Genomic DNA, 103,485 nt, shown 5'->3' on the forward strand with positions numbered 1-103,485 from the left:
AGACACATTAATAGATCGGGTGGTTCCGTATGAATCTTTGAAGCGATTTTGGCCTTTCATTTGTATCCTGAACCCACCCCTAAAAATAAGTGATAGTGAAAGACCAATTAAACAGATTGAATAATATCTTTAGTGTTATGCAATTGTTAATTCGCATCAATAATCTCAACCTTTTTGCTAGAAGGGCTGCATAGAGCAGTTTGGCTGTCATCGATGGAATATTTGCAAGACTGGGCGATGACGATGACGATGTATGTATGTAATGTCAGAACAGTCGAACTTAATGGTTGAATTGAGTGAAGCAGCAGCAATATTGTTTTACTCTATGAATTAAGAAGAGGACATCTAAATATGATGGAGCGGTGTCACGACAACTGGCTCACGAACCTTTCACTCAAAGCCGTTACGCGCACGAAATTTCACTCACGCGACAACTGGCTCACGGGCATTACCGAAAGTACCGATACTGGTGGTATCAGTATTTGACAAGCAAGCCTTTGGAACTACCGGTACTACTAACTAAATAAATGCTTTTGAAAGACCGCAGACTTATCAAAATAACTATTGTGAGCCAGTTGTCGCGTGAGTGAAATTTTGTGCGCGTAACGCCGTTGAGTGAAAGGTCCGTGAGCCAGTTGTCGCCGAACCGCTACAGCGGCTCCCACAGTGGAAGAGTTGAGATGAAGGGGTTTATAATCATTATGCAATGATGGTATTTGGTACTTATGTACAAAAGTTTGATCATATCTGTCACCTTGGGCTATCTTTAGTGGCACCTACATATGATCTAGGTTAATATATTATATAACGGATAAACAAATAATGAAATTAATATGTAGAAACTTTGTCGGTGTCAATGTTTTGAAAAAATATTGTAATACTGCGTGTTTTTGTTTTTAATAAATAAATGTGTACCCACATCAGGTTATAAATACGCGAACTTGATTTTTTGATCACATTAAGCGTTAGGCGTTGATCGCATCAAGTGAAAATTATAAGTTGATCACATTAAATATTGATTACATTATGTTTCAATGAGACAAACTTTTTTGTAGGTAAATGTATTAAAAGATAAACAAAATTACTCGTATAATTGATGGGATTAAATTTAGATTCCATTAGACGTTGATCAAATAAAGCGTTAGTTGCGTTATTGATCACATTATAAGTGGCAATCAATTCAATGTTATATCAAAGATTAATTACACGTGGAGGTGATAGCATCAAATTCTGTTTATATATTAATTTTCAATAGCATTATGCAAATGTTAGTTACATTAGACGGTGCCACTTGTTTATACCAAAAATAGATCAAACGAAAGGTTGGTTAAGAATTGTAAATAGGTTTTTGAGCTCTTTTTTCTATTATGCTGTACATTAACATTAGAATAATATAATACTACGATTACTCAAAAAATTAAATTAAAATTGTAAAATAGAAAATGATCAGTAGATCAGTAGCTATTAAAATATATATATAAGATGTATTGTGAACATAATTTCTTAATAATAAAAATCATTAAAAAAAAAAAGGTTGGTTAAGCGTTTAAGAGACACGTATTTTGGGCATTTTGCTATTGATGCTAAAATTCTTCCTATCCCTTTGCCCATTTATTATGCGAAGAAGTTGAGGAGATAAAACAGAGCTTGCAGTTTCCCATAGACGGAATTTTTCCTGTCGAAAACAAGCAACTGCTTTTGTCTACTATTGTTAATAGTAGAAAAAAGTGTGGACGCTGAAAGGTATTTTAGTAAATACAATATAATTGTTATCGTCGCACAAATCTCAAAAAATAATCTGTAGAAATATGCTCCATGTTGAGTTTTAATAAATTTGAATTGGTATTATATTTTTATATTCATGTTTTTTTCATTGTAATTTTAATTTCAAAACATTTTTTAATTTTTATATTATTTTTTAATTGTTGTGTTGTCTTTAAATGGTATATACATATATAAATTTTATTAAAATTCATCGAAATTTTTTATTATTTAAAATTAAACTCTCCATAAAAATAAATGCTAAAATTGAACATTTTTAATGCCTTAAAACGCTAAGATGCAAAATGAAAATGCTAAAATTGACAAAAATAGATGCCCAAAATACATTTCTCTAGCGATCACACTAAGATGATTACATTAAAAATTATATACGATACAGATGGACCATATGTATATTTGCGCTTCTTAAGAAGGTCAAGAAAATCATAAATTATATTAGATTAGATCCTTTTTCTTAAACGGACAATTTCGATTCGGAATATATACATATATACCTACATGTACACATTTACATTTAAGTACTCGTAAATCTGGTCCATTTTATTCGATGGTGGACATCGATGGGTGCTTTTTGTAGATTTTAACAGTAATTTGACATTTATAAGAGTGTGTTTTATTAACGCGAAGAGAAGGGAGTTTGACCAGTCTTTGTCGAACATACGGAAGCTGGGCGAAACGATGCTCGACTTGATGCATGCATTCGGATGACGATGATGATATATATACACATATGTTCGCGAGGAGATGATCGATGCACCATAACGGCAATCTGCATTTGAAAAAAGTATCCGCCAATAAATAATAACCGAATAAGCCATATATTACGATACTGCATCGGGTGTGACAACGGGGCATAAATTTATGGACAAACGAAATTGAAACACAACGGGTTACCCTTTTAATGGATGATGAATGGACGAGTTCATAAACGGAGGAGTGTATTTTTCTTATCTTTACATAATTGAAAAATGTATTTTTGCATAATAAAGGCGTGTTTTACTAAATTGTAAATGGCCGCTGTGAGGTGATCAAAAAGTTTCTCGATTTTATCACATCACAAAAATCTACAGTTTTTTAATTCTTACCTGTATTTGAGGCCACCTCCCTCCCCCCAATTAAATAGTCTAAAAGACCTTTACATCAAATAACGATGTACGTATGTATTTATTTTTATTTTTTAAGTTCAAGTTTGGACCATTGTGGCATTACAGGAGTCTATAATGCGCCACAATGGTTGAAAAAATACAGAGATATGAGACAAAATAAAAATATATACACACATATGTATATACACAGACAAAAAATACATTTATACATAATCACAAATATGTATAAATGTGTTTTATAATAGTGGTTAGCATATAATGCTTTGAACAGAGTGGTCACGGGATCAAATCTCACTGGCTACTGCTGGCAAGACCTTGGATTTGTGACTCCAGGCAGATCGTTTCCTATCAGAGTTTACCAATTTATTTGATTTTCATAGAAACGGTTCTAACAAATTGGCAACCTTACCCATTTTCTTGCAAATCTCGAGTATTCAGCGATCTAGAATTTCGGTTAATTGTTTAAAAATCAAATTTGACCATATGTAGATGTCTCTGTGGGTGTTAATTGATATGTATTTACTTTGTATAATACTTGTAACAAATGTACAATGTTTCTGGCCAGGAAGGCGTATTGGGGTTACCTGTTAAGCCTCCCTGGTATAGATTAAAAAAAATAAAAAAAATAAAATAGCATTATAATAATAGCAGGTAAAGTAAAAATATCAAATAATATAATACAAAATAGGGAATGTCTTGCATCTACATACATATAGCCAGCACCGATATACTAGAACCAGCCGCAAATACAAAACATCCCTGCGAGGCCTAAATTGAAAAGAGAAGATCAAAATTCCACTTAAACCACATTCAATTATAAAAAAATGATGAGCGCAGGCTACCAGACAAATAGATTAAAATAATCTCCAAAAATCTACACATACTGAGGTGGAAAATATTACTTTCAGACTCAGCAGCAACGATTTCATTGAGAAGTCGGATAGCTCTTGGAATAGCAGCCATTAGATAAAGAACTGTGCGAGCAGGAGGCACAACCATCAAATGATGATGTCTACCACGTACATACATAATTATTAGGGACATAAAGTCCCAACTGTTCCAGCAACGCCGGGCACCCATAGAATATAGCATAAGGAATGCCTTGCACCTACAGCAGGTTCCAATAAATAAGAACCAACTGCCAATACAAAACATCCCTGTGAGGCACAAATGGAAGAGAGTAAATCAAAATTCCACTTATAAATCACAATCAATCATGAAAACAATAATGAGCGCAGACTACCAGATAAATGGGATAAAGTAATATCCGACAATTTACGCTCACTAAGATGGAAAATATCACATTCAGTCTCGGCAGCAACGATTTCATTAAGAAGTTGAATAGCTCTTGGATTGGAATAGGAGCCATTCGAAAAAGAACTGTGCAGGCAGGAGGTACATACAACCATCAAATGATGATGTCTACCACGCACATACATAATTATTAGGGACATAAAGTCCCAACTGTTCCAGCAACGCCGGGCATGACGTATTACCACGTAGAAGCTGGAGAAAGAAACGAATTAATGAGAAGTTTCTCTGAAGTTCAAGGGAATTATACCCAAGCATGCCCAAAAAGAAAGAAGTAGGGTAGAGATATGGGTAATACCCATATTTTTTCCCATAAAGGAAACGAAGAAATGCTTTTTGCGCTTTCTCAATCATCAGAGAGTAATTTGCTTCATGCGGATTCCACACAATCGCATTATGCTCTAGCTTACTTCTAACAAGCGAGTTGGAAAACAAGCGAGAAGACAAAGGGTTGGAGAATAACCTAGCATATCTCAAGACAAATCCAAAGCGACAAAAGGAAACGTCAGCGACTGTCTTGATGTGATTGTGAAAGGTGAGCTAAGGATCAGAAGTGATTCGACCATAGATTCCACATGCTTCAACAAGACGGATCCATTGGAATATATACATATGTATTCTAACACTACATGTTTATCATCACCCATATTTATGGACTTTTATCGAACAACCGTACCGTTTGTCAATCCGTATTTATTGACATTTATGTATGTCAATATATGCATAATATTTTACTTTGTTAAATTTATATGGACACAGTCAGTATTTACACTTTCTGTATGTCAACACCTGTATTTTTTTTTAGATTTTATTTATTTAATTAACAATACTTGGACGGACCCGATTTTTTTATTTGTATATTATATAATACATTAGCGCTTCCTGTATAGTTCATGAAATGAATATGAATTGTGGCGTGATAGTACTGTAACATAGAGATTAGGTAATTGGTGCTCGTGCACCAATTACCTGTTTTTTCGTGAAAACGTCCCTCGACTAGTTAATTGAGTTAGAAAGCCACATTTTTGTTTTCAACTTGTTCTCAGAGTTATAAAAAATCACCTAGCAAATATTATCGCATTGTTGAATTTTAAAGCATTTGTAAAGACATCAGAATTGTCAAAGCTCAACTGTTATATTACAACTGGCGCACATTGTTGAAAGTGTAATTGCGCTTGTCGAGATATAATTTACTAGTATAATTCTATTTGGATATGAATGACGTAAAACACCAGTTGGAATATATTATATTACAACTTCGACTGTAACATATTTATTATATTTTAATAGATATATGTATATATCAGGAAAGCTAGACAGGAAGACCTCAATGTGCCTTCCTAGACAATTAATTACAAACAATGCAGCATATTTATTACATAAATCACTGTATTTGAAGAGGCTGAAGAACACGAAATTAACAATTAATTAAATAATGAATTAATCCATTGAGACATCTTTGGGTTTATATTTTTTAACAAATTGTACATATTTACATTAAATACAGAAAATTTGTGACAGCAGGTAGGATGATTTTTTTTGCCAATTTTGACAGTTTCAACAATGATCATATAAAATTGGCAAATTCTGATAAGAAACGATTAACTTGGAGTCATAAATATCCAAGTATACCCAGCAGTATTAAAGATTAGCCCGGGGTCGAGCCCAATAATCTCTGGTGCTAAACAAAAACGCAACCAATGAACCATACTGCTGGAAAATGTATGTATTATATGCGAAAAGTGGTCTCATTCATAAAGACGCACCCCCACTCCTCGGAAAAGGTGCGCAGAAGCAACGATCAGTACAAAATTCTAGCGTGCGCATCATATCAGGGGAGTGGGAGTGGGCCTTAATAGTTAGAACGACCTCTAATACTACGCAAATGGTTATAGTGACGCATCGGAGAAACCTGTCATGTCACTGTTGCAAAAACTACAATAAAATACAATGAAACGAAACTCCTCAAACGTTTTGATCGCACTCCGTAAACACACCGTTTAAGCGTACGACTTTTTTTCACTGTTATACATTTAGTGCATTTTCCAAGGTTGTGCAATGCTATTCAATTGGCATATGTGTATGTATGCATTCGGTATTTGTGCATTATCTATTCTTTTATTTGGCATATACAAGTACATACATCGTTGCACATTTACTAGCGGTCGGTACGCGATAAAATCCGCGTCATTATTAAGTATTACGTATTTTGAATGAACGAATAACAAATCCATTGTTCGCGAACATCGTTCTCTTCGAGGATTCGAAGCGCGAGGAATTTCAATTCTGAGGACATTCTCCTCGTCGGAGACAAAAAGTGTCACAAAGCTTCTGGTCGAGTTAATCCGGCAATTCATCACGATCACCGGTTGACCGGTTTCGATAACAAAACGATTCGTGTTAAGCTCCGCTTATTGTGATCGCGATAATTTATCACCCGAATTATTCTCATGTTCTAATATTAGTTGGAACTACATTTGTACATAGAGCCTAGCTTAGGATTTCTTGCAGAAATCGAAATACCACATTTGCTTTTTGAATAAGCAATGACTTTGATTTTTAAATGCTTTTTATTATTACTAACTTATGTTCACAATACGTCTTATATCTATTTTAATAGCTGCTGATCTACTGATCATTTTATATTTTACAATTTAATTTAATTCGGTTAGTAATCATAGTATTATATTATTCTAATGTTAATATACAGCATACTAGGAAAAAGAGCTCAAAAACCTATTAACAATACTTATAAATGCTCATAATACATCTAATACATTATATTAATTAAAGACTCTCTAAAGTCGATGATCTAAAGCAGATTGTGTTTAGGTAATCTGTGTTTATACCTGAAGGGTATAAACATTTTGTTGTAATCACCGAGACTCTTCACAAGTGTGTTAGTATTAGGTTATTAGTGATTCTGTCATAAAATCTACTGGTAAGTTTGTAAGTAATGTCTGTAGCAAACTGAATATTATATATGGCATGCAGTTTTTTCAAGTTAGTATATATGGGTGTATTATAAATTATTTTTAGGGATTTATTTTGTATTATTTGGAGCTTGGAAAGGTTAGTATTCGAGGCGTTATTCCATTACAGGTGAAGCGTAGGTTAATAATGGTAATATGAGCGCGTGATATAATTTTATTTTATTTTGAGTTGATAAAGAACTATGGCGATTAAATATTAGGTATATTGAGTATATACCCCGCATCGCCTTGCATTTAGCTGCCTCAATGCCCATCTCATTGTTTTAAGGAATTACTTCATTTACGAGATTTCGTACGAAATTCCTTACATTTGTAGCTTAGCTTTGATACAATACAGAGGAATGACAGTAAGGCATCATCAGGCTGATTAAGGCATCATTGCTGAAAATAAGTAATGTTCTTGGCGGATCATTCGTTAGTTAGCGTGAGTGAGATGGAGTGATGCGCTCTACATTCTTAATATTGCTCTTACGGTCTATTCTTTAACTCAATTTAAAATCATTTACCGCTTGAATTAGTACGTGTAGATAAAAAACATATTGAAATAAAAAACCAATTATTATAAACGTAGTAGAATAAAAAAATTACAATATAATACTACGGAAAAAAATGAGTAAGAAAAAGTATGTTTTTAATCTTGAAAATTCTCTAGATAATTTATTATCTAAGTATTTTAAAGCAATAAATAAATTATATATGTATTTATTTGCAATAAATCACAATTAACAGCAAAAATATCCGATTATTGATTTCAATACTCACTTTTGGCACAGCAATAGTAGATTTTGTGTCAAAGACTGGGCAAAAATTGGGCATTTTTCAAACGCTCAAATCTCATAAACGAGAAGAAAACAACAAAAATCATTGTCAACATCATATTCGAATTTAATGGATCAAATACTCTCCACTCCGTTAATTTTTTTTGTTGCTCAGTGTTATTATGTATTGTTAAAAACCTTCATTCTTTCGGGATTAAGATCGCCTTGTCCATACAAACGTACTATACTTCTCCCTTCCTCAATTATGGCACTAGAGAAATTATTTTTTAATATGCTATGGATATCCACCATTGGAGTGCATTTATCGTTTTATTTTTTTGATTAATTATTTTTTATAGGAGCTAGGAGCCGCCAAACATCTATAAAATCGCCTCTTTTTTACACCCAAGAAACGAGTCCAGCGTGCTTATTTAACGGTCGATTTTAAAAAAAATACGCCAATAGATGCACAGAAAGTATCTTTCTCATACCGATGATGAATTTTTTTTAAAAATTGGTCCAGTTTTGGAGGAGAAAATAGGAGAATACGAAACCTCGATTTTGTCAATTTAAAATACGTTTTATCTGGTCGAAGTGAAACTGTCGCATTCACTCAATATATATATATTGATATATATTGTCACATTCACTCAATATATACATACACTCAATATATATATATCGAAGAAAGGAACGGTAACAAAATTAAGGTTTCGGGTGTACAGCCCTCTTAATAGCGATTTTGATTATGATGTAATTTTAAGTCAACAGGTAAGCATCATGTTCATTCATTGTCTTGCATATTTTCTTTGTAAATTAACAATGGCTTAGTTTATAACAAGCTGGGATTACGAGACTCATATTGTATAATGGTTCACACATTTGTAGCATAATTTAGATTCAAGTCGATGACAAAGTCAATCAAGCCATTCGATGATTCTTCTTCAATCCAACGATAATCAGATCAGATTTATGGCGGTTGTAAAGATAACATTTTTAGTGCCGCTTATATACCTTCGTAGTTCTATGTCAAAACCAATGTTTAAAAATACGAGAAATATTTTTCGCATGTCATTTTACCATTTGAATACTTACATTTCGACACTGTCGTCGGCTTGGTCGTAACTTACGAACGAACAACTTGAATCCAGTTCTCATGCAAGCTCAAAAGTGACAATGCTTCCTTGTAAAATTGTCAAGCGCTTTTATAACGTATTGCATTCGTTCATGAGTGAGACATTGTTTCGGTTCTTTTTTATTTATTTTTCATGCATAAAAATTCACGGGAGAGTTGCGTAAGTTACGCATTCGGAGTGCTGTTTGAATTGTTGCGCGATTTATTTCCAGTCGTTTGCATTTAATTGTATTGTGGATAAATTATAATCACGATGTGATGGAGAGATGATATGATATGATAATGAGGGATGATATGATAACACTGTTCGACAAATGACGACTTTTTTTTGGTTCAGAGACGACATATGACTTTTCTTATAGATATATGCCCAGTGAACACGAATCTGGTAATAAAAAGTGTTGATTGGCTCGAGATTCGGAGATATATGTGTTTTTTAAATCGCGCGTTTTTTCTATATCTTGGTGTTGTTCAGTCGATTTCTCAAAATCTGTTAATTTTCTGTTTAAAATGAATATTGGAATCTATAGTCGGGTATTTTATCTTTCATTTGTAGTACTTTTCAGCTTTCAAATCTCTCTAAATAGTCGTCCAGTTCAAATCAAAAGTCAAAATTACGTATTTTCACTTGGGATTTTTTCCCACTGTTAATACTATATTATATTGAGTATTTTCTATTGAAACATGTTTATTGGGATAGTGTTCTAACCACACTATTTTTTCGTTTAAAAGTGATTCGTGTTGCCTGAGCATAGATCTATAAGAAAAGTCATATCTCGTCTCTGAACCATTTTTCGTGTCGAACAGTGTAGGTATGTGTGTACTAGAGTTTCTGCCCGGTTCAACCCAGGACTGAAATTCCCGGGAATCCACTGAATTTTTAATGTTCATAGAACTGGAAATTCTTATCTCGGATCTTGGGAAAAATATTTCACTCAAAACTTTCTTCAAATATTATTGTTAAAGGTGAATATATGTATATATGTATGTCCTACGATGAAACTATTATGAAGCAAGTGTATCCTTCTTGTATTGACGATTCCAAGATGGAATAAACTCTTTTCGATTCTGATGAAGATGAGACAATTGTGTTTGACGATGAATAAAAAATTAAAGGAGTTATCAAAGGCAAATCTGCAAAAAATAATATAAATAAAAAAAATAGCTTCGACTTTAAAAAAGATATTAAAATATACTAGATGACACGAGAAAATGAAGATAATTGAATGTTTTCGTCCCTTTTAACTTTCAAACCACTTTCGACCGAAACTGAATGACCTTTTTTACATTTTTTGGAAATATTTGCGCCAAATCTAAATGGGCTTTCGGGTTCTCATTTAAATATTTTAGTATTCTTTCCAAAAAGCAATTTGAATAATTTGTATAACAATTTTTTTTTTATAATCAATAAATTTACTTTTATAATAATTTTTTTCCAGCTCATAGATACATACACATATTGTTTACTTTTTTTTCTAAATGAATTAAAATAAAAATAAATTGAAAAAAAAAATGCCCCAAGAATCCCGGGAAGATCTGGAGCTTCGTCCCATATCCTGGGAATTGAAAAAGTCTGCGAAATCAAAAACCCCAGAGTTTACATAAGTACATATGTATGTATTTACTTGAAAATTGAATATTTATTTAAGCTGTTAGCGAAATATCAACTCTGAATTTTCCAATAAGTATTTAGATAAATTCGTTAGGTGTCATGCTTTTGTTGATGTTCGAACAATTTGGTATTAAAACTGAGTACGAATCAGTCAAAATCTCGAGCTAGAATTTTCGCATGATCACAAAACTTCGTCTATTCTTACTGCATACATTGATTAAGTAAAAATAAAATCTAATCGAAAGCTACATATAATAGCGAGCTTCATAAATATAGATAGTACAATAAAATTTAAGAAATTTCTACATACATGGTCATATTTTAAAGGTATTTTATGATTTGTATATCATTTCTATAGCAGGAGACATTATTATTCGGTATATCTATGAGTTTTCATTAGATTGTAATTGTAAGAAATGTTTTGAATACAATTTCTATTGGGTTTGCATTAAGACATGTTTTCAAATGAAACTACATAAATTTAAATTTGACTATCTTATCTAAAAATAGTATTTGATATTAAATCGTGTGCTGTCATTGAAATTGTTCGCACTGATATTTTTATGTATGCAATGTAGACAGATAAAAATGCTAATCCGTTCATAATATTTATTATACACGTTTCCGTTTTAAAGTCGCATTTTAAGCCATGTTCAATTAAAAGCGATATAAGATTACATTAATAAATTTAAATACTCGGGAAAAGACTGTTCAATGAACCCATGAATTTAATTATTTAAATGAATCACAACATTGCATACGAATTATTAAAAAAATAATAGATATACTTGTATATTAATATGAATTTTCTAATAAGTTTTAAAGGAAAGGGATTTGAACAGAGATTGAAACATATTAAAGTTTTTATACCCATACTTAAAAATGGAATTGATTCGTCGCACTTAAGGCTATAATAACAACGCCGATCAAAAATAAAAGCTATCAAAATTGATGACATATATTGATCATCGTCGTTGGACACTCTCGACGACCGCTCTGCAAATGTCAATGTCAAAATTAAATCATTTTCGACGACACACACTCATACACTCGTACGTGGTACACGTCCATACGTGCTCATTGCACTCGAGATGCGAGATGAGACGTCCGGAAAATCTCCGTCGAAAAACATACACGGTAGGTGGGGGAGGTTCGTCGATTATCATACAAGAATTTCGGGTATTGGCCGTTGAGTCTTCTTGCTCTGCTTTATTGTGGTGCGGCGATTTGGAGAGCCGTTCTTATCGCCTATAAAAGAGGACCTGCTGCCGTTTCGCCCGGCAGAAACCCTCGCGAAGTCTCCACACTGGGACCTCTCCTTTTATCACCTGAACACCACCTGAGTTTTTCCTCACTCGTCAGTGACTGTCAGTACGTACGATAGATACCTACATATAGTGCCAGTTTTATATTCATAGATATACTTACACTTACTATCTCGTTTTCGTTATACTTTCGGTGTGCTTTCGCGATTTTTCGTCTTTTTATAATTATAGGGGTGAGTTTAATTTTTATTTAGATTTTTCACATCAGAAGATTTGATCAATTTTTGTGCGTACATTGAAATTTTCAATAGATTTTTGTATGGGTTCGGAAACATCGACGAGCGGGTTCAAACGAAACCCACACATTTTCAGCAAAGAAAATTTAAATGCTGTTTTTACATACGTTAAAATAAAAATGCCAAATATATATTAAAGTGATTTAAAACCTTCACTATTGATGCTGTAAAAATAAACGGCATACTTTTATTGTATGACATTTCTGTATGTTAGAGTTCACAGAAAATATTAAAACTGATTATTATTAATATATTAAAGAACAATAAAACAAGATAAAATTTGGATTGATTTAAAATGCAATAAATATGTGAGAGGTGATTTGTATATTGATGTAAATTAAATTAAATTTTTTATTTGAATATATTACAATATAATTTATTGCGACATTTTTAAAAGTCACAATTCTTGAACAAAATTTTCGGTCTTAATGATGCAAAAAGATCTGTTTTAAATATTATATTTAATAATGATATACTTAATTTTACGCACATTGGCATGAATAAATTAAACCTGTCAGTATTCGAACATCGTCAATACAAATAGGCAATACACACAGTGATAATATATGCTAAAACGGTTGTTTCTGTATAATATTTTCTTTCGTCGGATTTTTTCGCGTATCCCATTGTTTTAGACGCGTTAATTAACGAGGCAATAACAAGTGAACAAGTAACGTTTCTTAAAAAAAAAGTCGTTAAACTTGATAAGGGTCACACGTAATATTATGACAGAGATAAGACAGTGTCGAAGATAGATAGCGTAAAGTGATTTTACGAGTTTACGATATGTTAACAACTTATTTCATGTACGCGAAGTGAGATTGATGTTAATGGTTTTACGACACTCATTCGAAACCCATTACAATAAATAGCGAGATCACTTTGGAAAATGTGATGAAAATCATCGTGCGTTTTTTGATTTGGACCGAATTAACTTGTATGTCACATACGATCGGTTTTAAAAGTGTCCTCGACCCTGCATTGGTCAACGTACGGCAGACGTTAATGGTCACCTTCCTTAGCTGACCGCTTGACCGACATATTGTTTGCATAACTAATTTGCATATACTATAAACTTTCAATCGAAATTAAATTTCTGGATCAACTACTTGTAGCTACATATGTAAATGTACGATTCCCAGACATTCGTGTCATATACAATTTTTACTTGAAGAATTTTCCTACATGTACATACATATAATATAAAAAACCTATTAAAAATGAATTCTATATATCATATAAGTAGAAAATTAGACTCTTTCTAGAAATTTCTAATAATAAGGAGGAATTGCGAATTAAAAATATACATAAAGTAAAAAGTTGTTAAAACTAACAAAAATCGAAAACTATAAATGACATCATTACAAATATGCATACGTGTAAATCTTGTCAGTAGTTGTTATATAATAAGACTAGCCGATTGCCGGGCGTTGCTCGGGTGGATGAAAATTATAAAAAAGGTAAAAAATTGAACTTCTTCAGAACTTAGGCAACGACCTTCTTTCAAAAACCGTCAACATACATAAGTTAAACTACAATGAGATGGTTTACCAAAAATGGTAATAGATTTTCATAGAGGAATTATTATTTTTAAATACATATGAACATATGTACATATTTAGATAGATGACAAGTTTGGAATAATACATTGGTCATCTTATAACAGGAGTTGGTTAAAAAAATTGTATCCTCGTTAGACATTAGGTAATAATAGCAAGTTTTCCATTTTTAAAGAAATGTCTTGTAGGATGTAATTAAATATTCGGACAATAAAGACGAGTAGAGTAAATATTTGCATTATGTTGAAGTAAAATTTATAATTAGATTTAATACTTTAATAACATGAATAACTCCAAGAAAGTCAGATTGAAATCGACTTGTATATGTACATAGTTGGAAATTAAACAATGATCCTATATGTCGTTGGACTAATTCTGTATTGATTTATATACACAGTGACGTATTAATTTGGTTCTAGCGGAGTTTTTATTCAAATAAAGAAAGAAAATATAATCTGTTCATATACATAGTATAGCAAAGAGTTCAATGTTAGCAATTCATTTCTAAAATAAAATACAACTTTCAATTTGTTCGGAATCGTATTGTAAGAAATAGAAAATTATCGATTAGATGCAAGAGAAACGTCAGTTTATGCACAATGGCTTACGCTTTGAAACGATGTCAATATCGAATGACTAACTTTAGAGGACGAAAGTTTTATTATTCATTATTAAAGTCGCCATTTTCAATATAGCGACTGATAAGGCGAGGGCCAACAATAAATCGCGCATGCTTTGAATTGAGGTTTCTGTTTAAAACAATACTCATATGTATACTCATTCGTATGACCGTTTGAAACGACAGCGAAAAGATTGAAAGTGTCAACCATATATATTGTGATAAATAAATACGACGCATTCGATGAGTAATGTTATCGGAATAGTTGAGGAAGTAGACGTATTCGTCATGTTGCGGTTTTTTGATTTTTCGGTTACAATTTGTTTGTGGTTTTTTTGGGTTATTGCCGAAAAGTCATAAAGCGTACACTATCTAAATAAATTAGGCTAAATAGTTTGTTTGTTCTTTGCATTTTCCTCGATAGTGTATTGTTTGTTGTATATAAATATGTGACGCATTTTTACGTTGAAAGGAAGAGTGTTTCCCGTATTAATGTTGACTTTAAAATCATTACAAATCGATTGGTCAAATATACAATTTGAACGGAATATTGAATCTGTATATTAGAATGACTTTTTATGGCATTATTTAAATTTTTACCTTAAATTTTTGTACTATTGAAGATGAGATATTACATATATTAACGAAAAAGCTTTCATTCATATATCTATGTATAGTTGAATTTATCATATGATTTTATTTAGGCCTGGATTTATTTGGTCAGTAACTTGTTTTGATTTCGTCAGTAATTTATGTATATTATTTATTTATTTATTTATTTATTTTAAACAGACCATTGTGGCATAACATGAATTCCTAAAGCGCCACAATGGTCAAAAAATATAACACAAAAAAGAAAAAAAACAAAATAACAATTAACATAAACATAAATACATCCATACATACATAAAAAATAGCATTTATAATAACAGATAAAGTAAAAATATCAAATATCGGTCACTGACTACTCGTTTATTGTCTGTTTATCAAAAAAAATTCTTAATACAATTAGCAATTTAATGACTAATTTTTATCTATATAGTATACTATTATCACCGAATTTGCGTAAAAGTTACTGACCATTTATTGAAAAAACTGACCATTTAATTAGTTTTTTGTTTTTTTTAATATCTATGGTGGTAGTGGCGTCAAATTTTGCAGAAACATATTCTTTAATTCGACACATCTTTAAAGAGCTTGCAACACACTTTTCAACCGAATAAATACTGTCAGTAGTTATAATAAATGTTTTAAATAAAATAAACGCGCAAAATGCGGGTCAGTAGACAAACGGTTAGTAATTATAACACAAAAGAGTCATCTCTATATATCAATTGGACAGCGTTTTATATTCAACGGTCAGTACTTGAATTCAATGGTCAGTTTATTTTAAAAGCTTGCTCAAAATTTGATATCATATATAATATATGTACATACGTTCTCTTTATACCATCTCGCATAAACCACCGGGAGAGAAGTTGTATGTATTTACTGACCATACTGTTAAATTCACTAATCAAATGTATGAATCGATACTGGCCATTTCATTTAAAAGCTACTGACAAATTTTAATATCAAAATAAAATTTGTATCCCGGGTGAGACAGGGCACTTTAAATAAAAATATTCAAATAAATATATATACATATATCTGATTTTTCGTCATACGTATTGTAAATTCTTATATATAATATATGTAGATAATAAATCTTACAATTACTTAATTTTTTTTGATTCAATATATCTAGTAGGAAACTTTTTCAATTTGTTGAAGTGTCATATAAAATACTTATTTATTATAATTTTTTTTTTATTAAAAAAGAGATAATAATCTAACGTTTCATATTAAGAGAAGAAAAGATTAAATAAAATAACATTTCATCTTTTGATTTTTAAATGGTTTTTATTATTACTGAATTATATTCACAATACATTTTATATATATTTTAATAGCTACTGATCTACTGATCATTTTCTATTTTACAATTTCAATTTAATTTTGTTAGTAATCATAGTATTATATTATTCTAATGTTAATAATGTACAGCATAATAGGAAAAATAGCTCAAAAACCTATTTACAATTCTTATAAATGCTCATAATACATCGGATACATAATATTAATTAAAGACAATTTAAAGTCGATGATCTAAAGCAGATTGTGTTTAGGTAATCTGTGTGTTATACCTGAAGGGTATAGACATTTTGTTGTAATCACCGAGACTCATCACAAGTGTATTAGTATGGTTATTAGTGATTCTGTCATAGAATCTACTGGTTAGTTTGTTAGTAATGCCTGTAACAATCGGAATATTATATATGGCATGCAGTTTTTTCAAGTTAGTATATATGGGTGTATTATAAATTAATTTTAGGGATTTATTTTGTATTATTTGGAGCTTGGAAAGGTTAGTATTTGAGGCGTTATCCATACAGTTGAAGCATAGGTTAATAATGGTAAATGCTTATAAATGCTCATAACACATCATGCAGTTTTTTCAAGTTAGTATTCATGGATGTGTTATAAATTATAAATTATAACATTTCATCTTTTAAAAAACATTATACATATTTTAAATTTATCTTGTTTAATAAAATATACGATGGGACTTATTTTATTTACATATGTATAGTAATGATTCACTTTGTCGATTGATTTGCGAACCCAATTCTAAAATCCAACCTGGACGAAGCCAGTCACCCACACACCAGGCTATAAATAATAAAAAGGTGTATATATGGGGATCAAACGTCAACTTTCGACTGGTTTACAAAGTCGACATTCCCATCACGCACCCGACACCCGTGACCGGAATGCTGATTGCACTTCTTTTCTTCAGACAAACATACGTGGGTCTTCAGCAGCGCAAACATTTGCGATTCCTCAATGTTTTGTCATCCGAGTTTGTCCGTCGAATGTGTGTCCGGAGCGAATGGCCTACAAAGGCTCGTCCTTGCCAAAATTCGCAAACACCTTGATTTTTCCACCATTGTTCTTCGAACAAGACGAATTTATCATTATGCAACCGTCGTTCGAGTTTTATATCGTTTGGGAGGTTGGTATCCTACTGACCTCTGGGTCGAAGGAAGGTCCTTTGAGTCCTGCTTGGGGATGTCACATCCACTTGCGTACATATATTCGTCGTTAAGCGTGTTCTCATTGTCGCAAGTTCAGTGTAGGTGTTATCGTCTAGCAAGAAGTACGCACTTTAAGTGTCGACAACAACACTTGTAGAGTTTTCAACGGTGATATATGGATTGTTTTAATATAAAGTAATTAAACAGTGCGATTGTGTCAAACGTGAGTAGTTGTTTATTGAGCTTTGACTAATTTATTTGCCTTTAATTTTGATTAAGAAATACTTATCAATGAAAAAAGCATGCATTATTTGATATGAATGAATTTTAACTTTGATTCATATAAACTCGATTTCAATTTGATTGTGTATAAAATAATGTATTTTTATTTTAAATTATAATGAAAGCTTAAAATTGTAGATTTGCATAACGGATAAAATACAAAATTTTTCGTGTTCACTTATTTTAGATTTAATAAAAAAAAATACAAAATAAATTCATAGACAATTTTCCATTACAGTCGAATTAATGAGCGTGAGATTTACGAGAACTGAACATGCTGTCGCATTCGTGCAATGTGTTACAGATATAGAAGGACGTAATATATATATATATATATATATATATATATATATATATATATATATATATATATATATATTTTTTTTTTAATTATTTCTTATTTAACTATATAATATTATTATAATATAATTCAATGCAAGCTCAAACTAAAAGAATGTATTGTATTTTTATTTTATATTATAATTAAAGCTTAAAACTGTAGATTTGCATAACTGATATAATACAAAATTTGATGTGTTCGCTTATTTTAGATTTAATAAAAAAAATACACAATAAGTTCATAGAAAATTTTCCATTATAGTCGATCCAATGAGCGTGAGATTTTCGAGAACCGAACATGCTGTCGCATTCGTGCAATGTGTTACAGAATTATAAAGACGTAAAATATATATATATATATATTTTTTTAATTATATCTCATTTAACTATATAATATAATTTAATACTAAAAGAATTAATTTTTATGAATTTTTATTTTATATTATAATTAAAGCTTAAAACTGTAGATTTGCATAACGGATATAATACAAAATTTGACGTGTTCGCTTATTTTAGATTTAATAAAAAAATACACAATGAATTCATATAAAATTTTCCATTATAGTCGATCCAATGAGCGTGAGATTTTCGAGAACCGAATTGCTGTCGCATTCATGCAATATGTTATAGCATTTTAAGGACGTAAAATATATATGTATATAAATATATATATTTTAATCATTTCTTATTTAACTATATAATATTATTACAATATGATTCAATACAGTATTTAATAATGTCACTGAAAATTTTGCTGTCCATAACATGACGTTGACAATTACTTTTACCGTCTAAAAAATATAAATTTTCATTAATTTAAAATATATAAATATTCTATAAATAAATTAATAATATCAACAACTTACGTATTTTATATTTAAATTTTATTAACGTAAATATTTCAAAACACGAAACACCAACTCAAAACTAACAAAATATGAAAGTCAAATTATACGCACGAACAATGTTATATTTCTTGACCAAAATGCAATGCGAAACTGAAACGAAATATAATTGGTCATCTTGGGTTGAACGGGGGGTGAATGCGATAGCATGTATATTTTATGTACATAAATCACATGCTAGATCGGAACTTGTAATAGGTTTTTGAGTTCTTTTTCCTATTATGCTGTACATTAACATAAGAATAATATAATGCTATGATTACTTACAAAATTAAATTAAAATTGTAAAATAGAAAATGATCAGTATATCAGTAGCTATTAAAACAGATATAAGATTGTATTGTGAACATAATTTCATAATAATAAAAAGCATTTAAAAATCAAAATCAAAGATCGGTTCGACTATAGTATTTAATGCATAAAAAAATTAGATCAACATCTTAAATATTGTATGTAAAACAACCCAAGAGTATTTGCATATTTTTTATAACATTAATGATACATCAAAAATAACACCGATGACACTTTCAACAGTGCGAAAGAGGAAAACGAATGACAAATTAAAAAAATTTGATGGGACTTTCGCGAATTATTTATGCAAATTTATATATGTACATACTTAGAGATACATCCAAACATCCTTTGTAATTTTCCTCGCATCATTCAATGACTCAAAACGCTTCCTCGACAATAACTGTTAAAATACACGCATACAAGTTTCATATCAAATTACAGATAGATATATCTTTCACAAAAAAATTCCATACAATATACAATACGTGGCACATGTTCAATAGCGAATCGATAAATTAAAATCGAATTAAGTTTTCGCGATAAGAGATCGAAAGAACGGTACCGAAATTTGGCAACATCATCGACGTAGGAATTCCATCCCGTTTTAACGGTCGTATATTGGTCCTTTTAGCAAGTCAGATTACACACAGAATGCCGTCGATTAATTCACATCACGGAATTTGGACGATCATTAATCGCAGTGCCGTTAAAAATCGTGTTACAGTGTCAATTGGACAGTGTCACCTTTAAAGTGAGCGTTTGAGTACAAATTTGTCGACGAGTCTGGAGTGATTTGTCTGTCGTAATGTAATCTTTCAGACCATCGATGCATCTGCTAACATATGAGGCTTTTGTTAATAATACAATATACATGTACAAGGCGTTTTTCAAAAAGATGTACACAATATTAAATAAAACTAAATTATTATTATAATTTGGAACAAAAACACAAGTTGATTCAAAGTTTTCCATAAAAATAATTTATAATACACCTATATATACTAACTTGAAAAAACAGCATGCCATGTATATTATCCCGTTGTTACAGATATTACTAACAAACTAACCAGTAGATTCTATGACAGAATCACTAATAACCATACTAACACACTTGTGAAGAGTCTCGGTGATAACAACAAAATGTCTATACCCTTCAGGTATAACACACAGATTACCTAAACACAATCTGCTTTAGATCATCGACTTTAAATTGTCTTTAATTAATATTATGTATTAGATGTATTATGAGCACTTATAAGGATTGTAAATAGGTTTTTGAGCTATTTTTCCTATTATGCTGTACATTATTAACATTAGAATAATATTTATTTTATTTATTTTATTAATTGAAAAATCAACAGACAGGATGTACATAGATATGTATAAAAAAACAAATAGTAAATAAATAATATATGTAACATCCGAGTCCAATAATAGATTTTTACAAAAATGAAAAAGATAAATATAAGGAAAACAAATTAAAAAGTAAAGAATAAAGGCATGACAAAATATGTAGAATATTGCATAATTAAACTATAGTATTAAAATATTTGGAAAAGGTTATAAAATAGAATATAAGAAGAAATTGAAATTTACAAATATAAAACAAATGAAAAAGGTAAATACAAAATAAACAAATGAAAAGGAAAAGAATGAAATATAATACTATGATTACTAACAAAATTAAATTGAAATTGTAAAATAGAAAATGATCAGTAGATCAGTAGCTATTAAAATATATATTAATAAGATGTATTGTGAACATAATTTTGTAATAATAAAAAGCATTTAAAAATCAAAAATACAAATTTCAAAAAATAAGTATTTATTTGAAAGAATGTTACGAATTGAACAAATGGAAATATGTATGTATGTACATAAAGTGGAGAAGCAATTAATACAAACATGGTGATGCCCCGCGTTGCTCAGGCAGAATAAAGTAAAAAAAACCGTATGCGGTTTGAGTTAGGATACCATGCGTATATTATATTTTGTAGTTTTTAGTTGAAAAAAATGTAGATTTGAATAGCGGGAAAACAAATACATACATACATAAATACATACATATTACTGGTAACGCATGGCATTGCTCGGGTAGATATTTAAAAAAAAAAGTAAATATTTATTTATTTATTTTATTCTAAACAGACCATTCTGGCATAACAGGAATTCCTAAAGCGCCACAATGGTAAAAAAATATAACACAAAAAAAAACAAAATAACAATTAAACATAAATGAATACATAACGAAAATAATATACTCATCAATTATACATAAAAAAAATACATTTGAATATAAACATAAATACATCCATACATAAACATAAAAAATAGCATTTAATAATAACAGATAAAGTAAAAATATCAAATAAAAAATAAAGCATAAGGAATGCCTTGCACCTACAGCCAGTTCCGATAAATATGTAAATACTTAATCAAAATTTCACTCATAAATCACAATCAATCATGAAAACAATGATGAGCGCAGACTACCAGATAAATGGGTTAATTTCCGACAATTTACGCTCACTAAGGTGGAAAATATCACATTCAGTCTCGGCAGCAACGATTTCATTAAGAAGTCGAATAGCTCTTGGAATAGGAGCCATTCGAAAAAGAACGAATGAAAGTTGAAAAAACGATCTAAGGTTCAAGTTAAGGTATTGGAGTATATTAATTGAAAGAATGCTACGAATTGAAATCTTCATTCGAGTCAGTTAATTATTTAGAGACTTTATTTTATAAAAAGCAGTAGCAAATTTATATCTAATAGTAGAGAAAAGTAACTTGTCTAGAGACAGACAAAGCTTTTGTTTAAAACGCAATACAATCGGTCGGGTGATCCTAACAAAAGATTTGTTCCTCGATATGTCTGTCGTAGCGTCTCTATCTACGACAAACATCATAGCTAAAAACTCTACGAGAGACTCTTATTCTAAAGAATATTCTAATTTAATGTCTACTTTAAAATAGGGTTCTTCAAGTCAATAAAATAACACACTAAAACTAACCAGCGTTGCTTGATATGCCCGGCATTGCATCATAGTTAGAAACCCTACGAGAGACTCATTTACCAAAGGATATTCTACTTTAATATCTACCTTAAAATAGGGCTCCTCAAGTCAATAAAATAATACACTAAAACTAACCAGCGTTGCTTGAGATGCCCGGCAATGCATCATAGTTAGAAACCCTACGAGGGACATCTACCAAAGGATATTCTACTTTAGTGTCTACCTTAAAATAGGGTTCCTCAAGTCAATAAAATAATATACTCAAACTAAACATTGAGCATTGACTAAACACCTGAGCAATGCCCGGCATTGCTCAGGTGGATCAAAATCATAAAAAAAACCCCTCAAGAGACTCTGACCCCTTCAAAAACCTATCTTCATGCATACATAAGTTAGAGTAGCGTGATATAGTATATTCTTTTGATTTTTAAATGCTTTTTATTATTACTAAATTATATTCACAATACATCTTGTATCTATTTTAATAGCTATTGATATACTGATCATTTTCTATTTTACAATTTCAATTTAATTTTGTTAGTAATCATAGTATTATATTATTATAATGTTAATAATGTACAGCATAATAGGAAAAATGGCTCAAAAACCTATTTACAATTCTTATAAATGCTAATAATACATCTAATACATAATATTAATTAAAGGCAATTTAAAGTCGATGATCTAAAGCAGATTGTGTTTAGGTAATCTGTGTGTTATACCTGAAGGGTATAGACATTGTTGTAATTACCGAGACTCTTCACAAGTGTGTTAGTATGGCTATTAGTGATTCTGTCATAGAATCTACTGGTCAGTTTGTTAATAATGTCTGTAACTAACGGATTATTATCTGTGGCATGCAAGTTTTTCAAGTTAGAATATATGGGTGTATTATAAATTATTTTTTGGCATTTATTGTGTATTATTTGGAGCTTGGAAAGGTGAGTATTCGAATACATAGTATGGCATATCTTGCACCTACAATTTAATTTTGTTAGCAATCATAGTATTATATTATTCTAATATTAATAATGTACAGCATAATAGGAAAAAGAGCTCAAAAACCTATTTACAATTCTTTGAGATAGTACATACATAATATTTGGATATCCTATACTGAAAGATGCGGATTTTCATCGCGGAAAAACATACACACAAACGAACATTTATTTATTTATATATATATGTACATATATATTGATATTTAAATTTTATGTTTTTTATTTGCAGGGCTTGCATTAGAGAGTCTACAATTTGAAGTTTCCCACAAATGCGGTAGTTATATTGCCGTTGAACCGATCGAGAATTCACCATGGGGAGACTTTTCTTCAAGGTAAATATGATTTTGTGTGTGGCTGTATATAATTTTATTCCAATTGTTAATGATTGGGCTTTTAATAATAATGATGGGGTTCGTTAGAATGATGATCGATGATCGGACAGTGGATGTCGGAAAACTCGTTGTGGCCGCTCATGCTCGAAAATTGAAATTTTAATGCCACGGAATTATGTGTCTTTTTTTTTTCGTGAATTGTTTGTGATAGTTATTAATTAATTCATGGAAAATTGTTGCGTGTAATTATTTTAAATAATTTATTTATGAAGTTGAAAATTACCATGGATATATTTTTTATGTGTATGATTTTTATGACATTTACATAGAACATGTTTTTTGATACATTTAAATCATACTTGAAGCTTGTTTAAAAAAAATCATATGAGCGTTGCCTCTTTTTACAAGCCTCTTCTTATTTTCACTTACTAATAATTTTTATATGAATATATCATGTTACATACATATCGAGTATTCAATTAATAATAGGCATCTAATACCGATTTATATAGTACACTAGTTGTTTTACCCGGCTTCGCTCAGTATTTGTAATATACATAGCTTAAACATGGCGAATATATATTGCTGTCGGTTCCCTCATCACTGAGGATCGTGACTATGATGTGCGGTCAACCAGCTGCCTCCATTCAGTTCTAAATTCGGCCAGGCGAAGACTTGCTACCGTGGAAGCGCCCGTCGCTGCAGATACTTGGTCAGTCCAGCGTGCGGGGGATCTGCCTCTGGCTCTTCTGCCTTCGACGCTGCCAACCACAACCAACCGCTCCAGGCTCTCCTCACCTCTTCGTGCAATGTGGCCGAAGAACTGCAATATACGTTTCAGGCATATTGTTGACAATCTATCCTTGATTTTCAATTCTTCAAGAATAGACACATTCGTGCGTTTGTCGGTCCAAGGCACGCGCAGTAGCCGTCTCCAGGACCACATCTCGAAGGCATCGATTCTCCGTCTATCCGCCGCCTTCATGGTCCACGTCTCGACACCATAAAGGCAGACAGAAAAAACGAGACTCTTCACGAGACGGATTTTGACAGCAGTTGTAATGGCTCTATTCTTCCAAATCTTCGTTAGTTGTGACATTGCCGATTTTGCTAATGTAATCCGGCGCCGTATTTCCAATTCGCTGCCGCCGTTGTTAGATATGAGTGACCCCAGATAGACAAAATTATCAACCACATCTATACCGTTTAAAGCTGAGTTGTTGTTTTGCAGCTGTTGGTGACGGTCAATTATCATAATTTTTGTTTTGGGGCGGTTTATCTGGAGGCCAAGCACATTACTCTCTGTCTCAACACGACGGATCAGTTCGGCCATTTCTTCATGATTATTAGCTATGAGCGTTGTGTCATCCGCATACCGAAGATTGGATAGTTTTTTTCCACCAATGGACACTCCACCCTTCCAACCATCCAGTGCTCTACGCATTATATACTCTCCATATATATTAAATAGGTCTGGAGATAATATACACCCTTGCCTTACTCCACGTTGTACTCGAAAACTTGTCGAGTTTAGCGAATTGATTCGAACTACTGCATTGTTATCATTATACAAGTTATGTATTATCTTTACAAGATGCATGGGGACTCCCATGTCCAGTAGAACTTTCCACAGATAGTCCCAGTTCACAAAGTCAAAAGCTTTTTTATAGTCTATAAAACAAAGAACGGCTGGAGTTTGAAACTCCCGACATTTTTCAATGAGTTGACGTATATTCAGTATTTGTTCCCTCGTCCCTTTGCCTTTTACAAACCCTGCTTGTTCGTTCGGTATTTGCCATCCAAGGTAACTGCTCAAACGATCTTTAATTATATACAGCAATACTTTACTAGAGTGCGATATTAAGGCTAAGGTCCTGTAATTCTCGCATTTTTTTGTAGATCCTTTCTTGTGTAAGGGAATGAATATTGAATTGACCCAATCTTTCGGCCATACTCCGTTTACCCAGATCTTGTTGCACATATTACATAGCGCCTTTATCGCAGTTTCACCAAGCTCTTTCAGAAGTTCAGCTTGTATACCATCGCTGCCAGGAGACTTTTTACATTTCAGTTTCTTTATGGCATTTACAACTTCAGATGTCAAGATGTCAGGCTCCCTGACATCATCAATTAGGGAAACAATTGAGGTCGACGAACTACCACTGTACAATTCCGAACAGTATTCTTTCCATCGGTTGAGTATCACATCAATATCTGTAAGCGTGTTTCCAAATTGATCATCTATTGTCCAAGTTTTGGGTGAAAATTTTTGAGTGACGATTTTTACTTTGTGAAAAATATCCCTTGCCTGATTCTTTAATGCGTGTTTTTCTATCTCCTCACATATGTCATTTATATATTTAGCTTTATCCCGCCTACAACTCCTTTGAATATCTTTATGTAATATTGCATACCTTTCAAGATATTCTGTCGATGTTATGCCAGTTTGTTTAAGTCTTTTACGTTCTTTTATCTTAACCCAAGTTGAATCAGAGATAAAAGACTTACGATGTTCATTTTGCGGTGTTTGATGTTTTCTGGCATACCGAATTATGAGATCTTTAAAAATTTTCCAAGACTCTTCTACATCTACATTAGGATTTATTTGGAATTCTGCATCTTTTTCTCTGATTACATTGCCAAAATTAATTACATCATCATTGGTGAGTTTAATTGCTTTATTTTGATGTCTTTTAATCATTTTCAATTTCAGTCGAAATTTAGCAACAAGTAAGTTATGGTCCGATCCGCAATCTGCACCTGGATATGTTTTGACGTTATGTATCGATGATTTCCATCTAGAATTTATTAATACATAATCGATTTGGTTGCGGTGACGATCCCCAGGAGATATCCAAGTGTACAATCGCCTAGGATGATGTTGAAACCAAGTATTCATAATGGACATTTTATTTTCAATGCAGAAACTTATAAGTTTCTCTCCTCTCTCATTTTGAATACCCAATCCATATTTACCTACTATGTTATCAATGTTGCTATTATTACCGACTTTGGCATTAAAATCACCAAGAATGATGGTCATTTCTTTGTTTGAGATATTTGACAATGTATCGAGTAGTGAAGCATAGAACGCATTTATTTTAATATCTTCGGCATCTGCAGTAGGAGCATATATTTGAAGGATGTTTAGTTTATACGGATGCGTGTTGAGTTTTAAGTGTATAAGTCTGTCACTTATGGGGTTGTAGCCAATTAGTGCACTGGTTAATTTAGATGCTAAGATCACCGCGACACCGCTATGTGACGAATCTTGGTTACCAGAAAAATATATCGTATTTCCATTTGAAGTTTTATAATGGCCGTTGTTCTTCCAGTGCGTTTCCGAGATTCCGAGTATATCTAGCCCATGACTGTACATCTCTTTCTCAACAACCAGTGTTTTCCCAGGATTCAGGAGTCCTCTAACGTTCCAAGTACCTATTTTGGATTTGTTCCGTAAAGTTTCTCCAGTCGCATATTTTCCACATGATGCCTGGTGAGTCACATGCATGTGGCCAGTAGCCAATTTCACACCGTGAGACCTGGAACCTCGAAGGCGCCGGGTGTCAGCCGGAGAGTCAGACTTCTTCACACTTTTATTTTTGTACATCATAGTTATCTTGGGAGAATACTGCAGTGGATTCCCACTTCCTTCTACAGCGCAGTAAATGTTTTGACATCTTATACTGGCAGAGCTGCTGCCCACTACCAGGGATTTATTATAGAGTTTCCTTCTCTGTCAAAGATGATACGGTACCTTTGAAAACCGGGTTGTGCTTTTGTTAAGCGGCGGCACTTACTCGCCGCTGACCTGAGACCGTCATAGTGTTGTGTGACATTTTATAGAGTGAAACTTACCACGGATTCACTCATCACCACTCTTATCTCAGCGCTCCTTGTCCAGGACCACCATGTCGCCATGGCAGTTGACTGCAAGAGTCGTTCCCCTATTTGCAACTTGGGGACCTGAGCGGTTGCATGGAGCTCTGCTCTGAGCTTATTAATTACTCCGTGCGGACGGACGTGTGTTTCCATTTATGATATATTTACATATATAGACAGTTTATTCACAATCATAATATTTATGAAATTAGTACCAAACAATAACGTTAACGTTGAGTACAAGTATCCAATATTAAATATTAAATTATCAAAACTAAATATTAAATAATTCAACACTCAATATTAAATAATCAATTATGAAATAATTCAACACTCAACATTAAATAATCAATTATGAAATAATTCAACATTAAATAACAAACCATTCACTCAATATTAAATATGAAATAATTCAACGTTAAATATTATCAATACTATCATTAATAAATCAATCGACGTTAATAGTAAATTATTATCAAAAGAAATGTGATCGAAATTATGTGGGTAATTATGTAAATATGAAAATATTATAAATTTAAATTCCATTTAAAAAATATGAAATCAAGCATAGGTAATGATTCTGAATATGTACTAACTTGCGAGGCGCCAGAAGAGCTACATACTCATCCCAGCACCTCCTCTTTAGCTCCAATTTAACACAAAATTCTACATACTTATCGGGAACAACACACAAACACACGTCCGCACCGAGCTCGCTCAACCGCGACTCGCTCAACCGTGTATGTGTCTTATCGAACTGAAACCATTAGTCCTATCGAACTGAAACTTATCGACATGACAAAAATTTTTTTCAAATTTTTAAGTTGACTGGAAATGGTACCTCCCCTTATAAGTTTTTGAATTCAATTATCTCCCAAACCGGTAACTGAATCGGACTAAAATTTTTTACAGGTAATAAAAATAATAATCTTTATAACTTAATATTTTTATCTGAACCGCAAGTAGTACTTTTACTCTAGAAAATCGAGGCTTTTTATGTTTTTCTCAGAAACCTTTAGATTTCTTGAACTGAAATTTCATATCTAGAAGTTTAAGCATAATAACAAGTTATGTATAAAATTTGGTAAGCATCCCTCAACCGGAAGTGGCAGTTTACTCTTGTTCGATTTTTCTTCTATTTTTTCAACCTTTTAAACATGTGTGTTCTTCACGAAAAAATTCAAGTATAATTCTTGTATTAATGTGGTGAAAATAAAAATCTTTAAATTTAATTAACCGGAAGTGGGATTTTTTCCTCTTAGAAAGGTCAAAAATGTTGTGCCCACTACTCTGTCCACACCCCTGAACGTATCAAGCTGAAAATTTATATTTGTACTTACTTAGAGCTGATAAGGTTTTGGTCAGAATTCGTAAACCGAAAGTAGTATAATATTTTCTTAATATTTCATTATTTTATTTTGACCTTTTAAATTATTTTAATCTTCTTGATATTTATTGTGTATAATACTGTTATTGATTTTAGATTTGAGAACTTTTGTCTTGTGCAAGTTTCCATACATTTGCGCTCAATTTGTATCGAAAATGCTGTCATAGTTATTAGTACTTCATAATCTGTCTGTACGGTTCAATATCGAATTTCGTTTTGTAAACTTCTTATATTCCTCAAATACATAGATAAAGTCAGGGGTTGGTCACATCCGAATTTGGTTGTGACATTTTTGGTGGTTGGTCACATTTTTTTTAAATTTATTTGAATCGAAAAAAATATATTATTCAACCAACCAAAAGTTCCCAACCAAAGATACATACATATATACATACTTACACACAAAGTCTCTTTCGAAATTACAATATATTAGATAGAATCGAAAAAAATATAATATTCAACCAATTGAATTGTCGCCATAGAAATTTTGTTTTGTTTTCGAAGTTCCCAATCAAAGATACTTAAATACTTACATACATACAAAGTCTCTTTCGAAATTGTATGTGCATATATGTATATATAATGGGTCTACGTGACGAGACAGAATGTTAAATGACAGAAAACGCAAATATGTCCCGTATTCTGCGCGCGCACATTAATACGGGAGGAAAAGCCTGTTCCTCTTGTTCCTGTTGTATCCTGCTGGCGCAAATTAAGTGAGTATGTACCGTTTATCATGCACCATTTTTTTTTGATCTTTCGACTTAAGATCTTTCGATTTTCGATCTTTGCCTTCCGATATTGGAGTTTTCTGTCATTTAACATTCTGTCTCGTCACGGAAACCGATATATAATGAATGTCTGTGTGTGTGTGTGTCTCGAATAGGCTCCTAAACCACTGAACTGATTACGATGGAACTTTCAGAATTTGTTGTGTGCATGTCCGGGAAGATTACTGTGAAAAAAAAACGGGAACGGAAACGGGAAAAACGGGAATGAGTGTCATTGCAATAATTTCAAATGTGTTCGCTGCCTGCGTTTTTCCGACAAATGGGAACGGGAACGAGAATGGGAACGAGAACGGGAACGGGAGCAGGAACGGGAACGGGAACGGGAACGGGAATTGCATGCGTTATTATGGCATTGCAACGCATGTACACATATTAATATTATACATATAAGAAGAGATTCATACTGAAAATTCGGCAAGAGGCTTTTGTAGTTATCTGATGGGAGCTAAAGCTATACATATATCATGTACTTCCGAGTATACACTAAGCTTATACACACATATGTACTTAGCGACCTTATACCATTTAAAAACAGAAATTGGAGGTGTCCCACTACGACTTGGTCCACTCACACAATCTGCAAGCTCATGCCGAATGTATCATATGTATCGTACGTGCGTCAAAGTCAATCAACTCGGCACGCGTTTGCAGCCTATTAGAATTCAAACACATTTTTTTTCCCGGTCGGCAGATATGACACAATGGCGAGGAGTAGAATCGGTCGTCGAACTGTCAACAATAAATATCATGTATATATGTCGTGCTTTTCTGGCAGCTTATTACCAAATATTGACGATGGCGTTCGCGGGCCCCCGACCATTGGTGCGGGTCAACGACACCATTGTCGAAAAAACAAAAATCCTACTAATAATAACGGTTCGGAAATGATTTCGACCGGTTCGAATGATTCGAATAGCAGTGCCCTGCTGAGGAATTGTCGCATTTTAATATATGGAAATGCGCGGGATGGTGATGTCAACCCCGAATACCGTTTCACGGTCGTTGCCGCCTGCTTTCTGTGTTTCTATTTCGTTTGCCTGCATTTCTGCTCGATTTTTCTCCATTTAAGTGCATACATACCAACAGTGGCCTGACACACGCATGCAGTGGCGGATTATCGAACAGCAAAATTGGCGCATATCTGTGGCCGCTAAATTTAAGGGGCCTCCAAATCGTTCTGAGAAAAATTATAATTCGGAAATTCCTATCCATTTTTCCATAAAATATTGGAGTTTACGACTATTTTTTTATGTAAAGTACAAAGCTTTGCGATAATTGCTCTCGCCGTCGTCGATTGTTTGGCTTTTCTAGATAAATTTCACTGCTACAAAAGAATTCGCTAATTAATTACATTAAAAATTGGCAGAATATCGGAACAACTTGAAGAACAGTCTTCTGAAAGAACTGAATAGCAACTCCCTGAAAAGAATGAATATCAATATCTTTAAAAAGCTGAAAAACAGCCCTGTAGAGGAACTGATGAGCAGCTCTCTGAAAGGAACGAAGACTAACCACTGGAAAGGATCGAAAAGCAGCCCTGTAGAAGAACTGATGAAGATCCCTTTGGAAAAATTAATGAGCAGCATCGTACAACGTCTGAAGAACAGACTCCTGAAAGTACTGAAGAACAGTTTTCTGAAAATGAAAATGAGGAAGAAAGTAAAGGCGAAAATGATACTGTAATGGCTCCCAATGATTATCCTATGGATTTAGCATTGTGGCCAGAGTATATATCTGAAAGTGCATATATCTGATCATATACACTTTATGATTAGTGGGGGGGGCTCTAAATTACGTGGTGCCTGTGGCCTCCGAAACGCTTAATCCGCCACTGCATGCATGTGAGAAAAAATGTTAACTTTGCGAAATAAAAGTGAATTTAAGTAGTACCAGACCGCATAAGCAAATAATTTAATATGATTTTATTGCATGTGGATTGGTTTTGTTAAGCAAAATCATCATTTACAACCATTCACCATCCATTGCTGGATTAAAGCCACTCAACTAGCAGCTGTAATGTACATGTAAGCCGATTTAGCTTTGCAATCCGCCAAAACTTGCCGAAACGTGCATTGCTGTATAGTATGAACAGAAACTGTCGTTCACGTGAGCTGCTGTGCCGTATTCAATTAAATTCTACATTGTGCATTATTATTAAGCAACGTTTATTTAGGGGAAACACATTGTTCTTCAATTAACCAGCAACGTTGACTAGTGGTTGGCATTTATGCTTTCGAGCGGATTAGTGACGGTTCGATTCCCACTAGTAGCTGTTGGCCATTAACGATTCCTCCCGCCACCCCCCTCCCCCAAGAAAAAGGTTAGCGTGTAATTATTTCAGTTGAGTGGTCACGGGTTTAATCCCTGGCCCGGTGCTGCTGGTCAGACCTTGGATATGTGACTACAGGTCGATCGTTTCGAATTGCCTGGCGTTGCTCAGACTAGTAAAAATTGTTGTTAATAATTATCATTTTTAACAAGCACGCGTACTTATAATGAAAATGCATATATTTTTATATATATTTTGAATCAATTTTTAATTCTATAAGATTTTATATATTTTATATATTTACTATCCAAATATTTGACACATATATGGAAGTTTTGACTACAAAATTTGAATGAAAGCAATTTTAAATGTATATATGTATGTACATATTTAAAATTTTAAGCAGTAGAATAGACTAGTGGTTAGCAAATACTGCTTTGAATTTGGCCAGACTTTGGATTTGTGACTCCAGGTCAATCGTTTCCTATCGTATTTGGCCAATTTATCTGATTTCATTGAAACGGTTCCAACAAATTGACAACCTTATCATATTTCTCTATTTATATTATATAAATTCTGCAAAAATGTTTGTCAAATTTATCCATAGACGTCTCTATGATACTCTATTAATTTTTTATCGATGTTTATAATTGGCTAGTAAGATGCATTGAGGTTTACCTGCTAGGCCTTTCTAAATTTTCGCAACCTGTATATAATATATACTCAAAAAGACGTTTGTTTTATTTTATAGGACTCGTAATGATGTTTAGTGTAACAGTTTTCGTCATTGTCGGTAAAGTTAGTGTTAATAATTGACTAGTTAGCGTACGGTGTTTACTTAATAGGCCGAAGGTTCTAAAAGTGTGGTTTGCGGATTTTGGAATACGTATTTTGTCAAAGATATATACACATAACTTGGACATAAATATACAACGACCGGTTCCATTTGGAAAATGTATTTAAAAATATTCGCGTATGACGTCACGAATCCGGTTTTATTAAAAACTGTCAAAAACGGTAAATTCTATACAAATTTTTACAGAACTGCTATTTAAATGCACGAATTTGAAATTTAATGATACTCAAATGTCGGTTCAATTACGGACATAAATTATTACAATGACAGCTGTCAATCGAGTGATTTATATCTTACAACGTGATTTGATCAAAATTATACAGTTGAGCTTGATTAATACGAATACATCTTAAGTATGTTTTAATAGCTACTGATACAGTGATCGTAATCTATTTTACACATTATTTTTCTCGTTAGTATTTATAGTATTATCTTATTGTAATGTTAGTATATTATGTAAGAAATAATAGGAAAAAAGCTCGAAAACATAACACCTGTAGTTTGATCTCAACTGATTAATTGATTAAATTTTTCCTATAAAATCAATATTTTAAATATTTTAAATCAATTTTTAACAAATTTACGCATCGGCGAAGGTGACCAGTGTAAATGAGGCTTAGCAAAGGATTATAAAATTGATTTAAATTCGTTTATGAACTATTTTTAAGATAAAATATTTTTATAACTCAAAATCTAGTGTTGCTGTGCCAAAAGTGAGTATTAAAACCCATAGTCAGGTGGTTTTTCCATTAATTGTGATTTTTATTGCTTTAAAATTCACGTAATTAATTCATTTGGCAAATTTTAACAGTCAAAAATATACTTTTTTTACATATTTTTTTCTCGAGCATATTTACATATTTTTTTCTTAAATGTATCCATTGTTGATGATTAGTTTTCAATCTCAAATTTTTTTTATGTAAAGCAATATAAAATCACAATCAATAGAAAAAACATCTGACTATTGATTTCAATACTCACTTTTGGCATAGCAATCCTAGATTTTAAGTTAAAAACTGCAACAGCTAAACACCTATAAAAAGAACGCATTTATTTAAATGCCTATACATATAATATGTATATCATAAATGAAAGGAAACCAACAAAAATCAGTGTCATATTCAATTTTAGTGGGTCGAACTTAGTAATGATTGATTAATTTCCACTCTGGTAAGAAAAAAAAACGTGATTTTTTGTAGCTCAATGTAATTTGACTGTAATTAAAATTCGATCCTAAATAAAATTAGACGCCATTTTTTTTCTTTTGAATCAATTGAAGATGTATTGTTTATGATTTCCATTATTTATTGATAACACTGTTCGACAAATGACGATTTTTTTTTGGTTCAGAGACGACATACATATGACTTTTCTTATAGATCTATGCCCATTAAATACGAATCTGGTAATAAAAATGTTGATTGGTTCGAGATTCGGAGATATATGTGTTTTTTAAATCGCGCAATTTTTCCATATCTTGGTGTTGTCCGGTCGATGTCTCAAAATCTGTCAATTTCCTGTTCAAAATGAATATTAGAATCTATAGTCGGGTATTTTATCTTTCATTTGTAGTACTTTTCAGCTTTCAAATCTCTCTAAGTAGTCGTCCAGTTCAAATCAAAAGTCAAAAGTACGTATTTTCACTTGGTATTTTTTCCCACTGTTAATACTATTTTATATGGAGTATTTTCTATTGAAACATGTTTATTGAGATAGTGTTCTAGCCACAGTGTTTTTTGTTTTCGTTTAAAAGGGTTAATTGGAAGTGTGCTGAATTTTAAATCGGTAAAATTGCGAGCTAAAAACTCGCTACTATTATTTACTCGTATTTACACGAATTTGAATTTTATTAATAGGGATAATATATTTAATTGTCTTTATATGAGAATTAAATGAAATTCCACTTATAAAAATCATATTTCGACTATTCTTGTGGATTAATAACAAAAATTCGTTTATTTTATCGAGGTAAGCCAATTATCAATAGAATAGCCTTTTATTGTACAAATCGACAATCTTCAAGAAGCTGAATAGCTTAAGATATGCAATAGAGATAGGAAAGGAGTGGCCAATTATACAGAAACTATTTCAATAAAAATCAGAAAAATTGGCAAACTCTGATAAGAAACGATCGACCTGGAGCCACAAACCAAAGTCTGGCCAACAGCTACTAGTGGGAATCGAACCGTGACCACTCCGCTTGAAAGCATAATATGCTAACCACTAGTCTACGCTGCTGGTTAACTTTACAACAATACAACTTAACAACATGTCATAATAATGAATATACATTTAACGCGATGAATGCGTAGAGATTTAATAGACAGCAATAAATGTTATACATAACTTTTTTTAAATGCATACATAGGTTTGCGAATGTAGAAAAAAATCTAACGCTGATCATCCACGTCAAACACGTCGATGGATTCTCTATATTTTCTTGATATTTTACGACCATGATGACAGTGATGGACACCGATTGGTCCCATAAATTTACACGCACTCGGATAGTTCACAGTTTCTGCACATTCGGTCGACCCCCTATGGCGTGAGGATCCGCTCTTTGAAGTTTCAGTTTCCTCCCCTCTAGCTCTTTCTGTTTATGCCTTTTTAATCCCAGATCTATTGGTATGTATTAAATATACAGTTGCGTTTGTGGTGTAAAGGGAAACTGTGCCTAACCTTACACAATTTTCCCGGAAACGACACTATTATTTACTCGTAGTTACACGAATTTGAATTAATTAATAGGGATAATATATTTAATTGTCTTTATATGAGAATTAAATAAAATTCCACTTTTATTTATTTTTTCTTTACGACAATTCCCCCCCCCCCCCCCAAATCTGCCACTCGGGGCAAATGCCCGGCTTGCCCTCCCTCTGGATCTGGGCCTGTATCACATGAAAACACACGCTCCAAAACAATAACCAGAAGCGCGAAAATGTGCACAATTGCGACCTTAACATTGTCACGATCTATATCAGAAATAAATTCGCAGGCTCGTTATCAGTGATTTATCAAACCGGTTCCGAGCGGCGAGAGAGCAAGTGCACCTCGATAAATTACCGATGCGCACCGAATAAATTAACAGATCTACCATTTTCAGCGTCCCACAAAAACACATTTCAACATCGAGCTTTATATTTATTGATATCGAACAAATGGCCGATGATAAAAACGTCCGCGACGAGGAAACGGCTTTCCTGACATTCCGTGCGGTTTCTCAGTGTTACGGTCAAACGTATTGGTCGTGTGACATTTCGGCCGAGACTTATGTTACGTGTGTTTATTATATTGCTGTCGCATTTTCTCGAATCAACTGACCTTTTTGCTGGTCTGTTGCAGTGTGCTGAATTATTATCCTTTATCCGACAACGCGAAATGAATTGATTCCGGACGATGGGTGTAATTTACGCCTTTCTAATGAGGCCTGGGTGGGAGGAATGATGAAAGGCTTAGCATAACTTGTCTGGGATTTTATCTCATTTCCGATACATTTTCATACAATTTATTTACGCTCTTATCAAGGCTCGAAATGTACGGGAGTGCATGGGAACGCCGTTCCCTTTCGTGAAACCTAAAAAACGTAGCGCTCCCTCTCATGGAAAACCCAATATATCTGTAACTTTTCGTAAATTTAAAAATCGTCCAGTCAATGTATCGAACCAGTCGGTAATAATTAATTTGAGAGACCCTGACTCATCATATAAACATTTATTTATTTTTAATATTTACCAGAAAGGCATAACAGGTAACCGCAATGCACCTTCCTGGCCAGAAACATTGAACATTTTATACAAGTATAATAAAGTAAATACATATTGTTGCGTAGGGGTGGGTGGAGGATCCAAGAAAAAGGCCAACAGTCGTTTCACAGCATTTATTGATGATTAAGGAGATACACGCACTGGCAGTGCTCAGTCCAGAATGACCTCATAAAGGGTCGATCTCTCGGGACGTCTAATCTGTTTACCTGTTGTATATTCACGTATTCGGATATGTATTTCCACGACATTGGGTCTCCCCGTACCGATTCTGAGAAAAGTCTAATAACGGTCATTGTTTAGCCTAAATGCACTCAGAGTCCAGATATAATCCTGGAAGTAAGTGCAAGCACTTAGTTAATCCGATAACAGATATCCGTTGGTCTAAGTGCAAGCACTTAGTTAACCCGATAACAGATAACCCTTGAAGGGTCACATAGTCTCTGGGATTCTATTTGCTTAATCCGCGGCGTACGTAAAAATATCAATTAACACCCACAGAGACATCTATGGTCAAATTTGTAAATTTGCAGCATTTTTAAACAATTCAGTAAATATTTACATATCAATTAACATTCACACATACATTAATGGTCAGATTTGTAAATTTGCAGCATTTTATACAACTCAGCGAAATTGTATAAAATGCGATTGCTCAAAACTCAAAATTGGAAATGGGTAACGTTGCTAATTTTTTGGAACCGTTTCAATGAAAATCAGATAAATTAGCAAACTCTGATAGGAAACGATCGACCTGGAATCACAAATCCAAGGTCTGGCCAGTGGAAACCAGTGGGATTTGAACCCGTGACCACTCTGTTTAAGGCATTATATGCTAGCCACTAGTATTTTCTGCATATGTACATATGAAAAATGCATATATATGTATATATATATATATATATATATATATATATATATATATATATATATATATATATATATATATATATATATATATATATATATATATATATATATATATATATATATATATATATATATATATATGTACATATTTACATATGAAAACTTTTGAAGATACTCTTCTTCGAACATTGGCCCAATACGCTTATATTCTACACCAGCCTTTCTCAAACCTTTTTTCTCAGCCTTTCTCAAACCATCAATTTTACGAATTACATACATATATGAGTCCTTATTAAAAGCTCACATCAAGTTATTGATCTTTGAATATTAACTCATATACATTTTCAAGTTACTGGAGTGTGTATTCGGGGCTTAGCAATATCATATCCAGATTCTACTTTACACATACATATGTACATAGGTGCAAGTATTGATATATGTACATCGAATTGATTAAAATATGAAAATGTTGTGATACATACTGTACATCTATTGTTTATATACTAATATAAATGTATTGAATATTATATTGCCAGTCTAGAAAACTGTTTTGGTTTTGCCAATAAAAAACATTCAAATCATTCTATTTAATGCGCCATCTAATATATAAAATATAAAATATAAAACCAGCAGCATAGCTCGGTCGTTAAGCTTCTGCTTAGCGTCAAGAGGCACCGGGTTTGATCCCTGGGTCCGGGCCTCGAATGAAAATGAATTTTTCAGAGTATGCTGTTGGTCAGACCTGGATTTGTGACACCAGGTTGATCGATTCCAATTTTCTTTGATTTCATTATTGAAACGGTTCCTGGAAAAAAATTGGCTAAAAATCCTTATTACCTACTATACACCACTATTTGAAGTATGATTGATGTACAATAAAATGTATGTACAATTCATAGATGTCTCGTTAATTTGCGAGTTTTTCAGTGTCTCGTAATTCAACGACTTGTAATAAAAACGCTGCATTTGTAATTGTAATTGTAATTTGTAATTGGCCAGGAAGGCGCATTGGGATTTACCTGTAAGGCCTTCCTGGTATATATGTGAAATAAATAAAATAAAATATTATTGTTATACATAAGTATAATATATACATATGACTGACGATATATGTACATATGTATATTATATATAAAATTATATAAATTATTATTGCCATTTTTTCTTTAAATTTGGCATTCATGCTTCTTTAAACCATTTCTTATCAAAAACACATCTACTCTGAGACATGCTTTACCGTATAGAAATTAATCATTTGTTATAAAAGTAGCACGTTGGTGCGTCTTCTTCTTGTTCCCTCACTACGAGTCACTACATTATTCACGCCATATATGTAGTTTCATACACAATAAAATACAATTAGAAAATAGTTGTGTGTGGGTCGCAAGTGTGAATTTTACTTTCTTCAAATACCATTCGTATTAATTGTATACTATATTCGATCGTGAATCATTGCAGACGGCTCATCTCAATTATATATTCAGCAGTTCGCGCATACTTTTGCATACATTACTGTCGCGAAATTATTCAATTTTGCATGACACTTTGTCACTTGGATGTACACAGTGTGTATATGTTTATATGTACATAAGTACATACATATATACAAGATCGAACATACATATATAAAATTATATACTGTATATCATCGAATAGTAGTCGTCATTGAATAATTATATTGGCTCGAGCGACGCCGGGTATACATATGTAATTTATATTATATTAGTACATACATACATACATATGAATGTTTAAAAAATTCACAAGATCGTGATCAATTCTTTGATTAATTAAATAAGAATCATCGTTTTTGTAAAAATTATGTTATACATATGTATTGTATTATATATATTTTTTTTAAATTTTGACATAGAGATATAACATAATAATTTCGAGTCGGTACGGTACTATGGATTCAAAAACATAATACAATAATAGAATACGTTATGATTCCAAATTAACCAAACCCTCAACCAGATCTAGATTAAACAAATCCAAGTTAACAGAAACCATCAAATTGGTACGTGCCGCAGGAAAAAAGAACAAACTGCGGCATCTAATGTACCTAAATTGGGCTGGGAGCATTGGATCTCAATTCTGCAAGGATTTTAAGATTGCTCACCAAACCAGCTATACATATGTATATAGGTACTTATGTAGCTCAATGAGTGGTCACGGGTACATTCCCTGGCCCGGTGCTGCTGGTCAGATCTTGGATATGTGATTTCATTTCGATTAAGCAGATTGCCGAATTGGCAACCTGGTCACCAATTTAATAATAATTTTTGATTCCAGAAGATAGGGAGAATATGACAATCCTTATTGTCCATAAAAATAGTATAAATATAATAAAAATGAAACGATAACATAAATGAATATAAAATAATGTATGTAAAGTCAATTTATGGCGGTCAGTAAAGTAGCTTCATCCACCAAACACAGTGATAAGCGGAAATGAGAAGACGCGGAAGTAAGAAACAATTTTAATACACGACGATGTAGGGAGGCCGCTCTCATCCTGAGAATGGCTTCAGAGTGAGGAACGTGCTCTTCTTCAAACACATCACATCACACAAACACAAACGACTTCAGTCACGGTCATCAGAGAGATTCTACGTCGACAATTTTGAATTAGTTTATTACTAGTTCAACTAAAATCAGGCGGTGAAAGATAAATTTTACCATTGAGTTTTTCCATTAATAGTCGGGATAGTGGTGGTGTTTGCATACAAATTTTTATTTTAAGTTTTTTTAATGCGCCCAAATGACGTCGCACCGAAATGTCGTGCGTCAAAATGTCACGCGGCGAACTGTCGTGCGATGACCCTGCGCTCAGTTGTACCACGCTGAAATGTCTGCGCGATTTTGTCACTTATTTTAGAATTCCTTGTTTATATTTTTTAATGAAATGATAATTTTATCAAATAGACAAATTTTCAATACACCTTTTAATATACATAATTTGAATTAAAAAAGTAGATTCTGCATATCATTTAAAATTGCACTTATACATATGTATATTAGCAGGCATAGCACAATTCAACAAAACAAGTCTTTCTGTCGTTTTTTCCCCAGGTAAAAACAGCATATACCCGGCGTCACCCGAGTCAAATTATTCAATAAAAAACTCTCTTGGCAACGAATCTGTCAGGAAATTTCTTCAAACTAGCAAACACACCCAGAATCTAATTTAATATATAATTTCGAAAGAGATTTTGTATGTAAATACATATGTATGAACATTTGGTTCGTAAAATACGTGACATTAAATTTCATAAAAAAATAAAAGATTATTCAAATAAATTTAAATAAAATAAAACTATCCAAAAAAATGTAATAAAACGTTTACTATTACGTAGATTAGCCATGTTTAAGCGGTTTATACTACAAATACCGAGCGAAGCCGGGTAAAACCTCTAGTCTATCTAATATATAATTTCGAAAGAGACTTTGTATGCATGTATGTAAGTTTTGATTCGTACAATCCGTGACGTTAAGAGGGCTGTACACCTGAAACCTTAATTTTGTTACCGTTCCTTTCTTCGATATATATATTGAGTATATGTATATATTGAGTGAATGTGACAATATATATCAATATATATATTGAGTGAATGCGACAGTTGTGCTTTGACCAGATAAAACGTATTTTAAATTGACAAAATCGAGGTTTCGTATTCTCCTATTTTCTCCTCCAAAACTGGACCAATTTTAAAAAAAAATTCATCATCGGTATGAGAAAGATACTTTCTGTGCACCTATCGGCGTATTTTTTTTTAAATCGACCGTTAAATAAGCACGCTGGACTCATTTCGTGGGTGTAAAAAAGAGGCGATTTTATAGATGTTTGGCGGCTTCTAGCTCCTATAAAAAATAATTAATCAAAAAAAAATAAAACGATAGATGCACCCCAATGGTGGATATCCATAGCATATTAAAAAATAATTTCTCTAGTGCCATAATTGAGGAAGGGAGAAGTATATTACGTTTGTATGGACAAGGCGCTGCTGTCCAGCCCTCTTAAATTTAATAAAAACAATAATGAAATGTTAACAATTGGGTTGGCCATATTTAAGCCATTCATATTATAAATACCGAGCAAAGCCGGGTAAAACCACTAGTATATATGTATATAATTTCGAAAGAGACTTTGTAAGTATGTAAGAAAAAATGCAATGTTGGTTCGTAATTTAAATTTAAATAAATAAAATAAAACTATTCAAATAAATTAAATAAAATGTTTACTATTAGATTGGTCATGTTTAAGCGGTTTATATTACAAATACCGAGCGAAGCCGGGTAAAAACACTAGTATAAAATTAAATGGAAATGCCAGTTGCTAAGGCTAAATAATAAACAACAGTGCATTATTCAGCGATCAAATTATCATAATAATTCATGCTCAAAAAGGATTATGATTCTTTGATATATGAAACGTGGGGTTTAAAAAAAGAATTACGACGGATTAAACTCCGGCCAATTTCAATTTTGTAATTGTATATTATATATGTATAGTAATGTGATGCTTTACAATACTTATCGATGGTATAATGTAGTGACCACGGACAATGCGATTGTTTTTAAGTTCTTGTATAGATCACTAGGCGACCTTCGAGGGTTGACTGTAATCTCAATATATGTATTTATATACGCTTCGGAACGAGCAAACGTGTGCCTACTTATTCATTATTTCGTTTTTCTTTTGGTTTTTGTTCGTTTTTACCGTCACAAGATACGTGGAATACAGGATAACGCTGTCCTCTTCGACTATTTCATCTTTGTCCATATATGAAGTGTAATTTTTGATCGACACATGTCGCGTTTCGTATTTGGTATGATGTCTTTACACTGCTGGTTTGATGCTAGGTTTAGATATATTTGTGTTATAACTGGAAGTGCGAGGCGTCGCCCGGTTGTACGGACGTGGGATGTAAGGCGTTTGACTTAAAGGTTTTAAAATGTGACGTTGCACAATTTGGTTCAGTAAAGTTCGCGTTTAATTTGTGTGTGTAGTTGTTTTAATTTTATTATCACATATATTAACCAGTAGCGTGGTCTAGTGGTGAATGTTGAATTATCTCGTAATTGATGTTACGAGTTCGATTCCCGCTAAGTCTCGCTATTGGCCAGACCTTGATTTGTCAAGGTCGATCGTTTCTTATCAGAATTTGTCAATTTTTCTGATTTTCATTGAAATGATTCCTGTAAAATTGGACTTTCCTTCCCAATTTTCTGTTGCGAACCTTTAGTTATTGTTATATCTTAGGTTTCGCCATATTGCTCACCATAGATGTCTCTGTGGTTGTTTATCGAATGTAAAATTCGTATTGTTACATGAAAGTTATTCATCGTTATTTATCGTATTAATACGATATTTGTAATAGATGTCAGATATTGTTTAGATTTACATGTATCTATGTAATAATTATGTGAACCAGGAATTCGCATTCGGGGTTTACCTGTTAAGCCTCCCTGGTATATTTGTATATATGTATGTAAAAATAAATAAATCACATGTGCCATGTAGGGGTTCCAAATTCGAATATTCGAATACTTTTTATACGAACTTATTTTATTTTATTTTCAATCTACAGCACATTTAGTTCTATTTGATGTTCCTGATTATTTATTTATTTAAAGTTTGGACCATTGTAGCATTACAGGAATTCCTAATGCGCCACAATGGTCGAAAATAAAACAGAAAAGAAACAAAAAAATAACTATAGAAATTAGACATGAAAAAACAAAACGACACATTTAACTTATTAATAAAAAATAATAAACTATAAAATGGCGGATAATAATAATTACAAATTAAAATATGACTAAATAAAATGTTTCTCTTAAAATTTTAATAATATCTTGAGCCTCTTAAACTACAAATAAATAATTTAAAGCTACTATACGATATTCGATATTCGAATATTTGGTACAACTAGTGCCATGACAGGAATTACACCAAGGCGACATATACATATACTTATTATTATTTTGTACCCATGTACTAATACTTTCAAACATTACAATACAAAGTATACATACATATACAGAGTACAATAGGGACATCTATAGAGCAATCAATATTTTTTTATATATAGCAAATTCGCGAGAAATTCAATATTACAGAGTATGTAGGTGGCATATTTTTTAAGAATCAACAAATATGAGATGCCAGAAACTCGAATTTGCGAGAAACTTGGGGGGGGGGAGGATTCTGATTTATTGGATCCGTCACAACAATTTAACTAGACGAATCGGAAAATTCTAATAAAATATATAATTGTAAAAGAAGAATGAAAAAAAATTCTAAAAAAACCAGTTGGTCTGTATTTTTTAATGACCATAAGATCTCGCCAACAGCGTATTTGGGCGGGACTTGAACCTACGACCTCTCTACTGGTATGCAATAACTCTTTCTTAAAGTATTAAAGTAAAACATGCATAACGCTCCCTTGAACAAAGTACATAATTCAAACATAATATGTATTATGTATGTATGTTTTTATATACAAATGGATATTTCAAAAACACAAATTTAAGAAGGATTTCTTAAATTTTTATTATAAAAAGTTAAGTTTTATTAAAAAAGATAGGGAAGAGGCCTTTGGCGCCCCTCACATCTTGCGCCCTTGGCACTCACCCATTTGCGATAGCCTCGCTACGGCACTGATTATATATGATGCTGGTAGTCTGTAATACGTTTATTCTGCTTTTCCGAGATTATGGACATATCTAATTAAAAGGGGTGATAACAATTTGTGAATTAAATCAAACAGAAATAGTGTTTTTGGAACTGAAAATTGGACTTTCGGTATTTTCAAATGTAACGGCTTGTATTTACAATGTACGTTCAAAATTTAAACATAAAATGTTTTTCAATGAAAATATTTTGAGTGACATCTTCAGAAGGAAAAAACAACTGTTTACAATATGTCAAAGACGCAAACCACTAATAAAATTTTGTTTGATTTTCAATTGAATATGTAATTGTAAAAGAAGAATGTTTAAGTTTATAAACAAAAACCACGTACAAACTCTATTTATATGCATTCGTTTTTTTAGTTATACTAAAGTTTTGTCTTCTTTGTTCTAGGGCACTACCATTTTATTGGTGGTGGTACATTTGGCTGGTGTTGTCCAGCCAAAGACGCTTCGCAGGAGACAGGATGTGTCCATGAGGGAGTTTCCACTCCTGAGAGGAGGATTCAACAGGAATGCTGTGGAAAGCTCTCCAGTGGAGCAGCAGACTATCCAATCGGCAGCCCTCAGGGATGCCATGAACATCAACAACGACGAAATCGGCTCAAGACGTCTACCTTTGAGAGCCGCAGTCGAGAGCATTCCCCCAAAGTAAGTGCAATACAGAAAGATACTACAATACCAAAAGATGTCTTGCTAAAACTTACTATGATGCAGGTTTTTGCGAGTGGAAGCACCGAGGGAGAGAATTCCGATGAGGGATGCTGTCGAAAGACGTCCTCCAGCATACGACGATGATCTCTTCGCTCTGACAGATGAGCTCGAATCATTAGGAATCGATCCTTGGTCTTCGGATAAGAAGGATGAAAAGCCTCCGAACAAAATCCAACAGGTGAATACTTCTGGGTACATCTCATTTTCAGCTGTTCTGGGTCTTTTTCTTCTAAAACTCTTGTTTGGTCGTTTCAGGCACCTCAAAACTTAGACAAGCACCACTATGTGATCCAACTTCCGGAATCAGAACGCGAGCACTTCTCCCAGTTGGCCAACAATCGAGGTGGTGCCAATATCAAGTTCGAGTACTATGGAGCAGCCAAGCCGTACAATAGCGATGCAGCTTGGATTCACAATTACGCAGCTTACCAACCACAGTATAGGTTTTTATAAAGCATGAATAAATCCAGTAAATAAATCCAAGGCTTGAAAAGCAATTGAGCAACTACTCTTTCTTTCATTGTATCCTCTTGCACTCAACAAATACTCCCTAGTGTGATTCGAGACGTATCTATTGCGGTCTTGCACGTTTGTAGTAACACACCTAATTCTCTTCTACTCAATTGTAGCACAAATTAGTTCTAACAATCGAATGTGCTTGATAGATGTATCGCTTGAGATCCATTTTGGAGCATGAAACATTGTATTATTGATGGTCAAAGTGGTAGAAAATGTATATTTGTTTATGTGGTTTAATGTGCACGGATAATCGAATATATGTATATAACAATAGATGTGGACCAAATCTTAAGTTGTACAGTAGATAGATATCAATAGAATGAGCTAGGAGTTTGAAAGTCTGAATATAATGGATTGATTCTATTCGTAGTTAGACTTTTGTTTTTGAACATTCTTAGTTCATTCTTATGGTATGAATTGAATTTGGTCCAGCTTTGTAACTAATAAATAGCATTTTGTGATAAAATGACATGAAAAATAAACAACCATAAATTTTAAATAAAGATGGAAAATCTATGATGTTGTGAACTTTGATCTTAAAAAAATAAGAATTCTTTCAATGTAATTTAAATTACATATAAGAATTTCTGTTTTTTTTTTCAACATTTTCAGTTGTTCTGAGCAAAGTTCATAATATGCTTCTTGCTTAGAGTCAAATTCTTATAAAATAAAAAAAATGATCTACTTTCAACAAACAAGTTATACCTCATAATATATGTAGGTACAATCATAAAATTGAATTTTGTCAAATTTAAGTCATAAAAAAATAATAATACCGAATTTAATTTGATTTTCTTCTCATATTGGAACTTTCATAAGATCGCGTAGCACTTTAGGTAAAATCAACGAGAACCATTGATTAAGCGAGAATTAAAAAAAGAATCATTTGGATTAAGATTTGTAACCATTCATTTTTTTTACTCACTCTCCACATGTAATTTTAAGGAATAATGATCTGACTGTCCTTGAAACCCATTAAGTCATTGAGATAATTCAAACCCATCAATTTTGACGCATGATCCAAGTACCTAAAGTAGCACCGAATGGCCTTGACCCACATCCAACAATAAGTACCCAAATGGATGAATAATTCATCAGTGCACTTTTTAACTGTTTAACTTTACAGTGGACCAATCGACCAATTTCGAGTGGACAACGCTTACCAGCAGATAGTCAAGCAATCACGCTACGGCCGCTTCACATCAGATGATAATTCAAATTCAAATAGAGGTGAGCCATTCAAAGGGTTAAAAATAATATCTGAAGACGATACTAAATCAAATACCATAACAAAAAAAATTGATGCAGCACGCCATTTGAGACTGAACAGCCACATCAGAGAACCAATAGTAGCTTGCTATATCGAAAGTTGGTCTTCGTACAGAAGGGCACCTTTGTCCTTTTCTTCAGCTTCTCTCCCGCCAGTTTGTACCCACGTCTTGTATGCTTTTGCTACTCTACACCCTGAAACGTTCTCGCTAATGCCCAATGACAGGGAATATGACATCATCCAAGGTTTGTTTAGAACTATATACTTCAAGTTATTCAAATCTTTAAGGAATTGATTTGAGTGTGCATTTCCAGGTGGTTATAGGATGGTGACAGGTTTGAAAAGGCAGCAGTTAGATTTGAAAGTTTTGATCTCAGTTGGAGGAGATAGATGGGCCAGCGCCAGAAGATTGTCTCAGTTAGCGTCTATGTATTCTAGAAGGGCTGATTTCATCAAAAATGCTATTGAATTCTGTAAGCAGAATGGATTTGATGGTATTGATCTGCATTGGCAGTATCCTGGTAAGTGCTTAAACCGTTGAATGAATCGGTCAAGGAAAATGTGATTTTTAATGGTTCAATGATTTTGCAGGAGCTGAAGACTTCGGAGGTAACTCATCAGATAAGAATAATCTTGTAATGTTGCTTAAAGAGATGAAAGAAGCATTCGATCCTGAAAACTTGATCGTGAGCATGGCTGTTCCAGCTTCAAGGTAAAAAAGCAAACCTAATATTGTAAAAGAAAAGTTAAATTGAACTTACATATGAGTTTTATATATTTGCAGATTTAGAATAGAAGATGGATATAATGTTACGGCTATAAATCAATATGTAGAATGGATAACCATTGAAGCATTCGATCTCAGAGCAGAGAGGGAAAGTTGTGCTGTAGCAGATCATCATGCGCCATTATGGCCCAGACCCAGAGATGGTTCTGGAACTGATAACTTCTATAATGTGGTAAGTTTTAGTGATTGTTCAAAATTTGATATTTTTGTAGTTTTGAATTCTAAAATGTTCCGTCAATTCTAGGATTATGCCGTCAAATATTGGTTAAGACAAGGAATGCCTGCTTCGAAGATAGTCTTAGGAGTACCACTTTTTGGAAGATCAGTCAAGTTGGAGAATCCAGCTAACAACTGGCCCGGAAGTAGGGCAATTGGTCCTGGAGATGAAGGAGAATACACTCAAACGAAAGGAATGCTGGCTTACTTTGAGGTATTATATTTAGCTCATTTTCCAATATACATACACACCAAATCGAGCATAGCCAATAAAATGGTTGTTTATATTTTTAGATTTGCAACAACGAAGACTCGAACGATTGGATCAAGAAGCACGACGAAGTTGGAAGTCCATACATAACTCGAGGAGACCAGTGGATCAGCTACGATGACAAAGACTCCATCATCAGCAAAGTTAGTGTGTTTTTCATTTGAGTTCAAATTCCAATGGCGTCACTGTTGACAAAGTCATGCTAATTGTACAAATAAATTACTGATCAAATTTGTGTTTAAATTCTTACCGAAGACACATGTTGATGATTTATTGGCTTATTTTGATAATTTCAAATTCGAGCGAGTGCAAATATTTAATGTTAATCCATGTACAATTATAGATGAATTATGTGAAGAAGATGGGATTAGCTGGAGGAGCCGTTTGGGCAGCAGATATGGATGATTTTAGAGGGCTTTGTGGTCAACCTTGGCCTTTGCTTACCGCTCTATCGAACACTCTTAGAGGCAAGTTATAAAATTCTTATTTCAATAGAAGTTATATATGAAAATAGCAGGAGAACTTTAAAGTATTCAGTCAGTATGCACATTTACCAGATACAGATGTAGGTAAATCAAAATCGCCAGATTCGATAAGTACATTAATACATATGTAGGTATTGTAGATGGCCACCTCTACAGTCGATAAATCAGATATATTATTTATCAGTTGGAGATATTTTTTAAATGAAATTTCACTCTCATAATACATATGCTTGTTTATATACAGAAAGACCAGTAATGGATGGAGGCAATAGATTGAAATCAATCGGGTCTTGCGATTTGGAAGACGGACTTATGTCTGACCCAAAAAGCTGTGCAAGCTATTTTATGTGCAAACGTGGAATGAAGTATAGACTACACTGCCATGAAGGCACTTTGTACGATACCACAGCATCCATTTGCAGGTAAAACAAATTAACTCAGTAAAAAACTTATCAAATATGAATATGAATCAAATTAAATATTAATCATTATAGAGTGATGGATCCTTCCATGTGCTTACCTGGACAGAGTTTGCAAAACCTTTTCCAAGATGACCAACATGTGGATACTTTCAAAGTCAAAGATCTCAATCAAGATTACTACGGCCAATTTAAGCAATCCACAAAAGGTTTGTGTTGTATTTGATAGACTGAGACAAGATTCCATTAGATTGTTTTTGATCCAATCCCAATTTTAATCATTGCAGCCGCTGAAACTAAGCGAGCAGTTTGCTACTACACAAATTGGTCGTTCTACAGAAAAGGAGACGCAAAAGCTGTACCTGAATATATAGACCAACGTCTCTGTACTCATGTGGTGTACGCATATGCATCTTTGGATCCTGACAAGCTTATCGCTAAGGAGTTTGATCCTTGGGCTGATATTGATAACAGTTAGTAATATATCATTGAACTTAAAAAGTGAATCGTCATTGAAGTACATGTATAATTTGATGGATTTGTTTTTTTTTTTTAGATTTGTACGCCAGAGTGACTTCTTTGGATGATGTCAAAGTGCTTCTGGGTCTCGGAGGATGGACCGATTCTGCTGGAGACAAATATAGTCGAATGGTGTCTTCAGGATCATCGAGACGCACTTTCGTAACCAATTTGATGGCTTTCTTGCGTCGTCATAACTTTGGAGGCGTACAATTTGACTGGAATTATCCCAAGTGCTGGCAGAGCAATTGTGCTAAAGGACCAGTTTCAGACAAAGCCAATTTTGCTAAATTGATTCAAGTGAGTTAAAGTGCATCTGTTTATTACTAGTCCTGCTTGGAATTTTCTAATTTGGAGTATTTGATAGGAATTGGCAGCAGAATTCAAGAAACAAACTCCTAAAATGGAACTAGGTGTGGCAGTTTCTGGATATAAAGAAGTGATAGATGTCGCATACGACCTTGCGTCGATCGGACGCGATGCAGATTACTTGTGGGTCATGGCGTTCGACTATCATGGTGGTTGGGAATCAGTAGTGTCACATGGAAGTCCTTTATATGCTCGTCCTGGAGATAGATATCCTCAATATACAGCAGTCAGTATCTGATACGTCAACGATATAAATTCAAATTTGAGTTTAAACTAATGCAAACAATTGTGTGTTCTAGGACTTTGCCATTAAATATTTAATATCAAAAGGAGCACCTGCCGATAAATTGTTAATTGGACTTGCCTTCTACGGACAAACGTTTCAACTTGGAGGAACTACAAGATCCAACACTCCAGGATCTTCAGCGGTTGGACCCGGCACTCCAGGCGATCTTACCAAACAACCTGGCATGTTGGCCTATTATGAAATTTGCGACCGAGTGAAGAATCTGAGATGGCAAACTGGAATGCAGAACGGAGCTGGTCCTTATGCCTACAACAGAGACCAGTGGGTCGGATACGAAGATCCAAAATCCATTACTGAAAAGGTCATGTATGCAAAGGAACAGGGACTCGGGGGATTCGTAGCTTGGACTATAGACTTAGACGATTTTAGCAATGTGTGCTGTGCTGAACCTTTCCCATTGCTTAGAGCTGCTAACAGAGCTTTGGGTAGAATTACACCTGTTCCACCAAGTTCTTCATGCGAACGTCCACCAACACCAAGTACTCCAGCTCCACCAGTGATCACTACCATCTTTGACGCAGGTCCTTATATTAAATATACTATTATAATTCAATATACTATCTAAGATATCAGTGCTAAGAGTCAATATTTCACAGGAGCTAGTATGACAACTCAATGGACCCAAACACCATCTACTACAACGTCTCCTTGGTGGACTCCTGAGAAGACAACCACTACAACTACCACTGCCAAAACGACTACCACTCCCTGGTGGGCTACTTCTACCACCACTACGACTACACCAAAACCTATTATTACTACGACTAGAGCTACTACTACAGCAAGACCTACCACTACAGCTAGACCTACCACCACATCAAAACCTCCCACTACAGCTGTACAAGGTGAATAATACTCAAAATCTGCGAAATACAAAATGAAAGTATTTTTGTTAACTTAAATATATTTTAGGTGGATCCGGAGAGCCATGCTCAGTCGGGACATACAGTTCGGATCCTGGTAGTTGCACAACATACCTAATATGTGCAGGAGGTGAGAAAAAGCGTCAACAGTGTGCTCCAGGATTACATTGGAATGCAGCTGCTATGCTTTGCGATTGGCCAACTGCTGCACAATGTATAAGCAATGGAGGTAACGCATTAATCTTTTTTTTCTGAATTACACTCAAAATGAGCTCAGAACTAAATATGAACTGTTTAGGAATGAGCATGATGACTTCAACTCCTGCAACCTTCCCTGTCAAAGTGGAGATGACTACACACAGGCCGATGCACACAACAACGCGATGGACCCCTACCACGACTACGACCCAACGTCAAGAGACTACCACCCACAATAAACCAACGAGAAAACCCATGGGTGATCATCATCACCATCACCATCCTCACAAGAAGCCAACGAAGCCTCCGCAAATGGTCGGTTAATTTTTGGTTGAATAATGTGCTTGATTTCTGAACTTTGGTTTGATGTGTGATCTTTTGGGTTACAGGCATGCGATAACGGAGCTTACTATGCCCACAATGAATGTGACATGTTCAACATTTGCGTTAACAATAGACTCATTGCTCAAGTCTGCGCGCCTGGATTGATCTGGAATCAAGATGAGACCATGTGTGACTATGCATCGAAGACCACTTGCAAGAATAATGGTGCCACGTTTAAGAAAGTTGCTGCAGTTTTGAGTGAGTATTATTATATAAGTACTTTTCTTTAATTTTGTCTTCCTATATTGAATTGCTATCTTCAATACAAACAGTGTATGTAGGGATCTCTACGATCTATAAATCTTTAGGATTATTGTTTTATATGTGGGCTTCATAACCAGACCCACAAGACTGTCTAAGTTAATATGGGGTTAAAAGCTTTAAGAAATAAGTAGCGAGATGGCATTTCATCCCATCCCGTCTCATTTTGATCATTATAAAGCTTTATTTCTCAATTCAACAGATGCACCATGCCAAGAAGGCTTATTCTCGGCGTACCCAGGAGATTGTGCGCAATATCAATTGTGCCAGTGGGGCATATTCCAAGCGTTCCAGTGCAGTCCAGGTCTTCATTGGAATAAGGTATGTTCCATATCAGACCATATCAAGGTTCCATATCAAATATTCGTCTACTTCAACTTTATTTGTGAAATTATAGGATAGAAATATATGCGACTGGCCTGACAGTGCCAAATGCGACGAAACTTCGAGCGGCTTAGGGCCTGATGCATCTGTTCCAGAAGTACGTCCAGAAATTCCAACTAGTTCTGGTGGACCAGCTCCGACTCAAAATCCAATGTGGACACCACCTACTGTTGCAACTACTACGACGACCACCACAGAGGCCAGCAACATAGAACCACTGTCAGGATATTACAAAGTAGTATGCTACTTCACTAATTGGGCTTGGTACAGAAGAGGAATCGGAAAGTATGTACCCGAAGACATCAATTCTAAACTTTGCACGCACGTCGTATACGGTTTTGCAGTCTTGGACTTTGAAAATCTTATAGTCAAAGCTCATGACTCCTGGGCTGATTTTGATAATAGTAAGTATAGGAGTTCAATTTAAGATCCAGCATTTTATATCTCAAACTATTGAAACGATGTGGTTTTTTAGAATTCTACGAGCGTGTCACTGCTTATAAGAAGAAGGGCGTCAAAGTTTCCTTGGCTCTTGGAGGATGGAATGATTCAGCTGGAGATAAATACAGCAGATTGGTCAACAGTGCTGCGGCTAGAGCTCGTTTCAATAACCACGTTCTCGAATTCCTTATTAAGCACAACTTTGATGGATTAGATTTGGATTGGGAGTACCCAACTTGCTGGCAGGTGAGACAATGTTCCAAGTCCCAGACCGATTTTAAGTTAATTTAGGATTTGTCAATGACACTTTGGTTGTTTTTCAGACTGATTGCTCCAAAGGACCTGATACAGATAAGGCAGCTTTCACAGCTTGGGTGCACGAGCTGAGTGTTGCTTTCAAACCGAAGGGTTTGTTGCTTTCAGCAGCCGTATCAGCTAGTAAGACGATCATCGATGCTGGATATGATGTAGCTGCCATCGCCGAAGACATGGATTGGATCGCAGTCATGACTTACGATTACCGCGGTCAGTGGGATAAGAAGACTGGACACTTGTCTTCACTCTACTACCATCCCGATGATGATAACAAATACTTCAATTCGGTAAAAATATGTCTAAAAATAAGTAGCGATATAATTTTGAGTCCTTTTATTAAGTTGGATTGAATTTTCAGAACTATTCCATGAACTATTGGATATCACTCGGTGCTCATCCTAGGAAATTAGTCATGGGTATGCCTTTCTATGGTCAATCGTTCACTTTGGGCACAAGCTGGGATACACCTGCAGATCTGTTGGCGAATAAGGATAAGAAAGGTCTGAATGTACCTGCTAGAGCTGGAGGACAAGCTGGCGAATACACTCGCTCTGCAGGATTCCTTTCATATTATGAAGTAAATAGAATTTCTACATGTAAATGTATGTTTGTTAAATATTTGCCAAGAGCTGGTCTATAACCATGTGTCAAATTTTAGATTTGCGACAAGGTTAGAAACCAACAATGGACCGTGGTGCAAGATGAAGAGGGTCGAATGGGTCCTTATGCTTATAAGGGCGATCAGTGGGTTGGATACGATGACAAGGCTATGATCAGAAAGAAGTCACAATTTGTCAAAGATATGAACTTGGGTGGTGCCATGATATGGGCTCTTGATTTGGACGACTTCAAAAATACGTAAGTGATATTCATATTTTTTCAACTTAGAATGAAAATTTGGGTACTAATTTTTCGAAATGTACAGTTGTGGAGAAGGAGTACATCCACTACTGAACGCAATCCATGATGTCCTGAAAGATTCTGGGGTGTCACAAGATGTACCGTCGTGGGTGACTGAAAAACCAGTTCAAATGCCAGTAGAGAAGCCAACAGAGCGACCTGTTGAAATGAAACCACCGATCGAACCTGTCGTTGCTGAAGAAGAAGAAGAAGGAGAAGAATTAATGCCTGGAGAAGAATTGATGCCCGGAGAAGAATTAATGCCCGGAGAAGTTGAAAGTGTAGAGTCAGAAGAAGAATCAGGGGAAGATGCAAGCGATGAAGTGTCTGATTACAAAGTTGTTTGCTACTTCACCAACTGGGCTTGGTATAGGTATGTCTAAATTATCTTCAAAAAATAATGCTACAATATTTAATGTACTTTTATATAGCGGAAAAAATGGGCTACCATGAAGTCAATAATATCCTTTTAGGCTTTTTTATATCCATTCTTCTTCATACAATTTTTATATAATATGCTGAAATTTCAGACAAGGCACTGGCAAATATCTTCCTGGTGATATAGATCCATCTTTATGCACCCATATATTGTATGGTTTCGCTGTATTGGATGCGCAAAATCTGATTGTCAAACCACACGATTCTTGGGCAGATCTCGATAACAGTAAGTACATGTATTTATACCATATTCATAATTATTAAATTTAACTAAAAATAAGAACTAACCGTTTGATGAAAATCTTAGAATTCTACGAAAAGGTCACAGCTATGAGATCCAAGGGAGTCAAAGTACTCTTGGCTTTGGGCGGTTGGAACGATTCAGCTGGAGATAAATACAGCAGATTGGTAAACAGTCCATCAGCTCGAAGAAAGTTTGTCGTTCAAGTCCTTGAATTCGTCCTGCAGAACAACTTTGATGGACTTGATTTGGATTGGGAATACCCAGTATGCTGGCAAGTAAGTATTTCTCTGATTATAATACTGTAACGTGGGGACATTATGGGAATTATCCGCTACCTAAAGTGCATTCGGGGGCTAACAATGGAGACCCCGGAATTGGCCTAGCGGGACTCTAAGTGGTCGGTAGAATTCCTGGAACTCTGAGAGCGTGAGAGTGTGAGACTCACTTAAAACTGTACGTGCCGATACAATAGATATATAAACGGATTGTAGAAGCTGTGGTTAGCAACTTGTCCTTCATAAGGAGGTACTTAGGTCATATCAGATCATTCTGAAACGAGCGCTGGCTGCGCGTGGACCTCCTGAATCATTCAATAAATGCTGTGAAGCAACTTTGGCCTTTCATTTGGATCCCCAACCCACCCCTACGCAACAATACAATTATTTATGTAATACAATCAGAATTTAATTTGTGTGTATTTTATAGGTTGAATGTAATAAAGGACCTGCTTCTGACAAGGATGGATTCTCTGCCTTGGTGAAAGAGTTGAGGCAAGCTTTCAAACCCAAAAACTTGTTGTTGACAGCTGCTGTATCACCCAACAGAAAAGTCATTGATGCCGGTACATATACATACATTTTATTTCATGTTAATATGTATGATATTGGATCCATTGAAGTTTAATATTTTAATTTTTAGGATATGATGTGCCTGTTCTCTCTCAAAATCTTGATTGGATTGCTGTTATGACCTACGATTATCATGGACAGTGGGATAAGAAGACTGGACATGTCGCTCCTATGTACGCTCACCCGGAAGACGCTGATGAACATTTCAATGTTGTAAGTGAATTGTTTGCTTATTATATAGTCTATAAAAATGTAAGTGATGATTTGTATGATTAAATGTGTTGAATTTTTAGAATTACACCATTCATCATTGGTTGTCTCGCGGAGCATCCCGGTCTAAGTTAGTGTTGGGATTGTCTCTGTATGGGCAGTCGTTCTCTTTGTCTATGTCTGAGAACAATGGTTTGAACACTCCAACTTATGGTGGTGGAGAAGCTGGTGATTTTACGAGAGCGAGAGGATTCTTGGCTTACTATGAGGTATGTTTTGGTGTTAGCAAGAGTTTTATTTCACGTTTGCTTTTAAACATTTCATTTAATAATAAATCATTTCAGATTTGTGAACGTGTACAAAGACAAAACTGGAATGTTGTACGAGATCCCAGAGGACGAATGGGTCCTTATGCTTACAAAGGAGATCAGTGGGTGTCCTTTGATGATGTTCCAATGATTAGACATAAGGTGAGGAAAGATTTTTTAGAAAGTTGAATAAATGCTAGTACTTTATATTAGCACCGATTATTTTGCCTTTTTGAAAGTGTCCTGTTCCATTCCAAGACTTTTATTTTTATAAATTTCAAAAGTATTCTTGTATATATCCCAGTTTTATAAAAAAAGTACTGTTTTTATTTTCCATTTCAACTTTTTCTTATGTTGGGTTCACATAACTTTACATTTTGAGAAGTATTGTAAATGTGCACTCAATATTACACCAAGAAATATAATTCCAGAGTTCATACATCAAAGCCATGGGACTCGGAGGAGGAATGGTCTGGGCGCTGGATCTCGACGACTTCCGTGGAATATGCGGATGTGAAAAATCACCACTACTCAGTGCTGCTTCGAGAGAACTTGGAAGATTGAAGACTCCACAACCTAAGTGTCAACTCGAAACCGCTACAGGTATTGATTTTTGATTACTTTTGGTTTGGTTTGACTTTAACAAAGCACACATATTTAATATGAAACTCTTGAAAATTTCAGGAGTGATGGTTCCAACACCTCCTCCAGAGATCACAACTCAAAAACCAGCAATAGCATCGACAATGAGACCAGCAGTAGCCACAACACAAAGACCCATCGCTACACAACCTCCATCAACCGGATCTCGACCCGGAACTGTAAGCAATTACATTTAATTTCAAATGTGGTTCTTAAGTAGTTTATAACTAATGTAACGGTTCAATTTTAGGTTTCACTGTCTGGCCAACCATGTGGTGGAAAAATCTTCTCAGCGGATCCTATGGATTGCAACAAATACTATTTGTGTAATAATGGAGTGCTTCAAGTGCAGAGCTGTCCTGCTAATCTATACTGGAATAATGTAAGAATCATGTTGATTTTATTAATAATTAAATTAATAGTAATGTATAAAGATGTTTAGTACGCGGGACAAGTGTGTTGACCGTGTCCCGGTCTAAGAAAACACCGTTTGTGTTTGTAAGAGGATCGTTTATTTTTGTTCAATTGTTACAATGGTTATTGTATGTACTAAGAGGTTGAGCTTCGGAGAAGTGAGCTGGTTGAACTCCAAAGGTTCACTCTGGTGTCGGGAGCTGGTGCGTCGCTTTATATACGTTCTGGCTTGAGGCGTGCCGTGTGCAGACGCTTTGTCTTCGTTTCCAGGACACGTGTTTTAGAGACACGTGTTGACCTATTTTCGAGGCGCGTGCTCGGTACACGCGTGGTTTATAGCTATGGGGTCAGCGTGCCACGCGTAAACGACTTTTCAGGACATGTGTCGCGGTTGCATGATGACATCACTGTTGGGTTTCGTTCGTTTTACGATCGAGCGATGAACTCTTTCTTCTGGAATGGTCGAGGGGGTCGTTGCTCTTGAGTTATGCATGTTTGTACAAGATCGATGATGAGATCATTGGTTTTGATTCGTAATAGCACAAGTCGTGCTATATTCCTACAGATGTAATTAAGTTTTTGTTTTACTATTGTAGGATCACTGCGACTGGCCTTCTAATACTAAATGTAAACCTGGATCACCTGAAGCTGGAGTTCCTCCAGTTCCTGTGACTTCTGCCCCATCGGCACCACCAAAACCAGTAGCCACAACTCAAAAACCAACAGTTATAACAAAACCGTCTGATTTAATGGTTGTGTGCTACTTCACTAACTGGGCTTGGTACAGGTATGCACAATATTATACAATGACAATGTTTATGAAGTTTTAAATGGGTTTTTATATGGTTGTGTTCTGAATTTGTGCAGACAAGGCGAAGGAAAGTATGGTCCTGAGGATATTGACGCTGATCTTTGTACGCACATTGCTTATGGTTTCGCCGTGCTCGATTCTACAAAGTTGACTATCACCCCGCATGACTCCTGGGCTGATATTGATAATGGTAATATTAATAGAATATGTGGTAGAGTTGAGCTGATGGGATATTAAAAATGCATTTTTTGAGAGGAACTATAATTTAGTACGAACTTTTCATTAATTAGTTTATCTACATGTACATATGTACGTAGTAACAATAGATGAAGTTTTGTGATCATGCGAAAATTTAAACTCGAGATTTTGACTGATTTGAACTCAGAATCGATCACTGATCACGTTTTCATGATCTAGAAGAGATGTGTGTGTGTCTGTGTCAGTGTAATTTGAGGATTTTTCGAACACCGTTAGTCCTATTGAATTGAAACTTAGTATGGGTTACTGAAATTCTTATCGATATGACGTAAATTTTTTAATTGACCGGAAATGGTACCTCCCCTTATAGGTATCCTCTTTTTTTTAAGTTTTTGAATTCAATTATCTCCCAAGCCACTAACCGAATCAGACTGAAATTTTTTTACATGTAATAGAAATTATAAATTTTATACCCTAATATTTTTTACTTGAACCGGAATTAGTACTTTTACTCTAGAGAATCGAGGTTTTTTTTATTTTTCTCAGAAACCTTTTGGTTTATTGAACTGAAATTTCATATCTAGAAGTTTAAGCTTAATAACAAGTTGCTTAAAAAAATTTAGTAAGCATCCGTCAACTGGAAGTGGCAGTTTACTGTGCTCTTCATGAAAAAATTAAGCATCTTGTATCAATGTGATGTAAAGGAAAAATCACTAAATTTAATAAACCGGAAGTAGGACTTTTTCCTCTTTTTGTGATCACGATTCTTTCCACAACCCTGAACGTATCATGCTGAAAATTTGTATTTGTATTCTTTATGTACTAACTTAGAGCTGATAAGGCTTTGGTCAGAATTCGTAAACCGGAAGTAGTATTTTTTTTTAAAACAATGTTTCAGTATTAAAAAATTATAATTTTCTTAATATTTAATGTGCATATTAATTATAGTGATTTTAAGTAATAAAAAAATTTCGAACAAAATCCGACAGCCGGAAGTAGAACTTTTGTCTGGTGTAAGTTTCTCTAAATTTGCATCGAAAATTCTCTCATAACCGGTATGTGTGAACGTGTATGTACATATATGTTGAGTTATCGAATTTTGTTTTATGACCTTCTTATATTCGTCAAATACATAGATAAAGTCATGGGTTGGTCACATCCAAATTTTTTTGATAGCAATTGTAATTTGGTACAAACTTTTCATCCACTTTGTATTTGTTTCATTAGATTTCTATGGAAAAGTAACTGCACTGAGAGCCAAAGGAAAAAAAGTGGTCATAGCTATCGGAGGATGGAATGATTCACTCGGAGACAAATATTCGAGATTGGTCAACAGTCCATCATCTAGAGCCCGCTTCGTCACCAACGTAGTAGAGTTCATTGAGAAATATCATTTCGACGGATTGGACTTGGATTGGGAGTATCCCAAATGCTGGCAGGTAACAAATCAACAACACATAAACACACATATCATATGTACTTTGATTATACAAAGTTGTATCGTGACAGGTCGATTGTAATGCTGGACCAGCGTCAGATAAACAAGGATTTGCAAGTCTGGTCAAAGAGCTCAGACAAGCGTTCACACCCAGAGGCTGGTTGCTATCGGCTGCTGTATCTGCAAGCCGTGCCGTCATCGATGCCGCTTATGACGTGCCATCCTTGGGAAGAGATCTTGATTGGATCGCTCTCATGTCTTATGACTACCACGGTCATTGGGATCGCAAAACTGGACATGTGGCTCCCCTGTTATACTATCCTGGTGATACTTACGATTACTTCAACACGGTTAGTTCCATATTAATGCTTTGGTTTTTAAGTTTTGCCGTGTTTGGGTTGATTCTGTACGCGGGTCTTTGATTTTCCAGAACTTCTCAGTCAACTATTGGATAGAGAAAGGTGCACCGCCTAGTAAAATAATTATGGGTATTCCATTGTATGGACAGTCTTTCACGCTTGTTGATATGAATAATCGGGGGCTGCACGCGCCGGCGAGTGGACCCGGAGAAGCCGGTGAATTCACCAGAGCTGGCGGCTTCTTGGCATATAATGAGGTAACGTATTTGATGATGAACTTAACCATGTATATGTTGTAGTAAAAAATGGTAAATAATATAAACATCTAATGCTTGTTTAGATCTGTGAGCGAGTCAAACACGCCGGTTGGTCCGTTGAGCGCGATCCGGAGAACCGTATCGGACCTTGGGCCAGACGGGGAACTCAATGGGTGTCCTTCGACGACACTGCCATGGTGACCAGGAAGTCTGAAATGGTCCGGAAGATGGGACTAGGCGGCGCTATGGTTTGGGCCTTGGATCTGGACGACTTCCGCAATCGGTGCGGCTGCGGACGTCATCCATTGCTGAAGGCAATCAACGCTGCATTCCGCTCTCAGTCACCACCTACGTGCGATTTATAAAACCCGACGTATAAATATATAATAAAAAAAATGTAACGATCAATCATTCATGTCACAATTTTATATATAATTTACTAATGTGAGTAATAATTCTTCCTTCGCTTGTTGACGTCATCTGAAACCAAAAAAATATAGGCAATGTTTTAACGCAGACTTTTGTGATATATGTATTGTATATGGGATCTCAGTTGTATGAGACATTCAATGTTCACATTCTGAGGACAGTTTGGTGTGCCATATTAGAAGAATCAATCTAAAATCAAATGTTATAGACGACGGTGAATTTATAATTTTATATACAAAAAAAAAAAGTAATAGGATAATCAGTGCACGTTGATAATTATTGTGGTGTGTTCGTTTTTTTATTTTTTGTTTTTAATAATGTATGTACATTGTGCTGTGTTCCTAAATGTATGGTGAAAGTTACGTATTGTCGATGCAATACTGTAAAAGTATGTATGTATGTATTGTTGTGCAATTTACTGTTGATAAATTCAACGGGTAAACATTACTGGTCTTAATTAGAGGAAACTATTAATAAGACTCTCTTTCAATTCATCTGTAATTATTAATTTATAAATAAATATGTACGATGGTATGGAAGACAGTCGTATTAAAAATGTAAGCGAACAGTTTGTTGTTAAAGAAATATAGTATCAAAACAACAAAAGTGTGTTTCATTTATTTTTTATTCGTAATAAAATAAACATTCGATTATGTAATAACAAAAATATATTGATTGTTTTGTAATAATAAAAAAACAATTTTAACACTGTAAAATACTGCTACCAAGTAAAATCACAAGCGTCAAGTATGTACGACAATATCAATTTATATAGTATTGCTTTAAATCAAAATTAAAATTATTTTCATAATACCAATTAAAAATACCTGTTTTTTGTACTATATAAGTCATAAAACATACCATTCGATTAATATTTAACAAATATTTTATTTCTTTATTACAAATAATAAAGATTTTAAAATACTTCATACTGAAGGGTACTTGGGCTAAATAAATTTATTATTTATTATAATTTTGAGGATCAATTTGCGGGGAAGTTTATTTGAATGTAAATAATTTAAGCGAATTATTTTTTTGTCAGTCTGTTAATAAACAGTTTTCAGTTTAATAATAAGGAAATAATTCAATAGATCTCTTAAAGGTTGTGATAATTAAATTTGACTGTAATTTGATGCGAATAATACACGGCTGTGGAGTCGGAGTCAAAGTCGTGGCGTTGGAGCGTTTCAAGCGGAGCCGGAATTGTGAAAAATCAACCGACTCCGACTACTTTTTAATAATTTTATTAATTAATAGTACATACTACGGTATGTTTCAACTAGAGTCTCCACTTTGACTGAAGTAAATCCACTAATAAATTTAAATTTAATAATTTCTTTGTAAAAATCATGATTTTAAATTACAATTAAACAATTAAAATTTTTAAATTGCACGTATTTTAATGTTTTGTGGCCGAAAACATTTTTCTATTCTGTTTTTTACTCTCATTGATTTATTTGTGTATGAAATTCATACACATACACTATGAATGTATTTTACTTTTATTTATACCTATTTCATTACCAATAATTCAATAAATTGGGTTCTGTCTCAGTTTTTAGCGATTTTTTAATTCTTTTATTATTTATATTTTGAAAATCGCTTTTATTTTTACTACTAATAATTTAAACATTGCCAAAAAATGTCGATCTTATTAAAATCGTTCAAGTTAGAGTCAAAGTTCGGACTCGGACTCGGTAAATTTTGATCCAACTCCACAAAATAGTTTATCTTAACTTTGAGTCCTAGACAAGATCGTTCTGTTTCAAAAATTATTCAATTAATCATATATTTTAATTATATTTAATGATGGCTCAATCAGTATAAGGGCGAAATCACACAGGGAAGAACGGTACGTCATGTGCTTGGCTCCCTGCTATGGGGGTTCTCCAAAATGTCTTCAAATATGGTATATACCGTTATCGATCACTGTCCAGCAAGAATAAAATTTGACCTAAAACTCTCCAGGGGTGATTTTGGGACGGTATTTGCTGGGCTAGCCAAATTATTTTCACATGTTTGAAAGTATCTAAAAAAACCGGGTTTGGTGCAAACGATCGACAAGCGCCAGACAGACTGAACGACAGATTAACTGGATGGCTGCTTTAAACGCAATTCTCGACTTCACGAATGATAGATTGCACATCCGATGACGAGTAACCTTTCGATGTGCACAGATGCAATTATTAAAATTGAGTAGGATCTTTCTGGCGAGTTTAATAAGGCAAAATTCGGAACTAAAGTATCAGGAGCACAGGACGTATACAGGGTAGGTATGTCGGGACTTCGGGTAGATTTCGTTTAGTGTAAGTGCGAGCAGTGCGCACGCATAAGGTACACGTGTCGTTAATCTGTGGTTCAGTCTGTCTGGCGCTTGTCGATCGTTTGCACCGCATCGAAAAAAACCATGTGCTGCGTTTCTTCCTATGTGATTTCACCCCAAGTGTACGTTGTTTGCGATGAATCAATCATATAAAAGTAATATCTGTCAAAAAAGTAGTAAAAAAGGTTATTGCTTTTTGTCATCACAATGATTCACGATAAGTGATTCACCAATATCCAATATATGCAGATCTGAGTTGCAGTGTTTCAATCTTTGACTTTGTCTCAATACTGAGACTAACAAATGCAAATTCTATTTGACATTTAAAATCAGAGTTGGAAGCGTAGTCGCGTTTTTTAACAAGTGATCAATAAAAATAATAAAACAAATAATTCATTACAATACTGTCAATCTACCGCTATAAAATAAATAAAAAACGATTAAAATTTAGCTATTAAAAATAATATCACGACTAAATCTTATGATACTTTTGTAAAAACGTATTTATGAGAGGTGCGCTAAGCTCCGGATTGTTTAGATGCGAATGGTGAGTTCCGGGAACGACGTGCGCTTCGAAATCCTTATTCTTCTTCATCATCTCCAATATCTCCATATACATTTCCTTAGGTTCGAAGTACGGCCCCGACTCAAACTTGATGTGCAAAGTCGGACATTTTATACGCTCGGCCATTGCACGCACGTCTTCCATATTAGTTCCGAGCTCGAAACTGCGCTTCAGACGGGAGTCTCTGCTGAAGTAATACTTGTTTGGATCCGAAGCTGACTTGGTGAGTCCTCTCTCCATCAGATGCTTGGCGTTCGTCGTGCCGATCGACTTGTGTGAGCCCAGGTAGACCTTTTCGGTTATTTCGTCCCAGGAATACGAAGGGGGTTCGGAGCCCGAGATGTTCCTGGCGTCGGCTATTAAAGATTTATCGAGAGAAGTACTACTCCTCTCGATGAAATTTTTCGAACGACCCGTCGTTGGTTTCAGGTTGTCCAGTTGAATCATGAAATTCACCTCGTCGGGGAACAATGCCGAGTATGCAAACGATGTGATGGCTCCCATGGAGTGGCCCAATAGAGATACCGACTTCCATCCATAATACTTAACGATTCTTCTTAAAACTACTGGGTTATCTGGGAAGTGGTAGAACGTACCTGAAATAAATACAGTAGGCTAGTTGCTTTATCTATGTACGTAGTAACAATAGTTTTGTGATCATGCGAAAATTCGAACTCAGAATCGATCACTGATCACATTTTCATGGTCTAGAAAAAATGTGTGTGTCTGTGTATTTTTTGAACACCGTTAGTCCTATCGAACTGAAACTTAGTATCGGTTACTGAAATTCTTATCGATAAGACGTGAATTTTTTTCAAATTTTTAAGTTGACCGGAAATGGTACCTCCCCTTATAGGTGTCCTCTTTTTTTTAAGTTTTTGAATTCAATTATCTCCCAAGCCACTAACCGAATCAGACTGAAATTTTTTTGCATGTAATAGAAATTATAAATTTTATACCCTAATATTTTTTACTTGAACCGGAATTAGTACTTTTACTCTAGAGAATCGAGGTTTTTTTTATTTTTCTCAGAAACCTTTTGGTTTATTGAACTGAAATTTCATATCTAGAAGTTTAAGCTTAATAACAAGTTGCTTAAAAAAATTTAGTAAGCATCCGTCAACTGGAAGTGGCAGTTTACTCTTGTTTGATATTTCTTCCACTATTTTTTTCGACCACTTAAACATGTGTGCTCTTCACGAAAAAATTTAAGTATAATTCTTGTATCAATATGATTAAAATAAATAAAAAATCACTAAATTTAATAAACCGGAAGTGGGATTTTTTCCTCTTAGAAATGTCAAAAATGTTGTAACCACGATTCTTTTCACACCCCTGAACGTATCAAGTTGAAAATTTATATTTGTATTCTTTATGTACTAACTTAGAGCAGATAAGATTTTGGTCAGAATTTGTAAACCGGAAGTAGTATTTTTTTTAAAAACAATATTTCATTATTTTATTTTGACCTTTTAAATTATTTTTATTTTCTTGATATTTAATGTGTATAATAATTATAGTGATTTTAAGTAATAAAAAAATTTCGAACAAAGGTCGACAACTGGAAGTTGAACTTTTGTCTTTTGTAAGTTTCCCTACATTTGCGCTCAATTTGTATCAAAAAATGTTCTTGTAACCGGTATGTGCGAACGTGTATGTTTGTTTAATTATCGAATTTTGTTTTGTGACCTTCTTGTATTCCTCAAATACATAGATAAAGTCATGGGTTGGTCACATCCGAATTTTTTTGATAATCATATAAGCAGCTTATTTAATAGTATAGTTTGAGTCCGTATAATATACCTGAAGGAAACCATGAAGACTTTCCGTGACCGGGAAAGTCTATAGCTAAGATTGAAGTATTTTTTGGTAAATGTGGAATTAGCGGTTTCCAAGTTCCGGCATTGTCCTGCCAGCCGTGCAAAGCAAGAATAGGTTGCTTATCTTTCGGCCCCCAATGGACACAGGATATGTGACCCCATGGTACAGGAATTTCAACTTCTTCAAACTGATTAGAAAAAATATTTTATAGTTAACATTTTAAGCAGGATATATAAATTCATCATATAAAAATAGAACATGTATATATGTACTTCAATATCGGCAGTGGATTTTTCAGTGACAGCACTAGAATAGCTTCTATTTATAAAGTATAGATTTCGAAATGATTTCCTCATTGTGTTTAAGATTGTCAATGTACACTTGGAGCTATTCATCATTTATATGTGTATTCCTGTAAAGAATAATAAATATTAATGAGACATGATTCGGAATATGTATGTAGATAAATTGTGCAAGTTACAACACAGATTGTATTCATCATGTTTTTCAATGACACAGCACTGTTAAAATTTATAACATAGTTGTGTGCTTATCAGTTTCTTATTCAATCATGTATTTAATCTGTTTTTAAAACGAACAACAAATTATGCTAATACAATGTACTAATTTAACGTAATTGGTTATATAATTGTAATGATATGAATTTTGAAAAAGATTAAAGAATTTGGGAATTTTTATTCTTATTAGTACATCAGTTTGATATAATAGTTTGTTTTATTTCATATTTCAAAAATTAAAAGGATTTTTTTTTTAATGTATATGTTAAAAATAAAACATACAGGAATTTGATTAAATGCGAAAATAAATATTTAATTTAATTAAAAAAAAAATGATATGTACCTTTAATGTTCTTTGAACTTATGAGTTTCATGGAGCACTACCGACTGACGCAACACGTGCTGTCAAACTGACAACTACACGTGCACATGTGACAATTCCAATTGACAGCTGTCATATGGCAACACTTATTTGGACTTAGTCAGTTTGAAAATATCTTATTATAAATAATAATATATAGGGTATGTGTACTTGTTAGATGCTTGAATAAAACCAATAAATTAATGCTTAATGATTGTAAAATAATACAATAATATTATCAATTTAGTATGAAAAGGAATATATGTGTTATAGTTTTAAGCCAGCTACATAGGTTTGGTTCGGTGATTAGTGACCAGTTTTAGGGTGTGACCAGTTTTAGTGTGACGGGTTTTTTTTTTTTTTCCGGCGGGGGGAAATCTTCTAGAAGACACCACCGACGTGTTTAATTCCGGTGGTAGTGTGGGATTTTTACCCACTAAAACCCCCCTCCTCTTCAGCTACCACCCGGCTACTAATTAAGTATTGCTCAAGGGTGGCAGCCAGGATAGCCATCTAGGCTCTCGTCATTTTACAAAGTCCGACTTCTTTTCTCTCGATCGCGTTCTGCCTCTTCTTTCTCCTGCATGATGCATACTGCAAACGTAGTGCACGCTTTCCACGCCTCTGCACTCTCAAGCATAGCAGGAATCATGTTAGTCGTCGTTAATGAGTTAACACCGAGTTCATTTTTTAGATTGGTTCTATGTGCGTTCCATGCTGGACAATCGAATGCAGTGTGTTCAGCATCGTCGTTTTCTGCACTGCAGTGATGACATCCTGGTATTGCTGTGGGTCTCGGGGGAACAGGGTAGTTCCTCCCCCACGAGTTAGGGCCGAATGGTCGAATGACAGCTCCACTGCCGTAACCATGGCGACCGGTGTTGCCACCCTCTTCTATGGGGTCGCCACATCACTCCCTCCCCAGCGACATTGCGTAGCCGTCGCGACAACTACGGGATGTAGCTGTCCAGATGGGCTGGCCACCGGACTCTCCTGCCAGTCCGTGTGGTTGCTTGTCGGCCAGTTTCTTGCTGTGGTTCTGCATTTTCTTGGGGGGCTCTCTCTGCTCTCTCTGGGGGCTCTCCGCTGCTTTCCATGTATGCCGGCTTTATGCGGTCTACCGATACGGTGACATTGGAATCCTTAATTCTCAGTGTGAAGAACTTCGGTCCCCTCTTCAACACCCTGTATGGACCATCGTATGGAGGCTGTAACGGACCCTTGGCAGCATCGTGTCTCAGGAACACCTGATCACTGGTGTGCAGGTCTTTGAAGATAAAGGTTGATCTTGTTCCATGGCGCCGCGGTGGACTGGGTCTCAACCTCGCCATTTGGGACCGCAATCTCTCTGCTAGTTCCGCTGTGTTGGGTCCTCCGTTTCGTTGTGGAGCCAGAAACTCTCCCGGTAGCCGTAGCGGTTGACCATATACCAGTTCTGCTGACGTGGCATTAAGGTCTTCCTTCCATGCCGATCGGATTCCCAGTAACACTGTCGGTAGGGCTTCCGTCCACCCTTCGTCTTGGTGGCACATGATCGCGGCTTTAAGCTGCCTGTGGAACCTCTCTACCATCCCATTTGCTGCAGGGTGGTATGCGGTTGTCCTTATGTGTGTCGATCCCGTCAACCTATTCAGTTCCTTGAATAGAGTGCTCTCGAATTGTCGTCCTTGATCGGTAGTTATTCGTAGGGGGCATCCGAATCTTGCAATCCAACCACTGACGAATTTCTTTGCAACCGTTTCTGCCGTGATATCTTCCATAGGGATAGCTTCTGGCCAGCGAGTAAACCTATCAACGCATGTCAATAAGTACTTGTAACCGGCGGACTGTGGTAAGGGACCAACTATGTCTATGTGAATGTGGTCAAATCGATTTTCCGGTGGCTGGAACTCTCCCACAGATGCAATGACGTGCCTCGTTATTTTTGATTTCTGGCAAAATATGCACTCTTGGGCCCATCTTCTGCATTCCTTCTTCATACCCGTCCAGAAATATCGTTGGGTCACTAATTTAGCTGATGCTTTTACCCCTGGGTGCGCCAATTTATGGATTAGTTCGAACGCCTGTTTCCTAAATTTCGCTGGCAAGTACGGCCGTTGCGTTTCTGAAGATACATCACAATAGATGGTCGTCTCTTCGCCTGGAATAGGTATCTTGGCAAACTGCTTGTCGGGATCTCGTAGCAGTTGTGACAGTTCTGTGTCATCCTCCTGCGCTCGTGCTATTGCTTGAAAGTCCATCCCGGAAATTGCTTCTATTCTTGACAGTGCATCCGCTACCACGTTTTCTTCTCCCGATACATGTCGAACATCTGTTGTGAACTGGCCTACAAAGTCTATGTGCCTAAACTGTCTTGGCGAACATTTCTCTGGCTTCTGTTGGAACATGTATATAATAGGCTTGTGGTCAGTGAAAATAGTAAAAAATTTTCCTTCTACCATATGGCGGAAATGCCGGACTGCACTATATATTGCCAACAACTCCCGGTCGTAAGTGCTGTATCTCCTTTCTGTTCCTGACAATTTCCTTGTGAAGAATGCCAACGGCTCCCACCCTTCGGGCGTCTTCTGCTGTAGGACTGCTCCGAGTGCTACATCTGATGCGTCCGTCACCAATGCCAAGTCTGCCCCTGGTTTTGGGTGGCTGAGGAGGGCTGCGTCTGATAAGCTATCCTTGCACTTTCCGAATGCTTCTTCCAACGCGTTGGTCCATGCAATCTTTGCCTTGTCTTTCTTTTTAGATCCTTTTAGCAACTCGCTGAGGGGCGCCTGCAATTTTGCAGCACCCGGAACAAAACGCCGATAGAAGTTTATCATCCCCAAAAACTGCCTTAATTGTTCGATTGTAGCTGGTCGGGGAAATCTTTTCACCGCAGCTACTTTGTCTGCTTGGGGTTTGGTTCCATTTTCTGACACCTCGTATCCTAGAAATCTTACAGTTTTTGCTCCGAAAACGCACTTTGCTGTGTTGACTAAAACGCCATATTCTTGAAACCGTGAAAAAAGTTTTCGTAAGTGGTTAATATGTTCTTCTTCGTTTTCTGACGCTACCAGCACGTCGTCAATATATACGTAGCAGAAATCCAATCCCCTTAGGACTTCGTCCATAAACCGCTGGAAGGTCTGTGCCGCGTTTCTGAGTCCGAAGGACATAAACGGGAATTCAAATAACCCAAACGGGGTGGAAATAGCTGTTTTTTTTATGTCTTCATTGTGTACAGGGATTTGGTGGTATGCGCGCACGAGATCAATTGTAGAAAATAACTTCTTGCCATATAAGGTACTGGCGAAATCTTCTATATGCGGTACTGGATACCTATCTGGTATAGTGCGGGCATTCAACGCTCTGTAGTCCCCGCATGGTCTCCATTATCCGTCGTGCTTAGGTACTAGGTGTAATGCTGATGACCAACTACTGTCTGATGGTCGAGCGATTCCTTCGTTCAACATGGTCTTGAAAGTCTCTTTTGCGATCTGCAACTTCTCCGGTGCGAGGCGGCGCGGCTTGCAACTTGCTGGTGGTCCTTCAGTGGTTCTGATATAATGCACAGTATGATGTTTCATTGTTCTGTTTTTATTTCCTGTCGGCCGCGTTATCTCTGGAAACTCTGTTAGTAGATGGTGAAATGTTGATGTGCCACAAATTGCTTTCACCTGCTCTACTTTTGCTGTTCCTATTGCTCGGCCCCTCACTGAAACAGTTGTGAGATTATCCATCAGTTTCGCATTTTTCAAATCAATCAAAAGACAAAAATGTTTGATGAAATCAGCGCCAATAATAGGCCTTGATACGTCGGCTATTACAAATCTCCATTTGTATACCCGACGTAGTCCCAAGTCGACGTCTACCTCCTTCCAACCGTACGTTTTTATCGTAGATCCGTTCGCGGCGAATAGAAGGTATGATGTCGCTATTTTGCGACCCGGCAATATTGACTTCGGAAGGACACACAGGTCAGAACCGGTGTCGACTAGGAACCGTAGTTTACTGACCTTGTCTGTTACGTATAGGCGGCAAGAAGTGGGGCTGGGGCTGCTTTCCGCCATTAGCGCCTGCCCTGGAAGTTTTCCGCCTGGTTAAACCTGCGCGGTGGCGTGTTCCTGCGGCCTCGGGGACTCTGTTGTCGTGGTTGCCAGCGTCGGCTCCTCGCTGGGGAGTGTGATGGCCTTGATTCTTTCCGATTCGTCTCGTTCGTTTGCAGTAGCCGTCCCATCATCGTGGTCAGGTCATCTACCTTTTGATTTAATGTTTGGAACTCTCCCCGTGTCACATACTCATCATCGGTTTGCCGCCTCTTCTCTCTGCGGTCTGTCATCGCTGCCACGTGGGGCTGCTGTCGTACCACCTGTCTGCCTTCCTGGCCAGCTTATCCAAATCGGTTTCGTCGCTCATTGCCAGTTGCAAGCTTAGTCCCTCTGGCAGCCTGCTCTCCCACGTGGTTCTCAGCAGATCCTCCGACATTTCCTGGGCCGCCAATATCCGGAGGTCTCTCAGGAACTGTGATGGCTTCCTGTCGCCAATTTCCTCGCGTTCGAGGAGTCTGCGATGTCTCTGTCGTTGGCCGACTCCTAACCTCTCCAAAATTTCCTTCTTCAGGAAGGTATATCGCTTGAGTTTCGGGGGGGCCACGTGGATGTCCCAAATCTCCGTCATCACCTCGCGAGGCAAACACGCGATTGTTCTGCAGTATCGCGTGTTTTCGCTAGTGATTCTGGCGGCTTCGAAGCTCGCCTCCATCTGTGCGAACCATATTTGGGGGTTCTCGGCCCAAAAGGGGGGGAAGGGGGGCACGGGCGCCCCCAAAAAGTCAAGATTTACCGTGCTTTGGTTGCGGTCGCTGTTCTCCGCGTTTTCCTCCATGTTGTTCTGCACATTGTTCTCCCCGCCTGCTTCGGCGGCGCCGTTGTCTGCTTCACCGTCGGACATCGTGTTTCCAAGATTGTCGGGAAGAATAGGGGGGATGGGGGTGCGCGCTGTCTATCACGTCGGGGTCACCACTGTGGGTCTCGGGGGAACAGGGTAGTTCCTCCCCCACGAGTTAGGGCCGAATGGTCGAATGACAGCTCCACTGCCGTAACCATGGCGACCGGTGTTGCCACCCTCTTCTATGGGGTCGCCACATTGCTTTTTTTCCTATCTTGTGCAGATAGCTTCCGAAGCAGCCATGTCCTGTTAAAATTTGAGTTAGGTGAAAACACAGTTCACCATGTTTTCTCCGGCTCCAAACCCTCAGGTCTCTGATGAGTCGATGCGTCCACCGACCCTTAGTTGACGCATCCCATTGAGTCTGCCACAAAGACATAGTTCTTTCTTTTGCGTCATTTTTCTGCTCCCCTCTGTAGACCGCTTTCCGCTCTTCTGCGAGCAGATCGATGGGTGGTATGGCTGTTATTGCAAGGATGGCTGCTTCGGATACCGTGCGATATGCAGCAGCAACTCTTAGCGCACTTCTTCGCTGAACTCTTACTATGTTGAGTCTCGCCTTTTCCGTTCTCATTGCATCCGCCCATATCGGAACGCCGTACAACAGAACCGAGTGGACTACTTCATTATAAAGTTTTCTTCTGTTTGTTTTGGGTCCTCCTATGTTGGACATCAACCTGGCCAAGTCGTCGGCAACTCCTGCTGCTTTTGCCGCCGCCTTTTCTGTATGTACAGTGAAGCGAAGTTTGTTATCGATCCATACTCCCAGGTATCGGATCGATCTATTATATTTCACCTCGTGCCCGTCGATGTAGAGTTGCGGTGGTATTAACTTCCTTCGTCTGGTGAAGAACACGGCCTCAGTCTTTTGAACTGCTAATTCCAATCCAGCGTCCGACAGCCATCTCCTTATCTTTCCGATCGAGTCTTCACAAATAGCTCGCAAGAGTTCTACGGATTTCGCCGCAACTAGCAATGCTACATCATCGGCGAAGGCAACTATCTTCGCCTCTGGGCGAAATGGAACACGTATAAGACCATCATACATGACATTCCACAGTGCAGGTCCAAGTACCGAGCCCTGTGGAACGCCTGCCGTGATCGTTCGCTGTCGTTGAATGCCATTACAGCTGTATACCAGCTGTCTGTCCGAAAGATAACTTTTGATTATTCGCTCCAAGTATGCTGGTGTCTCAATTCTTTGGAGCGCTTCAAGGATCAGGTTCCATTTTGCTGAGTTGAATGCATTCTTAATATCAAGTGCAATCATCACGACATGCCCGCTTGCTTTGACACTTCCCTCCCATGCTTTCTTAACAGTATCAATGACCTGTTGTATTGCCTCAATTGTCGAGCGCCCCGGGCAGAAGCCAAACTGGTGTGGCGAAAGTCCCTTCGTAGGATCCTCAAGGTACTTCTGTAGCCGCTGGAGAATCAGTCTCTCCAAAAGCTTGCCGAGTCCGTCCAGCATGCAAAGCGGTCTGTATGCAGATGGGCTATTCTGGACCTTGTTTCCCTTCGGAATAAGTACCAATCTTTGTCTCTTCCAAGAAGAAGGAAACGTCCCTTCTGTCAGACAAGAGTTGTGGTCTGCAAGCAGTAGTGCAGGATCTGAGCCAGCAACCCGTCTGATGATTGCGTTTGGGACGCAGTCCGGTCCTGGGGCTTTGTTCGTCTGTAGTCGTCTGGCAGCCATGTTTAGTTCCTCGTCAGTAAAGATGGGTATTTGTTCGGTTGCATCATTGTCCATATTTCTCCTGACGATGACGTCAGAATTTTCCCGGGTCGAGAAGAGTCCATCAACTACCATCTCCAGATTTGATTGGTTGTTGAGGTAAGGATCATCTATCGATCGCCGAAGTTTCCTCCTCACAATCTTATAAGGTGTACCCCATGGATCGGCGTTGACATAGTTGCACATCTCTTCCCAGCACTGCGATTTGCTTCTCTTGATTGCGTTGCGCAAAGCCTTTCTAGCCTCTTTATAAGCTTGACGTCGCTCGTCGCAGTCGGGATGTAGTTGCATCCTGCGATGACAAGCTGTGCAGTTCCGTCGGAGTTCTGCTATCCCGTCATTCCACCAGTACACTGGGGGTCGACGCACGCCGCTTCCAAGCTTGGGCATTGAGGCGTTGCAAGCAAAGCGGAAAATGTCATTGAGCGATTGAGTGACTTCTTCATCCCCTCTCCCAGATACACCATTGAAAACAGTCTCTCTCTTGAGCGCAATGGCCCCTTCGAGTGCTGGGGTTCGAGTCCAATTTCCTGACTGCCCACCCTTCGAGTGCTTTATTTTTTGTCTTCTTTTGGCAATTTTTTATTGTGAATTTTATGTATAGATGATCGCTGTAAGAATGGGTGTCAAGAACTTCCCAATGTCCAACTCTTCCCAGTAGTGATTCATGTATAAATGTAACATCTATAACCGAAGCACTGTTCACGCGCACGAAGGTGTTAGATCCGGTGTTTATAGCGTGTAGTCGCAGCTGTGAATCCATCTCTGAAAGCAATATACCTCTTCTATCCGTGTGTGGAGACCCTGATTCAGGAGCTTTTGCATTAAAGTCACCAGCGACAATCGTAGGTAGAGGAGAAGCGCTGATGCTATCTTCCAGTCGGGTGAGACCTTCGACGAAGTCGGTGTATATTGAATTCGGGGAAAAATAGCAAGAATATATCCTCACCTTGTCCGTCTCAACCCAAGTCCAGCCGCTTTTGCTACCACTATCTACATCAGTAATACGCAGCAGAGGGGAGAAGGCACATATGGCCGCTCTAGAATCTGCATCAGAAAACCAGCGCGGTGGGGTATTCCCGCGATACTGCTCAGCGATAAGTACCAAGTCAGCCCCATTTTCTTCAGCCACCTTATGCATAAGGTCCTGTGCAACCCTACAACCGTGGAGATTTATTTGTAGGAATGTTAGGGCCATTTAGATTTATTGGCATTTTTTCTTGCTTCTTGTCGGTATATGGGACATTCCTTTGTGCCATTGCAGTGTCGGCTCCTTCTTTGTTTTTGCAGGTCAGACAACATAGTTTGTTCTGGCAGGTAGCTACCATATGGTTCTCTTCCCCGCATCTGAAGCATGTCTCTCGATGTGGATTGCTGCAAGTCGTCGATCTGTGGCCGAGGCCCTGACACCGATAACACCTCATGACGCTGATTCTTCGGCGCACCCTACACCTCAGGAATCCTATTTTTACTTTCCCTACCTGTAGTGGTTGGACTCCAATTTTGGCAGGAAGGCTAACTATTGCTAGTTGGGTGCCTCTCGTACCGGCTTTTAAGTATCTAGCTGTGATATACTCTTTTTTTAAGACCACTGTTGTTCTCGCATAATGCAGTAACAGTGTCACTTTCTTCTTCTTCTGGGATGTCGAGGATTGTTATTGTCTCGATTGGTACAAGTCCTCACGCGGCTTTTGGCTATCCCAGTGCTCCAGCTATTACCCCTGCCAGGTCCGCTGGATCCTTTGAGCCTCTTGCCAGCTCTATAATGGCGTCGTCCTTGCGCGTCTTGCGGATAGCTGCTAATTCGTATCCAATCTCGTCCGGTTTTACCTCTTGGAGCATTTTTACCATCTCTGCGTATGTTTTCCCACTTTCTTGATTGCTGATGAGAACAGCATCTCTCTTGTAACGTGGCTTCCTTTGTTTTAAAGTTTTTTCCTTCTCTTTGTTTTTGTCCTTGCAAATACCAGTGCCTTGTCGTGTGTGACGTCTGCTTTGAACCAGGTTCCAGCCGTCTTCTGTGTGGTCATTCTGAGTGGGCACTGCTGGTTCAATGGTGGCAATTGCCTTTTTTAATCCCATAATTGCGTTTTCCGCGTGTGTAACGGGTGATCACGTGTGACCGATCTAGAGCGACCGGTTGGTCTGTGACCGGTTCACATTTGACTAGTAATCCGTTTACCGGTTTGATGACCATTTCCTCAAAAAAAAAAAAAAAACTTTTAAATACTTCAATTAAACTGATTATTATACATATTTATGTACATATAATCATGGACGCACAATTATGAAAAAATAAATTCATTTTCTTGAATGCTCTTGTAAAATTTTACATAAGATTGCTAAAAATCATTATACTTGGTGATTAACAAACATTTTGTTCAAAATTTAATTCCTGATAAACGGAAATAATATTTGAATAATTTATTGATAATATTGTAGGAGACATCATTTTCGCTAAAGGCTTTGAACATTTCAATTCAACCATTAGATAATGTAACGTACGCCGCGGATTAAGCGAATAGAATCCCAGAGACTGTGACCGTTCAAAGATTATCTGTAACGGATATCTGTTAACGGATTAACTAAATGCATACCGTGCGACTGGTATAAGTGGGTTTTAACGATTAGCGACAAGCTAAGTGCATGAAACAATGATTGCACTTCTCATACCGTGGGAATACATATCCGAATACGTGACTACACAGTAGGTAAACAGATTAGACGTCCTGAGAGATCTACCCCTTATAAGGCGGTACGTAGGCGATATCAGGTCATTCTGGACGGAGCCGTGACAGTGCGTATATCTCCTGAATCATCAATAAATGCTGTGAAACGACTGTTGGCCTTTTACTTGGATCCTCCACCCACCCCTACGCAACAATACTATTGCATAAATACCAGAAATGTACTGGTGAAACCTGTACAAATATTTACCTTATATAGACAGTTTGGTGATTATTTCGCGCAAAGCGATTTCGCACATGTCACTAAAATTTCGATCGCGAAACATCTGGCACCCGAAAATTCCATCCATCAAGAGTTCGAAAACACATTCAAATGAACGGCACCGCACGTCTTTATGGCTTCCAGTCAATTAAGGGCGTCCTCAGTTCATACGACTGTTATTTTTAATTCGCACGATCTTATTATTTCGGCAAGTTTCTCCTACATTTATTGAAATATGGGATTAGCTGTTATCAATCACTGTGAAGCTTATATCAATACAAGGACAAAATATCACTAAAAACACTCCAAGGGGTGATTTTTCGGACTGCATAGCTCAGGGATGGCTAGGCATACTTGGGTTTTTTACATGTTAAAGAGTATCTAAAAAAAAAAACATGTGCCGCGTGCCTCTCTGTATGATTTCACCCTTACTCACGCGAACTATCATAATTACGAGATTTCGAGTGCCAGATATTCCGTATTCGCGATTTTCGTGGCAGAGTGCGAAATAATCTGTTTTGCAATATATTAATGCTGAAAAATAAAACAAAAAGCTGTGGCATTACTAAGTAAAAGAAATACTACAAATGGAATTTTGTGAAATAAGAAACCTATCACGATTTACTTCACAAATAATCTATTGTGACCTTGACGGTGTTCCTGTTCACAAATAACTAGAGCGCGGATAGAGACCGTGCTTTTTACAGGAATCGGGGTGGTTTGGCTCTATTTACAAAGCTAGAGTGCAAGAAAAGGTTCGGCGAACCTTTAACAATGCATTTACAACAATTGAACAATGAACGGCGCGTTCTGGGTCCGCTATTTAAACTAAAAGCAATAATAAGTGTTATTATCTTAACTCAAATAATCAACGACTATCAAATTTATGTCCAACGACAGTAGTGTCTCCCTTATTTAATAATGGTTCGGTGATTATTCAGCAAAAAGCGATCTTGCGCACGTCACTAAAATCTCGGTTCGGTGATTACTGGTCACAAATTACTCGTCACAAAGTCACTAAAATCTCTATAACGGAACATCTGGCAGCCGAAAAGTCCATCATAATAACAATAACTATCATAGTAACGAGAACTTGAGTGCCAAATATTGTGTATTCGCGATTTTCATGGCAAAAATTGTCTTTGTGACCACCCCAATGTGACGAATAGTCCAATTACCAAAATCTCGATCACGGAACATCTGGCACCCAAAACTTCATCAATCAAAAGCTATCCACGGAAATATTGTAATAACGAGAACTCGAGTGCCAGATGTTCTATGATCAAGATTTTAGTGAAGTCCGCGAGATCGCTTTTGGGGTAATAATCCGTTTACCTTTAATAATATAGAAATTTATTTAAAAAAATTATTCTATGGCAACACTACAAATGTCACTTTTTCATGGTCGATTCCATGTGTGGCTGACATGTCTCTTATCAATCTAACCTACAAGTGATATACAAAAATTTAAAATGATCGATGGAGATATCAGCAATAATAACATTAGCAGCGAAGACGATGAAGTACAACTTCAATCCAAGAGGCCGAAACTGGAAGAGGATCAAATTTCAGACGAGCCAATCATTCAGCGACCTTTCACCAAGAACCAAATGAGGAAATGGCTCAAGAAAGAAAAGTGGGAAGCCAGAAAGAATGAGAAAAGGGCAAAAGAAAAAGCACGAGCGAAGCAAAGACGAGTCGAAGCCAAAATCAATAACATTGACATCGGACCCAGTCGAAAAGCTTTAAAACACTCCAAGGTTGCAAACAGTACCTGTACCACGGGAATTGTGATAGATTTAAGTTTTGATCATTTAATGATTGAAAAAGATAGAGCTAAAGTCATCAAACAGATCCTCAGATGTTACTCGTTGAATAGGAGATCATCGGCTCCGATGAAGTTTGTTGTGTGTAATTTTAGCGGTAGAACGAAAGCGGAGATGTCTAGACATAATGGTTATGAATATTGGGATGTAAGAAGTTTTAATGTATTATTTGAAATGTTGTGATGTATTATTATTATTAGATTTTTTTTTATCTTTTTGTATGAATTTTAATTTTAGGTTACATTTGAAGAGAAAAATTACTTGGATGTATTTCCACCTGAAGATTTAGTATATTTATCTAGCGAGTCAGAAAATGTAATTCAAAATATAGAGCCGAATAAAATGTACATTATCGGCGGATTAGTCGATCATAATTCGCACAAAGTAATACTTTTTGATATGACTTGTAGTAAAAATCATTGCACCTAAACAGTAATGCTTATCTGTAATATTTTAGGGGCTTTGTCATAAAATTGCAGTAGAACAAGGAATTCAACATGGCCGGTTGCCACTCGACGATTACTTAAATATGAAAACCAGAAAAGTATTAACCATAGATCATGGTAATGTAATATCAATAACTATATAAGTCCATTGAAGGAATAACCATATGTGTATTTTAATAGTGGATTTTTCTTTTCAGTATTTGAAATTCTCCTTAGGATAACTGAGGGTGTTCCGTGGACGGAAACATTGATGAGGGTTGTACCGATGAGGAAAGGTGCTAGCGTTTCAGCTGAAAAAACTAACACGGACGATTCAAAATATAGCGATTCTTGTGAAGAATCTAATTAAAAAGAAATTAAATTATTATTTTTATGTATACTGTATTTCTATTGAAAGTCTACCTCAGATGTGTCCAGTTTAAATTATCTGAAAATTTTAAGCATTAATTAAGTATATAAATTTATACTTAGCGTTGGAAATCTTACCTCAGAAACGTTTAAGATTTATATTTTGTAAATCTGCATCTTATGTAGTAAGTGTTATTATAATTCATAATAAACAAACAATACGTACATACATTGATTTATATTATTTATTTGGTTTAAACTCTTTTTTTATGTAAATACAATTTTCCATTTAATCTCAATTTTTTGTGGTTTGACGATGATTTTTCCAACATTTCTCCAAAATATTCTCATTTTAGGAATTTTGGTAATAATTTCCCTGCGTTAAGTTTTTCATTTAAGGTTCTTATGTATATTCAATGAAACTTCTATACACTAGGAAAACATTTTACTTTACAAATAAAGCTCTCTGTACCCCAAGGATAATAAGTTTGATGGACAGACATTTTAATTAAGAGAGTCAACAATAGAAAAGTATGAAGCTAATCTTTAAAAGTATTTTCAAACAAAAATAAGTATAGTTAGGAGAAAAGCTGATCCGGTTATAGTTATTTACCACTTAAACTAAAAAAAATACACTTACAGCTAGTGGTGAATCATTCTACAGGCGCTCTAGGTCTTCGACCAGGGGCTCTGATTTGTGAGGGAGGCAAAATACTCCAAAAACTAATAAATAGTTAAAATTTTAACATTTTTTTTAAATTTAGTAAATATCTTTTAATGTCTGGATTCAAATTCTAATTCATGGAATCAAATTACGCCTAGGAAATCTAATCAAGTTGATCTGCTACTACTTATGGCAAATTATTTTCAGAACAATATATTACCATCAGTTGGTATTGAATAAGAGAACTATCGAGGGCTTAAAATATGGAATTTGATCCTGATATAGCCAATCATATGAAATGGTATGAAAATCAATTACTATATAGATCTGGGTTGATTGTCAAGTTATATAAAGTAATAAAATCGGTGAGAAATAAATATTTTTAAAATGTCTGCGACCAGACCCAAATCTAGGGGGTTGCAAACTGGACATTTGCCCAGGGGCGGCAAAAATTGGCGTAAAGAAAAAATAAAATTAATGTAAATCAGTGCTACTCAAACTATGGTCCGCGGCCCAGTACTGGTCCGTGTACCGGCGGTAGCCGGTCCGTGCACAAAGAAGTAAATAAAAAATTAAAACAATAGCTTATTGTAACGTATATATTAATTCATTTGGAAGATAAACTAATTGATCTGACTACAAATGAAGAATTAAAAACCACAACTTCACTTCACTTCACAAATTGAAAGCAGAATTCTTCCCAGATATTCAAGAATATGCACTGAAACTCTTTTACTTTTACAAGACTGGTTTCTCAACCATTAGTTTAATAAAGATAAAATATCGTAATAGTGTAAATATTCATGATCCATTACGTGTAGAATTAATTCGATAAAACCACGACTGGATAAGTTATCTAATAACAAATAAGCTGATGTCTCATTAGTTTCTTTTTTTCATCTTTGTCTAAGTACATATATGATATATAGATATTGTACTTCTTTGAATTCAACAAAATAGATTTTACTACTTATATTTAATATTATTTTTATTTGTTATATGAAAAAATTTTCACTCACATTCATATATAACTTTTTTCTTTAAAAATCTGATGCTGGTCCGTGAGAATTACTGAAAAATATATGCTGGTCTGCTAACTGAAATAGATTGAGTAGCACTGATGTAAATAAATAAAAAAATATAAAACAAACGTGTCGTGTCGCATTTTTTCAACGCTCTGCAGGTACTTAAGATGTAGGGTGACCCTGTAAGTACCTTATATATATTATATTACATATATACCTTACGTATATTTTTTCCGCCCCTTATTTATTATTCTTTTACAAGAAAATTTTCTAATGTCAAATTTTGTAGGTATTTTTAAAAAATAAAAATCTTATTTAAAATGTTAGCATAGGAAAAGGATTAAGGCAAGGAGACGTCATTTCGCCCAAACTATTCAATGCGGTACTTTAGGGGAGTGTTCAGGAACTTGGAATGGGATACAGTAGGAGTAAAACTCTTCTGTGGTTCGCAGATGACATAGTTTTGATATAGAGAATGACCCGAGAGAATGCAGGGAAGATGGGTAGATAAAATTAGGAAAATGTGTGGGGTGAGATGGATGAACGTTGCGCAAAACAGAAACGAGTAGAAACGTATTGGAGAAGCCTTCATCCAGCAGTGGATGGTAGATGTAGATGATTTTAAATACCTAAAAAATTTGATGTTAGGGGCGGAAAAAAAAATTGGGCCAGGGCGGCAAGAAAGCTGGGCCTGTCTGCAACAATTATAGGATTGTCAGGATCTGTAGAGGATTCATGTGATTCTTATACATATTGTCACGATGCGGTGCAAACGATCGACAAGCGCCAGACAGACTGAACCACAGATTAACGACACGTGTACCTTATGCGTGCGCACTGCTCGCACTTGCACTAAGCGAAATCTACCCGAAGTCCCGACATACACCTACCCTGTATACGTTCTGTGCTTCTGATACTTTAGTTCCGAATTTTGCTTTATTAAACTAGCCAGAAAGATCCAACTCAATTTTAATTATTGCATCTGTGCATATCGAAAGGTTACTCGTCATCTGATGTGCAATCTATCATTCGAGAAGACGAGAATTGCGTTTAAAGCTGCCATCCAGTTAATCTGTCGTTCAGTCTGTCTGGCGATTGTCGATCAGATGCACCAAACCCATATTGTCAGTAGGTCATCAATTGAATTTCAAAAGATATTAACAATCACTACCTTTGATTATATGGTTTTAATTGCAGTGTTGGTATTTGTAACTCACCTTATAGCTTCACTACGCAAAATGTTTGTATATTCAATCAGTCCCTCAATACAGAAGATCGTGACCTCCATGAGTTTGGAAATCTGGGATGTGGTTTACGATTCTTCTCCAATCTCAATTATAACAACAGTAAGCAAAAGGAGGCGAGGATATAATATAAATTGGGACACGCAAAGTTCCCAATAATGTCACTTTCAACTAAAAATCAAAGTGGTACAATCGTGTATGATATACATATATCAATAATAAGAAACATGATTAAAAATAACGTTTATTGTTACGTGACATAAATTTGACTAGAACGTTTAATACACGGTGGATTAACAATTGTATTATGTATATTTACACTCACATCAATTACACTTATGCACTTGCATATTATATATGTATATGTATATTAAATTATCTTACTGAAACTGAACGCATTCTTATATCGCACATATATTCGAGCACACAAATTCATTGTGAAAGACATACATATGTATGTGCATATCATTTAACATCATCAGAAAATAAATTCACCCAATTGCTACAAATCGTCTACAAAAATTCGTTTTTACCTTTGAACTGCACATCAGAAATTTAACAATTCGTCTTAATTTTGGTATCGCAATAAAGTTATACCGACAATTTACATCAATTTATTTGTATGATAATTTGCACATTATAAAATTACATACTTAATCGAGTGTATTCATAAATTACAAGTACGCTTAAAATTACAATAATTTAATCGAAATGTATAAATATCACATTTTATGACTATATGTATGTATAATATGTTGCACTGTCATAGTTCAGTTCGTTGGATTGCATTTGTATACTCGGTAGCATCACTATTTTAGATTTACATATTAAATATTGTATTGTTATGTATCCTATCACCTCTTGTAGTCTTGTAATAATTGTCTCTTTTGAATATAAATATTTACACTATTTTAAATATGTTGAGCGTTATTTAATAGTACACAGCAGTTAGATGACTGTAGGGATGATTATAATGTCACCCAAGCAATGATCCGCTGTTGCCGTGGACTCGCATGTGGCGATTCAAGTTTCCAGACTGAGAGAATCTATCAAAAATAAATATACATATGTATTATGAATATATAATTATTATTAAAACATATGATGCAATACTGTAAAATGTTTACCTCAATAAGCACAATTTACATTGATAAGGTTTTTCTCCGGAATGAATCCGTAAATGCTTTGTAAGCGTGGAACTATCAGAAAATGCCTTTTTACATGCTCTGCATCTAAAATAAATAAATATTTATTTAAATAAATGAGTATCAAAAAATTCAGATGAAATTTAGAACATTATTTTTATATGGTTTTTGATAATGCAAAGCAGTTATTAAGTAATACATAATATAAATGTATGCAGGGGCGGCTCGTAATTCAAAACAGATACGATACGAGGAAGATAAAGCCGTCCCCTACATTTATTTTTCCAAAAAATCAAACTTTATATATTTTTAGTGACATTTTATGCAAGAGAAATGCCTTTTAGGGAGAAAATTATGGACTTCGTTTATTATTTGCTCTAAGAAAGCAAAAATGTAATTAATGAAAATATTTAATGATAAAAATGAAAGAATTGACATATTGTGATTGACACATTAAGCATACCTTGAAAAAAATTCGGATGTGACCAACCCATGACTTTATCCATGTGTTTGAGGAATATAAGAAGGTCACAAAACAAAATTCGACAATTAAACATACATACACGTTCACACATACCGTTTATGAGAGCATTTTCGATACAAATTCTGTCCCAAAGAGAACTTTACGCAGCCAACCAAAAGCAACCCTCTGTATACGGAAATACTGACTATTTTTCTCTGCCTCGACTAACTGTCTACATTCTACACACAGTCACACTCGCAAGTGCCAGAGTATCAGGCAAACTGAAGCTGGCGACCACGGGACTACGCAGATGAACGACTGCCCGAATTGAATTACGAACCGGTTCAACTTATCACGTGGTGAGCCGGATAAAAAAACACTTCTTGAATCTTGATGAGTCACCAGCAATATACAAAACTTATTTTCTTTTTTGGTTAGGAGAAACTGGTATGTAGCAGTGCCCCGGTTGCCTTTAAAGACGAGCCACCCCTATGTGTGCAATGAATGTAAAATATCAATAAGTACCTGTAAGGTCGTTCTCCAGAATGGGTCCTCATGTGTGTTGTGACGCTGGAGCTTTGACTGAATCTCCGATCACAGATAGGGCATCTAATTTACAAAATCAATTAGTTTTCACACATGATAGTATAATATATACATATAAAGGGAATAATATAAATGAAAATCTAAGTTTTACCTGAAGGGCTTTTGTCCAGTGTGTGTTCTGACGTGTGCTGTCAAGTTAGCAGCCTGCGAGAAGCTCTTGTTGCAATCTAAACATCTAAAACCAAGGTTTAAAACGTGTTATACTTAATCTTAGTATTAAATATAGACTTTATATAGCCTTATTACCTGTAAGGCCTTTCTCCAGAGTGCGTTCTCAGGTGAGTTTTGAGCGTGCTCGGTCTGGCGTAAGTTTTGCCACAAATCCTGCACAAATTTGGCTTCTGCTCGTCTTCTGATTCGGAACAGCCGCTCAAAGATCCCACCTGCACCTTTCCACCTACAGGTGAAACCCCACTGGGTAAGCTCAACCCATTACCCATATGCTGCTGGAATCCCAGGCCGTGAGCGTTGACGTGACTCTGGCTCTGTCCCAAAATTTGGTAGGAAGGAGTTGAGTTGCCGTTCAGGTGGTCTGAGCTCAGCTGGAGCTTAGACGAAGACCTGGTCTTCATCTGGCTACCGTTCAAGCTGGGGAAGTTCATCTGCTTCTGGCCGACGTAGTTGCTTTGCATCGGCTTCTGGCTGAATATGTTGTAGTTCTGGATGTTCTGGGTGGGTTTTTGCGAGGTGATTTGGATCGGTTTGAAGGAAGACGTTGCCGTTATCAGAGGATCTGTTTGGCTCGGAGCTCGAAAGTCCGCCGTGAAGGAGTATGTTGCAGATCCTGGATAAGGAGCTGGACTCAGCATGCCTTGGTTCTGGGAGTACATCATGTTCATCGGCGATGTTGGTGGATTCTGACCCCACTGCATCTAAACCGCAAAATACGTTACGTTTAGCAAGATTGATTTGGAGGGGAGAAGAAAATGCTCCATGCTGGGGATACCTGAGGACACATCTGATCCGTTGGATATCCGTGCATGGTCATGTTCATGGAGACGTTCACGCTCATGGTTGGAAAGACGTTCGGTCCGCATGGTTCATAGCAGCCTGGTCCACCCATCACCATCTGCGTGAGTGGAAGAAATCGGACTGTTTAGTGTTTTTGCTCTTTTGGAATTCGTGGAAAATTGGATGCGTGTGTTACTTGTGGGTGTATGATGTCCTGTTGGCCGTATGGTGCGAGCTCAGCTCCTGGATGGACGACGGCGTGCTTCAAGGAAAGCAGGACATCGGCCACTTCGTGAGGCTGTTTTTCTTTCAATTCGCCTCTAAAATCATCACCAATTCGAAAAAATATCAAAAGTAAACCACGACTGATTTCAGTGGTGAGAAAGCAAAGTTGTAAGATTTGTAAAATACTCATAAGTTTATATCGAACTGATTTTTAAATGGATTCTTAAACAATTAGTATGTATATAAAGACGAATGATTGTTTGTCCGCTATGCATATCTACAGTTTTCAATTTAGAACCACCAAACACTATCTCGTAGTATTGTAACTTAGACAATAGACCAGCGGTTTACAAACTTTATGCTACTACGCCTCCCTAAAAAAAAATTTTTTTTCCGCGTCTCCCTACCTTTTATTTTTTAATAGATATAATAATATAGACACGTTTTAAATAATAAACCTTTATTAAAAAAAATTTATTAAACACTACAATGGACAGAATAATAAAAAGGTTTTGCTTTCACATAAATTTATACGAACGCGTATATTTATTTTTATATTACATTACTAATCAAACTACATCTAACACATCAAAATTCAATGCGAAGGATGTTGTTGTTTATTGGCTCAAAGTTTATCAAATCTTGGGGGCAATATGGAGAGTGCCACTCGGAACTCCTTTTCGACTATTAACCTGGCTCGATATTTGGTTTCCATTGCAGCTAGTGCCGAAAAGCCCGATTCGCATAAATAAGACGTTACAAACGGTAGAAGTATTTGCATTTTTTTGCAATACAAAGATTCATACTCTCCACTAAGATTCATCCAAAATTTAATTATGGTTTAATTTTGAAACTTTTGTTTTAGTGAGCTTATCGCATGATAATTCTATCAATTTTTCTTTTTCGATGGTTGTCAGCTCGAATTCGTCTTCCTCGTTGTAGTAAAATGGATTCTGTATCCACAAAAACTTTGAGAAATCAAGGTCTTTGAAATAATTGGAAAAATGCAGCACTAAACCATCCAAGTGGTCAATAAAAAGATTTTTACTTGCTTTAATATTGGCTGTGGCCCAGAAATCTTTGGAAAGTGAAAGCATATCCAACTCATTCTTTTGTAAATTTGATTTCCATAACTTTAACTATTTAATGAAAGCTTTTACTTTGTCTTTTTGAACAAGTGGATGTATTTGTGATCCCTGCATTGATTTATTTAAACCGCTCAATTTTTCAAAAATTTCAAACAAATAGGCAAGTTTAACAATAAAATTATCGTTCGTTATGAAGTTTTATTTATTTGTAGATATTATGGTATGAAAATTATTTTTTTATTAAAATGTTTTGGCGCCTCCCCTGGCAATAGTCTGCGCCTCCCAGTTTGGAAACCGCTGCAGTAGACTACAAAATTTCCTGAAACACTTTTCAAATTTTACGTGATAGTTCAGGCCTGGGCAAACTTTTCAAATGATACTATTTATAGTGGTATCCGTGACGATACAGAATGTTAAATTACAGAAAACGTAAATATCGGAAGTCGAAAGATCGAAAAAAAAAAGGTGCATGGTAAACGGTACATACCAACGTACATACTCACTTAATTTGCACGAGCAGGATACAACATGAACAAGAGGAACAGGCTTTTCCTCCCGTATTAATGTGAGCGCGCAGAATATATTACTACAGGTGCTATATATTTCACAGAAGATAATTAAAAAAAACAATATTTTCCGGAATTTGAATCGTAATTGTATTTACTTTCTTTCTACAATATACATATATTTGAAAATAAATATTTATCTTAATCTTAATAATATAAGTAATATTTATATAAAGACTAGCTGAACCCGGCATGCGTTGCAATTCCAGACTAAGGCATGCAATTCCCGTTCCCGTTCTCGTTCCCGTTTCAAGTGATGGTTGGAGCTCTACTAACGTCTCTTCAACGCCGTGTCGTCATAAAACAATTGGTAACGTGGTTACCAACGTACAAATTTCCATGACTACACAATGGTGCTTCAAACTTTCGCGTCGGTAAAATCGTAATTACGAATATTATTACTAAGAGGTTTTTTTTTCACAGTAATCTTCCCGGACATGCATACAACAAATCCTGAAAGTTGCATCTTAATCGGTTGAGTGGTTTAGGAGCCTATTCGAGACAGACATTCAATTTTATATATATAGATGATTGTCTACTTTGTAAATCTACAGTTTTCAATTTAAAACAACCAAATATGGCTTACTATCTCACTGTACTCAAATTTATGTATGTATCTCCATACAAAAGTATAAAACTATAATTTTTTCCGACTTTCGCTAGCACGAGCAACGCTGAGCAGTTCGACAATATTCCATGTATACAAACCTATGTATGTAAGAACTTTTCTTCGTAGTTTGCACCATATATGTATATTATTTAATAGCAAATTGCTAAATTGCTAAATTGCATGCAATAAAAAATAAAATTAATTACTATAGTATAACTTTTAATCTTAATGCTATGTTTTGTTTTAAATTTCAATTATAATATATGATATATTATACAAGGCGTCACCCGAGTATACATACAAATGTACATTGTACAATGTAAATATGTAAATCTCATCGAATAATTTTGATTTGGGTATAGCCGTGTGTATAAAATATGTAATATGGAGATATTATATTATTTGCTTGCAAGTAAAGCCAAATAAACAACTAAAATGATCATGATAGTAAACAATAAAGCTTGTAAAAATGTGAAAGCTTCTTGCAAATGTTTTATATAATATATTTATATATGTACATATATAATCTACATATGTTTGACTTTATCATATATTTTTATAGATTTAAGAATTAAGGATTGTGAACACTTTCAATGTTAAATACATATTAAAAGTCTAAGCTTTTTGTACTAAAGGGTATTAAGATTATCATACGCCGTGCTTTATGATTATTTGTCGTGGAAAAGTAAGTGCTATTTAAAAGAAAATATTTATTCAAAATCAAAATTTTATATATTTAAATTTGTTAAATTTTTTAAATATTTTTAAAGTCGTTGTTTGCGTTTTGCATAATTATTTATATTCATTTGTTATAAAAAAAGAACGCTTTGATTTATTTATGAAAGAATATTATTAATTTTTTTATTATAATTCTATTATTTCAATATATATTGCCATTTTCGTTTTTCTACAACGTTCTAAAGAAAACTAAAATATAAAGTTTTTCACTGGGCTAAATTGAAAACGAAGATTTTTAAACTCATTTTTTCAAAAAAAGACTATTTTAAAATATTTGTCTGTCTACTATTATTTATGTCTTCAAAAAAGATATTTTTGTAATTTGTAAAAGTGTATATACGCTCCGTTGTACCAATTTGCAATATCTCGATACTCTTTTTCTCAACTTTTCTTCTGCTTAAACAGGAGACTTAATACGAGACATATTCATAGATCTTTAAGCTATTTACACACCTTTGAAATATTTTAAAAACGTTTAAATCAATTCTTACTATTTTAAATATATAAATTAAAAGGATTTCACTATGTGAAACATTTTCGTATACATATGTGTTTTGTATATATACAAACTCGACGACGAAATACACCGAAAAAGTTGGGAAAACGAGCCTTGAGATATTGCAAGTTAGTGGAAAGAGATACCCGTACATACAAATACACATATGTATGTACGGGTACAAAAAAAAATAAAACTTTTATTGATATTTCGTATATAAATAGTGTAAAAAAATAGGAAATATCATTTATCCAATAAATATTCGGCGCTACTTTAGTATGCGGTCTACCTTAGCATGCGATCTATCTTAGAATCGCAGTCGACTATTTTTTTTACTTTATCTATGTACGTAGTAACAATAGATGAAGTTTTGTGATCATGCGAAAATTCGAACTCGAGATTTTGACTGATTCGAACTCAGAATCGATCACTGATCACGTTTTCATGATCTAGAAGAAATGTGTGTGTGTTTGTATTTTGGGGATATTTTTAACACCGTTAGTCCTATCGAAATGAAACTTAGTATCGGTTAATGAAATTCTTATCGACACGTCGTAATTTTTTTTCAAATTTTTAAGTTGACCGGAAATGGTACCTCCCCTTATAGGTGTCCTCTTTTTTTTAGGTTTTTGAATTCAATTATCTCCCAAACCACTAACTGATTCAGACTGAATTTTTTTTAAATATGATAGAAATAATAATTTTTATAACCTTATATTTTTTAAATATTTCTATCTGAACCGGAAGTAGTACTTTTACTCTAGAGCAGGCCTGGGCAAGCTTTCTTACTGAAGGGCCAAATTCGATATTTTATATGAGTCGGCGGGCCGCATATATGTATATATATATATATATATATATATATATATATATATATATATATATACATATTTATACATACATGTATGTGTGCGTTAAATAACTACAATAAAACAAATTAATAAGGTTAAAATTTTAATGAGAATGATTAAGTTGTTTAATTTCGTTCGACATTTTCTGTATATCAGGTTTAAATTTGGTAGTAGAAATTTTTAAAACTGCCTGTATGTGTTGATCTGTAATGCTTGATCTTAAGGAGCTTTTATTTAAATTAATTACGGAAAATGTCTACTCACATACATATATGTATGTATGTTTATGTCGATACGAAAATGAACAACATTTTTCTCGCAGTCTTTAATTTTTCCGAATCTTTCAGAATTCAGGGAATTATAAAATTTGCAGATTTCTTCACGGCGGTATAAATCTTTCAGATCTGTATCGCACTGTAAATCTAAAATTTCCAGTTGTAGTTCACTCGGAATGTTGTCAACATTCGCTAAAAACGGATCACGGGTTATTGCTAGGCTGTTTTCAATTACTCGGAAGTCACTTAAAGCTTTGATGGTGTCTCCGTATTTTTTAATTTTACTTTCATCAATATTTAATGATTTCAGTGTTGGGATGTGATCCAGTTTCTTAATTAATATTTGACGTTGAAACAGTTGGAGTTTTAAATTAAATGCATTCAAGCTTTTTATCGAATCGTGAGCATATACATTTTTACCCTGTAAAATGCAGTTGAAAGTGTTCAGGTGTGTTATGATGTCCAAAGTAAAAGCAAAATCACAAAGCCAGTCATTGTTAGTGAATTCAGGAAAATCAGTTATATGTTTCATTTCTAAAAATAAAATGATATCATCCTTTAATTTCCGCACTCTTTGAAGTACTTTCCCTAAATTTAACCATCGAATATGGCTGTGAAAAGGAATATCTGTGTACTCTGCATCCAGATCTTCAAGAAAGCTGATATATTTTCTGTGTTTCATTACCCGTCACTACCTACCCGTGTTGGCCAGTCGAAAGATACTCACAAAATGGTCAAAAAAGGCTTAGGGATTATTTTTAATTGAAGTAATTATGATTTAATACCTGGCGAATGGATGGTTCACAATGGAATTACCATGAATTTAGATAAAAAAAAGCCCACTTCGTAGGACTTCCCGCGCTAATTCGAATCGCACGAATTGCAGATAAGACTATCCGCACACAACCCAACCCCGTGACAAGTCACAAGTCGATAAATGTGATTGCATTATAATAAATTATACTCACGGATACATTATAATACATGGGATTGTATTATAATCACTTCACGGATATATTAAAAAAAATGAATAAACACCATTTTAAAAAAATTGAAGGAAAATAAGTTAATTGGAAATAATCACGAGGGCCGCTTGGAATTGCGTGGCGGGCCGCATGCGGCCCGCGGGCCGCAGTTTGCCCAGGCCTGCTCTAGAGAATCTAGGTTTTTTATGTTTTTCTCAGAAACCTTTTGAACTGAAATTTCATATCTAAAAGTTTAAGCTTAATACCAAGTTATATTTAAAATTTAGTAAGTATCTGTCAACCGGAAGTGGCAGTTTCCTCTTGTTTGATTTTTCTTCCACTATTTTTTTCGACCCCTTAAACATGTGTGTTCGTCACAAAAAATTCAAATATAATTTTTGTAGCAATGTAATGAAAATGAAAAAAAATTATTAAATTTTATAAACCGGAATTGGGATTTTTTTCACTTAGAAAGGTTGAAAATGTCTGTCCACACCCCTGAACGTATTAAGCTGAAAATTTATATTTCTATCCTTTATGTACTAACTTAGATCTGGTAGGGTTTTGGTCAGAATTCGTAAACCGCAAGTAGTATTTTTTTTAAAAACAATATTTAATTATTTTATTTTGACCTTTTAAATTGTTTTAAGCTTCTTAATATTTATTGTGTATAATAAAAATAGTGATTTTTTTTTATTTGTATCCTAGCAACGAAATATTTATTACAATTTTTGTTTTTTCCTGCCGCCCCATAATATTGTCGAAGCATTTCTATAAAAATATCTCTAGCGGATATATATCTCTTAACCAAATCTTAAATGAATAAGGTCAACCTTAACTTAACCTAACCTATCCTGACCCTTAAATAAATAGGTGTTGGTGCTAAGATATGTTTTTTTTGTGAAAATATTGATGAAATACCAACACCTATTTATTTAATGGTTAGGATAGGTTAGGTTAAGTTAAGTTTGGCCCTATTCATTTAAGATTGGGTTGTTAGGGTCGGTATTATTCAGTCTCAGTGTCACACGCGAGAACTGAGACAGTGAGACCTCATATTAAAGTAAAAACGTGAAGGTAGATCACATACTAAAGTAGATATGTGAAGGTAGACCGCATACTAAAGCAGCACCAAATTTTATATACGAAAAATGAAAATAAAACCATTTTTTATTTAAAATGATTTCAAATATTAAAGTTTCAGTTCCTGGGCTTGATTTCTAAACTATCTACATTATAATAAATAATAAACGTATAATCTATTGTAATTTTTTAATTTTGCGACGGCGAATGGCATCAATCGATTTCTTAAAAATAAAAATAGATGGCCAATTCCCAAACAGACATCCATATTTAGATAGAAAGGTTGTCTATTTGCGTTTTGTAATTTTTTTTATTACTATACAAGGATCTTGCTCAAATTAAGTGAGTTAATTTTGAAGAATGATCGCATTCTAGAGCACTAAGTGTCCACAAGATCCAATTGATCAGAGCAAAGTGATAAATTCCAATTCAACTCTCTTTCGATTGTAAGTCCAATTAGCTTTTATTTTCTACTAGTATTTTGTCCGTTAACACTTTAATAGGCAGATCTGAAAATAATTGATACGTGATATGATATTAAAGGTAGGATTTATTTACTTTTGTATATTGTATATTCTATTGAAAAGCTGCCAGCATGCACAAAAAAACATGAACAAAAGTGCATCAATAGCTCATTTAACCCTTTGAGTGCTGACGTCTTTTCTGTCGAAAGCCGGCCCACGCTGAAAATTTCGCCAACATTTCCAACTAGAATTATTTATAAATCCAATAGAAAGCTGGTATAAAAATTGTAGCTAATCCAAACATACCCTAGATCTCTACCGCCGAGGATTTCAAGTTTTGTAAAGGTGTGTTAGACTCTCTAATATATCTTGCAACAATATAAAATAAACAAAACAAGTCAATTAATGAATGTATTTTTCCAAAACTAGTTCCATCTTCTTCATTGTTATTAAAATGCCAAGCCACAATCTAAAATATTCAGCAGTTAGGGATATTTCCATCGAGAAATTCTGCTATAGTTATAAATTCAGATATTCCAGTGTAAACCAGTCTTTATAAACGTTGACAAATTATTAACACGGATTACACGACCCATGTTCAATCATTTTTTTTTCAAAGCTACCTGGAAAGGCTTAACTGGTGGTATTCTTGTTTACTTTGTACATGCTCAAAATACAACGCCTATCGGCGTTTTACCGGCCTATGGACTTGTTGGCAAAACGCCGATCGGCACTGGTAAGCATTCAAAGGGTTAAAGACGAGCCGTCACTGAATAGAAGGCAGTTGAAGTAACTGGCAAAAAAGATGATGTTAAAAATGAACTTCAACTGTTTCTTTCATCTGTAGTTGATATTTGATGCAGTAATTCTACAAGTGAAAGCCAATAGACCTCTTTTAAACTGCATTGGACTTAAGTCCTTCCATTCGAATGTTTTTTGTCTTATATACTTTAGTATTCTTGTTTACTTTGTACATGCTCGCAATATAACGCCTATCGCCGTTTTTCAGGACCATGAACTTGTTGATAAAACGCCGATCGGCGCTGGTAAGCATTCAAAGGGTCAAAGACGAGTCGCCACTGAATAGAAGGCAGTTGAAGTAACTGGCAAAAAGATGATGTTAGAAATAACTTTTAATAAATAACTGCATAACCTTCACCAGAAAACTATGTCCAGTTGACTTTCCTCATTCAATCAACGGACATAGACTCACAAGGGTATCGGAAATTAGGGATTTGGGAGTCTTTTTAAACTCTGATCTATCCTTTAGTAAACATATTGACAATGTTGTAGCTCGAGCGTCGAAGGCCCTTGGGTTCGTCATCCGGTCCTCCAAATGCTTTACTTCTATAAAATCATACAAAATACTATATTGTGCATACGTAAGAAGTATTGTTGAGTTTGCATCCCAAGTTTGGAACCCAGAGTACTCTGGTGCAAGAGACAGATTGGAGCGCATTCAGAAGAGATTCTTGAGGTACATCAGTAGTCGTTTTGGATTATCCTATACTTCCTATGAAGATGCTTGTAGGTGTCAGCATCTACTTCCACTTGTCAAAAGAAGGGAGATAGCTGACATCTCAACAATTTTGAACATCCTTAACGGCTCGATCGACTGTCCTCAATTATTGAGCAGACTATCATTGCGTGTGCCAAATAGAATGACTAGATGTAATGAGCTCCTTTACATACCTAATACTTTTTCTAATTATGGAAGAAGCTCATTCATCTGGCGTGCAAGCTCCACCGTCAACACACTAATTTTAACAATTTCTATGTTTGACTTATTTAATATTAATGCTATACAAGCTAGAGTGATTATTGCAAATTTGTTTTTCGATGATTAATTTTATTGAAAATTTACGATTGTGATTATGAATTTTTATTTTGATGTATTTATTTTGTCTTTTTGGTTTTTGTTATATATCATATTATTTTTATTATTTCATAATTTTTATCATATTATTATTCTTATTATTTTGATATTTTTATTATACTGTTATTTCTATTTTTTTTCTTTTTGTTTTCTTTAACTATCTTACTCTATTATCATTTTTGTTTCTTATTTTAAATGTTTGAGCTTTTCTTTTTTTTACCTATATGTGAAAATTATTAATGGTTTATTTAACATAATTATGTTTTTTTACTATCAATCTATGTAACTTAATAAACTGTAAATTTTCCAAATAAATAAATAAATAAATAAATGAACTTCAACTGTTTCTTTCATCTATAGTTGATATGTGATGCAGTAATTCTACAAGTGAAAGTCAAAACTTACAGTAAATAGACCTGTTTTAAACTGCATTGGACTTCCGTTCGAATGTTTTTTGTATTATATACTGCAGTAGTTTGTGTATTATATACTTAAGTATTCTTGTTTACTTTGTACCTGCTCAAAATGCAACGCTTATCATCGTTTTTCAGGCCTATGGATTTGGCTTAACCCTTTTCAGCATTCAAAGGGTTAAGCCAAATCGTGAATGACATACATACATGTAGTAAAATAAAATTTGAAAGTCAATACAAGACTTACTTGTAAGAGGCAGGACATGGCGAAAATGGATAGATATTAGGCATCGGATCCAAATCGAGCGGCGGCAGCGAAAACGACCCCATGTCATCAGAAGCCCAACAGTTCGAATTCACCGGCTCCTGATCTTCTTCAGCTCCAACTGCACCACCAGCCTCCCCCAAACTGTCCACACAACCCAAACTCTGTTCACATTCGTCCAACTGTTGAAGACGATCGCACTCCCTCAGATGGTCCCTACACTCGTCATCCAGCCTCTGGCCACAATCCACAACACACTCGTCCAACTGTCCACCAACTTGCACTTGACAATCGCCCAACCTACCGTCGTAGTGAGCTAACCTACTGCTGAAATCGTCCAGATCACCGTTCAAGTCCCCGCCGATAGCATCAGGGCACTGGAGATGGTGACAGGGTCCACAGTCCTGGAGCAGGCCGCTGCAACAGAGGACCCCGTCCGGCTGTTGGGGTGGATCGTTGTTGTGTGGGTATTCGTTGTAGTTGGTGTTGTATGCTGCGTATTCCAGGGATAGCCCGTACTGGGGGTTGTTGGGGATGTAGCAGGACTCCATTGCGAAAGGGCTCTTTTATACGAATCCCGACAAGGTTGCGAGGCGCCTCCTCTTTCCCGCCCCCGCGATTTTCGCGCTAGCAAATAGAAAAGCGGGAAAACTTAGGAAAATTCGACGGGAGGGGATGCTGAGAGGTTGGCATCGTCCCTTTCCGTTTCGCTCGAAGCCGCCCCTGGCGAGATTTCCATTTCGCGTTCTGTCGCTTTGCTCGGTCGACGATGGCCATTGTGGGTGGTGCTAACCGGTGCCAGCATCCCCTGGAAAATTTACGCTTTCGGGATCATCTCTCTCTCTCCCTCTTTCTCTCGTTCTCCCCTCTCCCTGCCTCTCCCTCTTGGGTGTCTGAAACGACGCAAAAGAAAAGTGGTGAAGCGTATCATTTCATTTAAAAATCTTCATGAAAATTCTTAAAAATACAAATTATATAAATCGTGACGCACAATGTAAATATAAGAAGGTCACAAAACAAAATTCGATAACACCGAGCAACAAAAAGTCACGTTTTTGAGTTACCAGATCGGAGACTAGTCAATTCTTACTAAGTTTGACCCATTGAATTCGAATATGATAATGATTTTTGTTGGATAGTAATCGTTAACGAGATGAGCGTTTAAAAAAATTGGAAGTTTTTTGGCTTCTGCGGTCTTTAACTCAACATCTAGTATTTCTATGCTCAAAGTGAGTATTGGAGCATGTAATCCACTTCATAGAGTTCAGCGGTCGGACTACTAATATCTATACAACGAAAGCATTTCTATTGCAATTACCGCTCGAGTTAGTACGTTTAGATAAAAAAAAATACTGAGATAGAAAACCAATCCTTATAAACGTGGTGAAATAAAAATCTGTCCAAATAAACGCAACAAAGCACAGAGATAAAATCCGTAAAAAAAAAATATATTTTTGACTTTTAAAAATTGCTAGACAATTAATTATAAGTATTTTAAAGCAATGAAATATCACAATCAATAGGAAAAACATGTGACTATTGATTCCAATACTCAATTTGAGCACAGCAATACTAGATTTTGAGTTAAAGACCGTAAAAGCCAAAAAACTGTAATAATCGCGCATTTTTTTAAACGTTCATATTTCGTAAACGATCACTAACCAACAAAATCATTATCATATTCGAATTCGGTGGATCAAACTTAGTAAAGATTGGTTAGTCTTCGCTTTTTTTTGTTGCTCAGTGTAATTAAACATTAACACAATTTATATTGTTTGAATGAATTCGTAAATGCTTTGTAGTGTGGAAATATCAGAAAATGCCTTTTTACATGTTCTGCATCTATCATATGTAAATATTTATTTAAATAAATGAGTATCAAAAAATTCAGATGAAATTTAGAGCATCATTTTTATATGGTTTTTGATAATGCAAAGCAGTTATTAAGTAATACATAATATAAATGTATGCAGGGGCGGCTCGTAATTCAAAACAGATAGGATAAGAGGAAGCCAAAGACGCCCCCTACATTTTTTTCCAAAAATCAAACTTAATATATTTTTAGTAACATTTTATGCAAAGCTTGCCTTTTATTGAGCAAATTATAGACTTTGTACATTATTTGCTCAAAGAAAGCAAAAATGTAATTAATGATAAAATTGAAAGAATTGACACATTAAGCAATTAAATTCGGATGTGACCAACCCATGACTTTATGTATTTGAGGAATATAAGAAGGTCACAAAACAAAATTCGACAATTAAACATACATTCAAGTTGGAACATGCCGGTTATTGGAGGATTATAGATACAACTTGAGCGCAAATGTAAGGAAACTTACACAAGGCAAAAGTTCTACTTCCGGTTGTTGGATTTTATTCAAAAAATTTTTATTACTGAAAAACACTAGAATTATTTTACACATTAAATCTAAAGAAAATAAAAATAATTTAAAAGGTCAAAATGAAATAATGAAATATTGTTTAAAATACAAATACTACCAAAACCTTATCAGCTCTTAGTTAGTACATAAATAATACAAATATAAATTTTCAGCTTGATTCGTTCAGTGGTGTGGAAAGAATAGTGGCCAGAACATTTTTGACCTTTCTAAGAGGAAAAAAACCCACTTCCGGTTTATTAAATTTAGTTTTTTTTTTTATTTTCATCATATTGATACAAGAATTACACTTGAATTTTTTTGTGAAGAGCACACATATTTAAGGGGTCGAAAAAAATAGTGGAAGAAAAATCAAACAAGAGTAAACTGCCACTTGCGGTTGACGGATGCTTACCAAATTTTATAAATAACTTGGTATTAAGCTTAAACTTAAACTTAGTGGAAGAAAAATCGAAAAATTGGAAAATGAACGAAATTCAAAGTACACGCCCTATTTTTACTTTATCTATGTATGTAAGTAGTAACGAATACATGAAGTTTTGTGATCATGCGAAAATTCGAACTCGAGATTTTGACTGATTCAAACTGAATCGATGGCTGATCACGTTTTCATGATTAAGAAAAAATGTGTGTGTGTCTGTGAATTTGGGGGATTTTTTGAACACCCCTAGTCTTATCGAACTGAAACTAAGAAATTCTGTTCGATACGATGAACATTTTTTCAAATTTTTAAGTTGACTGGAAATGGTACCTCCCCTTATATGTACATAGGTGTCCTCTTTTTTTACGTTTTTGAATTCAATTATCTCCCAAACCACTGACTGAATCAGACTGAAATATTTTTAGATACATATAATGTGAATTAAAAATTTTATAACTTAATATTTTTACCTGAACCGGAAGTAGTACTTTTACTCTAGAGAATCGATATTATTTATGTTTTTATCGGAAACCCTTTGGTTTATTGAACTGAAGTTTAAGCTTAGTAAAAAGTTATATATAAAATATGGTGAGCATCCGTCAACCGGAAGTTTACTCTTGTTCGATTTTTTTCCACTATTTTTCAATTCTTTTATCAATTTAATTTTTATTTTATTTATATATTTATACCAGTTAAATCCAATGCGCATTCCTGACCCATTACAAAAAAAGGAATAATCATTGAATAAATGAGAAAATAAAACATGTCCATACACCAGCGGTTTCCAAACTTTATGCTACTACGCCTCCCTAAAAAAAAAATTTTTTTCCGCGCCTCCCTACCTTTTATTTTTTAATATACATATATAATAATATAGACACGTTTTAAATAATAAACCTTTATTAAAAAAAAATACTGAACACTACAATAGACAGAATAATAAAAAAGTTTTGCTATATCATAAATTTATACGAACACGTATATTTATTATTATATTAAATTACTAATTAAACTACATCTAACATCAAAATTTAATGCGAATGATGTTGTTGTTTATTGGCACAAAGTTTATCAAATCTTGGGGGCAATATGAAGAGTGCCACTCGTAACTTCTTTTCGACTATTGACCTGGCTCGATATTTGGTTTTCATTGCAGCTAGTGCCGAAAAGCCCGTTTCGCATAAATAAGACGTTACAAACGGTAGAAACACTTGCATTGCTTTGCAATACAAAGATTCATACTCTCCACTAAGATTCATCCAAAATTGAATTATGGTTTCATTTTGAAACTTTTTTTTTAGTGAGCTATCGCATGATAATTCTATCAATTTTTCTTTTTCGATGGTTGTCAGTTCGAATTCGTCTTCTTCATTGTAGTTTAATGGATTCTTTTTACACAAAAACTTTGAGAAATCAAGGTCTTTGAAATAATTGGAAAAATGCAGCACTAAACCATCCAAGAGGTCAATAAAAAGATTTTTACTTGCTTCAATATTGGCTGTGGCCCAGGAATCTTTGGAAAGTGAAAACGTATCCAATTCATTCTTTTGTAAATTTAATTTCCATAACTTCAACTTTTTAATGAAAGCTTTTACTTTGTCTTTTTGAACAAGTGGATGTATTTTTGATCCCTGCGTTGATTTATTGAAACCCCTCAATTTTCCAAAAATTTCAACCAAATAGGCAAGTTTAACAATAAAATTATCGAGAGGTTATCTTCGAGAAAGGTTGCTAATTAAATGTGTATATAAAAATGAAAGAATTGAAAATTCATGCATTGAATTTTTACTGTTAAGCTACGATATGAAGTTTTATTTATTTGTAGATATTATGGTATGAAAATTATTTTTTTATTAAAAAGTTTTGGCGCCTCCCCTGGCAATAGTCCGCGCCTCCCCAGGGAGGCGCGCCTCCCAGTTTGGAAACCGCTGCCATACACACAAACACATATGAACATACACATACACACATTTATAGATATAATGAGTCACTGATTTAGAAAAATATGTATATCTTTCAATGGTCTGAGCAATGCCTAGTATTTAGTTGAAATAACCAACCTCAATTGTTTATTATTTTATAAGTATATGTAAATGTACATATGTATTGTGACTGGAAATGTATTGTGTAATATATAGTGATTCCATCAGATATAATTTGTATTGATATTTTGTACGGGAATGGCGAATGTCAAGTAATTAAATGTATTGTAATTTATGCACTGTGCCCAAAGTGAGTACCTATTTGAATTAATAGTCAGATTTTTTTCTATTGATTGTTATTTTAATTGCTTTGAAATATTTACAATTAATGATTTAGCGAATTTTAAATACAAAATATTTTATTTTACAATTATTTCCCGTAATATTTTGCATTTATTTCAACATTTTTTTTATTTGATCACGTTTATAAGGAATAATTTTCTATTTCAATATTTTGTTGTTATCTAAACGTACTAAATCGAGCGGTACGTGTTTTTGAATGTGATTTTTTGTTGCTCGGGGATTTTGCAAACGGGACCAAATGGAAGCTGGGGAATTTTCAAGTGGGCTACCGTCGGAAAAATAGAAAAATATTATAGAAAAATTTAATATAATGAGGGATGATGAAAGAGGGGGGGGGGGGGCGGGAGATTTGATTCGATTCGATTCTGTAAAAAACAAGACTACTTATACTTCTCTATTAAAAAAACATTCAAAAATTTTGCCTATAGTGCATCTTAAAAATATTAATATATATATATATATATATATATATATATATATATATATATATATATATATATATATATATATATATATATATATATATATATATATATATATATATATATTGCCTATTTTGATATTTAAATAATATCTAAAATGTACATTCAGCTAGTATTAAATTTTTTTCAGGCTGAAGTGCATGCTTTTCCGAAAAAGGGCGAACATTTTTGTTTAAATTAATCCCCCACCCCCCCCCCCCCGGCACTACAAAAGGTCCAAAATTACTAATTAATATATACATATACATACATATATATTTCATATCATTAAAAAATTATATAAAAAATCATATGTACAATGATATATTAATTCTCGCGAGCAATTTTTTCATATCTACAGCTACTATTTTTGCCCTTTATTACCAAATATTGTAATTTTGAGTATATATCTTCAAAAAAATGTTTTATATGTGAGCGAGTTTCATTAGGAAAAACTATAAATCTATAATATACATATGTATTTGAAATTGCTAAAAACTTTGCGATATAAAACGTACTAATTTGTAACATTTACGTATGTATGTATGAGCCGTTATAATTGAAAGTGGTAATTTTCTCTTTAAATAAAATGTTTTGCGTTTAACTATATTTAAAAACACTGGTGGCAATATATAGGTATAAATAATAGCAATTTGTGGATTAAGTCAAACAGAAATAGTGTTTTTGGAAATGAAAATTGGACTTATTGGACATATATTACGGCTCATATCTATGAATGTAGATTATTATACATATTTAAATTCTAAATCAATATATTTCAGTTAATCTAAAAAAAATATGTAATTAATAAGCGTTAACTTCTCTATATTCAATAAAAATATTATTCATATTTCAAACTTTTAATTATTTAAAAAAGAAAACTATTTGTATCAAACAGATGTTTGTCTTAAATATATTTCATATTAATCATAGGAAAAATAGCTGAAAATACAATTTTTGAGCTCTTTTTCTTATTATGCTGTACATTAGAATAATATAATACTACATATGATTACTAACAAAATTAAATTAAAATTGTAAAACAGAAAATGATGAGTAGACAAGTTGTAGCTATTAAAATAGATATAAGATGTATCGTGAACATAATTTAGTAATAATAAAAAGCATTTAAAAAATATTCCTTGAATGTCAAAAACATGTTAAAAATAAATAGTTGACACGAAATATAAGATTTCTATTTATACATATACATATATATTAAAAAATCTGCGTAATTTCTATTATTAAAGTACATCTAAAATTAGACCCTATTATATAATTTTTTTTTGTACGTACGTAACTTCAAAGTTTTTTCTAATTGAATATGAAAAGTACGGAAATAAAATAAATTAATATATAATACTTACACAATTCAGTGCGCAATCAAGTAATCATATTCAACGAAATATTCAGCAAAATCACACTAAAGATAACACTTCGACGACATTTTGCAACTGTTTTAAAACGCTTATAAATATTTCATCAAAATACACTGCACTTGTGAATTATATACTTATTTGATTCTGATATAATATTAGGAATGCACTCGATATGTATTTTCAGGATGAATTTCGGTAAATGTTGTGGGGGTGAAAATTTCAGGAGCTGCACAAAAAGGATGCGCGAGAATCAACTGTCGATTGACATAATTGGTTATTGACTAAAGGGGATCTTCAAAACATTGTTACAAGAAAGCATCGCCGGGTTGATCAACAACACCTACCCCCGATGGAAAAAAATATACGGGGGTATAGTGTTACTGAGGCAGGGCCGTACTCTCACCATATCACCATACACTATTATTGATTGTCGAAAATAAATTTGAAAAAAAAATGTTTTGATATAGAACTATTATTATACTATAGATTTTTATGCAGTACTCACTTCGTATAGCTATCAATCGGGGGGGGGGGATTTACTTAAAAAACTTTGGTCGGGTTTCGGGTGTGACCAACCCATGACTTTATCTATGCATTTGAGGAATATAAGAAGGTCGCCAAACAAAATTCGAATTATGAAATACTACTAATAGCTATGACAGCATTTTCTATACAAATTGAGCGCAAATGTATGGAAACTTGCACACGACAAAAGTTCTACTTTCGGTTGTCGGATTTCATTAAATTTTTTTTAAAACTTAAAATCACTATCAGTATTATACACAATAAATATCAAAAAGATTAAAATAATTTAAAAGGTCAAAATAAAATAATAACTAGAGGTCGGAATCTGAAGGGGCCGGAAACGTACTGCCTATTGTTCAATTGTTGTAAATGCTTTGTAAAAAAGGTTCGGCAAACCTTTAACAATGCATTTACAATCTTTGAACAATAAACAGCCCCTTCAGATTCCGGGCTCTAATAATAACATATTGTTAAAAAAAAAACTACTTCCGGTTTACGAATTCTGACCAAAACCTTATCAGCTCTAAGTTAGTACATAACTAATACAAATATAAATTTTCATCTTAATACGTTCAGGGGTGTGGACAAAATCGTGGCAACAACATTTTTGAGTTATCTAAGAGGAAAAAACCCACTTCCGGTTTATTAAATTTAGTGATTTTTTTATTATTTTCATCTTTATTGGAAAAGTTCTAAAGCGAATGTAGGAAATATTGTCTGGCCGATTAGCGAAGTAAACATGATATAAGCCTTGTATAAAGACGGTCAGGTCAATCTATGATCACATTGAAATAAAAAAATAAAATTGTGTACCGTGTATGTAAAATACTCATGTTCATTTTTTTTTTTGCTTTCATCACATTGATACAAGAATTATGCTTGAAGTTTTTCGTGAAGAGCGCACAGAGGTCGAAAAAAATAGTGGAAGAATAATCGAACAAGAGTAAACTGCCATTTCCGGTTGACGGATGCTTACCAAATTTTAGACATAACTTTGTATTACGCTTAAACTTCTAGATATGAAATTTCAGTTCAATAAAGCAAAAGCTTTCTGAGAAAAAAATTAAAAAACCTCGATTCTCTAGAGTAAAAGTACTACTTCTGGTTCAAATAAAAAAAAATCATCTATTGTTACTACGTATGTACATAGATAAAGTAACAAGTAACTCGAAAAATCAGAAACCTGATACGCGTTATATACGATAATTTATCTCCAACGTAATGGCAGACTATACATTAACCTTTCCACCGCTTACGACTACTATACATGTCCTAGCGAACATGCCCTCAGCGCGCGAGACTCGCATAGATGTATTCAAGTTAGTTCCAACCTGTATAAGAGCCGTCTATTGTGTTAACATTTTATAACTAGGATGAAAATATTACTAAATGTATACTTTACCAAATTCAATAAATGGCAGTAGTCAAAAAAAATAAATATAGGTTGTAAAATTCAAAAAAATATTACAACCTATATTTATAGTCGAAAACGCGAGAGCAAAATCCGCAAAAAAGCAGCCGCGTGTTCGCTAAATTTGGTGACGCGGTCAAAGGGTTAACGTATATTGATGACCAAAATGAGCAATATGGCAAAGTATGAAAACGATCGGATAAGAGATAAGAGATATAAAAACGACGTCTTAAACGAAGACCGTCTGAAACGTAGAGGTTTGTAAAAATGAAATCAAAAGTCATAAAACGAGTATGTGTTATGACTAGTCACCGGAGCCTGAGGGGGCCGTGTATTGTTCAAAGGTTGTAAATGC

General features: G+C 34.8%; 4 protein-coding genes across 4 annotated transcripts; 2 read left to right on the top strand and 2 right to left on the bottom strand.

Annotated features, from left to right (window-relative positions):
- The first annotated feature begins 11,908 nt into the window (after positions 1-11,908).
- Cht10 (Chitinase 10) lies at positions 11,909-61,019 on the top strand. The gene is made up of 45 exons (XM_077435880.1): positions 11,909-12,068; positions 23,578-23,680; positions 44,596-44,852; positions 44,919-45,093; positions 45,171-45,352; positions 46,561-46,664; positions 46,743-46,949; positions 47,019-47,225; positions 47,296-47,416; positions 47,489-47,663; positions 47,736-47,921; positions 48,002-48,121; positions 48,322-48,445; positions 48,708-48,885; positions 48,958-49,091; positions 49,170-49,355; positions 49,439-49,701; positions 49,769-49,996; positions 50,070-50,598; positions 50,674-50,922; positions 50,990-51,169; positions 51,239-51,453; positions 51,528-51,720; positions 51,986-52,104; positions 52,181-52,571; positions 52,643-52,854; positions 52,932-53,210; positions 53,282-53,500; positions 53,582-53,781; positions 53,849-54,196; positions 54,354-54,487; positions 54,569-54,780; positions 55,211-55,346; positions 55,424-55,566; positions 55,647-55,832; positions 55,908-56,033; positions 56,303-56,474; positions 56,556-56,692; positions 56,764-56,895; positions 57,524-57,714; positions 57,795-57,928; positions 59,164-59,375; positions 59,446-59,724; positions 59,805-59,990; positions 60,074-61,019. The coding sequence occupies exons 2-45, from the start codon at positions 23,660-23,662 to the stop codon at positions 60,353-60,355; spliced, it is 8,664 nt and encodes a 2,887-aa protein (XP_077292006.1). The 5' UTR covers positions 11,909-12,068; positions 23,578-23,659; the 3' UTR covers positions 60,356-61,019.
- Positions 61,020-62,940: 1,921 nt separating this feature from the next.
- Positions 62,941-66,059, bottom strand: LOC143915321 (putative serine hydrolase). Its single transcript, XM_077435896.1, has 4 exons — positions 65,990-66,059; positions 65,401-65,540; positions 65,111-65,315; positions 62,941-63,903 (listed from the first exon to the last, which is right to left on the bottom strand). The coding sequence occupies exons 2-4, from the start codon at positions 65,524-65,526 to the stop codon at positions 63,215-63,217; spliced, it is 1,020 nt and encodes a 339-aa protein (XP_077292022.1). The 5' UTR covers positions 65,527-65,540; positions 65,990-66,059; the 3' UTR covers positions 62,941-63,214.
- Positions 66,060-76,982: 10,923 nt separating this feature from the next.
- On the top strand, positions 76,983-78,531 carry LOC143915573 (tRNA methyltransferase 10 homolog A). Its single transcript, XM_077436272.1, has 4 exons — positions 76,983-77,587; positions 77,678-77,824; positions 77,898-78,003; positions 78,084-78,531. Exons 1-4 carry the CDS (start codon positions 77,087-77,089, stop codon positions 78,233-78,235), a joined length of 906 nt encoding a protein of 301 aa, XP_077292398.1. The 5' UTR covers positions 76,983-77,086; the 3' UTR covers positions 78,236-78,531.
- A 3,594-nt stretch (positions 78,532-82,125) lies between these two features.
- gl (glass) lies at positions 82,126-94,798 on the bottom strand. The gene is made up of 10 exons (XM_077436224.1): positions 94,230-94,798; positions 88,450-88,461; positions 84,529-84,652; positions 84,328-84,450; positions 83,818-84,253; positions 83,628-83,778; positions 83,473-83,556; positions 83,301-83,384; positions 82,295-82,399; positions 82,126-82,213 (listed from the first exon to the last, which is right to left on the bottom strand). The coding sequence occupies exons 1-10, from the start codon at positions 94,796-94,798 to the stop codon at positions 82,144-82,146; spliced, it is 1,758 nt and encodes a 585-aa protein (XP_077292350.1). The 3' UTR covers positions 82,126-82,143.
- Between the last annotated feature and the right edge of the window lie 8,687 nt (positions 94,799-103,485).

Source organism: Arctopsyche grandis, chromosome 8 (assembly GCF_051622035.1).
Source record: "Arctopsyche grandis isolate Sample6627 chromosome 8, ASM5162203v2, whole genome shotgun sequence".
Classification (NCBI taxonomy): domain Eukaryota; kingdom Metazoa; phylum Arthropoda; class Insecta; order Trichoptera; family Hydropsychidae; genus Arctopsyche; species Arctopsyche grandis.

Excerpts from the sequence above, each read along its gene's own strand:
- Cht10 (XM_077435880.1), top strand. The coding sequence starts at position 23,660 with ATGGGGAGACTTTTCTTCAAG. Across the intron at positions 57,715-57,794 it reads ACTAACTGGGCTTGGTACAG|ACAAGGCGAAGGAAAGTATG; the intron begins GTATGCACAATA and ends GAATTTGTGCAG. Across the intron at positions 59,725-59,804 it reads CTTACGATTACTTCAACACG|AACTTCTCAGTCAACTATTG; the intron begins GTTAGTTCCATA and ends TTGATTTTCCAG.
- LOC143915321 (XM_077435896.1), bottom strand. The coding sequence starts at position 65,526 with ATGATGAATAGCTCCAAGTGTACATTGACAATCTTAAACACAATGAGG. Across the intron at positions 65,316-65,400 it reads AATCCACTGCCGATATTGAA|TTTGAAGAAGTTGAAATTCC; the intron begins GTACATATATAC and ends TTTTCTAATCAG. Across the intron at positions 63,904-65,110 it reads GTCTTCATGGTTTCCTTCAG|GTACGTTCTACCACTTCCCA; the intron begins GTATATTATACG and ends TATTTATTTCAG.
- LOC143915573 (XM_077436272.1), top strand. The coding sequence starts at position 77,087 with ATGATCGATGGAGATATCAGCAATAATAACATTAGCAGCGAAGACGAT. Across the intron at positions 77,588-77,677 it reads ATGGTTATGAATATTGGGAT|GTTACATTTGAAGAGAAAAA; the intron begins GTAAGAAGTTTT and ends TTTTAATTTTAG. Across the intron at positions 77,825-77,897 it reads TCGATCATAATTCGCACAAA|GGGCTTTGTCATAAAATTGC; the intron begins GTAATACTTTTT and ends GTAATATTTTAG.
- gl (XM_077436224.1), bottom strand. The coding sequence starts at position 94,798 with ATGGAGTCCTGCTACATCCCCAACAACCCCCAGTACGGGCTATCCCTG. Across the intron at positions 84,451-84,528 it reads AGGACATCATACACCCACAA|ATGGTGATGGGTGGACCAGG; the intron begins GTAACACACGCA and ends CCACTCACGCAG. Across the intron at positions 84,254-84,327 it reads CGGATCAGATGTGTCCTCAG|ATGCAGTGGGGTCAGAATCC; the intron begins GTATCCCCAGCA and ends TTTGCGGTTTAG.